Source organism: Eumetopias jubatus, unplaced genomic scaffold (assembly GCF_037043125.1).
Source record: "Eumetopias jubatus isolate StellerSeaLion01/CBP00866 unplaced genomic scaffold, mEumJub1_p1.0 scaffold_11, whole genome shotgun sequence".
Taxonomy (NCBI): Eukaryota; Metazoa; Chordata; class Mammalia; order Carnivora; family Otariidae; genus Eumetopias; species Eumetopias jubatus.
The window spans coordinates 107,410,276-107,554,454 of NW_028274817.1; the positions used below are offsets into that span (position 1 = coordinate 107,410,276).

The window sequence follows — 144,179 nt, forward strand, 5'->3', positions numbered from 1 at the left end:
TGATGATGCCATTAGCTCCGATGGGAAAGACAGGCCGAAGAGCAATTTGGGGAGGGAATAGCAGGAGCGCAGGTCCAAGCCCATTAGCTCTCAGAAGCTTGTGAGGTGTTCAAGGGTGAAGAGGTCAAAAATGTCGCCGGATACATCAATCTGGATGAAACTGAGAAGAAAGGTCAGAATTAGAGAGATACATTGGCCAGTCACCTGCCATTATAGATAGTACTTAGTTATTTTGACTTTATGTACCTTTTCCTTATGGAAATATTCAAAGATACACGAAAGTAGACAAAATAATATACTGAATCTTTACTCACCACAGTACCCATACCATTTTGCCATGGGAATGGTAAGTCTCCTGAAGAGAATGAGAAAGATCCCAATTCCCACTGCTTACTCCAGTCTGCTTCCTCATCTGAAAAATGAGAATACTCCAACCCACCTCAGGGAGTTCTGGTGACAAGAAAAGAGGTGAATCATGTCAACAGTATGTGGTAACCAATGTAAGCCATTCATATTTTTATTGTTCAGTGGGCGATATGGATCCAAACACAGCAAGGTTTGTGAGTGGAAACACGTTTCTAAACTCAGGAGAAAGTACTGAACTCATTGAGCTCTTATGGAGAGAACAAAACAGAAGCTGCTGGTACAACTATGGCAAGTTTGGGATTCTCTCAAAGGTGAAGGAAGCCGAGGACACAGCAGGAATCTGAGTGAAATTAAGGTTTCGGTAAAGTGTGAATTGTGCATGTAAGACTCCAGTGGCCGGCAGTGGAGTCCCCACTTTACGGTAATGACACTACGTTGAGGGCAAATTCACATGAAAATGAAGTCAGGGGAAGCCTGGGTGGCTCAGTCGGTTAAGCGACTGCCTTTAGCTCAGATCATGATCCCGGGGTCCTGGGATCGAGCCCCGAGTCAGGCTCCCTGCTCAGCGGGGAGCCGGCTTCTCCCTCTGCCCCTCCCCCGCTCATGCTCTCTCTCTCTCGCTCTCTCTCTCTCTGACAAATAAATAAACAGAATCTTGAAAAGAAAAGAAAACGAAGTCAGAAGTCGAGTCAGAGCATGCCATGATGCGGTCTGGGGAGGAGTCTGGGACGGTCTTCGCTGTAAAGAGTGACCCCGCGCGTAGCCAGAACCGCTGGATTCGGAATAAAAGGGTTACAGAGCCGTAACCTGGGCTCTGGAGCAGAGCTTCTGGAACTTAACGGGCACACAACGCCCCCCGCCCCCACCCACCCACTCCCGGGGCAGGGTCTGTGTGTGTGTGTGTGTGTGTGCCGTGAACCTGCTCTTCTGCTGCGGCGGGGGCCAGGACGGCCCGAGACTCTGCATTTCCAACCAGCTCCCGGGCCAGGTCTCTGCGCGGAGCAGCAGGGGTTCCCGGGCTCCGTGGGCAGCGCGGCGGCTCCGCCCGCTGACTTTGCTCCCAGCCGGTGGCCGAGAAGCCACGCCTCACACGCACGCAGCTGCGCTAGAAGGACGGTGGGGCCGGGAAGGGGCGGGAACCCATTGCCCGCGCCGCCGGGCTGGGGGCAGCCAGTGGTTCAGAGTCCTTCGCGGGGCCTCACGTGGCCCAGGAAGGTTGCGGGAAGAGCAGGGGGGCAACCGCTGTGGAGCTGAATATGGTCACCCGCGTCCACGCCCTCGGGGACTCAGCCTTCACAGGTGGAGGAGAGAGACGGCAGACACGGAGATCTGACGACCAACGCCGAGACGGACAGGTGCTCGCTGTTGCTAGCCAAGAGATGCAGTCGTGCAAGATCTTCTGGGAAAAGGTTTTCCTGAGCTCGAGGAACATCTCCATCTGCAGACTGAAAGAACTCACCCCACCTCGGGGAAAATTACCTCCCTACACACCGGCACAGCTGGGCAACAGTTTTTAACGCCAACTTTTCACCACAGAAACCCCTGCAGTCCTTAAGACAGGAGGAAACTCATCATTTATGGAGGGCTGCCCTTGTGTTCTGCACGCTCCTTGGTGCTTTCCATGAATTCTCTCATCTGAAGCTCACGGCATTCCAGTAAAGCCGTGGTGCCGGCCTTCAGGTTGTTGACTGGATTCAAGAACTCCATCGATTTGGTCAGGACGCCTTTGCTCTCCAGCTGCCTCAGCTCTCTTCCATCCCAGGCTGTAGCAGACAGGCTCCTTCCACGTGGGCACACGCAGCTCTGGGCTCAGGTCATCGCAGCCCAGTCCCTCTGGAAGAAGGAGAGAGTCTCTCTTCTGGTTTCACCACAGAAGGACTCAGTTGTCTCTGTGCCACGTGCTCGCCCTTGGGTCCATCGCAGCGGCTAAGAGGATGGAGTGAGGTAACTGGCCAGAGGCTGAGGGTACTATCATTGTAAGTCCCCGCAGAAGTGAAAGGTTGGAGTGAGGAAAAATAGACAAATGACAGAGAGGAAGGAGGGTTTGGCCAACAAATGCAAAGGGTCCAAGACAGGGAGGTCTATGAGTTGCCCCACTTTACAGATGATGACAGCAAGGACTGGAGAGGTCAAGTAAGTCGCCCAGGGTCACACATCTAGAGCTCTCAACCGCTATGCTGGAAGGCAACAAAGTCAGCTTGATTTCGGGCTTCTCTGCAGCATCAGCTTTCAGAAGAAAATGGAGCAACAGCTAGAGTTTTTAGAGAAAAGGCTCACTAACTGAAGATTCATCTGCTCTGCCAAATTGTCTTTTACAATAATAGCTAACAAATATTAAGCACACACTGTGTAACATTCTAAGAGCTTTATATATACTGACTCATTCACTCTACCATCACCCCTCATTTTACAGATGAGAGAACTGAGAGTTTAGGTAACTTCTCTAAGAGGCAGGGTGGGGCCCAGGCAATTGGATCTTCTGAGCCTTGCTGTGAACTGTTCTTCCAGACTTCTAGGGTTCAAACACACTGTCAACATGCACTCCCTGAAAAAAAATTAATGTACACCATAATAACGAGATAAAAAAAAGAGTTCAAAAATGAGAAAACTGTGTGAAAATGACAGTTTTTAAAAAGTCTAAATAATTACTCTGTATCTAAATCTAAGATTTTAGTAACAAAGAGAAGGAAGGTATTAAAAGTAAGTTCAACTCGGCCAAATCAGGAGGTACTAAAACATTAGCATTTCATTTAAAAAATTCTGATCATTTAAGAAATATAGCCACAGAATGCTTTTTCAAATTGATGTCCTGCTTCAATATTTTATTTAGCAGTTTTCCAAAAGCAGCTGGTGCCATAAACTCTTTTAAAGGAAAACAATAAGGTTTTTGCCTTTTTTAAAAGGGTAAATAGTAAGAGGTTTTTTTGTAATAGGAACTCAGATTCACACTTACTCGACATGTTTCAAGCCCCTGCAATTATGTTTATGTTCACATCAAATTATCCCAACTGTGGGTAGGGGGAGTTTTGACTTGGCCCCTGAGTCCTTTTGCCATCTCCTAATGTGTCTCATAGATTTATTGCTATCAAAACAAGACCCACAGAATGCTTAAAGGCCGTACATACCAGCCCTAAAAGGAGTAAAAGGAGTATATATGCCTTCCAAAGCAATGAAGAAGATAAAAGCAAATACTCATAAAAGAGAAACAAATCATAAAACAAAGCAAATGGCAAAGAAGCATTTAAAAATAGCATAGAAGAAGATGAAACATAATACATTAAATGTATTCATTATAATGAGAAATATAAATGGAACTTACCTCCTTATTTAAAAATAAAATTTCCCAGACTGGGTTTTTAAAAATCAATTCTATGTTAATTAAAAACAATCCCACAATCGCACAAAAAGATCAATGTAAGAGAATGGGAAGAAATACAAGCAGCAAACACAAATGAAGGAAAACCAAAAATCAAAATATTTAAGTTAGTAGAATTTGAGACAAAAACTAAACAAAATGGCCCTGAAATGTATACAATCAAAATATGAAGGACAGAGATTCACTTAATGATATGATTAAGGCCTTATTTAATAGCTTCCTGGAAAGAAACATGTATATGTATTCTAGACATTATGCCTTTTTTCCTAGTGCCCATGGAACACTTACAAATATTGACTATAGAGCTGCACTAACAGTGGCATGTAAGCAAGGTTCAACTGCTGAAGAAAACTCACGGGACCCAAAATGACAAAGCCTACCAACGTACAGTTTATTACAGGGAAGTGACACGCTATAGCAAGAGCACAAATGTCAGAATATACATCACAGCCCATGACTCACAGTAGGCATCTGTGGAAGCCGGGTGCAGGCTCCTGATGTCCCATTTCTGTAAGGGCCAGGCCAGATGTCTCCCGGATCCAGAACCACTGATGTGGGCACAGAACGCTTCGGAACCAGGGAGACTAAAATAAAGTATTTGCTGAGGGTGTTTATATTTTGCTGGTCACCTAGGCATATCCTGGCTGCAGAACCCACAGAACCCTGGGGGTGGGGGCTGGGGAGTATCACCCCAAGTGATACAGGTGCAAGTCTTCAATCTCATTGTTATTAATAAACAGCGCCAAGAAGCTGTGTCAAACTGCTCTAAAACTCTTTGGACTCATGGTTACAGAGACATTATACATCAGTGTTTCATGCTTTGACCAGGAGTCAGTGTCAAGCAGGAGCTTTAATTTAAGCAAACAGCTCAGGTTAATTATAGACTTGCTGTGATTAACCTTTACAGCACAGAAGCAAAACACTAAGTATATTTCAATAATTTCAAAAATGCTGAAACCACACAAACCCTATTTTTGGACCACAGTTCAAAAAATGAATCAATGTGATGAATACAAAGTAATCAAAATGCAAATTAAAACAAGATGCTTTTTAAAGAATATAAGTCTGATGAAAATTAATAAGAATGTTAATATCCAGTGTCAGCAAGGATCTAGGGGAAGTAGGCCTCTTCATTCACTGCTCCTGTAAACATACATTTATAGAACTATTCCTGGTATATCATGGTAATCTGTATCAAAATCCTTAAAAAGGTACATTCTCTTGGCCCAGAAATTACATATTTGGCATTTCATCCCGAGCAAAGAATTGAGGATTTGGGCAAACAAAGATGTTTATTGCAGCACAGAGGATAACAGCAAAATGTTGGCAACAATCAAAATTTCCAGCAAAACTATTTCAGTAAGTTTTATCCATATATTATTCAAAATAATTTTGTAGAGGTCTATTTGTGGCAGGCTGTGTGAGATGCATGTCTAAAATCCTTTCCCTCTTCTTCTATACTAACAGAATCCAGATACTGTTCAGGGCAGCAATGTTCACTGCTCCAGGCACAAAATCATGAAAATCCAGTTCCCACTTTCCCTGGAACCTAGAAGTGGCCATATGATCCAGTTCTGATCAATGAAATATCAGGAGAAGTCTACTGGAGGCTTTGAGAAAGGTTTGTTTTGTTTTGTTTTTGCTGTCCTCATAAAAGGGAAAGATGCTATTGATGCAAAAAATCATCTACTGCAGACCTTATATTAAGTGAGAATAATTAACCATCCGTTAAGCAAGAGTATATAATACAATAACAGAAAAAAAACCATTTTTTTGGATTTTCTGTTATTTGGGGCCCCAAGTGTCCCTCACTGTGGTGGATACTATGATGCACTTCCTGAGATCCCCCTTCAGGACTTGCAGATATTGGGAGTGCAACAGTCTGACAGTCTTCATCTGCCAGCTAGCTCCAGGAATCGCATTCACTTGAAGTTGGCTGCCTTGTCCAATGTTACATCCCCTTCCCAGAGGAAGCCCACATCAGACTCCACAGGAGTATACAGGCCCAGTCTTCTTTCTTCAGTTTGGGACAACTCAGCATGGCCCTCCCAGCTCCAGAGCCGAAGCCCTGAGACTAACAACTGCACAACTGCCTAACGTTCTCCTTCTGCCTAAACCTACTTAACTCCCTTCCCCTATGGTGTCGATCTTCAAAGCACTCCCTAATGAACTTCCTACACTTAAATCTTGGTCTTGGTGTCTGTTTCCTACACCCACAGCATCACGGACACATTTATTCATGTAAAAAGTTGTTCAAAATACGTTGCTAAATGACAACAGGTTAGAAAGCACTACGCATGTTTTCTTATTATACAGATTATACATCTGTGTAGGAAAAATTTCTGCAAAGGAAAATGCTAATATTTTAACAGCAGGACTTGTGTTTCCAAGAATATTCTGGCTAGATGTTTGGAGAAACTCCTTCTAGTTCAGAAAGCAGCAAAAGCCAAAAAAAGAAGTTTTAATATTTTAATATGTAGAGTAGTGGTGGGTAAGTAATGGGGTGAGGAGCAGAAATGATAGGAAAGCACAAATCCACAAGAGCTAGAGATCATATTTACTGTGGAGGTATCTGCTGGCTCCTGACAGCCTAGAGACAGTTTCTGATGAGCCATTGCTGCAGGGGACAGGAGACAAAGCCTAGAGCCCGAGCAGTGTGAGAGGTCAGCTTGGAGACCCTTTCATAAAGGGAGGAGAGCCCAAGAGCAACAGCCTCAAGAAGTTCAACTGGAAAAAGCCCACCCTGTAGCCAGAGCTGGAAGAAGTGAGCTCCATGGGAACAGCCATGTACAAGCAAACTCACGTGAGTGTCGGCCAGATCTAAACCTGAATCTCTGTGACCCAAAATAAACCCTGTGCCAAAAATAGAGTTCAAAGTGCACCTTGGTAGCACCCATAGAAAACTGCCCGAAGAAAACAAAAATTTTTCTTTGGAGCAATACATTTACAGACTTCAAAGAATTACCATAAAGTTACAAATTCAGAATTAAAAAAAAAAAATCACTAAATCCCCAAGAATCGGCATGCACATCAAACTTCAGGAGCAGGAACACACACACACCATAGATAGTGGTATGTTCAAACACAGAGTATAAAACAATGATGTTAATTGAATATAAAGAATTAAAGACAAACTACATCAAAAACGAACGATGTACTATATGTTGGCTAAATGAACATGATAATACAAAAAGAAATAAAGGTAGGGTTGTTAGAATAAGAGTGCAGACTGTGTGAGAACGGACAGGAGAGATTTGGAAGAAAAATCAAATAGGAGTTTATACAATAAAAAAGTAATAATTTAAATTAGAAACTCAAAGGATGCTATAAATAGCAGATAAAATTAAGGAAAAATTAAAGAATTAGAAGGTAGATCTAATAAATTACCAATATAGGACAAAAACAGAATGACAAAAAATATTAATTAGGGGTTAAGAGAAACAGAGCATAGAAAAGGTCCAATGTATGTTCCAGCAGGAGTGAAGAACAATAATAGAGGAAAAGACAGTATACAAAGAGATAAGGTTTCAGAAATTATGAAAGACACCAATCTTCAGATGCAGAAACCCAAAAATTCCAAGCAGCGTAATTAAAATAAATCCACACTTAAGGACATAGTAATAAAACTGCAGGATAACAAAGACAGGCAGAAGACTTTCCAATAGTCAGTGGAATATCATCTTTGAAGCAGCAAGAGAAATAATTGTCAACCCAGAATTTTATACCCAGCAAATAAAATTTTATGAATGAGGGTGAAATAAAAGTGTTTTCAGACATAAACAGACATCATTAAATAAACTTTTAAAGAACATATCTCAGAAGGATAAAAATGATCCTAGGAGGAACATCTGGGATATAAGAAGGAATAGTGAGCAATATTCATCATTGTACTGGAAGTCCTAGCCAGTGAAAAAGGCCAGAAAAAGAAAAGGCACACATATCAGAAAAGAAGAAATAAAACTTTCTATTGACAAACAACTTGCCTATGTAGAAAAACCCGAGGAGTCTACCAAAAAACGACTAGAACTAATAAGTGGCTTTACCAAGGTCATAGAAGATTAGGTCAATGTACAATATGTATACAATATACAATACAACTGTATTTCTGTATACCAGCAATAAACAATTTGAAATTTAAAAATTTAAATAATGCTATTTACAAAAGCACCAGAAATAGGAAATCCTTAGGCATGATTCTTACAAAATATGTGCAAGATCTGTATGCTGAAATTTACAAAACATCAGTGAAAAAAATCAAAGAACACCTAGATAAATAATGTCTTCATAAATTGGAAAACTCACTGTTTTTTTAAAAAGGATTTTATTTATTTATTTGACAGAGAGAGAGACAGCAAGAGAGGAAACAAACACAAGCAGGGGAAGTGGGAGAGGGAGAAGCAGGCCTCCCGCCGAGCAGGGAGCCCAAAGCAGGGCTCGATCCCAGGACCCTGGGACCATGACCTGAGCTGAAGGCAGATGCTTAACGACTGAGCCACCCAGGCACCCCTGGAAAACTCATTGTTAAGATGTCTGTGGCAGGCAGCCTTTAAGATGCCCCCTAATGGTCCCTAACTTTTGGTATTCACACCCTTGCATAACCCCTTCTCTTGAGTGTGGGCAACAAAACACCATGGGTAGTCATGCACCTCTAATTTTTAAAAAGTGGCAAAAATGACCTTGCCTCCCAGATGAGACTGTAAAGAGTCTGTGGCTCTGGTCTTGAGCACACTCTCACTCTCCTACTCTGAGGAAAGCTAGCTGCCATTTTGTGAGCTGCTCTATAGAGAGGCCCATTGGTCAAGGAACTGAGGTAGGAGTCCAGCCAGTAGCCTGCAAGGAACTGAATCTTGCCAATAACCATGTGAGTTCGGAAGCAGAACTTCCCCTAATTGAGCCTTCACCTCAGCCCTGGCTGACAACTTGATTGCAACCTTGTGAAAGCCTTCAGGCAGAGGTACCCAGCTAAGCTTCATCTGGATTCCTGACCCACAGAATCTGAGATGATAAATATTTGATGTTGTAGACTGCTTAATTTGGGGCTAATTTGTTATGCAGTAATAGATAACATAATGTCAATTCTTCCCAAATTGACAGGTAGATTCCATGCAATCCCAGCCCAAATCCCAGAAAGACTTTTTGTAGAAATTGTCAAGTGTACTCTAAAATTTATATGGTAAAGCAAAGGAACTAGAATAGTCAAAACAGTTTTGAAAAAGAACAAAGCTGGAAGACTCACAGTGACTGATTTTAAGATATAATATAAAGCTAGAGTAATCAAGACATTGTGGTATTGGCAAAAAGTAGACTCATAGGTATGTGGACTAGAACAGAGAGTCCAGAGATAAACCCACATATATATGGTGAACTGAATTTTGACAAAGGTGAAAAGGCAATTTTTAGAAAGATAGTATCTTCAACAGATGTTGCTGGAACCACTGAACATTCATTCAAAACAAACAAACAAAAGAACCTCATTGGATACCTCACATCATGTACATAAATGAACTAAGTATATATCATAGACCTAAATGTAAAACCTAAGACAATAAAACTTTTAGAAGAAAACACAGAAGAAAATCTTTGTGACCTGGGTTGGACAAGGATTTCTTATCTCTGACACTATAAGGACAATCCATAAAAAATCGATTAATTGGACTTCATCAAAATTCTGCTCTTGGAAAAATACTGTTAAGAAAAGGAAAAAGAAAACCATAAGAAAAGGTAAAAGACAAATCATAGCTTGAGGAAAACCTTTGCAAAACACATATCTGATAAAAAATATTGTAAGCAGAATACATGATGAGCTCTCAAAACTCAATAATAAGAACACAAACAATCCAACTACAAAAAATAGTCAAAAAATTTTAACAGACACTTCACTGAATAAGATGTATGGATGACAAAAAAAAAAAAGCCCAAGGAAAGTTGTTCGACATCATGAGTCATTAGGGAAATGCAAATTAAAACCATAATGAAATACCACTCTATTCCCTCTAAAATTAGGCTAAAATTAGAAAGACTGATAGTATTAAGGCAAAGCAAGGATGTGGGGCAACTAGAACTTTCATATATTGCTGGTGGGAATGCAAAATGTTACAGCCACTTTGGAAACCAGTTGGGCAGTTTCTTATAAAGTTAAATATAGATAGGCTAAATAATAGCCCCCCAAACATGCCCACATCACAATCCCTGGCATTTGTTCAAGTTCCTTTATATGGCAAAAAGAACAAGCTGCAGGTGTGATTCAATTAAGGAAACTGAAATGAAGGGATTATCTTGGATTATCTGGGTGGGACTGATGTAATCACAATGGTCCTTGTAAGATTCAGAGGAAGAGGAGAAGGCGATGTGATGATGGAAGTAGAGATTGGAGTGATACGCTTTGAAGATGGAAGAAGGGGGCTCCGTCCATCCTCCTGTATTCCACCTGAAGAAGGAATGCAAGTGGCCACTAGAAGCCGAAAAAGGCAAGGAAAAGGATTCTCCGCTCAGAACCTCCAGAAGGAATCAGCCCTAGTGGCATCTTGATTTTAGCCACTTAAGACTCATGCTGGACATCTGACCTCCAGAACTATAAGGGAATACATTTGTGTTGTTTTGATACACTAAGGTTGTGGAAATTTGTTTTAGCAGCAATAGGAAACTAATACAGCTTGCCATACCACTCAGCGATCTACCCAAAAGAAATGAAAACATACATTTAGACGACACTCTGCATGCTAATGTGTATGGGGGCTTTATTCAGAATTGTAAAAGACTGGATACAATCCAGATATCCTTCAACTAGTGAGTGGGTGAACAAACAGCGGTACATCAATAAGATGGAATAATCTTCATCATTAAAAAGGAATGAATTTCGGGTACCTGGGTGGCTCAGTTGGTTAAGTGTCCAACTCTTGATTTTGGCTCAAGTCGTGATCTCAGGGTCGTGAGATCGAGCCCTGCGATGGCGTGCAGGCTGCTTAAGATTCTCTCTCTCTCTCCCTCTCCCTCTGCCCCACCCCCCGGGTCAGGTGCACTGTCTCTTTAAAAAAAAAAAAATTCAAAGGAATGAGTTACTGATGCATGCAACAACGTAGAAGAATGTCAAATGCATTACGATAAGTGAAAGAAGCAGGGCTCAAAAACCTCACACTGTGATTCCATTTATGTGGCATTCTGGAAAAAGGCAAAACTATAAGGACAAAATAGAGATCAGTGGTTTCCACAGGTAGGGAGTAAACGTTGTACACGAATATTCATAGCGGCATTATTCTTAAGAGTCAAAAAGTAAAGACTATCCAAATGTCTATCAACTCATGGACGGATGAATAAAATGTGGTCTATCCAAACAATGGAATGCTACTCCCATGAACTATTGATACATGCAACAACATGATGAATCTCAAAATAATTACGCTGAGTGAAAGAAGCCAGACCAAAAGAGAGCACATGCTATTTGATTCCACTTATTACAGAACTCTAAGAAAATGCAAACTCATTTATACTGACAGAAAGCAGATCAGTGGTTGCTTGGAGATGGGGGCTGGGAAAGGCAGAAGGGAGGAACTAAAGCTGCATGAGGACACTTTTGGGGATGGTGGAGGATATGTTCACTATTTTGATTGTGGCGATGGTTTTATGGGCACATATCTATGTCAAAACTTATCAAATTGTCTTTTCAATAAGTGCAATTCACTGTTTCTCAATTATACCTCAACAAAGCAGTTGAAATTTTTTTAAATTAAAATTTGTGTATTGTGTATTGAGAATATTTTTCCCTGGCCCAATTTTCTATGTGAAGATTGTAATCACGGTCATGCTTGACTAGGCACCTACCATTTATTAGTTACCAAAAGCAGAAAAACAGGGATTAAAAGGCTGTTATGTTGCTCCTTTGAAAATTATTCATCTTTTTACTTACAGACTTAAACTTCTTCAATCAATGCGCTTCAACTTTTGGCTAAAATGTGAACCATTTTAGTAAGGTCAGGGAGGAAGTAAATAAAAGGTAAGAAAACATAAAACTTAAATTAAAAAAATTTGTTTATACTGCTTTGCCTGTTATCACTGTTGATCTCTCATTTCAATCTGACCAAAATACTATTAAGTATTATTAATTTCACCAGCATGGAGCTTCAAGTCTGGAACCAAACGAGAGAAAAAATGCAGTTCTGTCAGAAAAGGAATGTGACTCTATAATTCAGCCCCTGTTCCAGCTCTTCCTCCTGTGCAAGGGCAAATATTTTCGGACATTTAAGGAGTCATGTCCCTTTCAGAAAAGATAGCTGGAAACACTATTAACGGCATATGAAAAATTAACCATTGGTGACTAACATAACATAATATAGAAAAAAATTAACCAGAAGGAGACAAGCTCCAAAGATGAGAAACATTGGTGTGAGGTTAAAGGTAATCCTCCGTCTCCTTCTCCCTCTCCCCCTTTTTCTTCTTCTTCTTTTGTTTATGGATGTCCAATTATTTAAGTACCATTTGTTGAAAAGACTGTTCTTCCTCCATTGAATTGCTTATGCATGTTTGTTGAAAATCAATTTGGTGTATTTGTTTTGGTCCATTTCTGGGTTCTCGTCTGTTGATCTATGTGTCTCTTTCTCCACCAATATCACAGTGTCGTTTACGCTGTAGCTACAGACTGTATCAACATCTGATAGAGTGATTGTTCCCACTTTATTCCTCTTTTTCAAAATTGTTTAAACTATTTGAATTCCTTTGCCTTTCCATATAACTTTTAGCATAAACTTGTCTGTATCTATAAAAAAAAGTCTTGCTGGGATTTTGACAGGAAATCAATTTGGAGAGAACTGACATCTTTACTATATTGTCTGCCAATTCATGAACACGGTATGTTTCTCAATTTATTTAAATCTTTGGTTTTCTTCAGCAACATTAAACATTTTTCAGCATACAGATCCTTTACATGTTTTTTTATATTCCTACCTAGTTTTGGGTTTTCTTTTTGGAGGGGTAGTGATTTTAAATGGTATTGCTTTAAATTTTAGTTTCCATATGTTTATTGCTAGTTTATAGGAATAGACGGATTTTTGTGTATTTATCTTGTACTCTGCATCCTTGCTGAACTCATTAGTACTACAAGTTTTGTGGCTTTTTTCTGTAGATTCCTTGGGATGTTCTATGTAGACAGTAGTGCCATCTGCAAATAGGGATAGCTTTCAATCTTTCTTTCTGATCTTATTTCCCTTTTCTTTTTTCTTCTTTTCAATAAAACACTGGCTAGGACTCGCAGTACTATGCTGAATAAGAGTGGTGAAAGTAATCCAGTCATGATAAAAATCCTCAACAAAGTAGGTTTAGAGGGACCCTACCTCAACATAATAAAGACCATCTATAAAAAACCCACAGCTAACATCATCCTTATTGATGAAATCTATTGCATTTCTATACAACAATAATGAAGCAGCAGAAAGAGAAATTAAGAAAACAATCCCATTTACAAATGCATCAAAAACAATAGGATACCTAGGAATAAACCTAACCAAAGAGGTGAGAGACCTGACTCTGAAAACTATAAAACACTGATGAAGAAATTGAAGAGGATACAAAGAAATAGAAAGACATTCCATGCTCATGGATTGGAAGTACAAATATTGTTAAAATGTCTGTACTACCGAGAGCAATCTACATATGTAATGCAATCCCTATCAAAATACCAACAGCATTTTTCACAGAACTAGGACAAACAATCCTAAAATTTGTATGGAAACACAAAAGGCCCCAAATAGCCAAAGCAATCTTGAAAAAGCAAAGCTGGAGGCATCCCTCACAATTTTGAACTTCAAGTTATATGACAAAGCAGCAGTTATCAAAATAGTATGATACTGGCACAAAAATAGATACATAGATCAACAGTACAGAATAGAAAACCTAGAAATAAGCCCACAACTATATGGTCAATTAATCTTTGACAAAGGAAGAATATCCAATGGAAAAACAGCAGTCTCTTCAACAAATGGTGTTGGGAAAACTGGACAGCAACATGCAAAAGAAAGAAACTGGACCACTTTTTTACACCCTTCACAAAAATAAATTCAAAATGGATGAAAGACCTAAAGGTGAGACCTGAAACTATAAAAATATTAGAAGAGAACATAGGCAGCAACTTCTCTGACATTGGCCATAGCAACATATTTCTAATATGTCTCCTGAGGCAAGGGAAACAAAAACAAAAATAAACTACTGGGACTACATCAAAATAAAAAGGTTCTGCACAGCAACAGAAACAATCAACGAAACTAAAGGCAACCTACAGAATGGGAGAAGATATGTGCAAATAACATATTTGCAAATAACATATTTGATAAAAATATTTGCAAATAACATACTTGATAAAGCCAAGTACTGTTCATGATAAGCACACAATATATAAAGAACTTATACAACTCAACACCCCAAAAAAATAATCCAATAAAAAATGAGCAGAAAACATGAACAGACATTTCTCCAAAAAAGACATTCAGATGGCCAACAGACACAAGGAAAGATGCTCAACATCGCTTACCATCAGGGAAATGCAAATCAAACCCATAATCAGATATCACCTCACACCTGTCAGAATGGCTAAAATCAACAACACAAAAGAAACAACAGGTGCTGGAGAGAATGTGGAGACAAAGGAACACTTGGACACTGTTGGTGGGAATGCAAACGGGTGCAGCCACTGTGGAAAACAGTATGGAGTTCCTCAAGAAGTTCAAAATAGAACTACCCTATGATCCAGGAATCGTATTCCTGGGTATTTACTCAAAGAATACAAAAACACCAATTCAAAGGGATACATGTACTTCTATGTTTATAGCATTATTTACAACAGTCAAGATATGGAAGCAACCTAAGTGTCCATCGATTGATGAATGAATAAAGAAGATGTGGTATATATACATAATGGAATATTATTCAGTTGGAAAATAGAATGAAATCTATTGACATGGATGAAACTAGAGAGTATTACGCTAAGCGAAATAAGTCAGTCAGAGACAGATAAATATTATCTCACTCATATGTGGATTTAAGAAACAAAACAAAGGGAAAAATAAGAGAGAGAAACCAAGAAACAGACTCTTAACTATAGAGAACACACTGATGGTTACCAGAGGGGAGGTGGGTTGGCGGGTGGGTAAAACAGGTGATGGTGATTAAGGAGGGCGCTTGTGATGAGCACCGGGTGATGTATGGAATTGCTGAATCACTATATTGTACACCTGAAACTAATATAACACTGTATGTTAACTAACTGGAATTTAAATAAAAACTAAAAAAAAAAAAGAGTAGTGAAAGTGGACATTCTTACCTTCTTCCTGATCTTAGGAGGAAAGCATTCAGTCTTTTACCGTTATGTCTGAGGTTAGCTATAGAATTTTTTTGGAAGCTCTTTATCAAATTGAGGAAGTTCCCCTAATTCCCAATTTGCTGAGTGTTTATTATGAGTGTTTAATTTTGTTAAATCCTTTTTCTGCATCATTTATATCATCGTGTGATTATTCTACTTCAGCATGTTGATATGATGGATTACACTAATTGATTTTTGAATATTGAACCTTTACATCCTGGAATAAACTCCACTTGGTCATAGTGTATATTTCTTTTTATATATTCCTGGATTTGATTTGCTAAATTTTTTTGAGGATTTTTGTGTCTAAGCTCACGAGTGATACTGTTGTGTAATTTTCTGTTTTGTACTCCTTTTGTCTGGTTTGGGTACTATATTGTCTTCAAAATGAGTTGGGAAGTATTCCCTCCTTTTCAATTTTCTGGAATAGTTTCCATAGAATTGGTGCTAAAACTCATAGAATTTTAAATCTGAAAGACACTCATGAAATCACCAAATACTGGCTGGGACCTTGATTTGACTATAGAGACACCAGAGACTCCATTTTTTCCCCTCTCCCGGTAGCCAAATTCAATCGTAGAGATCTATACCTTGGAGCATTAGCAAAGGAATTAAAATGACTATCCTTGACACAGCATAAAAAGAAGACTGGATGGTCAGAAGGAGCGGAAGAGTCATTTCCTAGGTTGACATTTGCTCTCTTCACTGCACTATAAAATCAGGAAATGACAACTGAACTCAAATTTGGAGGAAAGAATGAGCCAAAGCAGTAAGGGCTGGTGAGTCTTAGGTTGGTTTTCCCAGAAGCTGACTCTAAGGATTCCAGTGCAAGTAGTTTATTTGGAAGGTCCAAAAACAAACAAATGAAAATCTCAGTAGGAGAAGGAGGAAGTTACTAAGGAAGTAAGACAAGGAAGACAAGACAGCCAATAGTGTGTGTTATTAAGTTTGCTACTACCGAGGGGGACTAGAATTTAATTGTGCTGGGAAGGTTTTGAGAACCAGGGTAACACACACACACACACACACACACACACACACACACACACACACACACACACACACGCGCGCGCGCGCGCGCCCCTCAGTTATTCCACCAGAGACAGAAGGAGCTGGGATATTTACACACCGGCTTCTTTCAGGCACTGAGTGAGCGCCTCTCCCAAGGGGTGTTAATTGGCACTCCTGGCCTGCAGCGTAAAAACCAGCTGCAGTGGGCTCCAGCAGCAATAATGCCCTGAACAAAGGTCAGTCTGCTTATCAAAAACAAAAACAAAAGCATCAGTTTTACCTGTTGTTACCAATATTTATTCCTTTTCCAGGTTTCGCATTTGTCTTTCAATCCCCCTGCTCTTCTTTTTGCAGCTGTTTATACTGACACTTTATAAAATCACAATTTCCCAGGGTTAAATTTATTTACTTATTTTTAAAGATTTTATTTATTTGAGAGAGAGAGAGAGCGAGCATGAACGGTGGTGGTGGGGGAGGAGCAGAGGGAGAGGGAGAAGCAGACTCCCTGCTGGGCAGGGGCCTATGCGGGCTCCATCCCTGGACCCTGGGATCATGACCTGAGCCAAGGGCAGATGCTCAACCAACTGGGCCACCCAGGCGCCACCCCCAGGTTTAAATTTAAAAAGTTGTTTACCATCAGCACATTGCCATGGTCTTCCTAATGATGCCATTAAACATGAATACAGAATTTTATGAATAAGAAAAAAAAAAGGTGGTCAGGGGCTGCTAAGTTGGCAGTTACGCTGTGTGCCCCAAAGTAGTAAAGGCAAAGGGCTAGGCGAGCACGTGTACAGCATCTGCCACAGCTGGGTAGGGAATCACGTTTTGGAGACAGAGAGAAAAATTACCTTCCAGAGAAAGATTTGCATTTTTTGAGAAGGAAAATATGAATATCATGATGTAATTTATTTCAAAATTGCTCAAACTGTAGAAATATATTCCTGGGAGTGACACTGTAAAATTCTTGTCAAAAATAATATTCCTTTGATGCTGTGCTTTCACAGAAATAATCTGGGAAGGCAAAAAGGAACTGGCAATGCATAGTCTTTGCATAGAGCATTTTTACTTTAAATTGATGTAAACCTGAATATCATGATCGGATCCTATTTTCTTTAGTATGTTGGAAGAATTACATTAACTTGCTTGTGCTAAATGAGAAAGTACTCTGAATGAGGAAAAAAAAGTAATGGATTGCATGCTGAGAATAACCTATGGATTAATATTTAAAGTTTCTGAAGAGATGATGTCATAATAAAACTCCCTGGGACAGATAGTATAATGGCATTAGTCATAGATTTCCGGAAATGCTGATCCAACATCTTTTAACACTGGAGGCTTTTTATTTATAGAAACCCGTAATAATTATTGATCCAAAATAAGCTCAGGTTGTGTTTGATTCTTTTTTTTTTGTTTTTTTAGGTTGTGTTTGATTCTTAATATTCCATGATGGAATGGTGTAATTTTTGGTATTTATTTTTTCAGTCTGCCCGATAACCATTATATCTTAATATTTTCACTTTTAGAAGTTCTCATATATCTGCAAATGTTGGAGAATTTTGGAGAATATAATTTGACAGGTTAATATGAATGCCAAGGATTGTCATAATTTAATATTATGAGGGAGAAATGAATATTCACTTTTCCAAAAATACAGAAGGAAATGACTTCCTCTTGGAGAACTTTAAAAAATGATATACATGAATATTTTAAACTTAATGTCATTTCTATGAATCATAGCTCAATATAATGTAAAATTATAGAGTAGGGTTGAAAATTTTGAGGCTTGGGGCAATCTTCACTCTTTCTCATCTTCTTGGTCCACAAATCTGAACATCTTACCTTACTTCCAAGCAAAGATTTAATAGTAGAGGTGAATTAAGTTCATGTTCCTAAAACTAAACTAATTTTATAAACATAACATACATATAACATAAAATGTTCACTAGCACACTATGAAAATAAGCCACAAAACTATTTTAAATTAAACCACAGTTAAAACAATTTAGCCAAGGGGCGCCTGGGTGGCTCAGTCGTTAAGCGTCTGCCTTTGGCTCAGGTCATGATCTTGGGGTCCTGGGATCGAGCCCCGCATTGGGTTCCCTGCTCAGAGGGAAGCCTGCTTCTCCCTCTCCCACTCCCCCTGCTTGTGTTCCCTCTCTCGCTGTCTCTCTCTCTGTCAAATAAATTAAAAAAAAATCTTAAAAAAAAACCAATTTAGCCAAGTACTGTTCATGAACAGGAAGCCTTCATGTTTGATTTTCAGCAAATCAACATTTCAAATTGTCAGTATTATTCTAAAAGTAATTAGCATTTGTTAGAGAGACTATTACTGCTTTATCATAGGAAAAAGCTGTAGAAAGCAGCAAGTTATAAAATCTTATTATTTTGTGTCTTTTTTACCTTAAGGTTCTGATTACTTAGAAATATGTAATGACATTTCCCCTCCTCTTCTTTTTAAAAATCCTTTATTGCTGAGTTCCTATGAACTGTTCCTATAAAATTTGCAATCATTGTCAGTAGTGCTTGGTAAATGTACCAGTGTTAAAACCAGCCTTGAAAACCAGACAGAGGCCTCTGTACAAGTGGAACAGTTACTGATTTCTTCAGGAAGGCATTGCTGCATCACTGCCGTACTATGACCAGTAGCCCCTCTGTCAGTTAGTATATGTTTCGCACACAAGGCCTAGCACTTTTGGAGATGCCTTCAGAGTTGGCAACCAAACTAATGTTACAGAGTGACCCAGAACAATTTGTCCCTCAAGAAGATCCTGTCAGTTGCCCGAATTAATGTAAGTCCTTAAAAAAAAGACTTCATCTTTTTATAGTGTCCCATTCAGGCATGTAGTAAAAATACATAGTTGCTGAATTAGTATTTTGGCTGTTGTCATTGTTAATAATAAAGAACGAGTGTCTAGATCCACCTACCAACTTCCAGGAAATACAGAGGGCAGAAGAACATGTTAAGTTATCCCACAGGAATTCAATCAGCAACATTCAGATCATGGGAGATGCTATAGATAAACAATCTGGTTGGTCAACAAATTGTAAGGGGGACAAAAAGCAGTGGGTGGGGAACCTCCAGATTAAAAAGAGGTAAAAGCCATATAAAGATAATAGGGGAAAGGAAACCATAGTGTTTGTGTTTGTGGATGCATACTTAGGTGATGAAACTATAAAGTAATGACATGGTTACCAGAAAAGTCAGAAGTACAGTTACTCGTAGGAAAGGGGGAGCAAGTGGAGAACTTCGGCGGTGGTCCGCCGTGGTTCTTTTTCTGACACGGATGGTAGTTACAAAGGTCTGTTGCCTTACAATAATTCATTAAGCTGTATATTTGTTTTATCTGGTTTTCTATAAATGTGTTATACTTAATTAAAAAGTTTAAGAAATAAACAACCAACATGATAGTCACAACACAGAGGTGAGCAGAGATGTCCAGCAGCACATTGTTATTTGGCATTTCTACCAGACAGATGCAATACATATAAGTAACATTGAGACCAGAGCATCATAGTAAAATGTAAAGTAATTAAGAAGTGATGAGTTTTGGGGCACCTGGGTGGCTCAGTCGTTAGGCGGCTGCCTTCAGCTCAGGTCATGATCCCAGGGTCCTGGGATCGAGTCCTGCGTCGGGCTACTTGATCAGTGGGGAGCCTGCTTCTCCCTCTCCCACTCCCCCCGCTTATGTTCCCTCTCTCGCTGTCTTGCTCTCTCTGTCAAATAAATAAATAAAATCTTTAAAAAAGGGGAGGGGGGCACCTGGGTGGCTCAGTCGTTAAGCGTCTGCCTTCAGCTCAGGTCATGATCCCAGGTTCCTGGGATCGAGCCCCGCATCGGGCTCCCTGCTCGGTGGGGAGTCTGCTTCTCTCCCTCCCACTCCCCCTGCTTGTGTTCCCTCTCTTGCTGTGTCTCTCTCTGTCAAATAAATAAAAAATTCTTTAAAAAAAAAGTGATGAGTTTTTTTTCAAAGATTTTATTTATTTGAGAGAGGGAGAGAGAGCATGAGCACGGGGAGGGGCAGAAAGAGAGGGAGAAGCAGACTCCCTGCTGAGCAGGGAGCCCACCCCCGATGCGGGGCTTGATCCCAGGACCCTGGGATCATGACCTGAGCCGAAGGCAGACGCTTAATGGACTGAGCCACCCAGGCACCCCAGAAGTGATGAGTTTTGAGTATCTAACTTGGTTTTAATATAATAGTTTACTTAATCATAAGTTTATACAATTTCATTTTTAATAATGGCTGTATTTAAGAAGTGGCTCATGAAATTTCCGGAAATTTCACAACCAGCTTGAGCAAGCTAAGAATGGTCTATTCTGGCACAGTCGTGTCTCTGTCCCAATAATTCTCCTGCTTTCTTGTGTTTAAAAAAAAATTTTTTTTTTAGTTTTTAAAATCAAATGCATACTTGCACAGAGTTTTAAAGGCCATATAGTTCTATAATGATTATTATAAAATCCACTAGGCTCTGCCTCTCTTTCCCCCATTTTCTGATCCTTGGAGGCAACCACTTCAATTCCTATTTTAACTGATTCTGTTGAAGACACCAGTCCAAACGGATTAGGGGCCCACCCTACTCTAGTATGACCTCATCTTAACTAATTACATCTGCCACAACTCTATTTCCAAATAAGGTCACATTCCGAGGTACTGCTGGTTAGGACTTCAAAACATCTTTTCTCAGGGAGAGGACTGGACACAATTCAACCCGTGCCCGGGGAAGGGATTTGGTGTTCTAATTACTTCTTACACAGATCTTCAGCCAAATCCCTTTCCTTCACCCTTCACTTCCAAAGGTAACTTGTTTGCTGTTGCCAATTCTTGAGTCTTGTGGGGGGCGCATGGTGTAAAGTGGTTTCTTAGTCCTCCTCAAGGCCAGTTTAAGTTAGTTTCTCAGAACTGCTATGTCAACTATCATTTGTAAGTTTTCCAACTGACAAAATTTTGTCTTTGTTCCCTCTGTTCTCTTTTTATCATTGAAGGTTTATGCCTTAAAAAAAAAATCTCTTTACTATAATTTTATTGGGGTTTGAGGGTGGAGCTGAAACTAAGATAGATATTGAAGCCAGCATTTTTAGCCAGAAGTTCTTCTATGTGTATCTTCGTTCTCTCCTTCTCAAGTGGTGCCTTCTTTTTTAATTCTCTCACATCTCAAACCACAACAAAACTTGTAAGGAAAATATTTCTCTATTCTCGATATATGTGAAGAGTGGAAGGAGAGAGAGAGATGGGGTAGGGAGAGGGAGAGCCAAGTTCGATTGATTCAAAGCCCATATTCTACTGATACCACTCTGCCTCCATGAAGTGGATGAATAAACAAATATAGTACCCACCACTCAAGAAGAGAATGGCTGGAAAGCAATCCAACAATGCATGTGAACAGCTATAAAAATGCTTAAAATCTCTGATAGAGTAAGTAGAACCACTCTCAAGATTTTATCCTGAGGATATAATTCAACAGAAAGAAATGACAATGTAGACTTTCATTTGTGATGAGAAAATGGTGGACTAAATATTCTGAAAAACCATTCCACCACAAAAACCAAAGAAACCCTAAATAAAATACAGAAAAACATCTTTTAAAAGGTATTGTTGAGGGGTGCCTAGGTAGTGCAGTCGGACTAAACAACTGACTCTTGGTTTAGGCTTGGGTCATGATTTCAGGGTCCTGAGATAGAGCCCTGTTTGGGCTCCGCGCTCAGCATGGAGTCTGCTTGTCCCTCCCACCTCCCCCTCCCCCCACTCTTACTCTCTCCAAAATAAACAAATCTTAAAAAAAAAAAAAGCTATCATTAGGCTTATAAGAGGGAAAATCCTTGGGAGTGAAAGATAAAGAGGGAGCTCCAAACTATGGTCTGTGACTGAGGACTCCAAGCACATTCGTCACTCTCAGGAACCTAAAGTCTTGGGTTTTTATGACCTCATGCGTGTGGGAGACAAGATCTTGGACTCAGGGAAGGTAGGGAATTGGAACTGAGATGTCTGCATAAAGCCAGACTCTCACAGGACAGTAAAGTGAGACAAAATGGAGACATAGAGGAGAGGGAATGTGGGAGAATTAATCTTCCGTATAACTGAAGAACACAAAATGCAAAGAGAAAATCTTAAAAGTTGTCAGAGAGAAAAGAGAGACCATCTAAAAGGAACTAGCCTGGCAGCAACAATGGACCAATAACTTTAGATTGCTGAGAGAAAACCACCGTCTAGGTAGAATTTGATACCTACTTAAATCATGTATTTAAGAACAGGGTGAAACGAGGGCATTTTCAGAAAACCAAAATCTGAAAGAGTTATCACCAAAAGATGCTCATTAAAGGAGCTTTTAAGAGCATACATTAGGATAAAGAAAAATGATCCCAGAAGGAAAGTCTGAGATTTATAAAACAACAAGAACATCTCATTTGGAGGTTAAAAATAAGATGGTGCTAAAATATTAGATAACAATAACTTTTAAGACAAGAGGATGGTGATTAGCCATCCTAAGGCCCTTGGATAGTTTGGGAGGAGTGGAGCTATTGATTTAGATTTTGAGTACACATGCTGAAATTTAAGAGTAATCACTAAGAAGAGAAATAGAGTATACAACTTCCAAACCAATAGAATGGAAAATGTGGAATCAAAAGAATAATCTGAAAGAAAATAGGAAGTGGAGAAGATACAGAAAAAGCAGGATAGACATCACAAAATAAAATGGTAAAGAGAATTCCACATACCAACAACGAATTAAAAGCACAATAAAGTGTAAATGTTCTAAACTCACCAGTCAAAAGAAAGATATCCTCAGATTGGACTAAAATGAAACAAAACAAAACAATCCAGATATTTGTTGTATCCTAGAGAAAACCTAAAATACAAAGATGTGGTATATCAGAATAATTCATGTTAGCTGCTGGTACAAACAACCCCTAAGCTGGTTGGGGCTTAACACAAGGTTTAATTTTTGCTCACATCATAGTTCATCAGGTAAGGTTCCTGCTTTGGCTGTCACTCCTTCAATCAGTGACATAGGAATCTGGTATCTGTCGATCCTAGTTCTACCGTCTTGGAGTTCTTTGCCTTGAGCCATGTGAGCAGGAGAGAGAGCACATTTAAGACCATGCACGGCATTTTAGGGGCCAAGCCTAGAAGTGGCATACATCGCTTCTGTCTATATTCCTCAGTGGTCCCAACATAACTGCAGAGGCTGGACTTCTTCCTTTGTTTCCAGGAAGAAGAAATGGAATTAGTGAGCATCTAGCCAGTCTCTGACACATAAAAAGATTGAAAATATGAAAAGATAGAAATGGATATGCTAGGCAGACACTAACCAGAAGAAAGCTAGAGTAGCTCTGTTCATATTGCACAAAATAGTTTTCAAGGCAAAATGGGTTATTAGGAATAAAGATAGTGGGGCACTTGGGTGGCGCAGTTGGTTAAGCGTCTGCCTTCAGCTCAGGTCATGATCTCAGGCCCTGCATCGGGCTCCCTGCTCAGCAAGCAAATAAATAAATATTTTTTTAAAAGGAATAAAGATAGTAACTACATAAAGATAACATTCAACTTGTCAGGAAGAGACACTAATTCTGAAATTATATATGTACCTGATAATATCTTCAAATAACATAAAGCAAAAATTGACAGAAGTAGGAGGAGAAACTGATATAACATATACCTTTCTCAGCAATTGTCACATAAACCAAAAATTAGTAGTATATAGAAAATATAAATAATCTGATTAATAAGCTTGATCAAAAGGGCATGAATAGAATCTTGTATCCAACTAGAGAAAAATGTACATTTTTTCTTCAGAGTGCAAGAAACATTTATGAAAACTGACCATATACTTAGCTATAAAGTCAACAAGTTTCCCAGAATCAGTATCATACAAACCACGTATTCTGACTACAGTGCAATTAGGTCAAAAATAAGTAACAGAAAGATAACTGAAAGAAAAAAGATTGTATGAAGATATTCACTCTAGGGTTAATTAGCAACAACAATGAAAAATTAGAATCATGGAATTATCCAATGATATGGGTATGCTTAAGTAAATTATGCTACATCAACCCAATGGGCTATCATGTGGCCATTAAAAATTATTTTTTTAAATGGACTATGGATTACTTAATAATATATTAAGTAAAAATTTTAAATCTATTGTATTTATGACTACAACCAAGTGAAAATATGTATTTAGAAAGATATAAGCAAATGAAAACAGTTGTTATATTACAGTGATGAGATTATGTGTAATTCTACCTTTAAAAAGATTTTCTGTGATGTGGTTATACTGTTTAATGTGAGTTAAAATAATCAATAGAAGACCTGATCTCTGTCTGGCAGCTGATGCTACTTATGCCTTAATATCCATTATCCTTTTCTTTTATAACAATAGAATTTTAGTTGGGTACAGAACTGCCCAAAACAAGTGTACATTTCCCAGCCTCCCTTGTAGCTAGGCCTTACAATGGGACAAAGTCAGAGCTAATGAAATATGAGAAGTGGGCGCCCTGAAACGTCAAGAGTTCGTCCTTCGTCTTTTTCTTTCATCTTGTTACCTGAAATCTTCCTTAGCACATACTATGGGTAGACTGAACCCCATATACGTTTGATTGAATGAGGGACTGCTTCCTAATTTAACGAATGAGTATGTGTGACTCATGAGGACAAATACGTGTTTTCTATTCAACCGGCGTCCAGTACAAGCTCTGAAAACAAGGGGATTATCCATCCTATTTTTGGGTATCAAATGATAATATATTAATATGGTAGAGTACATGTTTATGTTAACTATATTCTAGTGGGAATCATACACATTTACTCCAATATTCCTTATCATTTAAGAGAATGTTTTTACAGAGAACGAGATCCATTTATAGGCTGCTTGTCTGAGTTAAATCAGCAATCGACCTCCATATCTTACATGTTAACCAAAATCAAAAATTGTATTTTTACAGTTCAATAAAGAATGCACTTTGTTTAATTATCATAGTCCCTGGTAAGGTTTGATATAATCCAACAGCCTAGATCACAAAAAAGGATCAATAATTTGTACTGTATCAGGAATAAAATAATCAATTCAAAAGGAGATTGGTAAATATTATTCAAAACAATTTTTATACTTGAAAAATATCCAAATACATCATTGAAGCAGATGAGACATTCTGCCCCAGGTGCTTACAATCCTCCATAATGATTAGGTATGCTATGTCATGCCTACTGTAGTAACAAATTCATTATTATTTTTATTATAATTCAGAATAGGTCAATCAAAAGGTGCTCTGTAAAAACAACATGCCAGTTAAAAAAAAAAAGGCACTAGAAGCTGACTCAAGAATAGCCTTTTATTCTGTAAATTCTAATATTTATGCGAAGCATGGCCTGTTTAGATGTTTTTAAAAACAAAGGAAAATCAAAATTGAGTAAAAGTTCCAGGGACTAACTTACTCATCATTTCTTGAGTAAAACTGTATACAGCTAGTTCGAGGGCATCTAGTAGAAATCATTATTCAGACTAAAATTCTGTCAGTAAAAAAATATTAGTACTCATGGATACTAAAAGGGCTTAAAAATCGGTCACACATTTGGTTAAGAGAGCATCCTGAAGGCTTGTTTATGTATTTCCTTTTCCTTTAATATGCATCTTAGCAAGACAAGCAGATTGTTAAATAATTTGGCTTTCTATCAGTTAGCTACACATTAACATGACGGAAGACTATTAATATACAAGTCTTGATACCAGGCAAACAACTCCTTTTCTTGTTTTTCCAATTCCTCATCTGGCATGAGCTCATCAACTTTCACAATGTCAAAAGATGGGGTAGAGAAGATGATTGTTGCTGCTTTGTACCTCATGTGTCCGTTTGTGGTTCCTAGGTAGAAGTATAAACAAAAGAGGAAAGGATTTTACATTTGGTTTTTACTACTTTCTGTTTTTATATTGGCTGTTTATACTTAGCCTCATCTCCAAACATTTACAGCAGATTTTAAAAAAATGACAAAACAATATGTGAATACATGTTAGTTGCAAATATCCCACCACGTAGGAATGTACTGAGGCTGACTTTACAAATACAGTTTTTAAAAAGCTTGGATAGAAATGACTTTTATTTTGAGAAAAGCAACATTTGAGATGTGCTGAATCAACAGTGTCAACATACAGAGACTACTGTTCTTGGCCCCCTCATATTGATGAGCCAAAACAGCCAATATTTATCAGGTCAGCCATATTGTTGAAGAATTTTTAAAACGTATGTTACCAAGAGGAACACAGCTTTATACTATCCAAGTACATACCAAAGGTGTTTCAGCCTTGAACTTGTAGATTAGGAAATTCTACTTATACAAGTAGAATGACTTACAGTTTGAATAGTGTCCAAAACAATGAATTCAGTACAAGTTCAACTTACCGTCCCCATGGAAGCAGTTTTTTCTTTAGCCATCTTATAGGCTTTTTTCATTTTTTCAACTTTCATTTGAGCTTGTTTGGATCGACGACCCAGATGTTTAATTTGATTCTGCTGTTGGTAGGGCCGATATAAAGGTTTGATAGCTGAAAAGGATGAAGGGCATCTAGAAAAGATTTGAATTACAGACAGAAAAAAATGCACCAAATAACATTTAAATGTAAAGCAAGTTGCAAATTTTATTAAAACATCTTCCAGCAACTAGATCATAGGCCTCAGTATCTGGAGCAATATTGCATGCAAGGTTTTAGGCCAGAGTTACCATTTCTGCTTAAATTATATGGCGTAGTTCTTTATTTGTGCCATATGAAGGTGTAAAAATGATGATGTGGATCACGATGATGATGAAAATTATAAAACATGGTATCAATTTAAAATCGGTGTTCCTGGAAAATACCATGTAGTAGTCATTTGAATTATATATATATATATATATATATATACAGACACATACACTCCCACACACCATATACTAACACAAAAAGGTGTTAAATTTCATAATGGCTGAAAAAACAAGCTGTTCTTATCAGTGTTGAGATCAGATACAGGGGGTGCTGTGCCCATAGCCCCCCAGGCCTCACCACTGCAAAGCACATAGGCCCAACTTCCAACCGCCAGTATCAGCCTCGCTCAGCATAACAGCTTTCTTGTGAAAACAAGGGCCCATGTGCGGGGAAAGTGCCTGAGAATTAATACTTCCCCTCCTAAACAGTCCTTAGCCAGTGCCTGATGTACATCCGTGTATAAATATCCCAACTCCCTTGCCCCCGCAGGATAACTTGAGTCGCACCTTCTGCAATGGTTTGGACATTCCCAGAAGGGATTAAGCTCCACTTACCCGCAGAAGTAACTTGTTTGCTAACACACACTGTTTTGGCTGCCTGCCCCTCCTTGTTTCCCCTTCATCAGTGGTTCTGGGAATCACCTCCCAAATAGACTACTCATATCCAAATATTTGATCTCCTGGGAGATCCCAAACTAACACTGCATTCAAAGAAACCTGTAAGAAAGTACTTTTCCCTCTTTAATTGATTTAGGATTTGGCTACTTCATTTGGCTTTTCAGATGACTCATTCTTAGATAATCACTAGCAAGAGTCCAAATAGCAGGGAACCTGGGGTTATATATGGTAGCAGGGAAAATTACACCATTTATTTGACCTTGGTGGTAATAGGGTTAAGTTCTATAGTCAGTACTTATATAGATGAGTTAGAGAAAATCTATTTCATGATGACAGACGACACCCTACACCAGGCCATCTGTCTGGCAAATGTATAGCCTTGATCATAAAATATATGGGCTAAATTATATTATTGGGTCAGCACCACTCATCTCTAGCCCTGGAAAAAACCCAGTGTGTTTGCCTGACAGTGGATCACCAGTGTCTTCATGTACTAAAGGAGTATTTTTTCATTTCAAATATGACTCTGTGGAAATAGACTACCAATAGATCCTCTTCAATCTGATTATCTCTTTCTTTTTTTCTTAAGAAAGCTTCATTTGTAAATAAGATGGGCTAGGTGAGACTTGTAATGGAAAGAAAAAAGGAATGTAATTGGAGCATATTCTGTCCGTATTGTTTCAGATCATAATACAGTCTATTTTGCTACAACATGAGTTTCTATAATGTGAATTGGCTCACATGCTATTGCTAAAGAAGGGAATAATGTCACTGTAATTTATATGCAATTTGTCCTCAGCAAGGGGAGCCGGAATCACAAGAGTAGAATTATAACCTTCAGTAGAAAAGGAAAAGGTCCTCAGTTGTGTGCAGCACAGGCAATGGGAGCCCTTTTGGCTGTATTTATGAAAACAAGAATTAGCACCTGCATCTAGGGCTCTCTCTCCAGAGGCACCCCCCACCCCCCAGTCCACCCTGACTGCTGTTCCCCATGCTCCCTGCCTTGGGAGGGGGGGTTGGTTATTGGCAGGTTGCACTGCCTCTCGTGTCCACTTAAAAGGCAACCACACTAGCCCAGGGCTCCACTTCCATCTGCATTATCTCCGTACCCACTACCTGCTCTAATTAAAGAGTGGCCAGCATTTCTGCTCTCTCATCGTACATTTTTTATATTTGCTGTGGTGGCCTCCAGCCGTCCTGAGCTGCCTGTCTGGTGGTACAAGTTATCTCCCCAGGTTCCAGTTGTCCTTTTTGTTAGTGCTCTGTTTACAGAGATGCCTACATTTTGAGCAATCTGCCCCAACCCTATTTTTCCCATATGCCTTATTATTATCTTTCATGAGCTATTTGGCAGAATGTGAACATTTTCAGAAATGCCCCTAGTATCGTGACCCCATTAAAATATCACTTTTACCTAACTTCAGAAACAATCTGTAGCTGGTGTTGATGCATCTCTTCTGTTTGTGGTCTCTGTAATAGATACTTCATTTCTTTTTGTAGACGGTTTGAGATTATTCCAGACTCTGCATAATCAACTATGTCATATATTATCATTGTCCTGGGGATGTTTTTGAGGTTTAATTTTCGCCAGTAGTTATTTCTGCCACCAGAAGATGCCGGGGTCTCATCCAGGAGACTGGAATACTATATGGAAAAAACAAGTAAGAATGATCAGTTGTGGGTACTCCAGAATGTTTTTAGACACATTTCCCAAGGTTCAAATGTCCATTGTCACTTCATCCAAAATGCATTCCTTGATCCCATCTCTGAACTTTATCAGCAACTTTCTTCTATGGCTTATTCCTGACTACTTGACGTTTTAGCTGTTTGTGTACTTAGCTCCCCCACAAGAAGGCATGAGCCTTGTCACACAGTATCACGCTCATAGTACCACACTCACTAAATCTTTAATGGTAAACATTTTATTTTATTTAATGAATAAACATTTTAATGCCAAATACATGATCTGCATAGCTGGTAGTGCTTGTTCATAACATGCTTGGGTTGAGAGGACATTTGCACAAACCTTGTTATAAGAATAATGAGTTCACCTCTGGTACTAAGTGGCAAATTTCACAATTTTCATTTGGAGCTTTGTAGAAATCCCACTTGTATTTATTTATTTTTTTAATTTAAAATATCAAATTAGGAATGTTAAAATGCAAATATATATAATCGATGCAACCTTATAAAATGTTCATTTAAGAGACAGGAATAGGGCCGGAGGATCTACAATGCTTATCAGCTAGGCATTTAGGGTATATCTCACACACACATATGTGCGCACGCACGTACACACACATATACAAGCAGTCTTTTTTTTTTAAGATTTTATTTATTTATTTGACAGAGAGAGAGATAGCTAGAGCAGGAACACAAGCAGGGAGAGTGGGAGAGGGAGAAGCAGGCTTCCCGCAGAGCAGGGAGCCCGATGTGGGGCTCGATCCCAGGACCCTGGGATCATGACCTGAGCCGAAGGCAGACGACAAGCAGTCTTTCTTTTGTATCATTTAGGCATGCACAAATTTTAATTACTACCATTTGATTGAATAAGCCTAGTCCTCCAACAACTCGTCTCAAATTTCAGTTTCCCCAGTATAACTTAACTGCATAAAGTACAAACTTTGCTGATAGCTCTCCAGTCCATAGATCACTACAGAGATAACAGATGTGTGTGGTGATGAGTGACAAATCATGTCCCTTCCTCCAAAGTGTCAGCAGTTGGTCACTGAAGATCTGTTATTTAGTTGTATCACCTCTTTGTCTCCCAGTGATAAACCCCTGTGCCATTTTACCAAAAAAAAAAAAAAAAAAGATAATCAAAAGAATAGGCCAAAAGAGAAACCAAAATGAAATGAAATTCAAATCAAATGTAAATGGAGTTCTAGAAGAAATAGGTGACAAGGGGATATTGACATTGCCATCATTCAAGAGACTGCGGGTGGGCAGCTAGAGGAACGTGCTGAAGGTGAACTTGGCAACATAAATGAGGAAAGTGGTTGTGACGAAAAGGATGAAGCTGTCCCAGAGGAAGTGACATTGACAAAAAAAGACTCTTCACATTAAAGGAACTTTGAGAGATTTCACAACATTTAAAGCATAAAGGATAAAATGTTGGTAGGTAATCCGAACTTAGGAGTGTGACAATTCACCAAGGCATGGAAGAGATGCTCACTATGTACTATAAGCTACATGAGAAGAACAAGAAGGCAAGCACTGTTTAAACTACTCCTCATACAGTGCTTTTTTAAAGCTTTATTGAGATTCACATCCCATACAATTCACCCATATAAAGTATATAATTCAATGGTTTTTAGTATATTTACAGTTGATAAGTTTTTTACAAAGAAAACACTTTTCCTCCTCAATGTTTCCAATGTTTTAAATTATAGCGTAATAAATGTTTTGTTTTTCGTTTTCCTATATATTTATAACAGACAATAAGAGAGTTTTTAATGTTTTGACAAGATTTTTTTGAAAGGCATGGAACAATTGTGATTTTTCACATCGATTATTAAGTTTGCTTTGCATGGTTTCAGCTTGCACGGTCATTTTTTAAAAGATTTTATTTTTAAAAAATCTCCACACCCAATGTGGGGCTTGAACCCACAACCCTGAGATCAAGAGTTGCACGCTCCACTGACTGAGTCAGCCAGGCACCCCTGAACGGTCATTTTATGGCCCTGCACTACCGCACAAAGTGAGGACTGCCTGTATATTTTACTTGCTGAGAGTGGAGTAGTAAAATGAGTAAACATCTCAGAACTGTCAATGACCTGCTCTGTACTTAGATATGTGACTTTGGGCAAGTTTTTAAAAATCTTTTTTTCTTTTTTAAAGATTTTATTTTTTAAAATTTTTTATTGTTATGTTAATCACCATACATTACATCATTAGTTTTTATTTATTTGACAGAGACATAGACAGCACAGATAGGCAGAGCGGCAGGCAGAGGGAGAGGGAGAAGCAGGCTCTCTGCGGACCAGGGAGCCCAATGTGGGGCTCGATCCCAGGACCCTGGGATCATGACCTGAGCCGTAGGCAGACGCTTAACGACTGAGCCACCCAGGTGCCCCAAGTTTTTAAAAATCTTATTAAACTCCATTGTTCTCATCTGTTAAAGGGTCACATAATCTATACACTTGAAGATTAAAGGAGATAATACGCACAAAAAGAGCCAACAAGGGGTGCCTGGGTGGCTCAGTCGGTTAAGTGGTTAAGTGGTTAAGCTTCTGCCTTCGCTCAGGTCATGATCCCAGGGTCCTGGGGTGGAGCCCGGCGTCAGGCTCCCTCCTCAGTGGGGAGTCTGCTTCTCCCTCTGCCCCTCCACCTGCTTGTGCTCTGTTTCTCTGTCTCTCTCTTCCTCTCAAATAAAAAAAAATTTTTTTTTTTAAAAAGAGCCAACAACAGTGCTGTTTCCATAAGGGGCTCAATAAAAGTCAGCAATCATCTGGGGAGCCTGGGTGGCTCAGTTGTTAAGCGTCTGCCTTCAGCTCAGATAATGATCCCAGGGTCCTGGGATCGAGCCCCGCATCCGGCTCCCTGCTCCTCAGGAAGCCTGCTTCTCCCTCTCCCACTCCCCCTGCTTGTGTTCCCTCTCTTGCTGTGTCTCTCTGTCAAATAAATAAATAAATCTTTAAAAAAAAGTCAGCAATCATCAAGTTTCTCTCTCCCAATATGTCTATCTGGGACTTCTTCCTATGACACCAATCCTTGGCATAGTCACAGTCTGCAAGTATGTGACCCATGTCCTTAGCAAAGATAGTTGGCATCCCCAAGTGCTACTTATTTGCTGGTTCAATCCCCTCATTTTCCAGATTAAGACTCTAAAGGAAATAAAGCACAATTGGGAGTCTCTAAGGCACTGCATTAATTTCATGTGTCACAATGAAGCAACTGAGTGAATAGTTAAGGCCATATATTATTATTATTATTATGAGTCAGAATTTTGGGATCCCTTGCATCTTTAGAACTTGTAAAATGGTGGTAATAATAGTACCTACCTCTTAGGGTTGTTATGAGAAGAAAAGGAATTGGTACTACTGAGTATTTGCTATTATTATTAATCAGGTATCTAGTTTAAGTTTCCTAACTTAGTACTGCTGTCCAGCCTGTTATGCAAACCAGGAACCTAGGAGCCATGCTGGACACCTCTCCTTAGCTGGACCCCGTCTGTCACCAAGGCCCACTGCTTTTACTCTCTACTTATCTCTCGTGTCTTCAGCCTCACAGCCCTCCACCAAGACACCACCATTTCTCCTGAGATACAGCAGGAACATCCAAACTAGGAGAAGGCTCTTGCTATCCTCTAATCCATTTCCTACACTGCAGCCAGACAGATCTCTTCACTCATTAGATCACCTGATTTCTTAACCCATTAAGAAGCACCAGCTTCTACTTGCACACAGGATCAAGAGAAAGAAACACCTTGCTGTGGTCAAAAGGCCTGCCTGATGCTCGCTCTCTCTCTCTCTCTCTCTTTTTTTAAAGATTTTATTTATTTATTTGAGAGAGAGAATGAGAGAGAGAGAGAGCGCACATGAGAGGGGGGAGGGTCAGAGGGAGAAGCAGACTCCCTGCTGAGCAGGGAGCCTGATGCGGGACTCCATCCTGGGACTCCAGGATCACGACCTGAGCCGAAGGCAGTCGCTTAACCAACTGAGCCACCCAGCTGCCCATGCCTGATGCTCTCTTCCCAGCCCTCCAGGCTGCCTACATACCAAACCCTCTGCTCCCTCTTCTCTACCCCACAGACCTGCTTTCCGGCCCTGCAGTTCCTCCTACCACAGAGCCTCTTCCTGGGGCGCAACACCTGCTCAGCCCCAGACTGACGCTGTGACACATTGTTGATTGCCTGCCCATCAACCATTTCCCACTTCTCCCTTGCCTCCAGAGCCCGGATTTTTTTTTTCCCCAAGTATGGAACAGCAATATGTTCCAGGAAGGAGGGCCCCAGCACATGAACCATGATTGTTCTAAGTCAATCATGGAAAATGATCCCATTTCCCTTTATCAGTGATTAGGTTAGGGGGAGTATGTGATCCAGTTCTGACCAATGGGACCCGAGGGGAAGTCTGTTGGGGGCTTCTGGCAAAGATTTTTCTTTTTTCTTTTTCCTTTTTTAAGGTAGGCTCCACACCCAGCGTGGAGCCCAACACAGGGCTTGAACTCACAACCCTGAGATCAAGACGTGAGCTGAGATCAAGAGTTGGATGCTTAAGCAACTGAGCCACCCAAGTACCCCCAAAGATTTTTCTTCTTGCGATAAAAAGGAAAACGATGCTTCAGAGTCCCCTTGTTCCTGCCTTTGAAAGAAGTTAAGAATGTGATAGTCATCTTGTCACCATGTGAAGCACCGTAGAGAAGCTGACCCAGAACCCTGATGTCCTTGAGCTGCTGCATTAGCTAGCCCAGGACCCACCTATCTGTGGACTTCTGACATGGGACAATAAATGTCCTTTGTTGTTTAAGCCTCTTGTGGTTGGGAGTATTCTGTCACTTGTAGCACAAAGCATCCAAATAATATATGTGCTGCCGAAGTGAGCACTACAAAGCATCCAAATAATAATCCAAATATTAATAGAACCCTTCCTTACTAGGTCAAATCTCCATTATGCACCCTTTCAAAACCATGTACTTGATTTCACATAATATAAAATTCACCATTTTAACCATTTTAAAAGTAGCACTACCTATCTAATTCCAAAACATTTCTATTGCCCCCAAAAGAAAGGCCACATTCATTAGCTATCACTCCCCAGATGCAAAAAGCCAAATATTATATGATTCCATTAATACAAGCTATCCAGAATAGGTAAATTCAAGGAGACAGAAAGTGGATTAGTGGTTGACAGGGGCTGGAGTGATGGGGAGGAATGGGGAGTGACAGCTTAATAGATGTGAGGTTTCCTTTCGGGGCAACAAAAAGGTTCTGGAACTAGATAGTGGTGGTGTTTGCACAACATTGTGAATGTACTTAATGTCACTGAATTGTACCATTTAAAATGGTAAATTTTATATTGTGTGTATTTTTCTATAGTGAAAAAAATGAAACTTTCTTCTTGGAGGACAAGGTCAGGAGGCTTTTTTAAAGATTAATTTTTTTAAAGATTTTATTTATTTGAGAGAGAGAAAGAGAGCGAGTGAGCATGAGGGGGGGTGGGGCAGAGGGAGAGGGAGAAACGGGCTCCCTGCTAAGCAGGGAGCCGGACAAGGGGCTTGATCCCAGGACCTCGAGATCATGACCTGAACCAAAGGCAGATGCTTAACCGACGGAGCCACCCAGATGCCCCCAGAAGGTTTTTTAAAATTGTTGTTTCTAATATCTAAATCTCAATTCCTTACTTGCATGTAATCTTTCAGGGTGACAATATCTATTTCATCAGTTATTTTGAATTTCTGGAAAAGATGTTCATCTTCCATAACTTGATGGTAAAACTTCTTTTTCCCCATCATTTTGCAAGCATCAGCCACTCTCTATAAAGAGAATACAAAATAGACCTTTAAAACAGTAGTATAATAGCAACAATTATCAGTGCATATTTTACATATTTCTTCTGACAAATACATCAAATATTGTTCCTTTCTTCTAGCAGCTTGCTATTCAATAAAAAGACCATATTTACAAAGAAAAGATTGTATAGGAGTTTTTAAACCATTTAAAATTTGTTTCCATAACCATATATAGTTTTAAAATGTAGCTGGAGGAGTAGCTGAGTCTACAACCCTCAGAGAACCACAGTGTTTTAAAAATCTGTTTTTATCCCCCCTTAAAAAACATTCTTTGCCCTTAACAAAACAAATCTGTAGCGTCATTCGTGCTGTCAAGGCAGAGAAAACTTCCTTGGTTATTAAATAGGTTGCCCTAGGAACTGCAGCGAAAGGTGTTACTAAGGCCAGCTCTCTTTTATGTGTTAGTTAATACCTCACCCCCAAATGGAAACATGTACGTTTCAGATTGCCTCCCTCTCCTTCAGATGACATCCTCTGTGGCCAGAGTAGTAGAGCATTTTTTTTTTCCTCTCTGAAATGTTGGCATTTTGTACTCAAGGACAGCCCCTGATAGGGCAGAGGTAGAAGAATGCTAGAAAATACGGAGGCCCAAATCTCATCTGGCCCTCTTTGTACCATACCCTTTCACATAACGCCCATCCTTTGCTAAGAGCTATACATAGACTGTGAGTAGAGACTTAAGTACTCCCCACCCTCGTTCCCACCCCCCATAAGTATGTGCTGACTCTTCTAACACATATTTATATTACATATCTGTGCTTCTGGCCACAAAGTATATGCTTATGAGAAGGGAGACTGGCTTAGATGAAAATTCAAGTATCTTTGGATTCCAGATCAGTTTCTCTTTCCCTTTGTATCTCAGAATGTGTATTTGTGAAAGCATGGGAACTCCAGGTTATAATGCTGATATGAGGCCACTTGAGACGAGATCGAAATTTGGAATGTGTTCTTTTTACTTAACACACAATACAACAATGAGCCTGAATGTATTTTCCATTTCATTTTTCACTTTTGTTATTGAGAATATTTTTTATTTTTCTAATTCCAAAGCTTTGAACATGGACACACACGGAAAATGAAAGAATATTCAAATGGTTGTAGTTTTATTCCTAAGGCACTAAATTGAAGGGACAGCAACTGTTTATGTGATGGACGTTCCTTTAGGCAGATCATCTTTGTTTTCCATTTCATTAGTTTCTTTATACAGTATGCATCTTAAAGAGAAGGCAGTATTGGCACGTGTCACCATTATGCTTTCTTGCAATTAATTTCCTGTGGGCTCTCATTAACCATCCTCACAGTAACACTAAAGGTAAAAGCAAATAAACTGTACAGAGAACATGTCTGAAAACTGTACAATTTCTGCTTTGAGAATTTCTTTAGCTATAACTGTATTTTACTTTAGCTCAAGTTACTCCGTAAGGGTATTTCTTGTCAGTCCCTCCCCACTCTACTCCACTCAGCCACCACCCACAACCTCTCCAAGCCCCAGTTTCCTTATTTGTACAGTGCCTCAGCTGTGTGGCTCAGCTGTGTCAGGCCCATCCCAGTATCCAGCCAAAAAAACCCTATGCCTGGCAGCATGGGGCAGGCTCGCTGCCCACTTGCGACAGGGGCTTGAAAAAAGTTTGCCCTCCAATGGCCAGGATGTTCTTTCTCCGGCATCTGCTGGAGATGACCAGCGTCAGGAAAGTGCTTCTGGGTCGGAAGGGATGGTTAAGAAGGGCCCAGGCCCAGGTGAAAGGGAAGGGCGGAAACGAGGCAAGGAGCCCAGGATAGCTGCCAATCAGACTAGGATTCAAGAGGCAGGTTCCATTCTTAGTGGGTGACTCAAAAGGTCAAAGGGGGGCATCTCTAAATTTGACACCTCCCCTGATACCTGGCATCACTGTGGCCCAGAAGCCCCCACAGGCCTGCAGCTCCGTGCTGGCCTAGATCCCCATACCTGCGCTCGTGAAGTTACTCTACTATCTCAAGTCACTTCCCCGCCCGGCTGGAAATTCTCACTCACGAAGGTAGCAATAACTGGTATCCCTGCACAGGCACAGAGTTTCCTGGTCTGGAGCAGTTCAGTTATATATGGGCTCCAAATTCACGAAACCAGCACACCTGCTGGGGTTGTTTAAACCTTGAAGTGGGCACAGGGCGGCAGATAGACAGGGGAGTATTCAAGCCTCAGTTCTGCCCCTGACAAGCCTCTCCGAGTTCCAGCTTCCTCACAGGCAAAAATGGGAATAACATGTACCTCACTGGAGTTATCAGGGGGCCGTATAAGAGAACATATTGAGCAGGCTTCCTGACTCAAGAGTGGTTATGAGCACAGGCTCTGGAATCAGGATCACTGGGTTTTGATATCGGTTCCTTCCCTTTCTAGCTGTGAGACCTTAGGCAAGTGACTTAGTCTTTTAAAATGGAAGATAGCCACAGAATCTACATTCTAGAGTTTATGAGAATTAAATGATAATGCACACAAAATGTTTAACACAGTACTTGATAGTGCTCAATAAGGGCAGCTCTTATTAATAATAATGTTTTTCCTTTTTACATAAATGCCCAATCCTCAAAAAGAACAGGGATCTTCAATTTAAGCGAATGGTTGCTGGACATTAATGTTTCAGAACTGCCAATTTACCTGGAGGCATTCCAGGCCACGGTGTGTGTTGGGGGGGGGCACCTTTATGACAGTGCTTGTCAAACTATATTGTGCCTAGGATCGTCTGGGGGTCTTGTTAAAACACAGGTGCTAATTCAGTGGGTCTAGGGTGGGGGCTGATAGTCCACATTTCTAATAAGTTCCAGGGGATGCCAGTGCTGTGGGTCTGCAGACCACACTCTGAGTAGCAAGGCTTTAGAATATTCTAAATATAGCTGGAGGATGAACTATAGTGACAACCCTCTGTAAATAAGCATTGCTCTGAAAATAGATCATCGAAGTAGGTAACTGAAATGAGATCTCTTTTTTGTACACATGGCTATCCAATTGTTTTAGCACCATTTGAACTGATCTGGCACATTTGATGAAAATCAACTGATCATCTATGAGTGCACATATTTCCAAATTCCCTATTCTATCTCATTGATTTACATGTCTGTCTTTAAGTCATCACAATACTGTCAGGATCACTGCAGCTTTTTAAGCCTTGAAGTCAGGTAATGAAAACCTTTGTTCTTCTTCTCTAAAGCGGTTTAGGCTATTTTATGTCCTTTCACTTGTTTTTACTGTGTGTGTGTGTGTGTAAATACATGAGAAATACTGTTGGGAAATGATAAGGAAATGAAACTAGTATTGGAAGTAAGAACCAGGGAAAAGACAGAACAACAACAAAACTGTGTTTATCAGTGAACTTAAATTACACGTCTGAACTAAAACTGACTTATTTATTTCATACTAAGAAATAAGTGGGGGCTCCTGGCTGGCTCGGTCGGTAGAGTGTGAGACTCTTGATCTTGGGGTTGTGGGTTTGAGCCCCATGATGGGTGTAGAGATTACTCAAAAAAATAAAATCTTTAAAAAAAGAGAGAGAAAGAAGTAAACTTAGGAAATTTGGATCAGTTTGCTCAACACAGTTTCTACATTCAAAGGACTGGTACAAACTTATAGTGAGAAAAATTCTCCTTCTACAGGTTTTCTATCAACCGTGAATCCAAGTGTTACCAGTTTGTTACGAAGCTGAAAAAGGAATCCTAATCTGTTCTTTCATGTTCTCATCATTTAAATCCTCTCAGAATGTTTAGTGAAAAACTCAAACTAAACAGTGTTATCACATTTGTATAATAAGAACAAAAATTTTTAAAAAACATATTTGTGTGAGCATTTTTATGGGCAAAAAAGTGAAGGATACACAGTAAACTATTAGCAGTGCTCACCCCAGGCCAGTGAAAGGCCCAGCACAGAGGAGAAAGGCATGAGGCACAGTTTCCTTTTTTAAAAATCTCTGTGCTATTTCCTTTTTTCCCAACAGTCACTTGTAATTTAAATAAAAACTAAAGTTATTATAGAGCATTTTAATGAGTTTTAATATACACACAGTCCTTTCCAGTCACAGCCTTTAAGTTTCTCATTTGCTCCGGCCTGCAGACAGTAGGGGCCACCAGGAGCTGACCCAGGAGAATTTCTGTTCCTGGAAAAGTCTCATCATGCAATCTCAGAAAAGCAACACTTGATGATATTTTATAGGAATGATAAGCTTATTCTGTACATGAATGTGGCATGAAGTTATTCCCTGAGCGTAGGATAAATATCAACTTTTGCATGCGAAGTCATTCTATACAAATGAACAAATACTAATGTTTCCAGAACACCATATTCCATATGAAAACACAGAGTCCATTTGATATATTCTGAAACTGAATGAAATGTTCTCTGATGTTGCCTGAGAACACAGAGAAAAGCAGTCTCTTTTTCTTTTCTAATATTCTTCAGAGAATAAATGCTGTACATCCTGTATCTGATCAGAAACTCCCAGGCTGAGTGGTCTATCCTGAACATGGGACAGTACTGATGATTTGGGATGGGCCATACTTTTCATGTAAAATATCTCCAGAAGGCTACAGGAAAATAACCTTTGATGTATGATTTATAAAAGGCTAAGTATGAGAATGCGCACGTTTTTTTCCTCATAGTCATGTTTAAGGGCCAAAGGAGCAAAACCTACACTGTAGCAGCACTGCAGATCCTTGCTATTAAAAGTGGGGTCCATGGACCAGCAGTAGTGGCAGCACCCGGGAACCGGTTAGAAATGCAGAATCTCAGGTCCCTTCCCAGACCTAATGAACCAGAAACTACATTTTAACAAGATTCTCAGGTGATTCCTATGCTGTAGACACAATTATGGTAAATATATATGAAATTTAAAAGTATGAGAAATCATATAAAGAAGGATAAATATTTTAAAACTTCATTTTCAATCAATAGTCCAGCACACTTTTTTTCTAAATATGCTACCAGAATCAAAGAAACCATGGTAAAATGTCTTTAAAATAAAATGGCATCAAATGTTCTGCATAATTTAAAAGCCCTGACCAATGGGCCACTTTAGTCCATTATTAACAAACCAAAATTTTATTTTTTTCTTTTCTTTTAACTTAAATTCGGTTAGCCAACATATAGAACATCATTAGTTTCAGATGTAGAGTTCAGTGATTCATCAGTTGCGTATAACACCCATGCTCATCTCATCACGTGCCCTCCTTAATGCCTGTCACCCAGTTACCCCATCCCCCCACCTACCTCCCCTCCACCAACCCTCAGTTTCTTTCCCATAGTTAAAAGTCTCTCATGAACAAGCCAAAATTAAATACAAAGAAAAGTGATGAGTATTTTTAAGGGCCTCTAAAAGTAATCCATTCCAAATATTTTTTTAGCTAATAAACAGAGACACCCTGAAACATGATGATTAAAAAAATACTACCCGGCTGCTGGGCTGTTTAATGGTGAAAACACTTAGTCTGTCCACTTTGAATGCAATTCAGATACTACATAGATGTTAAGAAGCGAAAGTAACATAAAATGGGGGCACCTGAGTGGCTCAGTCGGTTAAGCATCTGCCTCCGGCTCAGGTCGTGATCCCGGGCTCCTGGGATGGAGCCCCGCATCGGGCTCCCTGCTCAGCGGGGAGCCTGCTTCTCCCTCTCCTTCCCGCTCATGCTCTCTGTTGCTATCTCTGTCTCTCTCTCTCAAATAAATAAAAATCTTTAAAAAATAAAGCAACATAAAATGTACATCATGAAACATCACCTCATTTGATGGCTTAAATAAATTTCTTCCACTGAAATACTTGTTACCATGGCCTTCAGTATGAAGAAAAATTTTAAATACGATGAAAGGTGGAAATGTTTCACCACTAAATCTGAAATAAAGACCAAAAATTAGTGATTTGGCATCAGGTTTGGGGCTTAGTTACTTCTCCTCCTATACTTAAGATAGTTCCCATAGTTTCCTGCAGGCAGGGTAAAGGCTCTGCCAGAGCACGGAAAGAATGGGCAATGATATGGATTCCAGAGATGGAAGAGCCACAGTGGAGTGTGTGCACTCACAATTATTCTCATTCACCTGTCACACTGGACACATCATGGGAGATAAGCCACTCTCAAGGCAGCTTTCGGCCCAAGAGTCATGCCTGTTTCCTCACATAATAAATGTAAATAAGAATAACACATTTACTCTGTAATTATACCCTGAAAACGTATGAGGACTTGAGAAAATAAATTTCTAAGGTTTCTTCATTTTAACAAGTGCTTCTTGAAATAAATTAGCATAGAAATATTACCTGAATCTAACTTTACACTTCATGCTAGGATCTTTCAGGAGCTCAGCCTCTAAGGGGCTCACTTTCTTCAGTATTTCATGTGTCACACAACATTCCTGAAATAGATGATGATGATGCTATAAATGGAAAATGGTACCCAACCCAGATGTAATTTACTGAGAACAAAGGTGGCATGGTAAAGTGAAAAGTACACCAGGCTTGGAGTTCTGAAGACCTGGGTTCTAGTCTTGGCTCTTCCATTCATCAACTGTGTAACCCTGAGTCAGTTACTTCCAAGTTGGAGTAGGTGTCCCTCCTTGACAACCCAGGCATTGTTCTTTCCCCATGACAACACTTTTCACCATGTATTGTAATTAACTATGAACTAATCTGTGTCTTCCACTAGACTGTAAGCTGCATGAAGGTACTGATCCTGTCTTTCTTCTTTACCATGTATGCCTAGCATCTAGTACAGTCCTTGGAACACAGCAGGTGCTGAGCAAGTATTTGATGTTGAATGAATCATCACTGTAAAATGAGGAAGATAATAGTAATGTTACTAGCTTTTAAGCACCTTTTATATACCACACACTCTGTTACATGCCTTATAGACATAACCTCATTTAATCCTTACAACTCAGCAATATTATTCAAATATTATCATTTCCATCCTTCCAATGAGCAGGCTGAGACTCTGGGAGTGTCTGTAACTTATTCAAAGGCATACAGGTAGTAAGCGGACAAGCCAGGATGCAAACATAGGTCTCTTTGACTCTAAAGCCCCACGACATGACCCTGCCAACCTTTATGCCTATGACAATCACATAAAAATGTACACCAAAGAGTTTTTAAAATGACAAATCATTATTAATGTCAGGTAGGAACCTGAAGTGTTAGGATACCAGATTTTTAAAAAAGAATTAATTTCCTTCTTTCTGTTATTATAAGCATCTAAAGTTATAACAAAACCAGTACTATGATAATTAAATGCAAGTTCTGTATGTGAAGACAATGGATTATGGACCTGAAGTGTCACCTGTTTACCTGAGTGGGTTTTCTCTGAGGTATTCTGCTTTTACTGGCATCAGAAATGGGTCTGGGGGTCAGATGGTAAAGAAGTGTACATACGGCTCAGACGTCATGATTTTTTTCAGAGCTGCTAAAATTACCTTAATGTGGCTATTACTAATTATAAACTATTATAATCATAGGTGATTTTCTTAGAATACTTGGTATTATATGAAGGAAAGCTTTCTATACTCTGCTAGCATTGCCAGAGTTGTTTTTTGGCAGAGGGGAGGGAGGGGATATGCACCTTAGGGTTTTTTTTTTTTTTTACTTAAATAGGACCATATTATTCATACTGTTCTATACTTGCCTTTTTCATTAATGAGATATCTTAGCTATCTTTGTACTGTAGAATCACATACAAGGCTGCAAGGTTTGACACCATGAAAGCACCAACACTTATTTAACCAGCATCCCATTGTTTGACATTATATGGTTTATTTCTTTGCTATTACAAACAATACTGCAATGAAATTGTACATAAATTGTATAATGGATTCCCAGAAGTGAAATTGTTGGGTGAAGGTAAGGGCACTTTTAATTCAGAGATTTTTCTTGTTGGACAGTGTCCCACATCTTCAAACAAGAAATTGAATTTTTTAAAAACATCATTTTGGTTTCAGAAAAAGAAATAATAGTCACCTACATTATTTACAAATAAATCCAGAAATATTCATTTAGGGTTAACCAAAGAAGCAATCCCAGAACCCCATGCACTATTATTAGATTCAAATAAAAGAGACAAAAAAGGTTATATATTTTATCTTTACTTAACAGACCTTTTAGCTTACAAGTAATTAGATCTGTCAGCGAAAACAAAAAGCAAAATACATACCGCTGCACAAACTGTGTGCTTTAGGAGTTGAAATATTGTTTTGTCCATATGAGATAACCAAGCTCTCTGGATCCTTTGAGCTGAAATATCTTTATTAGCTCTGAGAAGAAAAACAAGAGGTTAACATTAATGAAGTAGTTTTCATTTTCCTAAAATCTTGGGGAACTCTGAATTTATGCTTCTTCCCCCTGCACTCTCCCATCCCCTACCCTAAGACTGACCTAATGAGGAACATTTGGATGTGGTAATTGGAACTGGTCATTTGTAGAATCTAGTCAGAATGAGGATTTAAGATATTTGAGAATATTTCCCTTAGGATTAAAAAAAGTCCTGGCTAAAACTTTATCAGCAAAAGGCATATATAACTAAAAATGTAAGAAGAGACAAATTTGCTTTCTAAAAACATCCATGACCTAAAATGATTCCATTATAGTTAGTTCTTAAGAACACTGTCCAACTAGTCCAAGTGCTATGAAAATAGAATATAGAATACTCAAAGTTACAGTAGGTCCAATTCTTTTCTGGGAACAGACAACCAGGCCCTAAAAAAAGAAACTCCTTTCTCTAATCTTTGCTTGAAACAGGCTCATCCAAGTCAGGTCAGAGAATTATCTTACTTTGGATCACATCTCAGTACTAGCAGATTGTAGGGATCACCCTCTCCAAAACCCCCCAATCCCATCCTTACCCCTCACAGGGCTACATGTGAAGAGAGGTAGATACTCCTCTATAAGGTCACCATTGGCTGGCAAAATGCAGACTATAAGATGTAGAGTAGAAAAAGCCTGACATATGGAAACAAAGCTTTAAATCATTGCTGATGCCATTTATTAGTTGTTTAACCTTATGCAAATCACTTACCTTGTCCCAGTTGCTGCTTCCTCACTTATAAAATGTAATAATAAGACTGCTTCACAGAGTTGTCAGGATCAAAGAAATGTGTGTTAACATGCTTTGCAAATTATGAAATACTATAATTATAATAATTACTATTCAATTCAAAAGTAATTTTAAAACACACTAAAAAACCCCTAATTTACAAAACAAGAAGTGTTTGATGTTAGCTGGGTGAATACGGTATGGAAACCGACCAGTTGTGGAAAATGATAAAGGGCGAAAGATGGCTACTTACTGTTGTACTGCCTTTCTCTTTCCAATATTTGACAGATGCATTTTGTAGTCTTTTCCTGAGCGTGGATTATCCGATTTTGGAACACCAGTAACTGATGCCTTTGAAGAACGCTTCATTTTCCTTATGATGAAGTGCTCTGAAAGTATACAGATTCAGCATTTGAGGTCATAATCTATATTCTTGCATTATTTGGACAAGACTCAAGTGCCATATGAATGTTGGGCTAATTCCAGAACACGTTACAAAGGCAGGCATCATGGATCTGTTAATGTTGCTTACAGTTTACATGCTTTATGTACTACAAATATTCTGAGGGACATGGAAAAGACAAGTGGATCTATCCATAGCCTTCTAACTGGTCCACCAGTCTTCAGTCTCTGTGTCCTCTTGGTCCTCCTCCACACCACAGCTCGAGTTAATTCTGTAGAGCAATAATCCAGCTTTCTGACTCCCCAGCTTAAAATCTTTAAGGGACACTTCATTTCCTCCACACTGAAGTCCAGACTCCTTAGAGTTTTCTCAATCTACGGTCCACTCTTTCAAATATCAAAACACCAACTTTCACCAGCATTCCTCTCTAGACTCTGTGAGAACAAGAACTTCTCACCAAAATCAGCCAAAGTTTTTCAACTCTGTACCCTTGATCATGCCATTTCCTCTTCCTGGAGTGACTTCCCTAGGGCCAGCAAACATCTATTCATCTTTCAAGACCCCAGCTATTTGATGCCTCTTCTCTGAAGTTTTCCACCCTCTCTTTTTCAACAATTGTTCACCCTGTCTCCAAGGTCCCATAAAACCGTACATGTTTTTCTTTCACAGTACTTCTCATGTATGATTTTTCCTGGCTGTCACTCCACCAAGCTCATTGAGGGCCAGAGGCATCTTGCTAACTATGGAATCCTCCATGTCTAGCGAGAGTGGAGAATTTTACATGCTTGTTTAAGAGCTTTCTGTCCTGGTTTTATCATGGAATAGCAGTGAGACTTTGTGCAAGTTCCTTAACCTCTTGGTACCTCAGTTCTCTCCATGGTAAAGTGAGAGGGTGTGTACTAAATGTACTGATTCCACCTTTGGTTTTCTATCCTTTGATGCATTACTCCGATTTGGATGCAGTTCCCAAATTCTTAGTCACTGCTTAGTCTCTTCTACTAAACCAAGGGCTCTTCATTTTCTTCTGGTGCCATGGACCCCTATGGACAGATTCCTAAGAACTACATTTTATAAATGCATAACAAAAAACACATAGGATCACAAAGGACTCTATATTGAAATCACTGTCAAAATATTTTCAAAAACAAAATTATAGGAATCTGTCCTCTTCAGGCGTTAAATAAGACGGGCGCTCTAATAACTACTGTATTTGTGAGGTGGTAATGAGCAGAAATGGTATGTCAAGAAGTCTGCCATGACTGTAACACTGTATGAAAGTATCTGTGCTTTCTACTGGTGACTAAGTCCCAGGTACTGCTGATACTACTGTGCTTTGTTGCCTACACTATAAGTGACAGAAATGTTAAAGTTCAGTTAGAGATCAGTGAAAATAAAGTTGTAATTTTTTTCCCCATCTAAGTTCATATACCCCTTGAATTAAGAACTCCTGCCTTGGGGTGCCTGGGTGGCTCAGTCAGGTTGAGCATCCAACTCTTGCTTTCAGCTCAGGTCATGATCTCATGGGTCGTGGGATCAACGGGGAGTTGGCTTGAAAATTCTCTCATTCTGCCTCTCCCCCTGCTCTCTCTCTTTCAGATAAATACATCTGCCCTAATTTATCACTATACTTCACACTTTTATATACATGTGCCATTCCATTACAAATGCGGAGCCTTCAGAGTCTTCTCAATATTTGTCCTTGAGGATAGGGATAGGGATGGCTTGGAATATACAATTCTCTTGAGAAACAGAAAAGCAGCCCTTAACATGTGGAAGTTGGCCTGGCACTCACAGCTGGGATTTGGTACTATCCTCGCTTCCTAACAACACCCAACCCAGAGCAAAGCCTGGCTTCTTTGAATTCACCCCCAAATTACCTAACCAAAGCCCAAACCTTTTTTTTTTTTTTAAGTAGGCTGCATGCCCAGCGTGGAGACAAACGGGGTCTTGAACTCACGACCCTGAGATCAAGACCTGAGCTGAGATTAAGAGCCTGATGCTTAACTCACTGTGCCACCCCAGGCGCCCTAGCCCAAATCTTATAATAAATTTTTCTAGCACCCTCTCACTGAGATGCCCTGCTGTGCCAAGTTGTGTGTTTTCCTTGCAGCAGTGAGGCATAATAAACCCAACTTGTTCAACTACAGATGTGTTCCTAGTGGTCTTTGGAGGGCGCGACGCGGCCTCACACAAACCCCCAAAATCTTTTGGACGCCCGCCTGGATGAATTTACACTTTCTATGGGGGTGAGGACGTGTAATATAGATTGAAATATGACGCATACCCCCATTATGAGACAGTATAACAATTATTTAGGCGAGATCACAGGCTTTAAAGGCAGACTACCTCAGTTTGGATTCCGGGTTCCCACTTTTTCCATGAGGCCTCGTACAAATTACTTCTCCGTGCCTCGGTTTCCTCATCTACTAGATTGGGAAGAATAATCGTACTCACCTACCTGGGTTGTTGGAAAGATTAGATGAATATGTGTAAGGAGTTCAGATCAGAGCTGAGCACATAGTAAACACTGTGTTAGTGTTTTGTTAATTAGTGTACTCCTGCTAATTAGATCATTACTCTCATTATTACCTTTTCCAGTAGCATTAAGGGACATTTGATTCCCAGAGAGGGTCAGGGCCTTTCGAGACTAAAGGATATGGCAAATTAGATTAAATTTAAAAACCTCAGGAACTTCCAGCCCACGGAAAAAAAAAATCTGAAAACCTTTTGTGAGATAATTCCAGGCCCCAGGGGTCGGTAGCTTCCGGCTGTGAGACTTTCAAAGACGCCTGAGACCAGCCGAGCGCCCCCGCCCGGCGGCCTCGGCGCACAGGATTCCCAGCCCACGCCGCTGGGCGCCCAATCGCGATAGCGAAGGCCGATTCCCTGCGCGGCGAGGAACCCGGCGCCTCCCTCCTCTCGCCCCCGCGGGCCGCCCACACTGAGCTGGCGCTTTCCTGCCGCCTAGCAACGGTCGGCGCAGGAGCGGAGCCTCCGGGAGGCGGGGCTTGCGTTCGCTCCCTGACTGAGGAGCGACGCGTTACCGCTCAGCGACGCCGCTCCGAGACCAGGCTTCCGAACAAGTCCTTCGCGGGATCGAATTGGCTGGTCGGCAGTCATCTGCACCGCGGCCCGCTTGCGGTCAGAGGAATCAGGGCCCTACCCGGCCGCCGTAGCCACCTCTCTGTAGTGGGCGGGGCCAAAGCCGGGGTGACCCCCGCCGGAGCCACCTCTGCCAGCAGCATGTTCAAGGTGAGAGCGTGGAGCCGGGTCACAGCTGTCACCGCCCTCTCCCGGCCTCGCGGAGCCCTGCTCGCGGTCTCGTGGGCTTTCCCGGGGGCTAGGCCCGGTTCGCCCCGAGGCTTTTCCCGCCTCCGGGCCGGTGCGTCCGGACTCCGCGGTTCATTCACTGATGCGCTAGGAGGGAGGGGTTGCCGGGCGGAGGCGTGAGATCCCAGGGTGGGTGGGTGGGCCCTGTGGGTCTTGCTCTCGTGAATAAAACACTTTGAAAAGTTAAAGTACCCACCAAAGTATTCACCCCTCCCACCTCCCGATGGTTCCCTATTGGGTTCTTGGGTAAGGAGAGGCCAGCCTAGGGCACTGCAGGGTTCGGCTTTGGTTGCCTGGCAGGGTCAGGTTTCAGAACCTGGTGTGTGAACCGGGGAGGGTCACCTTTGGAGAAGCTGCTGTAGAATTTGGGGAAGCTGGTGTGGGAATGGCTGGAAGGGTGGGAAGCTGGAACTTAGTTCCCCTCCCAGGTGAACATTATTTAGTATAGACAAGTCGATCCCCTTCTTTACATTTGACGAACTTTTGTCCTTTGAAAGAAATCGCTTTTCAGAGTCAAGGCTTTGTTTCGAAAATCTGCATTTTAACCTGAAACCATTATTCTACTTTTTTTTTAAAGATTTTATTTATTTATTTGAGAGAGAGAGAGAAACAGCATGAGAGGGGAGAGGGTCAGAGGGAGAAGCAGGCTCCCCGCTGAGCCGGTAGCCTGATGTGGGACTCGATCCCAGGACTCCGGGATCATGACCTGAGCCGAAGGCAGTCGCTTAACCAACTGAGCCACCCAGGCGCCCATTATTCTACTTTTTTTAAAAAAGTAAATAATGTTTTCTATCATGAGAAATCACAAGCTACAAGAAATTAGTCTACAAAATTGAGTCTTCAAGAAGCATAGCACCCATAAAATAGTGCTAATGAAATCTCAAAATTGTACTACTTGTTTAAAAGTTTTATTGTGGTTCTGCAGTGTGCTTTGGGCATGTCAGGACAGGCTATAAAATCAGAACATGGATTCAGCCTTACAGTCCTGGCATTGCTGCTTTCTAGCTGGGTGACCTTGGGCACATCACTTAACATTTTGTGCCTGTTTTCCTATCGGTGAATTTGGGGGAATAGCATATACTTCATAGGGTTGTTATAAAGAATAAGTGAGTGTAAAGCACTTGGAAGAGCTCTTGGCATATAGAAGGGCCATCTAAGTATTTACTTTTATTTTGTTTTCAGGCTGGTTTACTTACCACCACAGATCATAAGCAACTTGCATTCATTCGATAAATTTGTGTTGAACACCTATTATGTGCTAGGAGCTCAGCTCAGTTTTAGGGTTGTACCACAAAGGATATGCTGTGATCAGTTTATATGGGTATCAACAATGCACTGTGGTAGTAGAAAGGAGAGCAGGATCTCCTCTGCCTCAGGGGTTCCCCTCTACACTGGGGGTTCTTGCCCTGTGGTCTTCAGCGCGTCAGTGGGTCTATAGATAGAATTCAGGGGAGTCCCTAAACCCTGATGGAAAAAAAAATCTTTATTTTCACCAATCTGCAACCGAAATGTTAACATTTCCTTCAGTTATGAGTGTAGGTAACTGTTCCAGTTAGTTATTGTTGGGTAACAAGCCAGTGAAAACTAGTGCCTTAAAACTACAATAATTTATTATTTCTCATCATCAGTGGGTTGCCTGGGCAGTTCTGGCATCCCCAAGTGGCTGAATTCAGCTGGTGCCTAGACTTTAAGGTGGTCTTACTGTCATGTATGGGGGCTTGGTGCCCCTCATTTTGCTTTCCTTGGGCTTCCTCACATGGTCACTGGGTTCCAAGAGGGCAAGTCTGATTGTGCAAACACTTAACCTGCTTGCATCACATTTGCTGATGTCAAAAACAAGTCACGTGGCCAAGCCAGAGTCAATATGGGTGCACTACACAAGAGCATGGATATGAGGAGGTTCATTGGGAGCAATTAATTTAATAAGCTAATACAGCAATAAATCACAATAGTATTAGCAGTACCTGTCATCAATAGAAGTCACAGGACCAATAGACGTCACAGATATTTTCATATCACAATTTTTGCAGATCGCAAAGTGTCATTTATGATCATCACTACTTCAAAATTACAGTAGTTAAAAGACTCACTGTTAGGTCCTTTTATTTAATGAGGTAATGAGTATATATTACTGTATCACATTTTGAGTTTTTTTTTTTAAGATTTTATTTATTTATTTGAGAGAGAGAGAATGAGAGCCAGAGAGCACGAGAGGGAAGAGGGTCAGAGGGAGAAGCAGACTCCCCGCCAAGCAGGGAGCCCGGTGTGGGACTTGATCCCAGGACTCCAGGATCATGACCTGAGCCGAAGGCAGTCGCTTAACCAACTGAGCCACCCAGGCGCCCTCACATTTTGAGTTTTAAAAATGTTTTTATAACTATTGAAGTATAGTTGGCATTTTATGCAGTTGGAAGCATTATTTTGAGAAGGGGTCCACAGGGTCTGTGGCACAAAAAAAAGGACAAAGAACCCCTGGGAACTTAAGGGGAGGCTTCACAGAGGAGACATTTACATTAATTTTGAAAGACAAGTAGGAATTCCTCAGGTGGATGAGCTGGGGAGCATCAGTAGTGGTACTCCTTTGTGGGGAGTGCTAGTATAGCTCAGCTTAAATTATTCAAACATATAGTTTGAGTAGAAAAGATCACAACAAACCGTGGCAGACACCAAAATGTAAGAAATAAGCAGAGGAAGAGGGGAGGCCAGAGATGTTCGAGAAGCAACTTCTGATAAGTAGGTGTACAAAAGGGTGATGTTTAGAAAATCAAGGGAAAAAAGTTTCAAGGAGGACAGGCTATGTTAGGATGCTTTCAGCTGGGCAAACCCAGTTACTTAAATATTTAAGGAGAATTCTCTCACAAAGTCTAGAGGAAGGGTGGACTCCAGTGGGTCAACAATGTTATCAAGGACCTGGGCTCATTTCTTGGCTTTCCATGGTAAGATTGGTTCCCCTTATGGTTGTAGCATGACTGGCAATAGTAACACATGCTTTCTCATTCACTAGAGCAGGGGAGAGGACAAAACTTCCACGCTTGGATTACACTTTTCCTTCAATCTGATTGGACCAACTTAGGTCACATGTCCGCCCCTGACCTGATAGCCAGTGCCAGGGGAATGCCATGCTCTGATTGGCTTGGACTAAACAGGATCAGCTAGGGATGGGGTCAGTTTACCTTAAACATGTGGGAAAGAAATGAATTTAACCCAGTGGGGAATGGAGTTTGGGTGTGCGACCAGCAATGTCCATTACAGAGAGATAAGTTAGATGAATTTAGAGAAGTGTTTGTTAATTTGGGCAATTTGGAAAGCTTTCATGACTTTTATACATGTGGGTTTACTGATGAAATGAAAGCTGTATTAATATGGGTTGGTGATTGAGACATGAGTAAGTGGACACAATAGTGGGGTTGATAAATTTGACTTTCTCCTTCAAGGGAAGGAGAGAGAATATGGTAACTAGAGGGACATGTTGGGTCAAGATTGTGGAGTTGTTTTTGTGGTTGTTCCAGTATTCAAGATTTGGCAGTGTTTATGGCCTTAGGGAAGAATGTAGGAGGGGGCTTTTAGAGGAGAGAATGCCTCAGCGTCAAAAAGGAGGAAAGATGTTGCCTTCCTTCTGTGAGCTGGAAAGAAAAGGTTGGCAGTGATGGTAGACCAGTGGTTCTCAGCCAGACAGTACCAGCCATTTGGGATACATTTTGGAAACTTGGATTGTTCTGCATGTCTTTAATTTAGTTGTTTTTAACATTTATATACTGAAATACAATTCTTATAAATCTTTCACTTTTGTTCTCTAACATGTTACCATCAAATCAGTATACTGGTCTCTCTTTTTTTTGGTCTTACATGTGTAGATGGGTGATCAATTTTATTTCAAGATAGCAAAACAGTTACTTAGAATATTTGTCATAGAATGGCGGTGTTAGGTTGAGAAAGTTAAGAACCGATGCTTCTCAAACTTTAATGTACATGCAGCTCTGCTCCAGTAGGTCTGGGGTGGGGCCTCTTGGTGTCCTTTTTTTTTTTTCAGTGAGCTTCTGGATGATACAGATGCTGCTGGTCCCCCATCATACTTTGAATAGCAAGAACTGAAGCAGATGGGTAGATGAATGGTTTCTTCTGTTTTTAAAGGTAGATTGATTTTATGAGTGTGGTGGGATTTGCAAGAGGCACTGAACAAAGGAAAAAAAGGTCAGTGAGGGGCGTTGAAGACTCTTCTGAGAACTGCTTCGGGAGGTTCATCATGGCTGCCTCCTGGAAGTGGGGACCAGCAACTGGTGGGATTCATCTGGGTTTAAGAGTTGGGTCAGCTTGGGTCAACCAGGACTGGAGCGGAAAGGAATTGATAGTATAGGTGTTGGTGGAAATAGTACTGTGTGTGTGACTAGTTATGTGCATATACAATTAAAATATTTAAACTGGAACCATTGTTTTGATTTATCCATCTTCAGGTCAGTAGGGGGCACTGGTGGATTAAAAAACACATTCGGAAAAGCTGCCCAGTCTGTATTTGCACACTATTCCAGGAAGCAAGTTTTTCTAGGTGCTGCTGCTGGAGTTGAAAATATATACCCAGTCTCCAGATTCATGTTACTAGATTTCATTCATTACACAAATGTTTATCATAGTCCAGCTATGACTGAGCACCGTGCTACACCCTCACTGGTACAAATAAAAAGTCTTAGTTCTTACCCAGGACAGAGTCCCCAGATTTGGCCGCATGCCAGAATTATTCGAGAGACATTTTCCAGGGCCCTGCCCATGGATCTGATTTCCTTTTTATGTGAGGTCCAGGAACCTCTGGTTTTGAACCACCCTGCCCCCCAGGTGACTAAAACTTCAGGTTAGTGGCGCAGAAATGGCCCATTCCAATGCAGTGTGGTAAGTGCTCTGATGTAAAAGTTGCAGGAAGTATAGACCATTGGGTCTCAACTTTGGCTACACCATAGAATCACCTAGGGAGCAAGTCCTGCTGCCCAGGCTGCGTGCAGGCCAATGCCGTCAGAATCTTTAGGATTGGGATGTAGTCATCTAGTTTGTAGAGTGTGTAGCCACCCTGGAGAACTACTGACTTAGAGGAGTGAGCTCCAGCAGGGGGCATCAGGAGCCTTTGTAGAGGAAAACATTGCTTGTGCTGACCTCTGAAGCTGGGCGGACACAATTGGAAGCCTTCTAAGCAGAGCAGAAAAGCAGATGCAAGGACACAGAAGAGTTCGGCGCTGTGTTGAGACCTTAGGCTTCACCGTGTTCCTGTGGGCAAGATACTCAAATTCTCTGTAGCTGTGTCCTCATCTGTGAAACGAGGATAAGACTAGCACCAACCTCAAATTTTTTGTGGCTTAAATTAACTCAGACCCAAAGCCTCACACAGTGCTTGGTATCAAGTAAGGGCTTGATAAACGTGAGCTGTTACTTTTAGTGGGCTTCGTGGAGGAGGCTGCTATGTAGTGTTATGGTGGTGCATGGTCTTGGGGCTTTCCAAAAGTATTTTTTAATTTCAAAGTTTGGTTGTTGACTGGCTGTGGCAGAGGAGAGAAAAGGGGAATTTAAGGATGCTGCCCAGGCTTTTAGCTTGGAAAATCGAGGAGCTGTTAGAAGTATTCAGTGAGATGGGAAAGTGGAAGAAGGCTGAGGTGGGTTTGGGGGAAGGGAGGTCATCATTTGATTTTGAACAGATTGGCCCCCTTGAAGTGTCTGTGGACATCATCGTGTGGTGATCGGTTAACATGTAACCCAAGAGTATGGCGTTTTCATGCAAGATGTGGGTTGGAGATGGGGAATCATCAGACATCTTGAGGGAGAGAACTTGGCCTCCTGAAAACTCTGGCAGTTCCTTCCTGAAAGACAGAGATAAAACCTGCACTCAGAGCTCCCCACTTACAGGAGCCTGAGGTGACCGTGTCCTTGGCTACAAGGCATTACTACCTTGCATACTCTTTGTGTGCAGGATTAATTGGATTTTTTTCCTTTCTTACCTTTCAAAGATGTTGGGTGGTAGATCACAAAGAAGAAAAACTGCCCAGCCCCACTGGATGATGTCAGAAAGCACAGGATCAGGTTCAGTTGATAGAGTTTTTGGTTTTTGGCTGAGCAACTTTAATGAGGTTTCTTAATTTCTCAGAGTCCCCATATCAAGGTACTGCGGGGCCAGTAATATGCCCCTCCATTTGGCACAGGGTCGTTGGGAGGTTCAAATACAATAACATGTGGAAAGAACTGTAAACTATTAAGCACTGTATGAATGTAAGCTGTTTTCTATCCCTTCTGCATCACATCTGTCTCATGAAGTGATCTAGAGTTTCAGGTAGCACCCTGGACTTATGACTGTCACAAATAGATGAAACTTGGATAAATTCACTTCTCATATAGGACTGAATTCTGCTCAGGACACTGTAACACTCTTCCATCTAAAATGCTAATGGCCTCTTATATGCAGCTAACACTGAAAGAGGAGAAGGAAGATGCAGATGAATTGTACCTTAAAAGAATGGGGAGCAGAGACTAATGGAAAACAGCAGATAATCGACTAGATATTTATGATCAATGAATTTATTACCCTGTGAGGCCTACGCGTATTTGTAGACTTTTATGATTAGAGGATCTATATGTATGTGCTCCACACTTCTGTCTTTTCTAGGCTAGACTGGAAGTTTCTGGAGGCTAAGAAATGAACTTTGATATTTGTTTGTATGGTACATTTAAAATTACTGCAAGTAATTAGATGCATAAGACATCTCTATAGCAAAGAAGCTATCTGTTTCCAAAACTCGACAGTTGACTTATTTATGACAGGAAAGTGCCAAAAGATTTTTGAAATGCAAGTTGAAAGAGTTGATTTTCCCCAGTAGTGATTAAGTGGAATTTTATCGTTAGTGCATACAACATGAAAGTTCATGTAGATAATTTCAAGGGAAAAAAATCTCAGTCTGAAGATAAATCTTAGAATTTGGAAGTTACTTGTTTTTCATTTTGAGTTTTTCCTAATTTCTGCATGGCCTCATGCCAGTTCTTTTAGAAGAGTTGAACAGTGCCAATTTCTTAATGTAGTGGGTTTTAAAACTGTTCATTATATACTAAACGTGGTAGAAGCAAGAATTTAGAGCAAGGGTTGGAGAGTTTTCAGTATGCTGAGAGCCTATAACTTTGAATATTAAGCTGTATTTTTATGATAATAGCATTATAGATAGTACAGTTGTATTTTGAATGAATATTGTTTTAAAAGCATTTTAAATACCGTCACCCTTTGTCTTCCTACTTCTTTTCTGACTCTTTGAAGCACCTCCGTGTGTCTTATTCAAAGCCCACACTGGCTCCAACTTAAGGATGTCTTTGGTTGGGCAAGGATGAGGAGCCCTTCGTGGTGGCTAGAGAGAGATTCAGAAGCGTGTGTTAGTAGCTCTGGTTGGGAGGGATATCCAGTGGTTTCTTTTTTCAGAAATATCTATTCATTCATTTGACCAATCTTTTTATTTTTTTAATTTAAAAATTTTTAATTTAAACTCAATTTAGTTAACATATACTGTATTATTAGTTTTAGGGGTAGAATTTAGGGATTCATCAGTTGCATATAACACCCAGTGCTCATTCCATCAAATGCCCTCCTTAATGCCCATCACCCAGTTACCCCATCCACCCACCCACCTTCCCTCCAGCAACCCTCAGTTTGTTCCCTAGAGTTAAGAGTCTCTTATGGTTTGCCTCCCTCTTTGTTTTCATCTTATTTTATTTTTTCTTCCCTTCCCCTTTGTTCCTCTGTTTTGTTTCTTAAATTCCACACATGAGTGAAATCATAGGGTATTTGTCTTTCTCTGACTGACTTATTTTGCTTAGGATAATACACTGTAGTTCCATCCACGTCATTGCAAATGGCAAAATTTCATTCTTTCTGATGGCTGAGTAATATTCCATTGTATATATATACACCATATCATCTTTATTCATCTGTCAATGGACATCTGGGCTCTTTCCATAGTTTGGCTATTGGGGACATTGCTGCTATAAACATTGGGGTGCATGTGCCCCTTTGAATCACTATGTTTGTATTCTTTGAATAAATACCTAGTAGTGCAATTGCTGGCTCATAGGGTAGTTCTATTTTTAACTTTTTGAGGAACATCCATACTGTTTTCCAGAGTGGCTGCACCAGCTTGCATTCCCACCAACAGTGTAAGAGGGTTCCCCTTTCTCCACATTTTTGCCAACATCTGTTGTGTCCTGAGTTGTTCACTTTAGCCATTCTAACAGGTGTGAGGTGGTATCTCATTGTGGTTTTGATTTGTATTTCCCTGATGCTGAGTGATGTCGAGCATTTTTTCACGTGTCTGTTGGCCATTTGTATGTCTTCTTTGGAGAAATGTCTGTTCATGTCTTCTGCCCGTTTCTGGACTGGATTTTTTGGGTGTTGAATTTGATAAGTTCTTTATAGATTTTAGATACTAGCTCTTTATCTGATAAGGCATTTACAAATATCTTCTCCCATTCTGTCAGTTGTTTTTTGGTTTTTCGACTGTTTCCTTTGCTGTGCAGAAGCTTTTTATCTTGATGAAGTCCCAGTAGTTCATTTTTGTTTTTGTTTCCCTTGCCTCCAGAGACGTGTCTACAAAGAAGTTGCTGCACCCTAGGTCGAAGAGGTTGCTGCCTGTGTTCCCCTCTAGGATTTTGGTGGATTCCTATCTCACATTTAGGTCTTTCATCCATTTTGAGTTTATTTTTGTGTATGGTGTAAGAAAGTGGTCCAGTTTCATTCTTCTGCATGTGACTGTCCAATTTTCCCAGCACCATTTGTTGAAGAGATTGTCTTTTTTCCATTGGATATTCTTTCCTGCTTTGTTGAAGATGAGTTGACCATAGAGTTGAGGGTCCATTTCTGGGTTCTCTGGTCTGTTCCATTGATCTATGTGTCTGTTTCTGTGCCAGTACCATACTGTCTTGATGATTATAGCTTTGTAATAGAGCTTGAGGTTTGACTGGTCTTTTTAAATAGGATATATGAAAATAGTAAAGGTTTCTTTTTCTTTTCTCCCCCATCCCACAGACGTCATTCCTTGTGAAATAGAATGTTTTTCTTTATGCTTGCTGAAATGAATCTCCTCTCCCATTAGAGGTGCTGATTCATGTGTTGTGTTATGACATGGGTTAAACTGGCAAGTGAGAAGTAAGCACCAAGTGATACGAGGACTCCCAACAAGTTTCCTGAATCCTCTGTTAATTGCTTACCTCACTTGGCAAATATTGACCCTGAGCCTGTTTGTGGAGTCAAATTATTTGGGAGCACTGTTAGAAGTTGCTGTTTATAGTCCAAATATTGACTTTTCTTGTTTTCTGTATTTTTGCAGAGATTTTCATTATGAATCCGGATTATTATCAACTGAATTGAGCCTTACACAGCCACTTTTTATTCTAAAAAATTGTTACCATTTTTTTTTCTTAAGAAAAAGCTGTGAATAAATGAGATGAGGTTGAAGGCAGTTGTCATCAGTGAGTTCAGTGTTCTTCGTAACACAGTGGTTTATTAGGAAATGAAACCTGGGTTTCGATAGACTTTGCTTTGACAAAATAGCTCTTCCTCTTAGAAAATGTAGATTTTTTAGTTACTTGAAAAAATGAAAACGTTTGAAAGACAATTCTTGAAGTAAATTGTTCCCCTCTGATTTTTTTCCTCCTTGTATTCCCTTAACTCAGAAAAGATTGAATGGATATTGGGGTGCCATTCTGAAAGAGAGAGAGAGAGAGAGAAATATATACATAAGGGTTTAGGTAAGCAGTGGTAAATTTCTGCCTGAATGAGGAAGTTCAAGATAAATTTGAAACAAGGTAGATTATGCGTCATGTGTGTTCTAAGTCTGTGACGTCAGTACAGCCCAGCCAGCTGACTCAAAACGTGCCTGAAGGAACAGTAATCTCACTTGTCAGCCTTGAGATTTCCTTCCCGTATATCAGACAAGTTTATTACTTTTTTGTGTGAATTTAACAAAAACCAATAACTATTTTTAAAGAGTAGAATATGAAACAGTTGCAGATGAAACGTAGTTGCTTTGCTGACCTGATTTTGTGGTGAATTCTGCCCTCCAAAGATAAAATAGAAGTTGGTTTTATGTAGGCCAGAGATAGTGTTAATCTTGAAGACAGCCTCATTTCCCCCCCTTATCTCTTTAGATCACAGTTTGTTTATGGTGGATGAGAAAGAACTGGGAGATATCAGTTACTCTACTGCAGAATTACAGAATTGAGTTTCTCACAAAGTAGTTCTGTACTGGGGCACCTGGGTGGCTCATTCGGTTAAGCTTCTGCCTTCCACTCAGGGCAGGATCCTGGGATCCTGGGATCCTGCCTTGCATCGGGCTCCCTGCTCAGCGGGTAGTCGCCTTCTTTCTTGCCCTCTTGCCCCTCCCTCTGTCCCTCCCCCTGCTTGTGCTCTCTCTCTCTCTCTCTCTCTCTCATAAATAAACTCTTAAAAAATAGTTCTGTATTTGTTGTAGTTGGAAGACCATTTTTCTATTTGTAGGTTAAGGTCTGAACTCTTAAAATACTGACTTTGTAATCCATTTACTATGAAACAGACTAAAATGATTGTGGTTTCCGTTGTTGTGAAAGTGTAAGTGTTCCCAAATTTATACATCCAAATGGTCGTTTTGAGAGGATAGATTTAATTATCTTGTCAATACATTTCTTCCAAGACATCGTGTCACTGATCAGATTTATTCAAAAAATATCTTCACAGATCAAAATATTTTTACCCCTCTTCATTTGGAGTGATCTTCATACTTTGGCAGATTCTTTAGAATATACTCAGGAGCCAGCCACTTTCATTCTTTGCATATTACAAAATGACTCAATGTATGTTGTAAAAACTTCAGGAAATACAGAAGATACTAAAGAATCACCCTTAATTCCTCCACCTTCATAGGCAACTACGGTTAATATTTTTTTAGACTTGTTTGTGGGCATACTTACACATACCCTCAGTTTCACATTTTCAGAAAACTTACAACAACGCCCTACCTTTTAAACAATGCCATTTTCTAATCTGCTTTTCTCACTTATATTTCAAATGTACTGAGACTGCTTTTCTTATAGGCTTAAAATTTGATCTGAAAGCATTTAGAAATGGAAGCTATATGATCACATATTAAAAGTAAATTCCCCTTATTAATTTGTTATATAAATAGTTGCAATAAATTCTGACTCCGTATTTGATCTATCAAGGTTACTGCTTTGAAGAGAAAAAACTTTTTTTGAGGAGGCGTACTGTTTATTTTCCTCTCTGGCTGCATTCATTTTTTTTTTTTTTTAACCATCTTAACCATTTTTTTAGTTTCATTTTTTGTATTGCGGTAAAAAAAAAAAAACAACCCCACATATAACAAAAAATTTACCATCTTAGCCATTTTTAAGTGTACAGTTCAGCAGTGCTAAATATATTCATATTGATGCAGGATAACCTCCAGAACTTTTTTATCTTGGGAAACTGACACTCTCTATCCATTAAACTTTTCCCCATTTCTTCCTCCTCCAGGCCCTGGTAACCACCATTTCACTCTCTCTTTTTATGAATTTGACTACTTTAGATGCCTCATGTAAATGAACTCATACAGTACTTGTCTTTTGTGACTGGTTTATTTTGTTTAGCATAATGTCCTTGAGAGTAGGGTTGCTTTCACCTATTGGCTATTGTGAATAATGCTGCTGTGAACCTGAGTGTATCCTCAAGACCCTGTTTTCAGTTTTTTGGGGATCTATACCCAGACATGGAATTGCTGGATCCAATGGTAATTCTATGTTTAATTTTTTGAGGAACTTCCACAGTGTTTTCCCTAGGTGTTGCACCATTTCACAATCCCACCAGCAGTGCACAAGGGATCCACTGTCTCTGTATCCTTGCTAACACTTGCTATTTTCTGGTTTTTTGATAGTGGCCATCCTAAGGCATATGAGGTAAGAATCTACCTATTTTTAAAAAATAGTATATAAGTGGGGGCGCCTGGGTGGCTCAGTTGGTTAAGCGACTGCCTTCAGTTCAGGTCATGATCCTGGAGTCCTGGGATCGAGTCCCACATCAGGCTGCCTGCTCAGCAGGGAATCTGCTTCTTCTTCTGACCGCACCCCCCATGCTTGCTCTCTCTCTCTCTCTCTCTCTCTCTCTCTCTCATTCTCTCTCTCTCTCTCAAATAAATAAATAAAATCTAAAATAAAATAACAATAGTATATAAGTAATACTGAATAACTGTTCTTTTAAAAAGTCAAAACAGTACAGTGAAGATAATTTTCAGGTTCCCATTGTATCCCTCTAACTCCCTTCTCAGAGAAAGAAAGCCTCGATTACCGGTTGTTGTGTGGCTCTCCAGATGAGAAAGGATTGCTGTATAAAATGTAGATATGGTACTGAATGCTCATTATGGCAGGAAGACATAATTATTTTTTGGATATTTCACGAATATGGACTCATTTAGCTTCTCTTTATTTTTAATTCAGTGTACAACACATTACTAAGGACAGCAGTGTAGCCTGGTTTGGGCAAAATTGTTCATTGTTTTCCCCTAAATTCTTTCACATATTTTATTTTTTCATTTTATGGGTTTTTTATTTTTTTGGAACAAGAATATCCTCAAAAGTATTGTCAGTTTTCATAGACCTTTTTAATTTTTTTTAAAGATTTTATTTGAGAGAGAGAACATGAGCAGGGTGGGAGGAGGGGCACAGGGAGGAAGAGAAACAGGTTCCTTGCTGAGCAAGGAGCCTGACGTGGGGCTCAATCCCAGGACCCTGGGATCATGACCTGAGCCAAAGGCAGACACTTAACCGAATGAGCCACCCAGGTGCTCCAGACCTTTTTTCTTTAAAAATTCCATTTCAGATTTTTATCTCTTAAACAACCAAAAAGAATCAGATTAAAAACATTTTGTTTTTAATGAAAAATGCTTTCAGATGGAAATTATTGCAGAAAAGGTTGACTGAAGATCAAAGAACCAGTGTAACATTTGGAGGAAAAATATGCAATTATGCCTCATTTCCTATAAATAGGAGAATATCTAATTTTAAATGACATTTACTGTAAAAATGTCCCCACATGCATTTATTTTCCATAGTGATAGATACAAAAATGGTCTTGTGTAATAACTTTGGAAACAGCTGCACATTTTAATGTACAGATTATATGACTGCTAAGTTATATAATAGCTAAAATGCAATAATTAAGGCATTACGTTTATTTATGCAGTTTTTGATACCAAATAATTTTGAGCATGTTATCATCAAAACCCATCTGACCTTGATATTAAAAGGGAGCTTCTTGATTGAGAAAGTTTCCATATTATTAAAGCAGCAGCCATGGTTTATGGCTCTGTATTTGCTATGTTCAGACACCGTACCCTACTCATGGGTATAGCTGAAAAGATTGTGGTGTTTCAGAAATCACCCTCATGTTCCAAACCTTTGGTTTCTTTTGTTACTGATCTTTACAGAGGCTGGGGGTCCTAGTGACACTAAGTCTTAACATCAGTCTGTTGGGTGGCTGCCAAAAGAAAGAAATGCATAAACTTTTGATTATTGATTCTGCCTTCTCCCTGCAGTTGTTTCCCAGAATTTCCAGTTGTGGTGTGTTATTCTTTTCTCTGTGTTACTCCGGTCCTTTGTCGGTTAGTGCACTCATCACGAGAGGTGTAATTATTTGTCCACTTGTTTAGATGGTGGAGGCAGCAGCCACATCTGACTGTCTTTGAAGTCTATTTTCATTAAAGAGTTGCTTTGATGTTGTCCTTTGTGTGGCTTGTAGGGCCATTAAGTGAGGTAGGGAGACAGAGAAAAACAGGGTTTTGGAGAAAGGAAACTCATTATGAGGTAGCAATTGAAATGCTTAGTGAAGAAGTCCATGGGGAGTTCCACGTGCAAGCCTGAGGCTTAGGGAGAGGCTGGGGTTGGGAATACTGATTTGGGCATCAGTAGCATAGGGTGGAAGTCAAAGAGTTAGATTTCAAATGAAATTGCTCCAGAGTGAGAAGGGAAGAGGGTTAAGGACTACTCCGACTCACCAACTTGCAAGAAATGGGCAGAGGAAGATAAGGCCCGAAAGGAGAGGGAAAGGGTGCCCTACAAAGCATGTACAATGGAGCTGGAGTAGAATCTTAGCAACTGAAGCAAGAGAGAGTATGAAGATGGTGGAGGGGTCACCAGTTTTGGGGGGCAGCCAGGATGCCAGATGACCATTTGAGTTTAGTAACTGGGATGCCATTGGTGGCTTTGGGAAGAATGATTTTAGGGGCGCCTGGGTGGCTCAGTCGTTAAGCGTCTGCCTTCGGCTCGGGTCATGATCCCAGGGTCCTGGGATCGAGCCCTGCATCGGGCTCCCTGCTCCGCGGGAAGCCTGCTTCTCCCTCTCCCACTCCCCCTGCTTGTGTTCCCTCTCTCGCTGTGTCTCTGTCAAATAAATAAATAAAATCTTTAAAAAAAAAATGATTTTAGGTAAGTTGAGTAGTGAAGGGAGGAGGGAATGAAGTAGAGAAAGCAAGTAAGAGTCTATTTTTTAATTAATTAATTTATTTATTAGAGAGCAAGAGAGCACAAGCAGTGGGAGCAGCAGAGAGGGAGAAACAGGCTCCCCGCTGAGCAAGTAGCTCCATGTGGGGCTCAATCCCAGGACCTTGGGATCATGACCTGAGCCGAAGGCAGATGCTTAGCCAACTGAGCTACCCAGGTGCCCCAAGAGTCTATTTTTCTAACTTTGTGTTGAAATCTCACATATAGAAAAGTACACAGATCACAAGTGAATATTTACTAACTGACCATACTAGCATATCTAGTACTCTGGAACCCCTCATGGTTCTGGTCACTCCCCAACTTGCGAAGGGTATCCACTATTCTTTTTTTTTTTGGCCTGAAATTGTTTTATTATTATTATTGAAGTATAGTTGACGTACAATGTTTTATTAGTTTCAGGTGTACAACATATTGATTCACCAATTCTATATATTACTTATTGCTCCCTATAATAAGTGTAGTCACCATCTGTCACCATACATTATACAGTATTATAGGCACTATTGGCTATGCTGTATTTTTCATTTCCATGACTTATTTTATAACTGCAAGTTTGTACTTCTTAATCCCCTTTATCATTTTTTTAGTAACATATAATGTATTATTTGTTTCAGGGGTACAGGTCTGTGATTCATCAGTCTTAGACAACACACAGCGTTCACCACAACACATACCCTCCCCAGTGTCCATCACCCAGCCACCCCATACCCCCACCTCCCTCCCCTCCAGCAACCCTCAGTTTGTTTCCTGAGATTAAGAGTCGCTTATGGTTTGTCTCCCTCTCTGGTTTTGTCTTATTTCATTTTTTCCTCTCTTCCCCTATGATCCTCTGCCTTGTTTCTCAAATTCCACATATCAGTGTGATCATATGATACTTGCCTTTCTCTGATTGACTCATTTCGCTTAGCATAATACCCTCTAGTTCTATCCATGTTGTTGCAAATGGCAAGATTTCCCTTTTTTGATGGCTGTGTAATATTCCATTGTATATATATACCACATCTTTATCCATTCATCTGTCTATGGAGATCTGGGCTATTTCCATAGTTTGGCTATTGTGGACATTGCTGCTCTAAACATTGCAGTGCACGTACCCCTTCAGATCACTACATTTGTATCTTTGGGGTAAGTACCCAAGAGTGCAATAGGTGGGTCGTAGGGTAGCTCTATTTTCAATTTTTTGAGGAGCCTCCATACTGTTTTCCAGGTGTCTGCACCAGCGTGCATTCCCACAAGCAGTGTAGGAGGGTTCCCCTTTCTCCACAACCTTGCCAAAATCTGTCGTTTCCTGACTTGTTAATTTTAGCCATTCTGACTAGTGTTAGGTGGTATCTCATTGTGGTTTTGATTTGTATTTCCCTGATGCCAAGTGATGTCGAACACTTTTTCATGTGTCTGTTGGCCATTTGGATGTCTTTGCAGAAATGTTTGTTCATGTCTTCTGCCCATTTCTTGATTAGATTGTTCTTTGGGTGTTGAGTTTGATAAGTTTGTTATAGATTTTGGATAAGCCCTTTTTCTGATATGTCATTTGCAGATATCTTCTATTCTTTCAGTTGTCTTTTGGTTTTGTTGACTGTTTCCTTTGCTGTGCAAAAGCTTTTTATCTTGATGAAGACCCAATAGTTCATTTTTGCCTTTGTTTCCCTTGCCTTTGGAAATGTGTCGAGCAAGAAGTTGCTGCAGCTAAGGTCGAAGAGGTGGCTGCCTGTGTTCTCCTCAAGGATTTTGATGGATTCCTGTCTCACAGTTAGGTCTTTCGTCCATTTTGAGTTTATTTTTGTGTATGGTGTAAGAAAGTGGTCCAGTTTCATTCTTCTGCACGTGGCTGTCCAATTTTCCCCCCACCATTTGTTGAAGAGACTGTCTCTTTTCATTGGACATTCTTTCGTGCTTTGTCCAAGATTAGTTGACCATAGAGTTGAGGGTCCATTTCTGAGTTCTCTATTCTGTTCCATTGATCTGTGTGTCTGTTTTTTTGTGACAGTACCATACTGTCTTGATGATTACAGCTTTGTAATAGAGCTTGAAGTCCGGAATTGTGATGCCGCCAGCTTTGGTTTTCTTTTTCAACATTCCTCTGGCTATTCGGGGTCTTTTCTGGTTCCATACAAATTTTAGGATTATTTGTTCCATTTCTTTGAAAAAAGTGGATGGTATTTTGATAGGGATTGCATTAAATGTGTAGATTGCTCTAGGTAGCATGGACATTTTCACAATATTTGTTCTTCCAGTCCATGGGCATGGAACATTTTTCCATTTCTTTGTGTCTTCCGCAGTTTCTTTCATGAGTATTCTATAGTTTTCTGAGTACAGATCCTTTGGCTCTTTGGTTAGATTTATTCCTAGGTATCTTGTGGTTTGGGGTGCAATTGTAAATGGGATCGACTCCTTAATTTCTCTTAATTCTGTCTCGTTGTTGGTGTATAGAAATGCCACTGATCTGTGCATTGATTTTATATCCTGCCACTTTACTGAATTCCTGTATGAGTTCTAGCAATTTTGGGGTATAGTCTTTTGGGTTTTCCACATAAAGTATCATATCATCTGCAAAGAGTAAGAGTTTGACTTCTTTTAAAAAAAAACACCTTTTTTAAAAAATTTATTTGTCAGATTGAGAGGGAGAGCACAAGCAGGGGCAGCAGTAGAGGGAGAGGGAGAAGCAGACTCCCCGCTGAGCAGGGATCTGATGTGGGGCTCGATCCCAGGACCCCCGGATCATGACCCGAGCTGAAGGCAGATGCTTAACCAATTGAGCCACCCAGGCATCCCTAAGAGTTTGACTTCTTTGCTGATTCTGATACCTTTTATTTCTTTTTGTCTGATTGCTGAGGCTAGGACTTCTAGTACTATGTTGAAGAGCAGTGGTGATAGTGGACATCCCTGCCATGTTCCTGACCTTAGGGGAAAAGCTCTTGGTTTTTCCCCATTGAGAATGATATTCGCTGTGGGTTTTTCATAGATGGCTTTTATGATATTGAGATATGTTCCCTCTGTCCTACACTGTGAAGAGTTTTAATCAAGAAACGATGCTGTACTTTGTCAAAAGCTTTTTCTGCAACTACTGAAAGAATCATATGGTTCTTGTCCTTTCTTTTATTAATGTAGTGTATCGCATTGATTGATTTGCAGATGTTGAACCAACTTGCAGCCCAGGGATAAATCCCACTTGGTCGTGGTGAATAATCCTTTTAATGTACTGTTGGATCCTATTGGCTAGTATTTTGGTGAGAATTTTTGTATCCATGTTCATCAGGGATATTGGTCTGTAATTGTCCTTTTTGGTGGGGTCTTTATCTGGTTCTGGGATCAAGGTAAGGCTGGCCTAATAAAAAGAGTTTGGAAGTTTTCCTTCAACTTCTATTTTTTGGAACAGCTTCAGAAGAATAGGTATTACTTCTTCTTTCAATGTTTGGTAGAATTCCCGTGGGGAGCCATCTGGCCCTGGGCTCTTGTTGGGGAGATTTTTGATTACTGTTTCAATTTCCTTGCTGGTTATGGGTCTGTTCAGGTTTTCTTTTTTTTTTATTAATTTTATTTTATTATGTAATGGTAGTCACCATACATTACATCATTAGTTTCTGATGTAGTGTTCCATGATTCACTGTTTGCGTATAACACCCAGTGCTCCATGTAGTACATATCCTCCTTAATACCCATCACTGGGCTAACCCATCCCCCTACCCCCCTCCCCTCTAAAACCCTCAGTTTGTTTCTCAGAGTCCATAGTCTCTCATGGTTCGTCTCCCCCTCCGATTTCCCCCCTTCATTTTTCCCTTCCTACTGTCTTCTTTTTTTTTTAACATATAATCTGTTCAGGTTTTCTCTTTCTTCCTCGTTCAGTTTTGGTAGTTTATACGTCTCTAGGAATGCATCCGTTTCTTCCAGATTGTCTAATTTTTTGGCATATAGTTGCTCATAGTATGTTCTTTTTTTTTTTTAAAGATTTTATTTATTTATTTGACAGAGAGAGGGACAGTGAGAGAGGGAACACAAGCAGGCAGAGTGGAAGAGGGAGAAGCAGGCCTCCCGCCAAGCAGGGAGCCCAATGCGGGGCTTGATCCCAGGAAGCTGGGATCATGACCTGAGCCGAAGGCAGAAGCTTAACAACTGAGCCACCCAGGCGCCCCTCATAGTATGTTCTTATAATTGTATTTCGTTGGTGTTGGTTGTGATCTCTCCTCTTTCATTCATGATTTTATTTATTTGGGTCCTTTCTCTTTTCTTTTTGATAAGTCTGGTCAGGGGTTTATCAATTTTATTAATTCTTTTGAAGAACCAGCTCCTAGTTTCTTTCATTGATCTGTTCTGCTGTTCTTTTGATTTCTATTTATCATTGATTTCTGCTCTAATCTTCATTATTTCTCTTCTCCTGCTGGGTTTAGGCTTTATTTGCTGTTCTTTCGCCAGCTCCTTTAGGTGTAGGGTTAGGCTGTGCATTTGAGACCTTTCTTATTTCTTGAGAAAGGCTTGTAGTACTTTATACTTCCCTCTTAGAACCGCCTTTGCTGCATCCCAAAGATTTTGAACAGTTGTGTTTTCATTTTCATTTGTTTCCATGAATTTTTTTTAATTCTTCTTTAATTTCCTGGTTGACCCATTCATTCTTTAGTAGGATGCTCTTTAGCCTCCATGTAATTGAGTTCTTTCCAACTTTCCTCTTGTGATTGAGTTCAAGTTTCAAAGCATTGTGGTTCTCAAATAGGCAGGGAATAATCCCAATCTTTTGGTACCAGTTGAGACCTGATTTGTGACCCAAGATGTGATCTGTTCTGGAGAATGTTCCATGTGCACTAGAGAAGAATATATATTCTTTTGCTTTGGGATGGAATGTTCTAAATGTATCTGCGAAGTCCATCTGGTCTAGTATGTCATTCAAAGGCCATATTTCCTTGTTGATCTTTTGCTTAGATGATCTGTCCATTGCAGTGAGGGGGTTGTTAAAGTCCCCTACTATAATTATATTATTGTCAATGTGTTTCTTTGATTTTGTTATTAATTGGCTTATATAATTGGCTGCTCCCATGTTAGGGGCATAAATATTTACAGTTGTTAGATCTTCTTGTTGTATAGACCCTTTAATTATGATATAGTGTCCTTCCTCATCTCTTATTACAGTCTTTGGTTTAAAATCTAATTTGTGTGATAAAGGATTGCCACCCCAGCTTTCTTTTGATGTCCATTAGCATGGTAAATGGTTTTCCACCCCCTCACTTTCAATCTGGAGGTGTCATTGGGTCTAAAATGAGTCTCTTGCAGACAGCATATCGATGGGTCTTGTTTTTTATCCAATCTGTTACCCTTTGTCTTTTGATTGGGACATTAGCCCATTTACATTCAGGATAACTATTGAAATATATGAATTTAGTGCCATTGTATTGCCTGTAAGGTGACTGTTATTGTATATTGTCTCTGTTCCTTTCTGGTCCAAGTTACTTTTAGGCTCTCTCTTTGCTTAGAGGACCACTTTCAATATTTCTTATAGGGCTGGTTTGGTGATCACAAATTCTTTTAGTATCTGTTTGTCCTGGAAGCTTTTTATCACTCCTTCTATTTTCAGTAACAGCCTAGCTAGATAAAGTAGTCTTGGCTGCATATTTTTCTCATTTAGTTCCCTGAATATATCATGCCAGTCCTTTCTGGCCTTCCAGGTCTCTGTGGATAGGTGTGCTGTCAGTCTAATGTTTCTACCCTTGTAGGTTACAGACCTCTTGTCCTGAGCTGTTTTCAGGATTTTCTCTTTGTCTCTGAGATTTGTAAGTCTGACTATTAGATGTTGGGGTATTGACCTATTTTTATTGATTTTTGAGGGGGGTTCTCTTTGCCTCTTGGATTTTGATGCCTGTTTCCTTCCCCAAATGAGGGAAGTTCTCTGCTCTAATTTGCTCCAGTATACCTTCTGCCCCTCTCTCTCTTGTGGGATCCCAATTATTCTAACATTGTTTTGCTTTATGGTATTACTTACGTCTCGAATTCTCCCCTCGTAATCCAGTAGTTGTTTATATCTCTTTTTCTCAGCTTCTTTACTCTCCATCATTTGGTCTTCTATATCACTAATTCTCTCTTCTGCCTCATTTATCCTAGCAGTTAGAGCCTCCATTTTTTTTTTTAAGATTTTATTTATTTATTTGCCAAAGAGAGAGAGCACAAGGAGTGGGGAGCGGCAGGCAGAGGGAGAAGCAGTCTCCCTGCTGAGCAAGGAGCCCGATGCAGGACTTGATCCCAGGACCCTGGGATCATGGCCTGAGCCAAAGGCAGATGCTTAACCACCTGAACCACCCAGGCATCCCAAGAGCCTCCATTTTTTTATTGCATTTCATTAATAGCCTTTTTGATTTCGACTTGGTTGTTTTTTTTACTTTTATTTCTTCAGAAAGGGATTCTCTAGTGTCTTCTATGCTTTGTTCAAGCCCAGCTAGTATCTTTATGACCATTATTCTGAACTCTAGTTCCGACATCTTACTAATGTCCATATTGATTAGGTCCCTGGCAGTCAGTACTGCCTCTTGTTCTCTTTTTTGAGGTGAGTTTTTCTGTCTTGTCATTCTGTCCATAGAAGAATAGATGAATGAGAAAACAGAATACTAAAAGGGCAACAACGACCCCAGAGAAATATACACTAAACAAATCAGAAGAGACCCGAAACCTGGGGGAAAACAAAGAGAATATGATCCGGCAGCTGAATAGAACAGAGCCATAGATGAGATTTTGGGGGTATTTTGGTCTGTTAAAAGAAACTGCTTCCCAAAATTTCAAAGAAAGGAAAACATATATATATATATACAAAAATAAGGTAAAATACAAGGAAGGGAAAGAATATGACTGTAAAAATGAAAATAAAAAAAGATTTTAAAAAAGGAATTGGTAAGAAGTTGGTTGAAAAAGGAAAGAAGAAAAATTTTTTAAAAAGTAAATAAAATTTTTAAAAAGTTGAAAGACTAAAGAATCATGGGAAAAAAGCCATGAATTCTATGTGCTCTATTCCCTTAGCACTGGAGATCTGCTGTTCTCATTGATCAGTAAACTTGGTCTTGGCTGGCTGTTCTTGCTGATCTTCTGGGGGAGGGGCCTGTTGCCGTGGTTCCCAGATGTCTTTGCTGGAGGTGGAATTGCCCCACCCTTGCCGGTCCCAGCTAAGTAATCTGCTCAGGTTTGGTCTTGGGAGCTTTTGTTCCTTGCCAGGGTTCCCTACAGCTTTGGAGGACGAGAGTGAAAATGGCGGCCTCCCGATCTCTGCCCCAGAGGAACCGAGAACTTGGGGCCCCACTCCTCAATGCGCCCCTAGAGAAGAGCAATCACTCCTGTCTTCCCGGTCTCAGGCCGGACTCCGTGCTCACCTGGCCTGTGACCACGCGATTCTATCTCTGGCATCCGACCCCGTGTGGAGTCTCCAAACCCAGCAGATTCCTGCAGTGAGCTCTCCCGCGCCACTCCTCCCAGGGGAGGAAGGGGAGTCTCCCTGGATCTGCTGCTTGTTGGGTCCCTGCTGGAAGAGCAGTGGCCCAACTGTGCCTTGGATCACGGTTTATGGCAACCCTGGGCTGTGAGCCCACTCCTCGGCTCCGTCTCTGCAGCTGGCTTCCCCTCTCCGATACCTGGGAGCTCTGCCGCACTCAGGCACCCCCGGTCTTTCTGTGACCCCGAGGGTCCTGAGACCCCACTGTCCCGCGAGGGTTCCACCCCCTGCTTAGCCACTGGAGCGACGTCCCTCAGCGGAGCCGAGTTCTAAAAGTTCCAATTTTGTGCTCCGCTGCTCTATCACTTGCCAGAAGTGGCCAGCGGAGTCCCCCTCCCCCGCCCTCTATCCTCCCGAATATCGCCTCCGATTCACTTCTCCGCATATCCTACCTTCCAGAAAGTGGTCGCTTTTCTGTTCAGAGAGTTGCTGCTAATCTTTTCTTTGATCTTGGGTTAAGTTTGCAAGTGTTCCGAATGGTTTTATAGCTATCTATCTGAATTCCTGGGACCAGATGAAATTAAGGTCTCCTACTCCTCTGCCATCTTGGACTCTCCTCCTCTTTTTTTAATATTTATTTATTTATGTAATCTTTACACCCAGTGTAGGCTCGAATTCACAACCCCAAGATCAAGAGTCACATGGCCTTCCAACTGAGCCAGCCAGGTGCCCCAAGGATATCCACTATTCTCCCTCCTAACCATAGTCTATTTTTAAAATAAATATGTCAGTGAAGGGAGATAGAATGATGGGTGGTAGAATGAGAATTATGGGTGGAGGGTATTGGTTGTGTTGTGTTTATGATGGGAAAGATTTTCTTGAATGTAAATAAATCCCATTAACTTCTCCAATGGGTGGGCCATTCACTGTTTATTTTTTTGTTTAGGGCAATTTTCATTTTATGCTTTCAGATGTTTTTAAAAGTATGTACATTTGAGTGTTCATACAAACCTAAGTTGAATAACTGTTAACCCAAGTATCTGCTTGTTGAATACTGGTTTTCTAAATTTGGCTGATTGTGGGAATAGATTCTTGGCCCCCACCCCCCAGGTTTATGGAATCAGACACTGTCAGGGAATGCATTGAAATCTCTGCTCCTAAGAGAAAACCTCCCCAGGTGATTCTGAAACCTCTTCTGTACGCAGGCTTGCAAAGTGAGGCTTACATTTACCCGAAGGAAACTGGTATATATTTTAAATGAAAGGTCTAATAAGATAATAGATCTTTAATTTGGGGAAAATAAAGGGTCACCCTTCTTAAGGATGGGAGAGACTATATACTGGATTCTCCATAAAGTTTAAAAAGAAAGCAAGTTGTCAGGTTTTGAGCCCTACTATTCATGAGCATCCTTGAGTAGTCCTGAAAATGGCTTATTTGCTTGAGATTTTTATTTGTCTTTAAGGCAGTTTTACTGGGACACAATCAGAAAGTGATCCCGGAGCTACAGAGTCTGGCCAGTGTTTATTTGCAAAACAAGGACAGTTTAGCCTTCTGGGTGCCCATTATGAGCTGAGTGTTTATGACCTCACCAGATTCATATCTTGGCTAACTGTGTCCAAGAATCTCCTTTGCCGCTGGAGCTGAAGGCTAAACTGAATCTCAGGCCCAAGTTTTTGTGTTTTGTTTTTTTTTAATTTGTTTTTTAAATTGTGACCTGAGTCGTTTTGAGTAAACTCATTAGCTTCCTGGAAACTCTGTAAGGGCAAGGACCATGTCTCCCTAAATGTTGTGGCATATTTAGCACTGTGCATAACATGGAGTAGGTATATAATAAATTTGTTTTTGGAATAAAATCGTAGTTGACCTCTTCTAATTGTTATATCATGTATAACTCTGCTTTCCTAGCCAAAATTGTTTTTGCTCTCATCAGTCCTTGATGACCTTCATTGGAGAGAGTAAGAAGGAGAAATCCTTTAAGACACTGGTGGCCATTTGTGACACTTCTTAGGGCCCCATCCAACCACCTGCCAGTCCTAGTGCTCAGTTTACATTGATGATGAAACCCTCTGTGGGCTATGTAAAAACAAATGTTGAAAAAGAATCCAAATGTTTAAGTTGGAAAATGTACCTAAATAAGGGAGAGTTTAAGATACCTCGCTGAGGATTAGAATCAGACAGAAAGAAAGAAGGGTTAGCCACATGAGCCAGGGAACTCACTGGCCCTCCCCCTGAGGTTTGCAAGGCTAAGTGTCACCAACTCACCTTTGTCTCAGTCAGGTTTTAGTTTTCTCTATGACTGAGGGTCTCTTACAGCTGCATTTAGAACCTCAGACAAGTCACCACATTGGGTTCCTTACTTTTGAGACCCCCAACTGTCTGAGTTCCAGGAGAGGGATCTAGTAGCTGAAGGATACATTCCAGAGGATAGGCTGGATCTAAAGCAATGAAGCTGTTGAATCTAGTTATTCTGTAGCTGTAGCTTAGCACCAGTTGAAGATGCAGTTCTTAACAGAGTGGGCTCAACTTTGGTTTATCAAGCCAAACTTACCGAATCTGAACTAGAGCATGTCTAATCAGCTCTTGGAAGGTGCATATGTACCCATTTTCTGAGCCAAGCCATCTCTCCTGGGTAGAGAGTGAACCTCGCAAACAAAGATTCTCAAGGACCGTTACTTGGGACAGTGAGTGCTTAGGCCAGGGGTATGCACAGCCTAGAGGTTCCAGCTCTCATTAGAAAAGGTCCAGGGGAGATCTCATTTCCCAGGAGGTATTTTCAGTCTGTTTGTACCATAATGGGTCAAGACCCCTCATGGAGAGGGAATGCCTCTGTGTTCCAGTCTCACACAAGGCAACCCAACAGAAGTGTCCATTGGAGAAAAGGTGATAAATCCAGAACTTTAGTAATTTAGTGATCCAGACCCTGGAGTTGGTTAAATCTTTCTTCAAGACATCTAACTTCCAGATTAGTGGTTTTTTTTCTTCCTTGAGACAGAAGATTGAAGAAGGTTCTTCTTTGACTCCTCTTTTGCTCTCACACTTTCGTGGGGTGATCTGTGCCCATTTTAAATAGCCTTTCTCTTCTTAAATTCTGACATCAAATGGGTTGGCCTGAATACTCAATATGAGCTCTCACAAGTAACAGTTAACGCCTGGCAGGGGCCCAGCTTCCAGAATCCCCATTTGTGATAATATCTGGTCTGGCTGAGGCAGGATAGGGTAGTCTCTCACCAAGAGGAGCCCCATTTGATGCCAAAAAGAAAAGTGAGCCATCCAAGATGTTGGGCAGTGCATCAGCATCAGGCTTGTCTGCCTGTGGACCTGTTACTGAGGCTCCTTCTGTGGGTTTCCGTCGCAAAGCTCAATAGCACCTGGTTCCTTACCATGGTCAGATTCCTTAGGGATCACCCTTGGCCTCCAGTTCCCACTCATATTTTAGCATGAACTTGGTGCAGTTTAGGTGTACATGGATTTTTTGAGATATAGTTTACGTACAGTGAGATGCACAGATGTTAAGTTGTACAGATCTTACAATTAGAGTTTTAACAAATGTATGTACACCTTCTGTAACCCATACCCCAGTCGAGGTATGGATCATTTCTGTCATCCCAGAAAGTTCCTTCATGCTTCTTCTCAGTAAGTCCATCCCCTCCCCACACTTCACCCGCCCCTAGGCAAGACTATTCTAATTTCTCTCACTGTATATTAGATCTGAGGCCCTGGATTTTAAAACATCCCGATTTTCTTGAAGTCTGGATGATGAGAGATGTCAGAAAATAATATTTAGGCAAATCAGTGCTTCTCAATGCAGGGTGAGGCGGGGGAGATGCCTCCCAGGAGTCTTCGGCAGTGTCTAGAGACACGGTGTTGAGTCATGACTGGGAGGGGTGCTACTGGCATCTGGTGGGTAGAGGCCAAGGATGTCAGGAAGCGTCTAAGTGCACAGGACAGCCCTCACATAAAGAATGATCCAGGCCAAAGTGTTAATATTGCTGAGATTGAGAAACCCTGAAGTAAATTATGTGCTCTCTGCGGAGAGAACTGTGGCCCTAGGGAGTGTTAATCTGTAGTTCTCCCAAGTCTTCTGGGGTGAGGTTTATTTTTTCTTTATTTGTTGAGAGCCTTGGGGAAGCTGAAAGGGCAGCTTGCAGGAGGGAGCTTTCTTGGGTGCTCCCGCCCTTGTGGCCATAGTTCTTGCTGTGGGATGGGAGTGGGGGTGGCTTTTGAGGGGGCGGAAGACTGACAGGAGAAGAGGAAGAAAACAACTTGAGCAATAAAGGACCAGGCTTTACTTAATATTAAAATAAGAAAAGTGGATGAAAGGGAAAAACAAAGTAAAAGTAATCAAGAGTCCAATAAAATGTTACATTTAAACAGTGACTAAGTTGAGATTGAAAAGATGAAAAGGGAGTGAAAATAATCACTAGGAACAGGAAAAGTGGAAATCTGAGTTAAAACAACAGAAGGCTACGAAATGAAAAACGAAGTATGTGAGTAGATAGGATTAAGGATCGAAAGCAGGAACTGAGAATTAAAAAGGTCAGCATAAGGCATTATATCAAAGAAGGATGAAGGTAGGGGCGCCTGGGTGGCTCAGTTAAGCGTCTGCCTTCAGCTCAGGTCATGATCCCGGGGTCCTGGGATGGAGCCCTGCATCAGGCTCCCTGCTCAGCAGTGAATCTGTTTCGCCCTCTCCCTCTGCCCCTCTGCCTGCTTGTGCTCTCTCTCTGTCCCTCTCTCACCCTCCCTCTCTCTCTCTCAAATAAAAATTTTAAAAGAAGAATGATGAAGGTAGAGGACAGTATGAACCCCAAATGCTTGGGGGCTGCCGTGCTGGATGGGGAGTGGGAAAGGGTGAGGCACCAGCTCTTGCCGATAAGGAAGGGGATCAAAGTCCAGAGTAGGGCTAGCTGGCTCAGTGTAAAGTCCCCAGTTCAAAGCAGCGTTGTCAGTAGGTTGTGGACAGACCCAGGGGCAGAGAGTACTGAGTTGGCACCTCCAGATACCAGCAGCCTTATAGGCCCCTCTCCTGGGGTGCCAGGAGGGACCACACTGACTGTCGGCAATAGCTGGTTAACCTTTACCCTGGAAACAAAAGAAATTTGTAGCAATATTGCCTTGAAATTAAGTCCTTTCAAGATGAACACTTACTACTTCAGGTTATGTTAATTATTTTTAAACCAGTTTAAAGTCATAGCCACTCCTTTAAATAGCTTCTAGCTCTTTATTTGCTTCTGAAGTAGGAATTTCCCTTTTTGTGTGTAACTCCAGGCATACATTTCAACAGACATTTTGTTATGTTTTATTTAACATTATATGTTTTGTGAATATTATAAAATAGCCTAGTCTTTTCACAGTGTAGGCATTGCAAATCTCAGTAGTATGATTTCCATGATGCTAAGGCATGCCTACAGAGTTAGAACAAGTCAGCCACTCATTTATTTTCCACCTCTCTTCCATCCATTCATGTAGGCAGTAAACAGTTCGTGAATATTTCTTTTGTGCTAGGCACAGGCAGGGGCAGTAGGGAGACCGAGTAAGACATGGCAGCATCGTGAAAGGTCTTCCAGTCTGGTAGGGAGAACTTGATAGACATAAATTAATGGATAAATAAGAAAAGAAAAGAAAAATGCAATATATCTCCCTGCTCTTAGGCAGTTATACAGAAAGACAAAGCAAGGATAGGACACTTCAGGCAGAGCAAGCAGCATGTGTAAACGCAGGAAGCTGGGCAACAGCATGGGAGAAATCTAGGGAATTTGTGTGTTGTGGGAGAAGGCAGAGTGGCAGAGATGAGGTGAAAGAAGGTGGTTGGGGTCGCATCATAATGGGCCTTGTTTGGCCCGCATAAAAGTCCTAGATAATAAATAACAAAGGATCTCAAAGAAGGGTAGAAGATAATCAATTTGCAGTTTAGAAAGATCATTCTTTTGCAGTGTGGTGGTTCGAGTCATCAGAGGGCCGGGTGAGCTGCTGGAAACAATCCATGAAATGAGGGCCCGGGGGAAGATTGTACAGGAGGAGATAAAGTGGGGAGAGTGAATTGAGATTATTGAACAGTTAGAATTAACAGGACTTACTGACCGATAGGATGGGGTGGTGGTGAATATGACCTCAGAGTTTCTGACCGGGTTGTCTGGTTGGGTGGTGGCACCATGCCTGAGAGGAAGTAGAGGAAGAAGGGGCAGGTCTGGGGGAAAGATGCTCAATGGTCAAGTGCTGTGTAAAGGTAGGGGATTATTATTGAAAATAAAGCCTTCTGACTTGATTCCATAACACATACCCACCCATCAGGCCAAGTGTGGACTTGGAGGCACAGTCAAAATACTGATGAGTTGATTTTGGACATGGCTTGTAGAAAAGTAGAAATGTCCAGGAGTAATTGGATAGTGAGTTGGGAGCTCAGGGGGAGCTCTGGGCTGGGGCTGCATATCTGGGAGGTACTGCCTTCGCGTTGCAGCCCTGGGTGTGAGTGACCCAGTGAGGGAGGGCAAGGCAGGAAAAGATACTGAGTTGGGGAACTTAGATTGGGGGAGACCAGCTCTGAGTGGGAATGGAAAGAGAACACTTGTGAAAGTTTGGTTATTAGAATCACAGAGATAATCTTCACTCTGTTCGGCAAATCACTAGTTGAAATCATTAGAAACCTCTTCCACTGTTGGTGGTGGGGGGTGTGTGTATGTGTGTGAGAGAGATCGAGATTCTTATAATTTTAAAGTCATTCCATAGCATTTCTCTGTTATTTTTAAAAGTGTGCACACGTGTCTTTGTATGTATATTTTATTTTACTTGACAGGCTAAGTAGAAAAACTTAAGAACTGCTGTCTTGGAAATTAAGGTGAAGGTGACCTGAAATTTTAAGTCTGTGAGTACACGTTTTTTAGTTTCTGACTTCCATAAAACTTCAGGAATACATCTGTTTCTCATAAAGCGCAATAAATGTGCTCACGTTATGCACATTCAGTTTATTGCATTGACAGAAGGCTTAAGATTGTTTCTGTGTTTCAGGTAATTCAGAGGTCTGTGGGGCCAGCCAGCCTGAGTCTGCTCACCTTCAGAGTCTATGCATCACCTAAAAAGGACTCACCTCACAAAACTTCTGTGAAGGTTAATGAGGTAACATGTCATTCATGTTGTGCTATTTTTTGAACATCTGCTTTAGTTATATACGAAGTATACACGTTGTATGTCAGGAGACAGGACATTTTAGAAGACACTTAAAGGGAGGAAATATATTTCTTTGTAGTTTTTCTTTGTGGGAAGCTACTAAAATGTAACTTTTCAACAAATAAACTTTAATTAATGATAGTTAACTAAAGGCATAATTGAGTATTTCCTAGGTTTTTTTGTGGGGAATCTGCTCGTCACCGCTAAGCGATCCGCCTCATCCAAGACTGCTTTCCTTTTTTTTTTTTTAAGATTTTATTTATTTAACAGAGACAGAGAGCACAAGCAGGGAGAGTGGCAGGCAGACGCAGAGGGAGAAGCAATCTCCCCCACAGAGCAGGGAGCCCTCTGCGAGGCTTGATCCCAGGACCCTGGGATCATGACCTGAGCCAAAGGCAGTCATTTAACCAACTGAGCCACCCAGGTGCCCCTGCAAGACTGCTTTCAAGCCAAGAAAATATTTGCATTTTTCCCTCTCTAAGAAATTAAAGACCTGGCTTCATTCTTCTTGGCCAGATTTGAGGTTTTTAAGTAGATGCTTAATAAATACTAAATAAATGAAACAAGAAATCTTCTCTCCATTGTTTACATTCTTTTTTTGTCTATACTTCCCGGTGATTATTTTGGATATTTGCTTTTTGTTGACTTAGAGTAAAATGATATAAAGATCTGCCTTCAGTCATGAACCAGGTTACTTGAATGGTGTTTTCAAAAAGCTAATTAGTTTATCTTTTGCCTTTTTTTACTCTTCTCAGACCTAGGGACTGTGGCGTTTTTTGAGGGTGAAGAAGGCAGCCAGTAGCGACTATGAACAAGTCGCTCCTCTGGGTGGGAAACAAACCTGCTTGGATTAGCACCAGACTGATCATTTAAACTCAGTTTTTGTTTTGCATCCCCTCCCCACTTTAGAGTCATAGAATCCTTTTTCCAAACTGTATCTAAGGTGAAATACTAAATGCCAGGATATAAAATGGATCAAGGGGGGGCTGCTTTGTCTGCTACCACTGGAGTGGGAGAAGGGTAGGACACTTCATAGTTCTGTCTTCTTGGCCTTCTTCTTATTGATAAATCAGGTGCAAAGATCCTCTGAAGTAAGGTTCAGGGTGCATGAAACCCTTAGAATCACAGCAGTTCATGAATTATTAGAAATAGTGATGCTTGCTGATTTGATGATTGATTGCATTCTAATGACTGCATGTGCTTTTTTATTTCTTTTTGTTCTGCTTTTTAACGTATGCAGCTTTCACTCTACTCCGTCCCTGAGGGTCAATCTAAATATGTGGAGGAGCCAAGGACCCCACTTGAAGAAAGCATTTCACATCTCCGACGTTACTGCGAGCCATATACAAGTTGGTGTCAGGTACAGCTGTTCTAAAAGTGGAGTGACACATTTCGGTCTAGAGTCAAGAGTGAAAAGTCTATATTGGCTGCATGTTTTCAGAAAAAGGCATGATAGAGGACTCCCAACCTTCAAGGGCCTGACTTGCGGTGCTCATCAGTGCCATCTCTGAGGGGAGCAGAGAGCCCTAGCATCCTGGTGCAGCTCTTGCCATCGCTGCAGGGAGGATGGCCCTCCTTCCAGGCAGCGTGCGGCACCTTGACTGGGGAGTGGACTGGTAACTCTCTTGTTGGTCGCAGCTAGGAAGCCATGATTGTCTCCTAGGGGAAGGTATGGGGCTGGAACTCTAGTAGAAGGAAAAGCATATAATGTAAGCATTTATGTCAAAATTGGAATGTTTTTCTCCCCCCAGAAAGTGTACACATCAGAACCATTTTAACAGGAATGGTTACAGAACATTTTGAATGCTGTAACAGAAGGATGGATATAGCTAAAAAAGTGTGGGATTACATATTTGAGTACTGAACTATTTGCCCCAGTGACCAGAGAGCTACATAGGCAGATGGGCTTCTGTCACTGCTCAGGTTTTAGATCAGGCCCCTGTTACTATGTTCGTGGAAACATTTCTGCAATTCTTAACATCTGAAATGGAAGTTTACAATATACAGAATGCTTTTGTGGGCTTTGACACATAAAGTATTTGCCATACTTGATCTGGATCTCGAAAATTGATGGCAGATTAGTACAAAGTGTGTAGTTGTGTGTGACATGGTCTAGCTATACTTTGCTTGAGATTTACAGACTGAATTTTCATCCAGAACTTGTCTTAAGATTTTCATTTCCATTCTCTGTGCCACGGCTGAACTTCTTTTCACCAATTTAGAAGAAAATAGTAAGCATAGACTCTGTCAACAGTATAAATTAGGCCAGTATACTTAAGTATCATAACCATATTATTGAGTTATAAATATCTAAAGACTTTTACGTAATGTGTTGTAAAAAGCTTAGACTTTATTCTCTTGTTCTAGAAGATTTTTAAACCATCTGCTGGTTAAGATAAGGTCGGCAAATTTGTGTGAATATTTTTCTATCATGTAGGCATTGACTGCGGTTATTTTGTGCTCTTTTTTGGGGGGCGGGTTATAAAAGTACTTTGTCTCTTAACCTTTCAACCTAAGATTGCCTTCTGTTTTTTACTTTTTCATCTGTGCATGATGCTCAGTGCAGCAAAATACCTCTCTAAAGGACAGAATAATTATCAACATGTTTATTTGTACTATTTCTAAATAAAAAAGCCATTCTGTGATTACAATGGCTTTATTTTTCTACAGAATGATGTCTTCTTCAATAGAAATATTTCTAATTCCTGGCTCCTTGGGCCAATAATTTCTAGCCCCTTTCTTTAAAAACTAATTTAATTTTTCTTTATAGTGAGAAGATTATGCTAGCAAAAGAAATAGGTCATCACTCTAGATGTTTATCTGTAGTTTTTCTTTCTTTTTATGGGCATTAAAATACCAGTAATGAATTTTAATGAAGCAGTATTCAATTTTTTAATGTTTTTTATGTCCTCCCCTAAATTCAGTGTTTATTGTTTAAGGGCATTTAACAGTATTAGTATAACTTGTTCTGACTTGGACCAAAATTAAACAAAACAAATCCTTTTCCAAGTGGCAACTGGTTCTAATACCTTCTGATGTCCATGTGTCTCTTTTCCTATCTTTATGGTAGACTTCTTTTTTTTTAGGATTTTATTTATTTGGGAGAGAGAGAGAGAGAGAGAGAGAGAGCACGAGCATGGGGGGGGCAGAGGGAGAGGGAGAAGCAGGCTTCCCGCTGAGCAGGGAGCCCCACACCCCGGGATCATGACCTGAGCCAAAGGCAGATGCTTAACTGACTGAGCCACCCAGGCGCCCCTATTGTAGACTTCGTGAAGAGTGGGGCACCTTCCAGCTAGTCCGTTGTTTTCTTTAGAATATATGATGTTCTTGTACAAAGCCATGTTATTGTTGTTAAGAGAATGTTAATACTTCATTTGCTCAGGATTAGGGTAAGTATCTCTCAAAACTTGGATATAGACTCCTTTGTCCCATTCAAGGTGGTCATTCCTGCTTCAGAAGGGCAGTTTTCAGATACAGACTCTAAAATCATGACATATATGAAAGACAGATTTAATCTCACAGGGAGAGGATTGCCACTTTAATTATTAAGGGGGTTGATTTTTGTCTATTCTCTTTGAATCTAATTGAAGAATAAAAAGGCTAGGTTGTTGAAATCACTCTGCTTGTAATGTTTGCTTCCTGTGGTAATAATAAACTGTTCTGCTGAGCAGCTTGCAGTGAAGGGGAAATTACACAAGAGAAAAAGAACACAAAAAACCCCAGATAGACAGTGTATCCCTTTGTTCACAAAGTGTTAATAATATGATAATTTATGCAGTAAAGACAAATATATTTATTGTTACTTTCTAATCAGCATATCCTTCTCTTTCATTTTCTTTTCACCTTTTTAGGAAATGTACTCACAAACTAAGCCCAGGATGCAGAGCTTGGTTCAATGGGGGTTAGGTGAGTTGATTTTTTAAAAATTATTATTAGGTAAGTTGATTAGGCATAATTAGTTTCTTCATTAATATTGGATTCTTTAACTGGGATTCCCTGGATGGGCCCCAGGAGGTCTGGAAATTCCTTGAAGTTGTATGCAGAATATTAGAGCTGTGTGGGTTTTTCTGGAAAGAAGATCGGTTATTTTCCTCAGATTTCAGAGGACTAGTGTCCCTAAACATTTGGGAAGTCCGTTCAAGATCATTAGGATTGTTGGGCTAACAAGTTCAGAGACACTGGATGTTTTTTTTCCCTGAAATCTGTTTCCAGGTGCGTTTTCCATGACTCGTACTAACCCCCACTAACTCATCAGTGGGTTTTCGGAATCAGGATAACTTATTTGTATGTCTGTTAATACATGTGACAGAAGTTTAGAGGCTAGAAGGAACTGGGCTGGTGTGCCTAGGAAAGACCTTACTGCATGAGTAGTGTTCTTACATTTTTTTCCATTGGGTTTTTATTGTCCTTGATTGTTTTTCACATCCACTTATCCCAAACACTCATAAACTTGGTTCACAGTCTGCGTTCTGACTCATCTCCATCAGAAACTGGTGAATTAATGGACATTGAGTGTGTTTCATTCCCTTTACTGGGCATCTCAGCAAACAAAAACTCATGTTTTTACAAGTGTTTGCTTCCATGACAGAATAAAACAAGCACGAATACAGTTTATTTCCTTCCGAAGATCATGGAGTGTTGATGGGCTGATACAGGATATTAACATCCATGAATAATATGTATGTTAATAAGTAACATCTCAGTTTTATTAATTTCATCACTTACTTAGTTTTTATTACATGCCAGGAACTACCCTGAGTGCTTTAAAATATTGATTTATGTATAATCCTCATAACCCTGACAGATAGGTGCTTTTATTACCTTCATGTTTTAATCTGAGGAAACTAAAGAACTTCTGATCTCTTGTCATTACATATGTGACTGAGGAGGGCTCTTCATTGTTACCTATCACTTCCCATTGATTCATAGCAATAGGCATTATTTGCAACCTAAGTCTTGGTTTTCGTCTCTTGGCCTGGTTACTGCAAAAGCTCTGAAGAAGAAACATTACATTATGAGTTGTGTTGTTATCTGCCAAGGCGGTCCGTCCATTTCCCAGCGGTCACAGCCACGACCCGTTACCAGAAGCCGGGCTGGGGCTTCATCGCAGCCTTTTAGCATATCTTCTTTCCCATTTCTCTGTGATTCACCCACTTCAGCTCAGCTCACCAAGGCCATCCGGGTGACCTCCTATCAACTGCTCCGTGTGCACGTCTCGAATTAAAAACACTGTGCCGGTAGGCAAAAATAAAGGGAAGTAGAAAATTGCTTCAGATGATCCAGACAACGAAATGGAAAGTGAAAACTAAGTTAAAGGCAAAATAAGTAAAAGACCAGACAGGAATTCGTGCAAACAGCACAAGCCCTATAGTATTATTTAAAATGATCACCACGTTTCCCAAACACCCAGGAAATGGAAAACTGGCATGTGTCTGCTCTTTTCTGGGGGAGAAAATTACCAAGCATTCCAGTTAGTTCGGTTCCACATATGTGCCTTCCATGGCAGGCATGGAAGAGCGCAGCTGATTAAGACAGTGGTCACAACCACCGAGGTGCATATAATACATTTTCAACAGTAGCACAAATACAGAGAAAGTCACAGACCACTGTTGAAGGTGCAGAGGAAGGAGATGAGTTTAATGGAGTTTGGAGGGAGGGGAAGAGTCAGGGAAGGGTTTCTAAGTTGAATCTTAGAATAGAGTCAACCACACCAAGACATGGGGGTGGAACTTAGCAGCATTCCACACGGAGGACACAGCTCAATCAGGGCTTGGAGGAGTGACTCATTGTTTCCTGAGCCGGAAACTGGAAGCAGATAGCAAGTGCTGAAGATGGGGTTGAGAGAGAGACGTGAAGTGTTTTTAAGTTACAGCCTCTCTGAAACCCGTTTGTTAATTCATTCAGTATCCGTCAACACCTAGCAGTGCTTTTAGTAAATATCTGTTGGACGAACATCCACTGTTACCACTGAGGGAAAATAACATAGAAGTCCAAGCAGTGTACCATTCAGGAGCATATGTTCTCCTTAAGGAGACATAAAATACACCCCTGACTAATTAAACATAAGGTGCTATATAAGATTACATACCAAATGAGGGTCCAGAGAATAAATATGATGAGACTTTAGAGGAGAGAGAGAGAGCGGTGTGGGCTGAGGAGTCTAGGAAAGGCTTTTCTGAGGAGGTTAGGAATGCAGATGGCTCTTACTTCGTGGGATTGGCTCAGTGGACAGGAGAGGAGTCATCATTCGCATGAGGTCATAAGGCATGCTCAGGCATGGCACCTAGGCTCATATGCTGCATTTCTTTGTGTTTATCTATCACCAGTGACTATTTCCCGCATATACTTGCACTAACAGTTTCCTGCATTGTCCAGAATTATTCTGTTCTCAATTTCAAAGAATGAATTCAGATGGCAAAGGAAACGTTTTTCCCCTGAGCCTCATGTATTTGGTTCCTGAGTTTCGGAGAACAAGCAGCAGAGCTTCAAGATAGCGGCAGATCTAGCCAAATCTATTCTGTTTCTGTGTTTGGAAGGCAAGGAATCCCTGTATTAGTATTTCTCCCCCTGTGTATAGTTGATTCAGATCTGTTGCATTCAGGAATATGAAGGTAGTCTACCATTACTTTCTTGTCAGTAGGTCATCAGACCTGAAGTGTTTGAAAATTGGCTACTTGCTATGTGAATAATAAATCATGTTCATATATCACATAAAAAGAATGTGTTGGAAAAAAGCATATTAGCATAAAACAAAGAACACATTATTTGAGAAGCATTTGATACTATATATACTAGTTATGTGTAAGATTTTTTTGGTTTGTTTCTTAATGGGCAATTTACAGAACTATTTCCTGGTCTGATTCTATTGTAGGCAGCTATGAATATCTCCAAAATGCACCTCCTGGATTTTTTCCAAGACTTGGTGTTATTGGTTTTGCTGGCATTGTTGGACTTCTTTTGGCTAGAGGTAGGTGCAATTTTGTGGGGTTTTTTTAAACAGCTCATAAGGGAGAGATAAGATAGATAACTTGGTTATTTCTTTTTATCTGCCAGTTGTCAGAATAATGAGTTGGTTCCTGAAATATGGCCTCTTAATATATAATTGATATGGTTATTTTATCCAGTATATTTGATTTTAAGCATATATAGAAATTATAAAAATATGAAATGGAAGAAATTGTATACTGTTGGTTAAAAAAATAATATAGTTATATCCTTTATGGGCACATTTACTTGATTAAGTTACTATCTCCCTTTGGTACAGAAAGAGTGAATTTTTGTTAACCGAAGTCTGTCACACCTGAGAAACGGTTTCTGTTGGTTTCACTGTTGAGATCAGGCTATTAATCACAGTAAATAGAACAGTGATTTCATAGAGATTTTATTAATTTCTTGATGTGTCATAGCTTTGGTCATCAGTGATGATATTAAAATTTTTAAAACACTTAAAAACTAACAGATGTCAACTTGAAATATATTACTACACTATACTGCTGGATTGCAAACATTTAGAGGAAGTAAAGGATGACAAGGTACTTCACTATAATGGGATAAATTTGTTATAAACTACTGAGGTTTCACTGATTATAAAATTCAGACTTGACAAAAATTCCTAAAATAGAGGGTTTATGAGCCCTGCAATCAAACCCTCATAAAAGATTAACTATAGTGACTGCTTTGGTACCCATTCCTCCAAATTTATAAAGCTTTTCTGCACATGCCGTATCTGTTATTTTAGTCTGGAAACAGGCAGCATGGTGCCACTCCCTCAACCTGTGGAATGAACTCCTGTCATAGTTTCTGTGCCCTCTTCCCAGCCTGTGCAGAGTATATAAGAATTAGAGTTCATTTTTACTAATTGACTTGCGAAGGAGTTGAACCAACTCCCCCACCAAACATTTTCCCCCTCCTTTCTGTAAAGCTGTCCAAAAAAGCATTCCTGTCTCACTTAGATAGATAGCATTTTAAATTTATGAAGCTCCCAAGGCCAGGGTGTTGGAATCTTGGCTACTGTTAGGGAGCCAGGAATGTGGAATCAAGTGATATTAGCTCCCCCCCCGCCCCCCGCCATGGTGAGAGCATGGCCCTAAAGCCAGCGTCCTCTGCTGTGCGTGTGTGCATGCGTTGCCATGCTGTCTGGTGTTCATCCCCGGGCACGTCCACTGGGGTGACTATCCTGAGGAGAATCGGGGACTGTGCTCTCCCGGGCAGAACAGTGACATAAGGACACCCACTACTGCGGGTTCTATTCCTTCGTTTTTGCTTGCTGGTTTATTTTTTCCTCTCTCCTTTTCCTTTTCCAGGGAGGGCTCAGTAACATTAACATAATGTAAAACCCTAATTCTTTTTCAAGAAAGTACACATAGGAGTACCTGGTTGGCTCAGTCAGTTAAGCATCCGACTCTTGGTTTCGCCTCAGGTGCTGATCTGAGGCGTCGGGCTCCATGCTCAGTGGGAGTCTGTTTGGATATTCTCTCCCTCTGCCCCTTCTCCTCCTTGCTCTCACTCTCTCTTTCTCTCTCTGAAATAAATATATGAATCTTAAAAAAAAAAGTACACATGTGCACACACACATTCATGCACAAATATTCAACAACAAGTCTTTTCCTTGGGGCTGGGGTAGAAAGGCCTGAGGTGAACAACGTCAGGTGGTCACTGAATAAGATGGGCGGGATGGTGAGTATGTTTATTGGGTATCTGGAGTCGTTTGCAGCCCCCTCCAGGTAGATGGTCCCCCTATGCTGGCAGCAGCAGGGTGGGCTCAGAAGATCCCTCCTGGCACAGTTTCTTTTCTTTCTTTTTTTTTGGTCTAACTTTAAAAATTTTTTTTTATTTTTTATTTTGATTTTTTTAAAGATTTTATTTATTTATATGAGAGAGAGAGGGAGCACACGAGAGCAAGGGAGGGTCAGAGGGAGAAGCTGACTCCCTGCCGAGCAGGGAGCCCGATGTGGGACTCAGTCCCAGGACTCCAGGATCATGACCTGAGCCAAAGGTAGTCGCTTAACCAACTGAGCCACCCAGGCGCCCCCCAAAATTTTATTTTTTAATAAAAATTGTATGTATTTAAGGTATATGGCATGTTTTGATATACATATATGCATACATATACATAGTGAAATGATTACCCCAGTCAAGCTATTTAACATACCTTCTATCATAGTTACCTTTTAAAAAATTTTTTTATTATTATTATTTTTTAAGATTTTATTTATTTGATAGAGAGAGACACAGCGAGAGAGGGAACACAAGCAGGGGGAGTGGGAGAGGGAGAGGGAGAAGCAGGCTTCCCACTGAGCAGGGAGCCCGATGTGGGGCTCGATCCCAGGACCCCGGGATCATGACCTGAGCTGAAGGCAGACGCTTAACGACTGAACCACCCAAGTGCCCCATAGTTACCTTTTTTTTTTTTTAGGTGAAAGCACCAGTAATCTCTCTTAGTAAATCTCCAAGATTCAGTATTATTAACTATAGTCATCATGCCATACATTACTCTCTAGGCTTACTCCTACATAACTGCAACTTTGTACCCTGTGACCAGCATCTCTCCATCTCCCCTCCCCCACTCCTTCTGGTAGCCACAGGTCTACTGTCTGCTTCTATGCATCTGACTCTTTTAGATTCCAGATATCAGTGAGATCGTGTAGTTTTTGTTCTTTCTCATTAAGGCTTATTTCACATAGTATAATGTCCTCTGCGTTCATCCATGTTGTTGCAAATGGCAGGGTCTCCTTTTTTAAAACTGAATAATATTATAATATTCCATTCATGTAGGTATCACAATTTCTTTACCTACTCATCCCTTGACACTTCGGTTGTTTCCATGTCTTGGCTCTTGTGACTAATGCTGCAGTGAACATGGGAGTGCAGATACCTGTTTGAGAGACTGATTTCATTTCCTTTGGGTGTATACCCAGAAGCGGGATTGCTGCATCATATGATAGGGTTTCTTGAGCATAAATGCTAAGGTAGTCCTGCTCATTTGATGAGAATGGCCATGACTGGTGGTGACAAGGCACCTCTCTAGGAGGTGAGTGGGATGATCATTCCGAGGAAGTGGACTCAGCCAGGTCACTCAAGGGTGGCAGGTGGTTGTTCCCCATTATTGTCACCTTCCTGTGGCTCCTTCCCCTCCCCACTTCCTGAAGTTTTGGAGACCCCAGCTCATTGTGTGAACCATTAGAAGCTGGAGGCCCAAGAGCTGCTGCTTACCAGTTTTTTTGTAAATGACCCAGAAATGGCTGGTTGTCGGCTGTGCTGCCCTTCACCTGGTCCTCACTTATGTGAGCTGCTCAGGAACTATACCGGTGGGACCCAGGGACAAAACAGTGTTTTCTAGAGTAATTCTATCCTTTCAATCAAGGCAGTAGGACAAGGAAAGAAACATTAATTTATTAAGAGTCTAGATTGATAACATTTGTTTTGTCTTCTGTGACCCTAGTTCCCTCTTTGGAGATATGTCTGTTTAAAGTTTAAAACCAATAAACAGAGGCGCCTGGGTGGTTCAGTCATTAAGCGTCTTGCCTTCGGCTCGGGTCGTGATCCCGGGGTCCTGGGATCGAGCCCCGCATCGGGCTCCCTGCTCCGCGGGAAGCCTGCTTCTCCCTCTCCCACTCCCCCTGCTTGTGTTCCTGCTCTCGCCATCTCTCTCTCTGTCAAATAAATAAATAAAATCTTTAAAAAAATAAATAAAACCAATAAACAGCACTTAGGTTATTCTAACTGTGTGTAAGTAACATACATTGCACTAACATCTATCCGTGTCCCATGTCAAAAGTCCTGTGCCTCTCAGCAGAGACTGTCTAGGTCCAAGTTCATTTCTAGAGGCTTCTCCTGTTTCACCCAGTACCAGTTTTCTGAACCTCATTCTCAGGCTTCTCCAATTCTCTGTGCTGCTACCTATCCTGCCATTCTCTTTTGCCCAGGGCTCTACATGTAGCTGGGGCGCAAGGGTGTAAGAGCAACTGTCTTCGGGAGTCTTAAACAGACCAGGTTCAGTCAGTCATCGCTGACAAAATCCAAAGGCAGAGAGATAAGTGGCGTTGAAACAAGAAAGGAATTTATTTCCGTGAGGCCAACACCCAGAAGACAGTGGACTAGCATCTCAAAGACTGTCTCCAAAGTGCCGAAAATCCTTCTAGGTTTATGTAAGGAAAATGTGGGGCAAAGGTAAGTGCAGGTAGTCAGTGAAGGTCCAGTCCATCATTGTCTTGGAGTCAGTCACGTGGGGTCCTGCTGGCTCAGTGCAGTCCTTATTACTTGAGGGGGTAGGTTTGGTTCCCATCAGGGGACATTTTGCACGTAGGGTCTTTTGCCTGAGTTAAGAGATAAGCTAGAAAGGGAAATTTAATCATTTAGAAAGTGCAGACTGAGGGGCGCCTGACTAGCTCAGTCATTAGAGCAGGTGACTCGATCTCGGAGTTGTAGTTCAAGCCCCATGTTGGGTGTAGAGATCACTTAAAAATAAAATCTTAAAAAATTTTTAAAAAGTGCAGACTGAGGCCAAAATGGAGGTAGTTGAAGTCCTCTTTGACATATCCTCTTGAAGTCTGGACTGAGACTCAGCACTGCGGTGGTCTTGGGACATGGCTCTATGCTCTCTTGGGTTTGACCCCCTATTTTTGGGTTCCATGTCATCTTTTCCTTGGTTTGCTCTGCCATGTTGTTGAACTACATGCTCAAGTCACTTTCTAAATCCTTGCAGGTCTAAAAATTACCTTCTACCCTCATATTCGGTGATAATTAGGTTGGTTATAGAATTTGTTTTCCATCAAAACTTTGAAGGCCGTGTCTTCTAGCATCTGGCCTTGCAGATGTGTCTGTCAGTAGCCAGCCTGGATGCTTGTTACTTCTGAAGTGATTCATTTTTTTCCTCCTGGAACCTTTGAGGATCTTCTGTCTTTTTTTTTTTTTTTTAAGATTTTATTTATTTATTTGAGAGAGAGAGAGAATGAGAGATAGCAAGCACGCGAGGGAAGAGGGCCAGAGGGAGAAGCAGACTCCCTGCTGAGCAGGAAGCCCGATGTGTGGGACTCGATCCCGGGACTCCAGGATCATGACCTGAGCCGAAGGCAGTCGCTTAACCAACTGAGCCACCCAGGCGCCCGAGGATCTTCTCTTAATCTTCAGTGTTCTGAACTTCAGGGTGCTGTGACTACGTATAGATGTCTCATTCCTGGTTGGGCATTTTGGTGGCTTGCAACCCTCAGCTGTAGGAATGTAATCTGGTTTGTATTTATTTGAAAATTTACTCTCAGCAATGAAGCTGTTCAAGGGACCCTATATGTCTCTTTTATTTTTTTGATCATTTTATTTTATTCCTTTTGATTTGATTTTTTTTTTAGTTTTGCCATTTCCAAGTCACTCTTTCTTGTTCTTTGATTGTTCCTTTTTCATAGAACCCTTTTTTTATTTCAATGTAGTAGCTTCTTAAATTTATTCGATTATACTTAATAACAGGTATAGTTTTGTTTTTAAGTTATTTTGTTTCCTGTGGGGTCATTTTTTTTTTTCCTTTCTGGCTTGTCTTGATCTTCTCTTTTATGCTGCAGGCTTTCCTCAAATGACTAGTGATCCTTGGTTATATAGTCATGTTTAAGAGCACGGCAATTGAAATGCTAATAAGAATTTTTTTTGTGCATAGATGGGGCTTACTGGCCAGCAGGTTCTACCTCAGGGTGAGCTGAAAGGGAACTGACTTTATACGCAGGGTGCCCACACCTGGGGCCTGTGCGAGGAAAACTCTGCTCTTGGGTACTAATGCTCACATGTACACACACCAGCTATCTTGGTTCTCAGCAGAAAATTTATGGCATTTCTTTAGAGATTACCCCCCCCTTTTTTTTTTTAAAGTAGGCTCTATACCCAGCATGGAGCCCAATGCAGGGCGTGAACTCACCCTGAGATCAAGACGTGAGCTGAGATCAAGAGTCCGATGCTTAACTGACTGAGCCACCCAGGAGCCCCTCTTTAAAGATACTTCTCCACCTTTGTAAAAGTTTGGCTGGATAGACTGCCTGGCCATGGGCAGTTTTACACCACGATGGCATGGAGGAAGGAGAGAACCACCTAGACTCTGCACAGGACTTATATTTGCGTCCGTCCATAGTCCCCGGGTCTCCCCGCCTCCCCCCATCTTGGTCCTTGGCTGCCCTCTCCATCGTCCACAGTCGCTGCCATCTCTGGGCTGCCGGGGACCCTGCTGCTCCCTTCTCCTCCAGACTTCATAGCTGTGTGTCCTCTTGCTTCTGTCCACTCGCCATTTTCTGTAAATTGGATGACACATCTTATCTCCCGATGGCCCCTCCCCACATTTCCTCTTCATTGTGGGTTTATTACCTGTATTATATTCCTTTACTGTTAATTTTCATGGAGTATTAGAAAGGAGAGGAGAGCAGTGCTTGTGCTGAGTCCTTAAATAGAAAGCTAGTTTACTACAAAAGAACAGAAACCTTAGAAACCAAAGTGCCGTGGGCTTCTTTTCAGAACATTCTTTATTTACTCCCTTAGAAGTGGTGGTTCTCTTGAAAACATTGTGCTGATGAAAGAAGCCGGTCACAAAGGGCCACATATTATATAACTGCATTTATGTGAAATGTTCAGAGTAGGCAACTCTGTAGAGACAGAAAGTACATTAGTGGTCCCTTAGGGATGGGGGGTAATGGGGGAATAGGGATGGATATGGCATTTCTTTTTGGGGTGATGAAAATATTCTAGAACTGATTGTAGTGATGGTTGTATACCTCTGTGAATACATCATGATGAATGTATACTTTAAATGGGTGAGTTGTGTGAATTACATCTCACCAAAGCTGTGAAGATGTGGTGGTTCTTTTTGGTGCATATGACATTATTAGGCACATTCTCTGTTAATCTAGGATCAAAGAAAAGTAGTCTTATTCAGTGTTAGGTGTCCAGGGCAAACTGAGATGGTAAGGGTCATGAATCATCTGTTGGCATCTACAACCTTTTATTTAATAGGTTCAAAAATAAAGAAGCTGGTGTATCCACCTGGATTCATGGGACTTGCTGCCTCTCTTTATTATCCACAACAAGCCATCGTATTTGTCCAGGTAAGTTAGACCCAGTAAGCTGGGGTGTCCCTTATTCTCGCTTATGTGTGTCTGGGTTTACTGCTTAATATTTTTTATTTTGCAGCTTTTATTGCGCCAGACTAAAATTTGTTTCCACACCTAGATGAACTACCACACATTTAAATGTTTTTCTCCACCATGTGCCTCAGTTCTGGCCCTCCTTCCAATCATGTCAGTATTCAGAGAATGCACACTAATTTGAATGTTAGTCAAAAAAATTAAGATACCTTTTTTGGGGGCATATTTACATGGAAGTCTAGAGACTTCAACTCCAAAGCTGCTAGTTATGGGTCATTCTCCATTTGGGTGTATCTGGTCACATCCTGTCCTCCTTGGAGTTGCAGGCATAGGCCTGTGCTCTGCCCCTCTGCACCTTCTCCCTGGGCCTGGTGTCAGCCTCACTGTGCTTGCTGGGGGCTTCAAGGAGTGCAGTCCCCTCTGCTGGGAATCCCCGTCTTAGGGCTCTCAGTTGGCCGCTCCTTTCTTTCCCTTCATACCTCAGCTTGAGGGCATCCGGTCAAGTCAGAGAACAGAGTTGGCAGGCAAGATGGGTAGAGCTATGTTTTAGCCTGCTCAGGGTTCCGTAACAAAATACCACAGACTGAGTGGCTTGAACAACAAAGATTTATTTTCGCGTTGTTCTGGAGGCTGGAAGTCCAAGATCACGGTGTTGGTAGGGTTGGTTTCTCCTAGGGCCTCTCTCTTTGGCTGGCAGATGGCCACCGTTTCACTGTGTGTGGACATTCCTGGTGTCTCGTCGTCGACTTAAAATGACACCAGTCATATTGGATTAGAGCCCTATTCTTATTACCTCATTTAACCTCAATTACTACTACTACTGTAAAGGCCCTATCTCCAAATACAGTCACGCTGTGGGTTAGGACTTCAACATGTGATTTTCGAGGGACACAATTCAGTCCCTAACAGCTAGACCAGCTGTTTGCAAAGTGTGGTCCCGAGACCAGCAACATCAGGATCCCCTGGCTTGTTAGAAATGCACATTCTCAGGCCCCAACCCAGACTGACTGCCTCAGACATTCTGAGGATGAGGGCCAGCAATCTGTGTTTTAGCAAGCCCTCCAGGGGATTTGAATGTCCCTGATGTTTGAGAACCACTGACAGAGACTAGACTTCCTCAGGGCACTGGTGTCTAGACTTAGTGGAACTCTAGACATAGAGTGCCTTGGAAAACTGGCAAGAACAAGACAAGCTCGAGGTTTTGAAGTCCTGGACAGCATCTGGAGACAGGGACCCGCCCGGTTCCTGGAGGTACTCTGTCACGCTGAGACTTGGTCCCAGAAGAGCAGCAGTTGGGCCCTCAGGGCCCTGAGCCAGACGGATCTGACACTGAGCTCCCTGGAGGGCTCGCATGACAGGATTGAGTCTGGATTCCTGGACTGCACTGCACTTGTAGGTGGGTGGGAGGCCAGTGGCTCCAGCTGTGAGAAATTGGTGGCTTTGGTAGCAGATGCCAGTAGGATCTTTAGAGCATGGGCTTGACATTGTTTATAGCAGTCCCGGAGGCAGAGAGTTAATGTTCCTCTGCCTTCTTCAGCCCCAGCTCAGGAACAGTGAATCACGTCTGCCTGCCCCGGATCATAAACATAGTCATACATCATCTCAGTGTGTTGTGGTTTCAACAGTAAATGGATAGGGTGTAGAGAGTGGGCTTGGCTGCTGGTTGAGAAGCATATGTGGCTGCCCCCTGAGTAGAGGTCTTTTTTATTTATACGCCACAGCATATGTTGCAAAAGATCTTTTGTTTTCACAGCCAAGATCGTAGGACACAAATATGAGTTGTATTCTAATTTATTTTTCAAGTCAGTGGGAAGGAGTTTTGTCTTTTATTTTGTATTTAGAATAAGCCAGAACAAAACAATTAACTTATTTTCACTAGATATAAAACATTAGCGATCTGTTTGGGATGATGAGAAAGTTCTGGACATGGATAATGGTGATGGTTTCATAACACTGTGAATGTACTTAATGCCACTGAATAGTACACCTAAAAATGGATGAAATGGTAAATTGTATGTATATTTTGCTATAATAAATCAAAAGAGACATCAGTGATTGAAAGGGATTTTCTGTTACTGTTTTAGTGTCATTTAGTTCCTATTTCAGCAGTTTCAATTTTTTTTATGAATACCCTGACCTTGGACCAGCCACTTAATTGCTCACATTGTTTTTTGTTCAGTAGTGTTTGGAGAGAAGTACTGTAAGAAAATGCTTAAAGTGATGGCAAGTGTTATTTTCCCCTCAGAAATGTAAAGCACCAAGAATAATGTCATATATGTGGTAAATGCTCAATATGTCTACCAGTGGGTTTGAGAATCATATATTTTAAGAACAGTTAGAGCAACTGGAAGAAAATAACTTGTAAGAAACCAGCATGTTACAGTGACCACCGGATTTACTAGCACTGTGACCTTAGTTGGATTAGTCACTTGGCCCCTGAATATTTCCGTATAATCTTTGCCTACTTACTGTACAGGGTTGTTATTTAGAATAGAAATAATTCGTGTGAAAGTGTTTTGTAAACTAAAATGCTATAGATACAGAAATTATAAAAATTAGACAACAATAACTGCTTTCAGAAACTTGCAGTGGAAATTCCATGTAGAAGAGTAATCAACATAGTTTGTCACATGGAGGACCAATGAATGCAAATTACTGGAAGCATTTTTTTTTTTTTTTAAGAAAAATCAATACTCAGTACCTAAAATGTAAAAAAATTCCAACAGTTAAAGTCAAATAGAGAAAGGTGGACCAGGGCATTTAAAAAAAATTTTTTTTTATTTGAGTATAGTTGCCACACAGTATTACATTAGTTTCAGGTGTACAACATAGTGATTTGACAAGTTTATACATTATGCTGTGCTCACCAGAGGTGTAGCTACCATCTGTCACCGTGTAATGCTATTACAGTATCATACGAAGGAGTGAGTGGCTTGGCCCCAAAGTATTCTCTGACCCTGGGCCCTACCTCTCAGGGTGTTGTAGAAAGGATCTTGGATCAAGAGGCAAAATCCCTATAGAAATGTGAAGACTTTATGTTTTGGGGGACCTGGGAAAACTAAGACCATCTTCATTAGGTTCACCTAATTTTTTACCCAGGCCCCTAAAGTGAGTGAGTGATTTTCAGCTGGGCATGTGCTTTCGTTGGCTATGACGTGTTAGATGTGATAGGCAGAAGCCTTCTTTCTCTGTCTCGTTTTCAGGAATTTCAGTATCAGCAGTTGACCTCCTTCATTTTTTCCTTGTTAACCTGTAATTTATGGCAAATTATTTTAAACAGTAACTGCACGACCAAACTGTTTTCTGCTTATGCTATGATTCTCGCTATCTTTTTATTTGCTTATGTTGCACAGCCTTAATGTGTATGCCCCAAGGCTTCTGGAGCTGTCGTATGCTTAAATACAGTTCTTTTGGAAACAGGAAAAAGGAAAGTGGAATATTCTCATTCTTACCAGTCATGTATGGAATAGCAATGGATCTTTTATATTTTGTTTCAAGGTCAGTGGGGAGAAATTATATGACTGGGGTTTACGAGGATACATAGTCGTAGAAGATTTATGGAAGAACTTTCAAAAGGTGAGAAAGATCTTTTTCATTATCTTTCTTTTGGTTTAAATATATGGTTTCTCTAGGGTTTTATAAGACTCCTGATAACACTGTTGCCTGATCCTGTTTTTTCTCTTTGTTTTCATTATGCCTCTAGCTCAGATTCTCTCTTGGTGGCCTTTATTGGAGGAGCAATAGAACCTCTGTGCATTTGGTTTTTATCGGCAGGGCTGAATAAGTGGTGACCATAAAATGCATTCCACTGCAGTCTTAGATCATCATTTCCTCTCTGTTGTATTTATAATGTGCTCAAAGTGTAGTGTATTTTCTGAAAGTTTTATCAAAACTGGATTCATAGAGAACATACTGTGTTCCCAGGCAAAAAAAAAACAAAAACAAAAACAAAAAACAACTAACCAAGGCTCCTCCTCTTGCTATTTCACTTACTATGGGCTCCCTCCTTTTAGCAAGACCGTATCTCTTCATCCCCTAGCCTTCTTGGCCCACTTAAGGGCATGAGCGGTGGTGTGTTGGGGATCAGCCACCAGCTACAGACCATACTTTCTCTGCTGACTGGTGGATGAGCAGCAGAGGGAGGAGGTTGTGTAATTTTAAGAAGGTGTCATCTTTCATCTCTTCTTGCAGCCCCATAGCTGATTGAATGTTGCCCCTGTTTGCTGGAACATTCTTTCCTCTGATAAGGAAGAATGACTATAGAACAAGGCATCGTGTCTCCTCCAAGCCCTTGGAGGCACTGCTCGATAAGGAAGAATCAGGGTTCTTATATTAACATACCTTCTACGTTATAGATTGAAGGAAGTTCATTTTGACTTCTGTCATCTCAAATCAAAATACTCTTTAAAAATATAAAGAACTGTGTCAAAATTGAAATCCAGAATTTGGATGTAATATTGTAGAATCAATTATGAGCGCTCCTCATTATTTACATAAATAGTCTTCCAGTGAAATCTCAAGACTCATTTTTGTATTAGTGATAGCTAAAGGAATTAGTCTCTCTGGAGCCTGGTTAAGCTAGCTTTGAGTAGGAAGTTCTGTGTTAATATCAAGTGCCCTTTGGCAATCCCCTTTAAAAAATAAACACCCGTAGTTTTGTTTCCATTCCTCTGACATTTTCTTTGGAAGCTTGCTTTCCTGTTTAAAGAATTCCTTAAGTCCACACCGAGTTTTATATGGGAAAGGAAATAGAATGTCAGGAAAGCTCTACAGAGCCCTAGAAAGAAACGTGGAAAAGGAAACTCATGCTCAGTTCCGAGTGCTTACTGTGGTGGTGGCAGAGACACACGTACCCCAAAGCCAGTTGGGCGGGTGTCTCCTGGGAGCCTCTGAGTGCTCACCGTGGTTTCCGTGGGCACCTCAGACCCACTGCGCATGAAAGCCAAGGAGGGGATTCCCCCTACCCCCTCCTGCCCAGAGCCTCTAGCTTGGAAATAGCTTTCTCTGCTCTGAGAATTCAGCCCAGGGCAGAAGCAGCGGGACTGTGGTTGGAAGGCAGGTTAAACAGGCCAGCATTTTATGGTAATTTGAAAACGTTAGATATTAAAGCTACTCACATTTATATGCGAGTCTTTGGGGAGTGAGAGAGTAAAGATGTCTAATTAGCTCATGGTTGGCCTGTATTTTTTTCTCTAGTCTTCTGTGCCTTTCATTGAGAATGTAATGTTCTTTCATTTGTTTACCTTGAAAGCATAATCTCTTCCTGAAGGTTGTGTGTTCTCACTAGAAGGTAATAAAGTTGATGTTGACTACTTAAACATTTAGCACAAGTTTTAAATGAAGAACAACAGATGGCTCTAATCAAATTTTGATATACTCTTAGATTTCAGGAATTAACTGATGGTGAAATGCCATTGTTTTTTATTGCTCTTCCCCCTTCTTGTTGGATTTTGTGGGTTTCAGTGGTTTTTATTTTGTTTTATGAATGAGAGCAAAGATATAGGTTACCCTGGAACAGGAATCCTTTGGGGCCCAGGAACTGTGTCTTTGAAGGGACCTGGGGGACACTTGATTGAGATTTTGTTTCTTAGCTTATTTGGAAATCGGTTTTCAAGTCAGACTTGAAATTAGCGGTTTCAATTAGATGCAATCTAATTCATGGTTGTCCATAGTTATCACTGTAGTGATCTAACAAAGGTACATGCTTGTGGTTCTAAACAGTCAAAAGGAATTTGTGGACATCGTGTTTAAAACGGGGCCCTGAGTATTTACTGCAAAGACACAGATGTAGTGAAAAGAAGGGCCATATGCACCCCAATGTTCATAGCAGCAATGTCCGCAATAGCCAACCTGTGGAAAGAGCCGAGATGCCCTTCAACAGATGAATGGATAAAGAAGATGTGGTCCATATATACAATGGAATATTACTCAGCCATCAGAAAGGACGAATACCCAACTTTTACATCCACATGGATGGAACTGGAGGAGATTATGCTAAGTGAAATAAGTCAAGCAGAGAAAGTCAATTATCATATGGTTTCACTTATTTGTGGAACATAAGGAATAACACGGAGGACATTAGGAGAAGGAAGGGGAAAATGAAGCGGGGGGAATCGGAGGGGGAGACGAACCATGAGAGACTATGGACTCTGGGAAACAATCTGAGGGTTTTAGAGGGGGGGTGGGGGGATGGGTTGGCCTGGTGATGGTTATTAAGGAGGGCACGTACTGCGTGGAGCACTGGGTGTTATATGGAAAACAATGAATCATGGAACACCACATCAAAAACTAATGATGTAATGTATGGTGACTAACATAACATAATAAAATAAAATTTAAGAAAATAATAAATAAAAATAAAACAGGGCCCTGAAATTTCCAGTGGTATGAATGATGGCTCAGTTCTCAATTATATTATTTGCCACGGAGTTGTATTACTCTCAAAGACCCTAAATAAGTCTGTGGCATTTTTCTGCTCTGCAGAAAAATTTCCTTGTTTATGTAAACATTACCTCATATGCAGTCCATATTCAGGTTTCCCCAACTGCCCCAATAATGTGCATTCCTTCAACAACTTTTTAATTTATTGTTTTAGCTTAGTGAATTAGTATAAGGCAAACTCCCCTGTGACCATCTTCTAAGGACCAAAACCAGAACTTTGCCAGCCTTTCCCAGAACCCCCTCCATGTAGCTCACTCCAATTATAGCTCTCTCCCTCCATCCAAAATTACCTACTACCCTGACTTTTATAGTAATAACTTTCTTAACTTCTCTTTACGGTTTTATCGCTGTCACTTTAGTTTTGCCTCTTATTATTTCTGACTTTATATGCCTTTTAAGTCTCCCCCCCCCTTTTTTAAGTCACTTTTAATCTACAGGTTCCCCTTCCATCTTTTTATTTTCCTTACAACGTATCTGTTAAAAGAAACTGGCATATTGGTCCTCGAGAGTTTCCAGTGGTTTGGGCTTTGCTGATGGCACACTTAAGATGCAGTTGACCATGTTCCTCTCTTCTCTGCATTTACTGCAGATTGGCAGCTGGATTCAGATGACTGATTGATGAGGTTTGTGTTTGATCCTTTTGGCAAGGCTGTAGGTCTGCATAGGCACCTAAGTCTGGTTTTTACTTTGCTCTTTTGGTGTTAGCAGGTATTGATGCCCAGTGCCTAGACCCATTGATTCATTGGGGGTTAGAAAATGGTTTTATTCTACCTCTGTCATGTCATTTTTCACATATTAGCTGGAATACTTTAATAAGGAACCACTTCCCCTCATCTACTGTTTAGTTACCCAGTTAGAGGAAAGACAGGATAAATGCTTTATTTTTTCTCTTATGTATCCAGTTTTCAAAATAATGGATCGGTTCCCTCTCATCCTCAGAAGGTCACCAGTTAGTTATGAATTTGTAGATTTATACATATTTGGATTTGAACATTTTATGATCGTCTTACTTTGGCTAGTAGAAGTTGGCTTTGAGTCCTTTTCACGTGACCCAAGTAGTCTGATGGTTTCCTCACTATCTGGCATGTCACAGTGGTCTCAGAATTTCTCATTGTAGTTTTAATGTACATTTCCTTGATCACTAATGAGGTTGAGCATTTTCACATGTTTATTGGTTTCTTTTTGAACCGCCTACTCATGTCTTTTGGCCATTTCTTTGTATGAGTAATGTGTTCCTTTCTTAATGATTTATAAAGGTTCTTTATTTTTTTTCTTAGATGCTAATATTGTTGGTCACGTGTTGGCAGATGTCTTCTCCCAGTCCGAGGCTTGTCTTTTCAGTTTGGGTGTCTTTTGACGATCAGAAGTTCTTATTGTAGTTGGTTTTATTGATTTTTTTTTTCCATTATGGTTTTCACTCTGAATCTAGGAGCTTAATAAAAGCCTGAAACTATTTCCTGATTGTCCATTGCTGATCTGAAACCCTTTTGCAAGTATCAGCCCAACGTCTGAGTATCCGAGATGGATGCCAGTTGTGGGCGTGGAGCCCCAGGGTCACAGATGGCTCTTTTGGAGTTGTCCTATAATTAGCCAAACACAGCAGTGTGTCTCCGTAAATGGCACGTTTAGTTTTCAGTAGGTTTAAAAAAAATGTAACAAGTTACTATGAAAGAATTGTAGAATGACTGCTAAAGGCCAACAATAACTAAAAAGTAAAGCCTTAATAATTCTTTAAAGGGCAGGAAAATCCATGAAGAAATATAAACCTGTTACTAACGTGAAAACTGAGCAGAACTTCTAAAGCTGGGCTTTTAATAGTTGTGTTCAGGCCTTGCTGGCTCAGCAGGAAAATGAAAGGGAAGCGGCAGGCACCACCCTGAGTAAATATGCTGTGCTTTCTCTTCCTCCATTCCAAATTCCTCAGCTTGCTAAACACTCTCAAGTTTAGCTCTCAGTAAGTTACGTGGTTTCACAAGGGTCCTTTCTGATATTTCTGTCACAGACGGAGAAATACTTCATGATTCAACTTACATGAAGTATCCGAAATAGTCAAACTCAGGGCAGCAGAGAGTAGAATGGTGGTTGCCAGGGGCTGGGGGTGGGGAAGGGGAAGGGGATTGGGGGTTACTGTTCAAGGGGTGTAAAGTCTCAGTCACGCAAGATGAATATGTTCTAGAGATCTCCTGTACAGCATTGTGCCTATAAGTCAACAGTACTGTATTGTACATTTAAAAATTTGGAGAGTCAGTCTCATGTTAAGTGTTCTTAACACAATAAAATAAAAATAAAAATAAGGACGGTGTGGTGGGTTTTCCATAAAGCTAAATTTGTTCTGAATTGGTGCCTTTTCTAGTGTCGGCTGTTTAAAACCTAAAGGTGCTAGGCAATGATTTTTCTTTCTTTTTTTTTTTTTTTTAACATCATCACTTAACAAAATAAAAAGTTAAAAATTCTGGGCAGGGGGAGCATCTCCTTTTTTGAAAGGCATAAAGCTTTTGTATCAGAAAAGGTGGACCAAGCAGAATGCAGCATAGCCTGGTGGCCAGGAGAGTGGACTCTGGGGTAGGTGCTCCAGGCTCTGCCTCACTCCACCCCACCCCGCCTCCACCTCCACCTCTTATAAGCCTTGAAACCTGGGGAAATTGTTCCTGCACTCTGGGAAATGAGAGTAGGACCTCATGGGGCTGCTTTGAGGACGAAATGAGTCTATCCATGTAAGAAACATAAAATGGCCAGACTCTTTAGCACATGACAGCCATGACAGATGTCATGTGACACTGCATACTTTTGCTTCTGCTTGAGAAGATAACCTCTCCTGATGGGAAATGGAACTGTAGGGCTTATATCCATTAGTCAAGAGTCCTCCCGCCAGTGTTTTAGTTTCCTATCCTGCCATAACAAATGACCACAAATTTACTGGCTGAAAGTAATACAAATTTATATTATTTTAGACCCTGTAGGTCAGAAGTCTGGTGCTAAATCAAGGTGTCAGCAGGGCTGCACTCCTTTTTGGCGGCTCCAGGGGAGAATCCATTTCCCCCCTCATTCGGGGGGGCGGGTTTGACAGAATTCATTTCAGTTCCTTGTGGTTGTAGGGTCAAGGTCTGTTTTGCTGGCTGCCAGCTGAGGGCTGTTCCTAGCTTCTAGAGGCTGCAGCTTTCCTTGGCTCATGGCCCTCTTCCTCCATCTTCAAAGCCAGCCACTGCAAGTTGAGTCCTTTTCATGTCCCATTTCTCTGACCCTGTCTTTAGCCTCCCTCTTTGACTATCGGAACCCATGTAATAATGCAAAATAATCTCCCTGTTGGAAAGTCAGCTGATAAGCAGCCTGAACCTCCCTCCATGCTGCGGAAATTCACCTTTGCCATGTAAAGTAACATAGTCACAGTTTCCACCATTAGGATGCAGACATTTTTGGGGGAGGCCTGATTCTGCTTACCATATCCAGTGAACTGGGATGTCATTGGGGTCTTTAACAGGTCATTTATCCTTACCTTTTATTTCTCCATCAAAAAGGTACATGATCTTCTACCTAGGATAAATAATGTTTATTGAGTGCTTGCTGTGAGCTTGGTCTTGGGTGCTAAACTCTTTGTTCACGGAGTCTGCGGCAGGTTCTATTATTCCCATTTTACAAACGAGGAAACTGCATTTGGGGAAGTTAAGTAATTGATCAAAATAATCAACTGGTGAGGGGCTCAGACATTTCACTGGGCTAGTATACCTCAGAGGTTTGTCTGGAAATGCCTCTTCACATGGTAATGCGTACTAATTGGAAGTAAATGTTTGGACTAAAACAGTGTTTTGATTTTGCTAATAGAAATTATCATTCATGTTCATGGCTGTGGTAAGAAAATAAATTTTCTTCTATAGCCTAGCCAAGTTGACACATAAAACTAACCATCACAGTGCTATTTAGCTTATTCCTCTAACCCTGTATAGTCCAATATGGCAGCCAGCTATTGGGTACTTGAAATATAGCTAGTCTGAATTGAGGTGTGTGCTGTAAGTGTAAATTCACGCAAACTTAGAAGGCACGGTACAAATAAAAAGAAGGTAAACTGTCATTATTGTTATACTGATCGTATGTTGAAATAATAGTATTTTAGATATGTTGGGTTAAATAAAATGTATTAATTACTTTAAAAAACAATGAAACCAGGGCACCTGGGTGATTCAGTTGGTTGAGCTCCTGACTCTTGATTTCGGCTCAGGTCATGGTCTCAGGGTCCTGGGATCGAGCCCTGTGTCAGGCTCCATGCTCAGCAGGGAGTCTGCTTGAGATTCTCTTCCTCTCTCTCTGCCCCTCCCCCTGCTCACACACACTGTCTCTCTAAAATAAATAAATAAATCTGAGAGCGGGCACCCCACCCAGACACCCCTAAATAAATAAATCTTAAAAAAAAGCAATGAAACCTGATAGGTATCAAAATTAAATTATAAGGAGAATCAGTTATAAAATATTTCAAATACAACTGTCTGAAAAATGCAAAAAAAAGTTAATTTCTGGCTTGTACTAAATCACAATATTTTGAAGTCAGAGAATGTTTTTTTTTCTGAGATCATGGCAGTTTCTGCCAAGAGAAATCTGATTTGTAATAGGGTGGATGGGTTCAATATTTCCTTAGTGAGGTATTTGACTGTCATGTTTTGTTATACTATAACTGATACGTAACCAAACAAGAAAAATTTCCTAGCAACAGAGTTGTTTTCCTCAACCAGAAGAATATTTTATGTGCTCATTTTCTGAATGTCCAAAAGATAAAAAAGCTTATGAATTTAGCATCTTATATTTTTGAGATTGAAATGCTGGTGAGTATAGATAGTAAAATATATAAGAATATCAGTAGAAGTACTTGGCAAACATTACATTAAGGTAATTCACACCTAAAATATATTTAACTAGGTAGAGAACTATATGGTTTTTATGATAGACCCAATTGTCAGACATGGTTATCTCACTTATCTTCATAAATGAAATCTCTTTTTTTTAAATCTCTTTTGTTCTTCATTAATTACATACCCAAACTTTTTTTTTTTTTACCCTCATCAGATCTCTAGGTTCTGAATAAACATTTCATTGTTTCTTCAACAAATGTTTAAATACCATGTGCTAGGAGGTCCCTAGGGATATTGTGCCCTCACGAAGCTTATGTATTAGTAAATGATTTGGCTTACATATTAGTAAATGAATGGAAGAATTATACAAATCGGGAAGGACATGGGTGCTGTGAATGTGAACAGAAGGTTCTCATCTAAATCAAAGGACACGTGACGGGAAAGCCTTGATCTAGAGGATGAATAGCATTTAGTCGGGCAGAAAGTGGGATTGACCAGTCTTAGGTCAAGGGATACATTTTGCAAGTTCTAATCCTAGGAAAGAGCTTGGCAGGTTGGAAAAGCAACAGCAACAGCAAGAAGGCCTCTGGGGGTGTGTGTGTGTGTGTGTGATTGTGGCTCTCAAGGAATACAGTAAGGCACACGGTACTGAGTCCCATAGAGCTCTGTTCAGAGCAACAAGTAGACATGGGTGTTATATGATGATCCACCAAGCGTGTGTGTATGTGTGTGTGTGTGTGTGTGTGTGTGTGTGTGTGTGTGTGTGATTGTGGCTCTCAAGGAGTACAGTAAGGCACACGGTACTGAGTCCCGTAGAGCTCTGTTCAGAGCAACAAGTAGACATGGGTGTTATATGATGATCCACCAAGCAATACATAGGGCCTTGTTCCCCAGAACTTCATCATCAAGTGGATGTGGTCTGGAGATAGGGTAACCATATAATTTATCATCCAAGTCAGGATATGCTTGAGAGTGAAAGGAGGTGCTGTTAATTATGCTGGGACAGTGGGTATAAACCAGTATAACTTGGGCACGCCAGGATGTATGATCACCATGCTTACAGACCAGTTTTCAGCCACTCCAGTAAGCCTGGAGTTGCCTAGAAACCATGCTCTGAAATTACAGGGTTAGTATGTGTTCCTGCTTTCTCACTTTCCCCCCTCCTTCACCCATGGATAACTCTTGGAGAAGGCCGCCAGGGGAACCTGCACCAAGTCTAGACCACGGAATCCCAGCCCATTGCCCGCTCACCTACAGCCTACTGTTTTCGGGTTGCCATCTCATGAGAGTTCACCCCCTTGATGGACATCAATTCTTATTAACATGTTTTCAGAATTACAGTATTGAAAACATACAGGAAGGAAAGTAAAGCCTTAAACATTTAGCTCATGAACTTTTCCTACTAGAAACTTTCCTACATCACTTCTGGTAGATGAAATGACCTAATTATACGTTCCCAGATGGTGGCCAGGCAGAATGGGTGTGGTCCAATTATAACCTCTTTCACAGTAAACATGTTTTGTGATTTGGCCCCTATGGTGGATGATACACAGAGAAGAACAGCTTTATTCTTTATTTTTATTTTTTTTTAATTCTTTAGCAATGGCAGCAGCATAAAGTAGTAAAGAAATCTTTTCACTCTTGGATTTTTTTATAGAATCAGCTGTTTGGCTGAATCTCTGTGGTAAGGATTAATGGAGCTTTAGTTCCTGCTCTTCTCTGTGCCAAAGTCACTGTCTACAGCAGGGCCCTCAGGGGGCCCTCGTAATTCCTTCAGTTAACTGAGAAATGGGTCAGGTTGCATTATAAGAATATTTAATGTTGTATTCAGCCAAATACTGAAGATGGGCACGCTGAGACATTCCAGTCTTTCTTTAGAAGTTTCACTATTTCTTTTTAAACTGTATTAATATTCTTTATTTTTGTTTTATAAGCCAGGAAATGTGAAGAATTCACCTGGAAATAAATAGAATGCTCCATGCTCTGCCCATTTTAATCAGGTAAAGAACAAGAGAATTCTGTAATCATTTTTAGCCTTGTTAGCACCAGCTGAAATGACTTGTCCTTAATTAACTTAATTAATTATAGCAGTTTCAGCTTCATGTAGATACATAAGGGCCGGTATGATGTTTCATTCCATCTTTAATTTGTGGACTTGAGTGCCTTCACTTGTTTAATTGTGTTCATTCCTGAGAAGTACCTGGGTTTTTTAGGCAAGCTAGAACTTGGCAGTTGGGATTTGTCTACAAAACTATTTCAAACAGTTGAAAAGTGCCATTATTTCTTAGGTTTGTGTTTTTTTTCAAATAAGACTTTACTATAGTAGGCACCCTTGTATTCATCTGATAGTCATTAAATAAACATTTGTTGAATGAGTGATGGTTGTAGAGAAGCTCAAGATTATATAGAAATATTATTATAAGTACCATAGGGAATTCATAGGTGTAATTATTCTTTCTTTAAAGATGAGTAACCTGAGGCTAGAGAAATTTAGGATACCAGATGAAGTCAGAAAATCAGTGTGATTTCTTCTGCTCTTATACTCAATTCACTGTCTTCATTCATTTGTTCAATATTTACTCATGAATACCAGCTAAGTATAAAACAGTAGTTATATTAATGTTCGTTTGTATATATATGAAAAATTATATAATAGCACTTGTGATTTCCTGATAAGATTATAACGAGTTTGGAAACAATTAAATATTTAGCTACAAAAAGTGGCTTAATTCTGGTATATCCGTGAAGAGGAATGTTATTATGTTTCAGTAATATTTAATTGCATGGAAACTTGTTAAATGAAAAATAAAGGTAGTATGGTACATTTTTAGAGATGATAAAGACCAGGAAATACAACAAAAAATTTAAGTATGTATCTTAATTATGGATGTTTTTATAGTTTTTCTTCTATATAACTTTCTATATTTTAAAATATTCTGCAGTGAATATGAATTTTCTTTTATAGTCTTTTTTTTAAATCACTGCTACACTTATTGTAAATCATAGCTGCTATTTACAATCCATGAAAGCCCTCAGTGTGAGGTTTTTCTTTCTCAAGCTGTCTCCATATTTTTAGAGATGCAGAGAGTCATATAGTCTTAGAATTTGAGAGGGGTCCTCTGGCCCCCCAGCCAGCCTCAAGCATAAATACCCTGTAGCTCTGTGTGTTCTCACTTTTCCTCCTCACTGATAGGCACCTTACCCCATAGGGCAGCCATCTTTGGATGGTTCTGATTTTTAGGAAGCTGTTTCTTATACTAAGCAAAAATATGTCTTTTTGTAACTCCTATGCAATGGTTCTGATCTTGCCTTAGCGGTCACAGAAAACAAACCCAGATCCTCTTTCACATCTCAGCCCTTCATATGGTAACCCCCAGTGGTACTTCTCAAATTTTATTATACAAACAAATTACCACAGGAGCTTGTTAAAAGACAGAGGCCTAAGCCCCACCCCAGAATCAGCATCTCTGGAGAGCCGGGCCAGATGTGTACTGGATGGATCTGCTATTGGAAGAGAGACTAGAACGTGAGCAGCCAGGAAGCCACATATGTCCTCCAGAAACTTGACATTGAATATATTATGTTTCTCTGCAGGGACAATGAGACTTGGAATACAGGGAAACAACGTAAATATCTATTTCATCTTTCCAAAATACTCTGGGCCAGAGTTCAGCTTACTGTATATACAACCTTGATTTCATTCTTTACTTTTTTACTTCTCTATTGGAGATGGAGTTTTCAATTATAAAAGTGATACATATTTGTTGTAAAGAAATTTTTTTATGGGTGCCTGGGTAGCTCAGTTGGTTAATCAGCTGACTTTGGCTCAGGTTGTGATGATCTCAGGGTCCTGGGATCCAATCAGGCCCCGCATCGGGCTCCCTGCTCAGCGAGGAGTCTGCTTCTCCCTCTCCCTCTGCCCCTCCCACCACTCGTGCTCTCTCTCAAATAAATAATAAATAAAATCTTTTTAAAAAGAAATTTTTTTAGATAAGTATTTTTAGTTTATCTGGTTCTCTATTCCTTTTCCATGGTTAATTTCTGTTAATAGTTTGACATTACCATTCCAGACATTTTTCTCTGTGTGTAAATGTGTGCATACCTTCTTTTGGTGTTTTGACAGAATGAGCTCATATTCCTTGAATTGTTTTGCAAGTACACTGAAACCTCCATGAGGGAACATATCAATTTTATTATTACACCTAAAGAAATTAACACTAATTGCTTAATATCATTTCATATTTAGGTAGTATGCAGATTTCCCTGATTGTCTTTTTGCATTGGTTTATTTGAATCAGGAACCAAACAGGATCTGCCCATTACATTTGACTGATAGGTCCCTGAAGTCCCTTTTAAACTGTAATAGTCCCTTCTTCATTTTTCCCTTGCCATTCATTTTTTGAAAAACAGGCCTATTTATCCTTTAGAAGATCCCACATTCTGGCTGTGGCTGAGTGCATCCATTTAGTGTCATTCTGTTGATCTCTTGGTTCCTCTCTTTTCTCCATTTCCCATAAAATGATAGATAGATCTGAAGGCTCCATCATATTGAGGTTCAGTTTCGGTAAGAATACTTCATAGACAGTGCTGTGTTTAGCTGTGTTGAACGAATGAAATAACTTGCCTTTTTTCACTTAATATATTATGTGCATCTTTTTCTCTTAGTACTTAGAGATCTGTCTCATTCCTCCTCTTAGCTGCTTAATAATTTCCTAGTATGGACTACCATGGCCTATTGAATCCTTATCAAAATAGGTCATTTCCAGTTTGCAGTTTTAACAATGCAGTAAATGTATTGAATTCTTAGAGAAGTCCAAGACAGATTAATAAACTGAAATGGGAAAAGTAAGCTAGAGGTTTACATCTTTAACTTAAGAAGTTTGGTTTTATATTAAAAGATATATTTGTATCTAAAAATATATCTCTCAAATACTTATAACCCTCTAATTGCTAAGTAGATTCATTACATATTGGGAAGAAAGCAATCTGGAGAAGAATCCATTTGTCTTTGGTGTGTCTTTGGATGATGTGTGTTCCATTCCAGAAAAGAATAGTGGGGTGATATGAGGAAAGGTATATGTTAGACCCGACGGTGATATAATCACACTCTCCTTCAGCAGGTGGATGGAAATGTAGTTGTTTGGTTTTTCAGATGGGGAGAGATGTGGTGTTTGCTGTGCTGTTTAAGCATTTATTTTTTATTTATTCATCCATCCATCCGTTTAATTATGCTCAGGTACACAGCCAGGTGAGAATCTGAATGTAGTTTGGACGAAACACAAAACCTTTCTGCTTTGTAGTTTAAGTGTCTGTAAAACAGAAATAATTACAGTTTTTTTCTGGTGCATGATGATCCTTATGGTCATAATAGTAATGTAAATATTTGATAGGGTTTCTCAGTTTAACCTTAATGAATTTTCAAAAAGCAAAGTTTTAGAGTTTCTCTTTTTCTCCATGGCAGTTTACTTATGGTTTTCTTTTTCTTTTAGTTATAGGTAAACATTGGAAACTCCATGCAGTAAACCAGTATTTCTACAGAAAAATGGCAGAGAAGCCAGTACTGAATATAGTAAATTGGCTTTCTTCAGGACAAACTATACTAGGCTTCTTTGTTATCTTGGGTGATGCCATACTGCAAGTGGACTAATCGGAAATCCTTTCACCTAGAGATAATGTCTAGCCTTAGAACTCCTCATTCTTAAGTTGCTATTTATGTACATAATTAAAATTCCAAATTAAAAGAAACGTTGTTCTGCTTTTTTTTTAATATTGCTGAGTGACAGTTTAAGCGTATCTGGTGCCCATGTGTGCGGTGTGCATGGTTGTATGGGTTGTATGTGTGGTATGTCTCTCTGAGTGTACGTGTGTGTGTGTGTTGAAACCGGTAACCCCCCTCAGGGCAGTACCAGCTGGAAGTCTGCACAGTGCAAGCCCCACGAGAGTCGAGTCAAGCAGAGTGGCTCTAGAGCTGAGAGATGAGGCTTCACCGGCCAGCCCAAGAACGTACCTTGTAAGTAGTAGCTGGCCTGACAGTGATTAGAAGACATATAGAAGAGAACAGTTAACCGTGACCCCTTGTTGTGTTCCGTTGCCTCCCAGCTTCCACAGATCTTCCCCTTCTTGAAGGCCAGTGAAAGATGCATAATGAAGCAGTCTATCCTCGGCTGGTGGAGGAATGGTATGTGGTCATGTGTGTTGGTTCTGTGTGTGTCAGCCTTGTATTCACTTTTGTGGCCCCTGAATGCACAGCTTATTGAACTTTGTATTTGCAGTGCTGATGGGAACAGCAGGAGCCCCTTTTGACATCAGCCAGCGAGGGAGGATGGCAGGGGAACAGCGTGTGAAAGGGAATTGAGAATTTCCAAATTGCAGTCAGATTGGAAATTAAAAGTCGTCTTTGTATTCTTGTAGTGTCAATTTAATTCCGGATTGTTGACCTTCCACATCTGATGGCATTTGAGAAGATAGCACGGCACAAATGGAACGTGCTCATGTTAACGTTTCAGTACATTTGATAAAGCCAAAATGGCCGAGAATGTTGCCAGCATTATCACCGGTCTAATGAGCTGAAGCAAATTTGTCCCTAGAATAATCCCCGTAGTGACCCAGAAGTCTATTTCCTTTTTTGCCAAAATACTTTCGTGTTATTGTACTAGTCATCCAATTACATTAAAGCTGTGCCCTAAATTTAATATCTCATAAATATACTATTATTATTTCAGGCTTTTCCCATTGGCTTTGCTTCCTTTATCACCCCCAGAAAGTAGAAACTCCACAAGTTTCCTCGTTCCTGAGATTGCTTGATCTAGAGAAGATGAAGAAATGGCTCTTGAGGTCATTAATCAAAAGGTATTTGAGTGCCTCCTAACTGTAACTGATATTACTTCCCATTTTTAACCGTTTAGTTGGTATTGAAACATTGCCTTAAAACCTCTTAAATTCTCCAAGGGGATTGGTGGGGTGGGGGTCACAGAGCCGGCTTGGAGTAGTATGTGGCCTGTATCTAGGACAGCAAGGTCATCACTTTCCAACCAGGCTAACTCAGTTGCTCTTTATACTATGATTCTTTTCTTTGGTGATTTGTATCCAGTGCTGCCTGCCTTTTACATTTATCACTTTTTGCTTGCCTTCCATGAACCCTGAACTGTAGGGAATAAAAAATTTGCGTATTATAAGGTCTTGCATTTCTCCAGCTCTTTATACTTTTCACAGTGCTAGTTTATATCTTTCCTTTCTTGGCTTATTCCTGGCCTCAGTATGTTTGTACTCTGTTTTTCTGTGTCCTGAGGTAGTACTTTCTACTTATGTTTACACTTTTTATTCTGTGTTTTTATGACCAGTTCCCCTTATGATAAAACTGAGACTCTCAGTTCAGATTATCTGTAACTTAATCAGCACAATTCTATTTGAATAACTCTAGAGACTTTGGAGGGAATGTTCTCTTCCGTACAGAGTGATTTAAGGTGCTCTGAAGAGACAAATGTGGTGTGGTCTGTTCTGTGATAATGTGGTAGTTGGAGTCCTAAGAAAGATTGCTTTATCACAAATGAAGATTGTAAAGCAGTTGTTTCAGTGGGGAAAAAGGGACCAGAGATGCTAAAGAATGCCTTCATCAATCTTATCACCTGTGTTGCCGCTTGGGACAAAATCAAAACAATAATAGTAGATAGAAGAACCAAGATGAGCTGAGGGACCGCCCATCTTGGCGGTACAGTCGCAGGTACCTGGGCTACTGGGTTAGCAGCTTTTATGGTAAATGTACTGCTGGATCCCAGCCGACAGGTGGCCCCTGTATTGCAAAGTATTTCCCCAAAGGATCAATGACATTGGATTCAAGTGGCCTAAAGGAGATTCAAAATAAGGTAAAATGCTTCTGTTCTCGTATACAGATGAAATAATGTGACTTGTTTGGTTAAATAGCCAGCCAATGACAGTTAAAATTAGGCCATGTAGGGGCGCCTGGGTGGCTCAGTTGTAAAGCGTCTGCCTTCTGCTTAGGTCATGATCGCAGGGTCCTGGGATCGAGCCCTGCATTGGGCTCCCTGCTCGGCGGGAAGCCTGCTTCTCCCTCTCCCACTCCCCCTGCTTGTGTTCCCTCTATCACTGTGTCTCTGTCAAATAAATAAATAAAATCTTTAAAAAAAAATTAGGTCCTGTAGTGAGTATTACTGATTTTTATTCATTTAAAGATCAGAATCCTTGAATTCAGTGAAAAAGAGACAGAGATTATGTTCTCCTCATTGTTCTATATTAATGAACGCACTTTGCACTCATTTTCTGGGAAAGGTTTGATATGTAGAGAAACACTTTTCATTGTGACCAGCAGTATTCATGTTTATTATATAAGCTGAATGGTGTACCATGAGTGTCAATGTTTTCACTTTTTAATTTAATGCACCCACCCAATCTAATGCAAAAACTTCTGTCAGAGGGACCAGCAATATATTTGTGGGACTAAATTTCTCATCCAAGGCTTAATTTTAATTAAAGGTAAATATTTGAAATAAAAGGAATCTAAACTGGTAAGGAAGAAGTAAAACTCTCTTTGCAGATGACATGATGCTATATATAGAAAACCTTTAAGACTCCACCAAAAAACTACTAGATAAATGAATCAGTTAAGTCTCAGGATACAGAATCAATGTACAGAAACCTGTGGCCTTCCTCTACCCTAAAAATGAAGAAGCAGAAGGTAAAATTAAGAAAATCCCATTTATAGTTGTACCAAAACCAATAAAATATCTAGGAATAAACTGATCAAACAGGTGAAAACTATAAAACACTGATGAAAGAAATCCAAGATGACATAAAGAAATGGAAAGACATTCCATGCTCATGGGTTGGAAGAATTGAGTTGTCTGTACTACCCAAAGCAGTCCACACATTTAATGCAATCCCTATCAAAATACCAACAGCCATTTTTCACAGAACTAGAACAAACAATCCTAAAATTTGTATGGAACCACAAAAGACCTCAAATAGCCAAAGCAATCTTGGAAAAAAACTGTGGAGGTATTATAATTCCAGGTTTCAAGTTATGTTACAAAGGGGTAGTCATTAAAACAGTATGGTACTGGCATAAAAATAGGTACATAGATAAATGGAATAGAACAGAAAACCCAGAAATAAACCCACAATTATATGACCAATTAATCTTCAACAAAGGAGGAATGAATATACAGTGGGAAAAAGTCTCTTCAACAAATGGTGCTGGGAAAACTGGACAGCTACATGCAAAAGAAGGAAACTGGACCACGTTCTTTCACCACACACAAAAATAAACTCAAAATGGATTGAAGACCTAAATGTGAGACCTGAACCCATAAAAATCCTTCAGGAGAGCACAGGCAGTAGTTTCTCATACACGGGCTAGAGCAACATTTTTCTAGATATGTTTCTTAAGGCAAGGGAAATAAAAGCAGAAATAAACTACTGGCACTCCATCAAAATAAAAAGCGTCTGCACAGCGAAGGAAACAGTCAACAAAACTAAAAGGCAACCTACAGAATGGGAGAAGATATTTGCAAATGACATATTTGGTAAAGGGTTAGTGTCCAAAATATATAAAGAACTGATACAGCTCAACACCCAAAAAACAAATAATTCAATTAAAAAATGGATGGAAGACACAAACAGACATTTTTCCAAAGAAGGCGTCCGGATGGCCAATAGACACATAAAGAGAAGTTCATCGTCACTCATTATCAGGGGAATGCAAATCAAAACCACAATGAGATTTCAGTTCACACCTGTCAGAATGGCTAAAATCAAAAACACAAGAAACAACAAGTGTTGGCAAGGATGTGGAGAAAAAAGAAACCTCATGCACCAATGCAAACTGGTGCAGCCCCTGTGGAAAACAGTATGGAGGTTCCTCAAAAAAATTAAAATAGAACTACCCATGATCCAGTAATTGCACTCCTGGGTATTTACCTCAAAAATGCAAAAACACTAATTCAGAGGGATACATACACCCCTATGTTTAGAGCAGCATTATTTACAATAGCCCAACTATGGAAGCAGCAGAAGTGTCCCATCAATTGATAAATGGATAAAGAAGTGATATATATGTATATGTATATATATATACACACACACGTGTGTGTGTGTGTGTATTTTATGTGTATATACACATAAAATGGAATATTACTCAGCCATAAAAATGAAATCTTGCCATTTGCAACAACATGGATGGAGCTAGAGAGTCTTACGCTAAGCAAAATAAGCCAGTGAAAGACAAATACTATATGATTTCACTCATATGTGGAATTTAAGAAACAAACAAAGAAAAAAGACAAACCAGGGAACAGTCTTGACTATAGAGAACAAACTGATGGTTACCAGAGGGGAGGGTGGGGGAATGGGTGAAACAGGAGATGGAAATTAGAGTATACCTACCATGACAGGAAAAAAATGATAAAAGATATAATGGTTTCATTTACCACCAGCTGAAAGGAAGTTGCTTGTGGTTTTGGTTTTCACCCTGTACACCTCCCTGTCTAATGTTTTGTTTCCCTTTTGATAGGTTCACATTTCAGGTCCACAGTTAGCTAGCACATAGTTCTAAAGGTACAATTAGGTCAGACTCTAGACATGACCAAAGTTCAGGCTTATTTATATTTAGGAAATGATAGCCAAAGAAATTTCTGGACGGAGCAAAAGTTTGTTTTCATAAGCCAGTGTTTCACTGTTTCACATTTTGTTCACTTAGCAGTGCTGAGTAAGTGACCTGTATTTCACATTTAAGGGCCTTTGTCTTCTTAATCAATTCTAAAGCTTTGTTGTTGCACTTCAGCTGTGAGTCTGGGAGGCAGAAGAATAGCGTAGGAAGTGGCTCTTCTCCCTGCCCTCCCCCAACCTGTGAAATAGTCTTCAGACTCAGTAGCTGCAAGAGTCAGTCCATAAAGTCTCTCTTCTCAGGTACACCTTGGGACACTCGGCTCAGCGTTGGCCCATCTGGTGGACACAAAAGTAAAGGCAAAGATGGAGAAAACTACAGGATTCAGACACTGCTCCCCACACTCAAAAGTGAAGTCATAACAAGTCCTTCCAGTGCTTAGATGATGCAATACTCAGATTTTGTTAGTGACTCCAAATTTGAGTGTGGTTGGAGGCATGATTTTAAATGCTTTGTTCACTATAGGAAAAATACTAGCTTTTAAACATCAGCTGTCTGATTTATCTTTTTTTTTTTTTTTTTAGGATTTTATTTATTTGAGAGAGAGCACAAGCCGGGGGAGAGGCAGAGGGAGAGGGTGAAGCAAGCTCCCCACTGAGCAGGAAGCCCAACGCAGGGCTCAATCCCAAGACTCCGAGATCATGACCCTCGGGTCAGAGCCAAAGGCAGCTGCTTAACTGACTGAGCCACTCAGGCATCCGTGGTTTATCTTCCATATCTCTTCTAAACTGGGAGAAAATGGCCCTCAGCTAAAGAGTGTCTGAATGCACATATGACTTTGTCCTGAGACCTCAGGAAGACCATAAGAGAGGGAATTTTGTTTTTCCTTAAGAAGAGAGGGATTTTTAAGTTGTCATTAGCACGCAAGGAAAGGATGGGGAGAGGGAGACAATGGGCCCCTGGTTTTTGCAACACACTTAGTGGAACTGTTTGACTCTTGAAACCCTGCACCCATATAACATTGACACAAATAAAAGTAACAAAAACATTTAAAAGAATTCTAAGAAAAGCAAGGAAGTTAACATTAAAAGTCTCATATTTACTTTGTAAACTTTGCTTCCATGTGTTCAATGGGGCCCTTCCTGTCCTGAGTGCAGTATGATACATTTCTGTCCGTTTTTCCAAGTTTTAGAAAGTTGTGGTGTGACTTTTATCTGTGGCATTTTCTCAGTCATATCTCTCTGATTTCGTTTCTGACTCCTTCTCCAAGAATGCATTACTCAGGAGGGAAGCTGTGATTCGTATGGGGGCATGGTCCCCGGGATCCAAAGTCACGTTGTTTCCATGAAGAAAAGCAGACTGCTTCGTGTCGTGTTAGACTTACCGAGGCTCTTTAGATGTGGTCGTGGCCACAGTGCTCCCATGGTCTTCCCTGCTTCGTGTTCCCCACTTGCCTCCTGCTGGTGAGGCTGGTGAGGAGGATATGTCCTCCTTTCTGCATCTCCTCTCTGTCCTGTCAGGCAAACATGACATTGTTTTCTGCTCCTCACTTTGTGTTCCTGGCTCTTTATGGGCCCCACTGATCTAAAGACGCTTAACCTACTACTAATAGATTTCTTTGTGCGATTGTTGTTTCCCCTTGGGTTGCCTTCTGTTCTTGTTCCTCATTTCTAGGCAGGATGTGAGATTTAGGAAAAGCTTGCCCCTTTACGAAACCTTTTTAACTTGTTTGTACTCCTGTTGAATTCACCATCACTCTTACATTTCTAAAGAACTACATTTCCAGACGTGAAAACCTTCTCTCTCTGGAACTCCCGGATCCCTTTGTAGATTTTCTGTGTCCTCATGCGTGCTCTACCCTCGTGAGTTCGCTCCTGATCTCTAGTAGACTACTCTCCCTGAGACCAGGCCAAGTGTCTTTTTCCTTAGTGGTCTCACAATGCTGACCTCATGCGCTGACATATATGTGGCAAAATGTGTGCTGAGTGTGTTCTTTAAAGTTCAAAATTGCATTATGATTTGGTTTTATTTGAGCCCTTGGGGCTACCCATAAGCATTGGATTTGTTTGATGGCCACCCTTCCGAGAGTGTGTGTCCCTCTGTTTCTGACTTCTGAATCTAAACACAGAGGAGGTTGTGCTCAGTGTGTTCAATGGGGCCTTCAATCTCTGTGACTTTTCCCCCTCAGATTGATGAAGCACCCCTTGAGTGCATGGTCTAGATATTCTCTTATGTTGTACAGGGAGGAGAAATAAGGTTACAGTTCAGATGCGAAGACAAAGCAAGTACACAAAACAGTAATCACAGGCAGCAGCATCATAACGTGCAGATCAACTAGCTGATAGTAATTCTGTGTATTGGTCTTATGCAGAAAAGCACCCAAGGATATTTGTCTAAAACGTGAACATAATGTACCTAGGGAGTGGTTTTACATTTTTTGTGTACCCTAGCTTTTTTAGAGGAGGAAGAAGAGTAATCAGAGGAAACAAGTCTTGTACAACAGGACATTGGTTTTGGATGGATGTTTTTACTTTTAGTCTGTTGGGACCTAACCTTTGCTCTCTTTATGTGATTATTGGAACACCTTCTGTCCCCAGCAAGTCTGGCAAAAGTTACCTTAGGGTTGGGCTTTTGGGGCATCCTTGATAGATTCCTCTAGCTCATTCTTAATGTTATTACGGATAGACAAGATTTAATATTTTATTCCTTTCAAGTACAAAAGGGAATTTAAATATCTACCTAAGAGTAGTACCAGATGAGGGGCGTCTGGGTGTCTCAGTCAGTTGAGCGACTGCCTCTGGCTCAGGTCATGATCCCGGGGTCCTGGGATCGAGCCCCATATCAGGCTCCTTGCTTGGCGGAGAGTCTGCTTCTCCCTCTCCCTCTGCCTGCCACTTCCCCTGCTTGCACTCTCTTTCTGTCAGATAAATAAATTAGGTCTTAAAAAAAAAAGAGTAGTACCAGATGAAATCCTGCAGGTCCTGCTTTAATGAATAAATACAATTTATTTAAAATTAATATCCATTTGCATAATAAGGTATGCCACAGACCTTTAAAAATCTCTTAGTAGCTTAAACATGCCACTATACAGTATTTACTATAGTAATATACTGACTTTTTAAAAATTCATGGATGGGATAAACTTCAGCTCACTCTAATGATGATAAATTTGAAATATTCCTAGACACCAAATTTGAATGTTTCCCTAAGTAAACTGTAAATTAGAGCTTGAATGAGTGCTAAGGCCTCTGTGCAGAAGAGAGTTAACATAGCAGGTGCAAGACCGCCGTCTTTTAGAAAGGTCTGCTTGCATGGTTGGCCCTTAGGAAACTCAGCTTCTCAAAAGTTCCCCAAGCCAATAAAAGCTGGGGCACCAGACCCTACACGTATATTGTTTGTGTAAATGATGTGATTTATGGCAAATACCTGATTTCCTTCTGGGAATTGGGGATTTGGGGTGTTGCTAGGCCAGGGCTGCTTATGTGACCAGCCCCCAGTAAAAATCTTGGGTGCTGAGTCTCTAATGACGTCCCCAGGTAGCAGCATTATACAGGTGTGGCTGCATTTTTTCTGCCGGGGAAAGGAACACGTTTAGTGTATCCCCTCACAGGCAGGGAAGGAGGGAGCCTATGAAGGAAGCCTGTGCATGGATTTCCTCAGACTCTGCCTGTGTCTTTTTCCCCTGGTGGTCTTGTTGTGTACCCTTTGCTGTAATAAATCTAAGCTTAAGGACAAATGTATGCCGAGTCCTGTGAATCATCTTAGTGAATTGCCACATGTGTGGGTAATCTTGGGAACCCCCCTGAAACAGCATGTTGAGATGGTATTTGTTTCATTTATGTTATGCTCTCTTCCCCTCAGCTTTAGAGGAAAAATATAAAAGGACTGTTATATTTACATTAAATATTTCCAGGTCACAAGACATTAAAAAACAGTTTTTATTCATCTTTCTCAAGCAAAGAGAAAGTAGTTTTTGAAAGCCATAGAAAGTTCTAAGCTCCCTTGTTTAGACCAAATTAGTGATTAGATTTTTTCTGATTCTCACAATAGAGTCTTTCTTCCTTCCCTCACGCTATGGAGGCAAGCTGTTTGGGCTGGTTCATAAGTAAATAGGTCATAAACTGCACTCCATTCAAAAGTGACGTACTTATGAAAGCATTTATTTGTCCTACAGAGAGAGTACTGGCTCATTTCAAATATTGTTCTCAGCCTAGATTAGAATGCTAAAGAGCGCACATTGCACATTTTGTTTTAAACACAACAGTTTAATTGTTTTTTGATGGTGCCATAAATATTTTCGGGGAAAGCACTACCAAATAGGTAAGACTTTTAGGAAACTGTGTGGGATCATAGACCTAAATGTAAGAGCTAAAACTAGAACTCTTAGAAGACGACATAGGAATAAATTTTGGTAAAAGAGTCAACCGTGACCTTGCATTTGGCAATGGTTTCTTAGTTACAACACCAAAAGCACAAAGGAGCAGAACAGATAATTTGGACTACTTCAAAATTTAAAAACTTTTGTGCTATATATAAACAGTAGGATCAAGAAAATTAAGAGATAACCCATTGAGTGCAGGAAATACTTGCAAGTCATATATCTGATAAGAGACTGTATCCAGATATATAAAGATCTTTTACAACTCAACAATAAAAAGACAACCCAATTAAAACTGGGCAAAGGAACAGACATTTTCCCAAAGAAGATACACAGGTGGCCAATAAACAAATGAGAAGATTTTCACCATCATTAGTGTTACAGCAGTACAAATGAGAACCACGATAAGATAGCACTTCACAATGTAAGCATTGAGTTCTCATGTGAATCAGATCTCACTCTTTGGTAGATACCCAAGAGAAATGAAAACATGGTGCACGTAAAAACTTGTCCACAAATGTTTACAGCATCATTATTTATATCAGCCAAACAGTAGAAACAACTAAATGTCTTATCAACAGATGAATGGATAAACAAAACGCATTTTCATACAGTGGAATATTACTCAGCCGTAAAAAGGAATGCAGTACTGGTGTATGCCACATTGATGACATTTGAAAACATTATGCTAAGAAGCCAGTCACATACTATATGGTCAGACCACATATTGGATGATTCCATACATTTGAAATGTCTAGAATAGGTAAATCCATAGAGAAAGTAGATTAGTGGTCGCTTAGCACTCTGGAGGGTGGGAGTGGAGTGTATCAATCAGGATTCAATTAGAGAAACAGAACAAGGAGGAGATATATGTTGAGAAGTTTATTGCAAGGAACTGGCTTAGGTGATTGCTGGAGTTAGCTAGGCAAGTCCGAAGTCCATAGGGCAAGTCATCAGGAAGGGCACGCTAGAATTCTCGGGGTGAGCTGGAGCCACAGTCTGCAAGTGGAATTTCTTCTTAGGAGAAAGCTCACTTCTGCTGTTAGTCCTTTGAACTGATTGGATCAAGCCCATTTACATTAAAGTCAGCTGATTATGGACTTTTTTTTTTTTTTTGGCAGAGAGAGACACAGGGAGAGAGGGAACACAAGCAGGGGGAGTGGGAGAGGGAGAAGCAGGCTTCCCACTGAGCAGGGAGCCCCATGCGGGGCTCGATCCCAGGACTTTAATCACATCTACAAAATATCTTCACAGCAGTACTGAGTGTAAAACTGACCGTCTTTGGGGCACCCAGGTGGCTCATTTATTTAAGCTTCCGCCTTTGATATCAGCTCGCGTCTTGATATCAGGGTCCTGAGTTCAAGCCTCGCATTCCACTGGTGGAACCTACTTAAAAAAACAACAACAACAACAAAACAACTGAGCATCGTGAGGTGAGGCATGGAGGGGGAGTGACTGCTAATGGGTTTCATTTTGGGCTGATGAAAATATTCTAAACTTGTGGTCATGGTTGCAGAGCTCTGTGAATATATGGAAAACTATTGAATTATATGCTTTAAATGGGTGAATGGTATGGTTTGTGAATTATATCGCCATAAAGATGTTAGTATAACTAATAAGGTATAAATACACACTGTATGTGTACTTGAACATCCGTGTTCATAGCAGCACTATTCACAATAGCCAGGAGGTAGAAGCAACCCAAATGTCCACTGATAGACAAATGGATAAACAAAATGTGAGATATCCATACAGAATATTACCCCTAGAAAGGAAGGAAATCCAAAACAGACCATTTTTTTATTTTATTTTTTACATTTTTTATTTTATTATGTTAATCACTATACATTACATCGTAAGTTTTTGATGTAGTGTTCCATGATTCATTGTTTGTGTATAACAAACCATTTTTTTAATAGATTTTATTTATTTATTTGACAGAGAGGCAGCGAGAGAGGGAACACAAGCAGGGGGAGTGGGAGAGGGAGAAGCAGGCTTCCTGCTGAGCAGGGAGCCCGATGCGGGGCTCCATCCCAGGACCCTGGGACCATGACCAGAGCCAAAGGCAGATGCTTAACAACTGAGCCACCCAGGTGCCCCACAAACCTTTTTTTTTTTTAAAGTTAGAAAACCCTGTCACATGCTGCATCATGGATGAACCTTGAGGACATATTAGGCTCAGTGAAGTAAGCCAGTCACAAAAGGACAAATGCTGTGTGCTTCCACTGATAGGACCTTGTCTAAAGTAGTCAAATTAATAGAAATAGAATGACGGTTGCCAGGAGCTGAGGGGAGGGGCAAAGGCGGAGTTCCTGGTCAATGGCTACAGTTTCAGATTTGCAAAATGAAAAAATTCTAGAGATCGCCTACAGAACAGTGTAAACATTTAGCATCACCGAACTGCACAGTTGGAAATGGTTAAGATGGTTAAGACCTGGTCTTGAATGGGAATGTGGCTGCCTGGCTCTTCTCTGAGTTTGGGGGGCAGCAGGGGGGAGCCGCTCACCTTCCGGGAAGTGCCGCAGAGCCACAGAGCGCTGGTGCCCACCCGGCTGCATTCTGAGACTGGCCTGTTGCAGGCCGTAAGTGGGGAAGCCGAACAGGCAACAGCTGCAGTGTTGAACCAGAAAGTATTCTCACTTCCCGGTTTACCCCTTTGCTCTCTAAGATCTGCCAGTCGTAGCAGTTGACAGATTCCCCCAGGGGAGGGGCGGCTGGAACTGGTGAAGTCAGGCAGCCTGGGGGCCTTGCTCCTTGGGCCAGGAATGCCCATGCCTTAGCCCTGGGGTTTTCAATCAGGCGGTTCTGCCCCCAGGCGACCCGTGGCAATGTCTGGAGGCATGTTTGGTTGTCTCAACTTGGGAGGGTGGGTGCTAGTGGCCTCGTCTCGGGGGAGGCCAGAGATGCTGCTAAACTTCCTCCAAAGAACAGAAGAGCCCCCCCAGCAGAAAATGATCCAGTAGTGCTGGAGGTGAGCAACCCCGCCCTGGTGCCCTGGACCTTTGCAGAGCTAGCTCCTTCTCACCCAGGTCTTGACCTCAGTTGATCTTTGCTTGGATGGGTTCTGATCAGCCAGAGTTTTGTTCTTTGTTGTTGTTACACTATCACTATATTATATTTTGCTTGTCTGTCTTTTGCCTGCAGTCTTACCCTCCTCTCCATGTACAATATATTAATGACTAATATAAAATCCCGAAGTCTGCAAAGATGAGAGACCTCTTTCCTCACTGCCACATCCCCAGCTTCTCATAGAATGTTTGGGTCCTCGTGAGATGAACTCAGTGTTTGTTTCATCAAAGAATGAAAAGGGTTTAATTTGCTCTAGTAGCCTGACCTCCTCCCTGTCCCCTAGGGCATATGCCTGAAGCCTCTGACCCCTTCCTGCCTCCCCAACTCCTCCTCCTACTCTGGCGGGAACAGGGAAGGAGTGAAACTCCTGGGGGGCGGCCCCTGGGAAAAGCAGACCTGCAGGACTCAGGGAAAGTCCCTGGAACCTTCACTATTAGAGGAGTGGTTGGAGAGAAAGGACTCCTGGAAACTAAAAAGCTGAATGGAGAAAGGCAGGGGGAGGGGAGTGTACCCGTCCATTCACCATTTTTAGTGGGAAAGAAAGGACCTCCCATTTATTGAGTGCCTTCTAGGTGCAGGGCAAAATAATCTTACTTAATCTTTTTAATAAGTCTGAGGTGAGAACACTCAAGTCTGGCACACTGAAATGACACGGCTACACAACTAGGAGGCGGCAGAGTTGAGATTTAAATCAAAGGTGTGATTCCAAAGGCCAAGCTTGTTGAATCTTTTGGGGAGACCCGATAAGAAGAGTCCTCTCCTCGAAAGAGCTTCCAGTCTGGTGGAGGGGCAGACGGGCCCACAGATTAGCATATGAAAGTTATAGGAGGTATGGCCTCTTCCCCAGCTTGGAGGGACAGGTGTCACGTCCCCGTAATTAAGTTAACTGCTCACACACTTACATATCCAAATTAGTAGGCAATCCAGTACTGTGTGCTCGTTCTCCCTCTCTCCCTCTCCTCACTAGATTGTTTTCAAGAACCCCAGGTGTTTGAACCCCAGGGTTTTACTAGGCCTGAGTTAATCAGTTCTAAATGAAAGATAGATGTGTGGTTCTTATCACCTGGTCACTACATAACATAACTGAAATGCCTACTGAAATTAGGCATTACAGGGGCTGGAGTGGTGGCCCAAGGTCACCACTCTTTACACTCCTATAGCAGCTGATTTATACTCATGGACTCAGCCATTGTCCCAAAGGGAGTCCCCACGCCAGGGTGGTTCCAGCCTCAGGCATGTACCGCCAAACCTGTGATGATCAAATAGGGCCACAGCAATATTTCTGGTTCCACATGTTCTTGTAGAACCTAGCCATCCCTCCCAGCAAAAGGTGGAGTGTAATTCTCCTCCCTTGGAGTTTGGGCTGACCTTCGTGATTTCTTCCTATCAAATTGGACGCAGTAGAAGTGAGGCTGCATGACTTCTGAGGTTAGGTCATAAAAGGTGATGTGGCTTCCTTCCACCTGGTTGCCTCACTCTGCTCACCCTCAGAAGGCAGTCACCATGCTGTGAGGAAGCACAGGTCTCACGGAGAGGCCCCGGGTAGGGGTTCCACTGACAGTTCTGGCTGCAATCTGGGCAGGCAGCCAGCATCCACCGTCAAACGTGACAGAGCCAGCCTTCAGGTCTTCCAACTGACACGACAACCTGTCCCTGCTGAGCCATGATGGAATCGACAACTCACTGAATCTGAACGTAATAAATGGGTTTTTTTATGGGTTTTGGGTTATTTATCATGCAGCTGTTGCAGCTGGAACACCCACCCCAGACCTGTGAGAGAGCCCTGCCCTTGAGGTCACAAGCCCAGATCCCCCTGTCTTCATTGCTTTTAAAGACTTTGTCAAAGGTCAACCTTAGTGTAATCGTGCTGACTCCTAGGGCGAATTCATCTGTGTCACCTGGTTTGACACAACATTCATCATATTACGTTAAAGCTGCTTGTGTCTGCATCCCAGGTCAATTCTGAGCTGTCTTGGAGGACAGGTCCACATATTCTCTCTCTTCAGTGGTGTCTGATGTGTGGCAAGGCTAACAGCTCCTTATGTACTCACTGAATGAACCATAGACTCAAAATCCAGACCCCTTGTATAATATCAGACATAGTCAGTAGCTGTGTTTGTGTGTTTGTGTATGTGTGTGTATGTGTGTGTGTGTGTGTGTGTGTGTATGTATTTTTTCTTCAAAAGCAATTCCTCTGTATATCCATACAAGGGAACATTATTCAGACTTAAAAAGGGATCAAGTTCTGATACCTGCTACAACATGGATGAACCCTGAAGACATTATGCTAGGTAAAAAATGAACCCGACACAAAGGGACAAAGACTGTGTGACTCCACTCATATGAGACACTCAGAGTAGCCCAATTCATAGAGACAGAAAGTAGAGGGGTGGTTGCCAGGGCCAGTGGGGAGGGGAATGGGAAGTTAGTGTTTAATGGGGATAGAGTTTCAGGTTGGGAAGATGAAAAGAGCTGAGGATAGATGGTGGAGACAGTTGTACAACAACGTGAATGTATTTAATGACCCTTAACTATGCTTAAAGATAGTTACAATGGTAAATTCTATGTTATGTAAATTTTATGACATTGGAAAAAAAGATTTCTGTATAACCTGTTACTTTTTTTTAAAAAAAAGATTTTATTTGAGAGCGAGAGACAGAAATAACGAGAGAGAGAGAGAGAGAGAGCACGAGTGGGAAGGAGAGAGAGAAGCAGGCTCCCCACTGAGCAGGGAGCCCGATGTGGAGCTCAATCCCAGGACCCTGGGATCAGGACCTGAGCCGAAGGCAGACACTTAACCGACTGAGCCACCCAGGCGCCCCTAACCTGTTACTTTTGAATATCCCCAACAAGATATGGGACCCATTACAGAAACTCAGCCCTAGAAGAAGCAATAGAGATGCTTTCTGGACAATTTCATCTCTTCCTCAGAAGACTTCTGTGGAAGAGCCACACAGGAAAAGAAGTCAAGTACACACAGCGTGAGCCACTTCCCTTTCTTGTCATGTGCTACTGAGAGCCTTTGGGTTGAAAGTTCAACCCATGATCTTCCCCACATGCTTCCCACTCCTGCGGCTTCCTGTGGCTTCAGCTCTGTCAACAGATTCCAACTTGGCAGAGCTCATAAGGTGCACATCTCACCCACATGCTCCTTGTAGTGACCCTGGACTTGGTAACACCAGTTCTGAAGTGTCTGGCCCCTTGGCTCGAAGGAAAGAACGCTGAACTGGAAGCTAGAAGGCCCGGATTCATGTCCCAGGTCTGTGCCTCGCTGCCCATGTGGCCTGAACAAGTTGGTTTACAACTATGCTTCACTCTCACTCTCCCCCCACCTGTCACAAGTGCATTCTGAATTATACACATGTAGAATGTGTGCTCACCTACTCTTCTTCTCAAATTAAGACCACTCGTCATTTATTCTCCTACTGTGAATCAGTTTTATCAGATTGCAAGAGGCACTAGATAATTTTGTTGTATGAAGAAGACGGGCTTAGAAAACTGGTCAGGAGTTGGAGCACCTGGGTGGCTCAGTCGATTAAGCATCCGGCTCTTGGTTTTGGCCTAGGTCATAATCTCAGGGTCCTAGGATTGAGCCCTGCGTCGGACTTCACAGTCATCAGGGAGTCTATGTGAAGATTTCCCTCCCTCTCCCTCTGCCCCTCCCTCCACTTGCTCGCTTACACACTCTCTCTCTCCCTAAAATAAATAAATAAATCTTTAAAAAAAAGGGGGTCAGGAGTGAGGGGGACAGAAAGGCCAAAGGGAGTCTTTGGTAAGTAGCATGGCACTGCACTGGCTTCTAGGAGCAGGGGAGAGAAGTCAGGAGCTGGGAGATTGCCAGTCAAGTTAAACCACCTTTGCTGTTTTATAGGAATATATCATAAAAACAGTCTAAGCTGGAATGCCTTTATGAGGTAGAGGACTGGTACCCTCCCTAGACAGTTTGATGTCTTGAGGAGAGGAAGGGGAGAAGGAATGTATACTCCTGAGACCTTTCCCCTAATTCTGTGTTTTCTGACAGCTGTGTCAGTTAGGATTGGGTTCAGCTGTGAGTAATAGAGACCCTAAATCTAAGGGCTAAAAAGACAGAAATTTCTCAAATAAAAGTTTAGAAGGTACCAATCGAGGGCTCTTAATGACAGCTCCGTGGTCATAGGGGACCCAGGCTACCTTGAAGATTTCCACCTTGCCCTCCCTAGGATATGATCATCATCCTTATAGTCTAACATGGCTGCTGGAACTCCAGCCATCACATCATGGTTCCAAGCTGCAGAATGGAAGATAAGAGGAAGGAGCACATGCCACCCTCCTTTCAAGACTTCGCAGAACTTGTACCCATTACTTCAGCTTACTTGTTGACTATAACTTAACCTTGCTGCAGTGGAGCCTGACAAATGTAGTTTCTTAGTTGGGAAATAATATGCCAACTGAGAAACTGGGATTTTTTTAAATTTGAGAGCGAATTGGAGAATAGATATTTGGTAGGCAGTTAGGCCTATCATGGTCATTAGGAACTCCAGTTTATCGAACCACACGTCCCTTTAGCACTTATTAAGGGATTGTAATGCTAGAACCACTTTAACTAAACTTTTAGCTCCTTTTGATGTGTTATGTATAAAGATACCAAAGTTGTCCTATTCATTCAATAACATTTGCTGAATGCCGGTAAATGGCAAGGCTAGCCCGGGAGATGGTGAGTAAGACACAGCTTTTGAGCCTTCCCTCCTTTTATCACTACTGCTCCTGCTGCATAGATTTGGGCCCCTTAGCCTGGCTCTGCACACGCATGTTCTGAAAACAGCCGTGACTCCCTGCCGATGGGGAAATCTTGGCCATAACTTGTGGGGGAAGCGAGCTGGTCATGACATTTTCGGCAACGCTGAGAACCCAGAAAATATGGACTGCAGTGTGAATATCTATTGTTTCAAACTGAAGAGAGCTGTTTCCCTGAAAGGGAAACAGTTAGATTTAGTACTAAGAATAGAGCAAGAGAAACATGGGCCCAGTGCCTTCAGCTGAGAAATGAATTTCATTAGAGTCACAGTTATTGTCTATTGTCTCCATTGGTTGTTCTGGTTGGGCTGAGATCTGACTTCCACTTCAGTTCTCACAGTCAGCATTATTACTTCCCTTTGTGTAACTTTTGGGAAAAATTCAATATGAATCAGATCGTGTTTTTAGTTCCCACCAAAGAGAGACTTTTTTTTTTTTTTTCCAATACACGGAGAATAGACTCAGACTTAGATCAAAATGCTGACATCACAATGGAGTATCTTTGAGCGGGACTGTTGAGTCCCCAGCCTTCCATTGTTTCCGAGGCTGTCCCTGAATGAGTGTTCCCATTCTAATTTGGAACGGAGCACACCTGCTGCCCAAACCCTTTGACTTCCTTTAGCTCAGTCTTCTCTTGTAGTTTTTAGTGTTTTTGTTTTTAGGGTTTTTTCATGATATTTACAAACCTGAGATTTATTATTGAATGCTTTCCGGTCAGGGGAACACAGAAAACTCTCCAACTTAAAGGGAACACTGAATTTCTGGATTCCTACTCTTGTTCTTACAGGCTAATCGTGGATCTTCGGGCTTCCCAGAGATTCCAAGAGTGATTAAATAGTCTTCCCAAATTTTCTTCCTTTAAGTTGACCAAATTCTGTTTTTGATGCTTGAAACCAAGGTGTTTTTTTTTTAATTTGTGGTAAAAAACACATGACATAAATTTACCATCTTAATCATTTTTGTAGCATTAAATATGTTCATACTCTTGTGAAAAGGAGCTCCAGAAGTTTTTCATCTTGTGAAACCGAAACTGAAACCCAATAAATGATAACTCCCTATTCCCTCCTCCCCTCAGCCCCTGTTTCTATGAACCTGACTACTTTAGATACCTCACATAAATAAAATCATACAGTATTTGTCTTTTGTGACTGGCTTATTTTACTTAGCATAATGTCCTTGAGGTTCATCCATGTTGTAGTATGTGACAGGATGTCCTTTTTATTTTTTTAAGTAGGCTCCACGCCCTATGGGGGGCTTGAACTCACAATCCTGAGATCAAGAGTCACATGCTCTACCAACTGAGCCAGCCAGGTGTCCCAGGCTGGCCTTCATTTTTAAGGCTGAATAATATTCCATTCTGTGTATCTGCTGCAGTTCGTTGTCCATTCATCCATCACTGGACACTTGGGTTGCTTCCCTGTCTTGGTTACTGTGAATCATGCTGCAATGAACATGGGGGTGCAGATATCTCCTCAAGATCCTGCTTTGAGTTCTTTTGGATAAATACCCAGAAGTGGGATCGCTGGATCATGTGGTAGTTCTATTTTTAATTTTTTGAGAAACCTCCATACTGTTTTCCTCTCTCAGTGTTTAACCCAGAGATATGGATATCTTCATCCCTTTGCAGATTCTGAGGTGTACATCAGGGAAACACCAATGTTTTTGGCAGACACTTGAGAAAAAAAGAGGGGAGCCAAATTTAAATCAAATCGAAATTATCAAAATGAAATTACAGCAAAGTCACAGCAATGAACCTTTCATTTTGAAAGCAGACTCTTGAAAATTTGTCTTTGTTTTCAATCCGATTTTCACTTCTTTATACTATTTTTGGTCCTTTCTCATTAAACCTCATTCTCCTTTACTCGGATGAATTGTCAGACATAAGAGTTAGAGATCACTTTTTTCTCTCCTAGTTCTCTTTGATTGTTAGGTGAAATAAAACCAGACAGAAAGCAAAACCCCTGCATATGCACCATTACATAAATATTTTTATGGCTAAGGTTATATGCACTTTTAGTCAGAGGTGCTAGCCGTAAATTTGTCAAGCACTGCTGTGCTACGCCTTTGTACCAAGTTACTCTGTTGTTAACACACACACACACACACACACACACACACACACACACACACACACAGGTGAGGGGGATTAAGAGTTAAAAACTTGTAGTTATAAAATAAGTCGGGGTTCTTGGCTGGCTCAGTTGGTTAAGCATCTGCCTTCGGCTCAAGGTCATGATCTTGGGGGCCTGGGGTCGAGTCCCACATCTGGCTCCCTGCTCAGCAGGCAACCTTCTCCCTCTGTGTGCTCATTGTCTCTGGCTCTCTCTCAAATAAATAAATAAAATCTTTTTAAAAAAAATAAGTCACGGGGATGAAAAGTACAGCATGGAAATATAGTCGATAATATTGTAATAACTTTGTATGGTGACAGATGGTGATTACATTTATGGTGAGCATTTCGTCATCTGTAGAGTTGTGCAATCACTGTGTTGTGCACCTGAAACTAGTATTGCATGTCAGCTGTACTTCAGCTAAAACACACACATATACGCTCTGAGAGGGTCCCATCTCTTAAACAGTCTCATTGTGAACATTTTTGCTTTGTCCAAACTCGGCCTAAGTGGTGGAGTCGAGCAGACCCAGCACAACTGCTGTGGCCGTGGAAGTTTTCCTCTATCCCTTTTGCTCCTGGACATCTGAAATAATAGGAAGGTTACGAGGTGCTATTTGAAGTCCAGATTGCTTGTAGTAGAAACACTCGGAGGACATGTCCTGGAGTGGAGGGTGCTAAGCTAAAGGCTATGGAATCAAGACTGTGGATTCCGCCTACTTCCAGAAATATCCTTCCTTCTCTGGGCAGCTGCTTTGCTTCCTAAGAAGCCCTGAAGACAGTGGTTCTTCTTGCCCTTATCCACACACTTGAACCACCTGGGGCAATCTAAAAAATTCCGATACTCAAACCAGTGACATCAGAGTCTCGGGGAGGGGCGCGGGGAGGGGGGCAACCCAGGCATCGGTATTTTTGTAAGGCTCCCCAAGGCTGAGAACTGCTGTGACAAAGAGCAGATTGCTACTGCTTTCTCCCCAGCAGCAGGACTTGTAAGCTTGCCATTTTTATTAAAGAACAGCATACAAACTTTTATTTCAAAGTTGAAGTGCCACATAATCTGTGACATTTATTGTCTGAAATTCAAACGAAAGTTCCCGCAAGGATTATTCTCTCTACAAGTAATAACGAATGGATGAAATGTATGCACTCCAAATCAGTATGTCCCCAAATTAATTGCCATTAAAAATCATTTTTCCAGCTGATGAGTATTTGCCCAAACTATGGCTTATGTATTATTTCTCACATTTGTGTGGAACTTTACATTTTTCAAAGAGCACCAGGTCTGTTCTTATTTGAGGTGTCCACTTGTAGGTTCCCACACATTTTGCTTCTTGTGGTTCTCAGGAGTATTGAAAGGGTGTGACTCACTGGATTTTTTTACCCTTTTAATTCTTTTTCACAGTTGGCCTCCTGGTCTCCTACCTTTGATGTTAACTGGCTAAACTGTGGTTCGTTTCCTGTTATTTGCAACTTTGGGATTAAACACACAAATGAAGTCAAAGCAAATGAAAGGCTCAGGTCAGCTAACTTGTTAAGGGTCACAGCTGTAGTTCCGGAAGGTCCCAGTCCAACAACTGGCTTGTCCTCCCTCCCTCCATTCCCCAAATGGACGCCTGTCCTGCAGGGGCAGGGTTATTAAGTTTAGCCAAAAGCTTTCTCATAAAATGTGTTATCTGAGTGAATGGTTAGTTTTTTTCTATGCTGAATCACATATTTTGTTGCTTGGGAAATGTGTTTGACAGAACTCAAAATGGATGATTTGTCCCAGTTTATTCAGCTTGTAAGGCCTTGTCCTTGGAATGTCCTTTACCCCGGAGATGCCGGGGATAGTAATGTGGAGCAAGTTTGCTTGTTGGTTGGTGGGAGGGGGTGGCAACGAGCCATTACGGGCAGTACATTTTCTTAGACAGAATTTGGAGTCAGAGGTACTTGTGTTCGTTGCAGTTTATAACACAGAACTTCAAAATTCCAAGGTCATAAACTTGAACATCTACCCCACAGGTTGGTTGTGCAGATTAAATGAGATAATACAAGTTATGCACAGTAAATGTTTCTTAAGCAGCCACTTAATGTGATCACGTATTAGAAAAACATTCTGGGGCACCTGGGTGGCTCAGTCGGTTAAGCGACTGCCTTCGGCTCGGGTCATGATCCTGGAGTCCCGGCATCGAGTCCCACATCGGGCTCCCTGCTCGGCGGGGAGTCTGCTTCTCCCTCTGACCCTCCTCCCTCTCGTGCTCTCTATCTCTCATTCTCTCTCTCTCAAATAAATAAATAAAATCTTAAAAAAAAAAAAAGAAAAACATTCTGGTTTTAGTATATTTTCTGTCGCAAGAAAAGAACTGAATTGAACAAGTCTTACCTGTCACTCTACTACATGCCAGGCTTGTGCTGTACACAACAGGAGGCAGAAAAAAACAGTAACATGGCCCCTACCAAGCCTTTTTGTTTGTTTGTTTGTTTTTAAAGATTTATTTATTTATTTGACAGAGAGAGACACAGCGAGAGAGAGAACACAAGCAGGGGGAGTGGGAGAGGGAGAAGCAGGCTTCCTGCGGAGCAGGGAGTCCGATGTGGGGCTCGATCCCAGGACCCTGGGATCACGACCTGAGCCGAAGGCAGACATTTAACCGACTGAGCCACCCAGGCGCCCCCCTACCAAGACTTTTAGGACCTACCTAGGTGGGGAGAAGAGCCACCCCCCGTGTGATATAGTCAATAATATGAGGCAGTCTGTAAGCAGGGGCTGTGGTTCTTTCCCATGGGCTGGGGTGGAGCTTGAGCTGGGAGTTCAAGGACAAAGAATGAGGAGGGATTCTAAGAAGGAGGAACAGCTCAAAAAGCTAGGCCAGTACCTCAGTAAGTGGCTCCGATTCCCACAGCCCTCGGTTGCATTTGCAGCAGGTGCTCCCTCAAGGCAAGGAAGATGGCAGCCAACAGCCCTCGGCTACAGCCTCCACCTGGAGAACTATCTGGAAATAGTGGGAGCTGTGAAGCCTGGGTTTACCCAGCCCTGAGCCAATTCCTGGCAAGAGGCTAGGGAGGGGCAGGGTACCATGACTGATAACCTTACTGGGACACCTGGGCCAAGGAGATGGGATGGGGAGTTCTGCAAAGGAGCCAAAGAAGGAAAATGGAGAGTGGGCTGGGCAAAGACTAGCCACCACAGGCCACGATATGTGGAATTCGGATTTTTTTGCTTTCAGACAGAAAACGAAAAAATCTGGACTGTTTCATAAACACCAGAAACCAAACAACCCTGTATGTAGTCCCCTTCCACTGTCTATTGGATGCCACATTAAAGTCATTGTCATACTGAGCCCTATACAGACATTTGAGAAAACATTCGCTACATTGCTCACCTCTCTTCCCTGGTATTCAGCACATTTTCTCTATGATTTCTCCCAAGTCCCCCTTTTCCTTGCTCTTTCCCAGCTTGTAAACCATGTGATTCTATTTTTAAATGTTTTCTCTTCCTCCTTGTCTTACTTAGCCTTTAGATTTTCACCATGTCCTCTTTTGGACTCTTTCTAAAACAAAACACTAATAATGAAAGAACTTCCAAAGAGCTTTTAGGATGTTGTATGCAACATATACTGGGGAGGATTGGGGCCCCGGACCCACCCCAGACTTCACTCTAAGAGTCTAGGTGGATGTGTGTAGATTGTGATGATGATGTGATTTTAACTATTTTACAAAAAGAAAGAAGTTAGGAACAAATCCAGCAGCATCGGGCAGAATAGCTTCAAAAATAGATCTTCCATATGTAAATACTCATATTAAAAGTTGATTTTTTTCAATTACAATAATCCCTTTCTAAACCTTTAAATGATTCTAAAAACAGACTTGCTGTACTATTCCCAAATATACATAGATGTGTCTAAATTTTTTCTTTGTTTATTTTCAGTACTCAAATTGGAAAGGCAAAGATTTATCTGAGTTCTGAAGATACTGTTTCCTTAGCAGGAAATGAAACTGCCAGTGTTTCACAAAGCAGACAAAGTACCTAATTGGATGAAGAAATCATGCTGACGCACCAGAAGAAAATGGTCTTCAGCATAATCAACTGAACATTTGTGTGTGTTTCTAAAATTAAGTTGCCTTTAAAAAAATCACATTGCTTTATAGACCAAGTCATCTATTGGTGTGATCCACAATTTAAAATGTATTTTAAGAATTTCTGACTTTCATGCTGTTTGGATAACAAGTCACAACCATTAATATTTGGGGATAAGGTGGATGGAGTTGGAAGTTGAAGGAGAAGTCACTGGAAAAGTTTAAGAACAGAGCAGTGTCAGGCCATACGGCCTGCTCTTTATTTTTTGAGAATTTGCGTTTTTTGGTGACCTGTTTATATTTTTGCTTTAAACCCAATTAGAAAGTTGCACAGCTTTACCCGGTGGCAAAAGTTTGTTTTGTGTAAGTAACTATTTTGTTAGCTGATTATTTAGTTTGCCTTGCAGTCCTCCAAAGCATTTTAAAAATTATAGCTTGTAATTCTTGCAATATATGCTTTATCACTTGGCTTATCTTACAGCCATGACTTTCTCTGCAAGAGTAACTGGAAAGCAAAATATTAGAATTTCCAGCCTCCCTTGCAGCTAAAGGTTACCATGTGACCATATCCCGGTAAATGAAGTGTAGGTGGATGTGCATGAAGAAGCTTTTCTTCAGAATTAAAAAAAGAGTGGGGAGGGGGCGAGCTATATGAGGACAGGCTGGGTATTTTACCCTCTGCCTTCTCGCTTTCCCTGTGTGGAAAATGGACACATTGCTTGGAGGTGCTGGAAGTGACGTTTAAGCTAACTGCTGAGAAGAGTAGGAGTTAATTAGGCAAAGGGAAACTGAGATCTTCAAAGAAGGATGGTGCCCTGCCTAGAAATTATATTTAATAAAGAATGATTGAAGGATTGGATATCTGATGCATTTGTCTTGGAATCATCAAAAGCCTGCTCAGTGGATGAGGTGCTATTCTAGGTCCAGTGGGCAGAATTAAGGCCACCATTGGGTGAATGCAAATAACAAAGAGGCAGCTTTCAACTCCAGGCTAGCTGAAGTTTTTCACAAATGGAGCTTTCCAGCAATCCTTTGAGCTACCATGTAGGTAATCTCCCTATCAGCAAATGTGTTCAAGTAGATGCTGACTGACACCCACCGAGGAACAGTAGAGATGGGAGTCCTGCGTTAATGCAGTGATTGTACTCTTTCAGTTTTGTTCAAGCATTTCTGTTCGCATATGCCCTAAAGGAATTTTGGACAACTATGTACCCCTCACGTATTTTGTCTTTTAAAATTTTAATTTTTAAATTTTCTCACGCATATTTCAAATTAACATCTTTGTAAAAACATAGGTTGAGTAATTGCAAAGAATGTGATTTCTGATATACTATATATTATGCACCTCCCTTAAATCTGTTTTTATTGTTTCAGAATCTTGGCACAGCTCATTTAGCTCATCCAATTGATGGAAGGAGATTCTCTGCTAACCTAATGGCCAAGCCAATCCTCACTGTCAAACTAGACAAATCAAACTAACTTGTGAAGAATTGTGCAAAATGTTAGCCCTCTTCCTGCTCACCAAACAATGGTGGACCTGTAACTGACATGATTCTTGCCTTTGTGGAGCTTGTGCTCTACTAGAGGAGACAGAGCTTAAAGAATTCCACCAACAGCAAATCACAACTGGGCAGAGTGCAAGTCAGGAGGTGTTAGAGGAATGTGTAATAGGAGGTGGGTGGGTGGGTGTTCTGGGAGGGCTTCCCTGAGGAAGTGACAGTTTAAGCTGAGAGCTGAGGAGGAATAGGAACTAATTAGGTGGTGGGGAATGAGAAATCTTCCAAGAAAATCTCACTTCATTTTTCAATTCAAATAAACATGAAATATTATCTCATTCTAATGCTTAGATAAAGCAGTTTGTCACCTGGATAAAATAAGTTGCAATTCCTATCAATTTTTTTTAGGTCTTGAGAAAGAAAGTTGTCCTAAATCTAGTCTGGGATAGAACTTTTATGTCTGATGTAATTTGCAGTCTCTTCTGGGAGGTAATTAACAATCCTGACAAATCCTTGAGCAATCTCGTGATGGAATGTTATGGTTACCCACTAGCTGACTGCTGATGCTCTTTAACTAGTAGTTTCTGTATTGTACCACTGACATCTCTACCAAGAGAGAACCTTTGAATTAGCTCGCTTAGGGGCCTCTTTGTGGAGTTTGAAATAAAACCTTCTTCTATACTCCTAAGCAATCTGAGAAGCTGGTGAAAGGGAGCAGAATATGTCACCTAGAAATATGTCTCTTTGGCATAAAGATTATCTTGAGCTGGTTATTTTTTGAGAGACAGCAGACACAGGAGAAGCTCCGAAAACCGACTAGAAATTACCCTTTCGTTAAGAGACATTTACATTTATAAGGGAAATATCCGTTTGTAGGAGCATCTCTCTCTCTCTCTCTCTCACTCACTGAAAAGGATGACTATAAATCTCTAGAAACTCTAATCAGTGGAGAAGGCAAGGGCAAACCTGCATAACAACCATGCCTTTGTTTCCTGTGCTTGGCCTGATAGCCTCCCATAACTGCCCTCCCCCAGCATCTTTTGTCTTTAGCTGGAGATGATATTTAAGGTGGTGGTTTGGACCATTTTGGAGAGTTACTCATTTATCTTGGGTTCTCCCATGTATACAGGAGGTATACATGTTATTAAACTTTTGTTTATTTTTCTCCTGTTTATCTGTCTTTTATTCCAGGGAGTCTCAGCCAAGAACCTAGAAGGGTAGAGGGAAGATTGTTTTTCCTCCCCCACACTGGCCTTACTCTCAAGGAACTCTTTTCTTTGGAGCTGTACATTGTTGAATTATTCTTTGGTTTAGTGCCCAGAGGTTTTTATAGTTCAAGATAGCACACCATGCTGGGATTTGGGGTGAGTGAGGGATACACCTTTGTGGGAGGGGCGCAATTATGAAACTGGAGATGGGCAAGGGGTACCAAGACTGACCTCTTCACCTCAGGGTCATTATCAGGCAGATTATTTCCAGGAATTTGAGGTTTGGAAACCAAGTTCCTGAAACTCAATCGCCTGAAAAGTTCTCATATACCTCAAGTGGCAAATGTTTCTCAATTTGAAGACCTTGAGTTATATGACTCCTCTGTGCTTGAGGCAGGGGCTTATAAAAATGACTATAAAGAGTGACTTACAGAAATCATGTCAAGAAATTATTCTAAGGGCTCTGGGACGGAGGCCTCTTGGGCAGCATCCTACATCTTTTGATGATTTCTGAGTTTCCTCAAAGCCTACTTTTCTCAGCGGCTCTTTGAGGACAGAGTGATTATTATTCAGTGGTTATTGTTGCAGAAAGATCATGTGGTACTTTAGTCTCTGAAATGTAGGACTTGATGAAGTAGACCAGAAAGAAACAGAAACTATTCTGAATTTGTCTCCTCGGGGTTGTGATGCCTAACAGCCAAGGCCCTGAGAGGGAAGGATTCAGGATGATTGCCAAGAGGGTTCTTGGCTTTGCCCGAGAAAGAATTCAAGAGCAAATCATTCAGAGAAAGGGACAAAGATTTATAAAGTATAGAATTATAAAGCATAGAAGTAAGAAAGGAGCTGCTTCAAAGGCAAAGAAATGGTCTCGCCTCCCAGATGGGAAAAGGACCCCCCCCTTTGCCTCTACCGAAGGGTTTTATAAGTTTGTGGGTTTTTTTTTAAGTTAGCTAACCATACAGGGAGGGGCTTACTCTTTAATTTTGGGTTTATCACTTACATTGGGTGGTTAGTTCTTCCATTGTCTTAGGGTTGTGGGATTACCCATAGGGAGCAATTCTAAGAATGTCTAGCCTAGGGGCACCTGGTTGGCTCATTCAGTTGAGCATGTGACTCTTGATCTCCAGGTCATGAGTTCAAGCCCCATGTTGGGCATGGAGCCTCCTTTAAAAAAAAAAAATGTCAGCCTATGTGGCTTTTACTGCCAGAGGGAGTAGGGTCTTGTGGTCTTCCATGGATCTTGTGACTCTTTTCATGACCTACTGACTTTCAAGTTAAGCATCAGCCTAAAACCAAAATGGCTTTACTTTGGTCAACTTGTCTCCTGAGCCACCCTTCCCTCCTGCCTCATTTGGAGCATATGAAACCTAAGAGTTTGTTTTAAAAGCTAGGTCTCAAATAAATTATCATTTGAACCAAAAGACTGAATATTTCATTTGAAGAAAGGCATATTCTTAAAAAGTTTTGGTTTTATCTCCTCACTCGTAAATGTCACCTTTAAAATTTTCACTTCCTTTTTTGGTCCAAATCTCATGAAGATATCCTTCTTTCCTACAAGTCATTACCAGGAAATACCTAGGTTTTAAAACGTATACTTAGCTTTTTCCCATTGAGTTGTAGTTAGAATAATAAACTTCATGAAATTCAAACCTAGGACAATACACCCGGAAAAATACTAACACAATAACCTGGGTTGCAAAACTTGTTTAGCAAGTTTCAGCTGAAGGTTAATTAAAACCTGCTTGGAAACCTCTTAAAACACAGACAAGAATGTAAGCCACACACACCACCACCTAGATTCTTCCCTCAGGATCTTTCTCTTCACCACTTCCCTGGATTTCAGTGGGAACATTTCCCCAGAGTTCCATCCGGTCTGGCATGAGACCATAGTGTTCATGACAATGAGTGTCCATGGCCCTGGCATAACCCTTCTCCCATCCCAGGGAAGGAGCAATAAGACAGTAGGTAGGTAGCTCTTCTTTGGCAGTTCTAAGGAACAGCATGCGTACGCCACTCCTTACAGAAAAGCATTTAGCTTCTTTGGGAGGTGGGGTAGTGTCGGGTTCTGAGGCTGAGGGGTTGTAAGAATTTCCCCCAGTGTTTCGTGTTTTAAGTTGACATGTTTTAAGATGACATGTTTTAAGATGCTGAGGAGTTAAGTGACGTTGTTCTGGACAAGACAGGAGAGCACAAAGAGAGGTCAAAGGTAGAATAGGAGAAGGTAGAAATGCTGCCTGACATTTGACTTGCCTGTAAGAGAATATTGAACTGGCCGAACATTCTGGAACATTAGCTGCATATTCTTTCAGAAGTTCCTCGGGGTTACCGCTATTATTTCTTTTGTCCAGGCTTGTTTAGAGTGGTTGTCAGCTAACACCCCGTTGGTGGATAAGCATCTGCGAGATGTGCAGGAAACAAGGCCGGGGTATAATTATAACATAATGCTTTAACAACATTGCACAAGACTGCCTCAGTACTATATGCCAGAGTGCATAGCGACTGTCTTGCTGACAGGCATTTGGATGGTGATTAGTGTTGGATCACATCCTAGAATCAGGCTTGAAGCCAGAGAAACTGGAAAATGATTTTTGTTTTTCAACTCCTTGGAGGCCTGTGTGGAAAATTTAGGAGAGCACATTTTTGTTTCTAGTAACAGAACTCACATATAATTTGAGGAAGAAAAAGTGAAATGGGATGGTTCCCGAACCACTTGCCTTGTCTTGAAGTGGGTCTTCTGTGGAAAAGTTGAATTTTCTTGCAGGGCTGGCTGAGAAGTTTTGAGGCAAAGAGCAGTTGATAGGAAGCCCACATTCCCCCAGGTCCTTCACACCTAATCTAGGCACAGGCAAGACCCTTTCCACGTGGCAAAGAAACAGTCTTAGCCCCAAAGCACCACCAGTATCCATGACCAAAGGCCACCATGTATGGTTACACTAGACGGTTGAGTTATGGTTTGTGAGATGTATCTGGAGCCTGGTGACCAGTTCAAATCTCAACCCCATTGCCTTTTGGTTGTATAACATTGAATAAATTCCTTCACCCCCTACACCCTGCCTTCTTCATGCACAGAAGGATGGCTTTGTTTTGAGGATTAAAAGTGCTCTATAATTATAAGCTTTTTTTTTTTCCAATTGTGACTCTCAAAATGGGGGCCTATTACAAGTAAAGAATAACATGAGAGCTGATTCTATTTCTCAGTTTCCCCTCTAAAACTGGGGCTGGTTTCTTTCATTTATTTAATGAAATAAATTCTTTTATCAAGTGCCCACTGTGTGCCATGCATGGAATGAGGCCCTGAGGATATAAAGATTGTGGGAAGGCGCCTGGGTGGCTCAGTGGGTTAAGCGTCTGCCTTCAGCTCAGGTCATGATGCCAGGGTCCTGGGATCGAGCCCCACATGGGGCTCCCTGCTCAGCGGGAAGCCTGCTTCTCCCTCTCCTCCCCGCTTGTGCTCTCTCTCACTATCTCTGTCTCTCTCTCAAATAAATAAAATCTAAAAAAAAAAAAAAAAGATTATGGGATATGGCCTCTGCTCTCAGGCTGTTAACAGTCAAGGAAGTAAACATTTGGGTCACACTGTCATGCCTAAGCATAAATCTGAGGCCAAAGTGTATGAACCAGAGGCTTGGAGAAGGGGCAAGTGTGTGGTAGAGAAAGCACATGTGTGCGGAGCTGTGGAGGTACAAAGCCGGCTGACAGCCCGGACGTGCACGGGCTGAATGAATCCACGTTGCTCAATCTCCCTCAGCCAATGTTTCCTCATCTTTAAAGTGGGCCTGATTCAGGGGTGTGCTGAAGCAGGCTCCTACCGGCTTGGGAGAGCCTCTTGTTAAACATTCAGGAATTTTGCAAGCCAGTGGTTAAAACCATGGGTAGCTTCAAATCAGCCCCGGTGGAAGTATTTACACCATGTTAATCAGCAATTTCTACGAATCAAGGCCCCCAACCCCACTTCCAGCTGCTTTACCAGCACACCTCTGGAATATGTGAGGGAGGCAAAAGTTCATTCTCCGGGGTCTTCGGCCGGGCTTGAGAATCTAATTAACATCAAACAGATTAACAGGAGAAAAGCATACACATTTATTTCATATAAATTTTACGTGACATGGGAGCCCTCATAAGGAACTGAAGATCCAAAGAAGTGGCAAAACCTACATGCTTTTAAACTAGGTTAAACAGGAGCGCCTGGGTGGCTCAGTCATTAAGCGTCTGCCTTCCGCTCAGGTCATGATCCCAGGGTCCTGGGATTGAGTCCCGCATTGGGCTCCCTGCTCGGCGGGAAGCCTGCTTCTCCCTCTCCCTCTCCCGCTCCCCCTGCTTGTGTGTGTGCGTGCTCTCTCTCTCTCTCTGTCAAGTAAATAAATAAAATCTTAAAAAAAAAACTAGGTCGAACAAAGAGAGGCAATTGTGGAAAAGTAGCTAAAATATGTGGGGAGGTTAAAGGAAGAGGATTATTTTAACAAACTGTACACAATTCTGGCATTGACTCATGGTGCAAGTATGTTTCTTTGCTCCTGGGACAGGGAGGGCAACTTCACACATGGGAGTCTTATCTCCCATTTTCAGAAAGGAAAAGGGGAGATAAGAACGCTCTTCTTGCATCTGCTGTTTTTCAAGTGCCTTTAGCTCAAAATAATCCTTCTGCCAAAGTGGCATATTTGGGGTGGCATATCCTGCCACCCTTCAAATACCCTATGCTGTTGTCCTAAAGATTAATGAAGTAACAAAATCACAACATCTGGCACATAGGAAATGCTCAACATAGCTTACAATAAGCAGATCACATAGAATCTATTAATAATGTACCTCGTGCATGTCCATATCCATGATCTCATTTATGAATGGCAACTGTAATGAAGAAGAACCAGCATCTAATTCAGCTTCCTTTGACTCCAAGTGGAGTGTTCTTTCCACCAGACCCAAACTGCCTCTGAAATCACTTTTGTTGTTGTTGTTGAGGGACTGGATGAAAGAAAGCAGTATAAGGAACCAGGTGGAAGAAGAGAGCTGAGGAAAGTCTCTCTGAGCTAAGCCAGAAGTGAAATGCCACCACCCTCAGCCCCCATTTAAAAGGCTCTCCCCGCTGTGCCCCTGTTGTTATCAAAACAGTGGAGAACACAGTTGCTCCCAGTAAATGTTGCTTCTCTAGGAACCTCTGAATCTCAGAAGGACCTAGCCATTGATGTCACATCTGGGGTAGGGAATGTACAAGATGCACCTGAGACATCTTAAAAGTGAGGAAGCTACCAAGAGCTTCTGGGGTCGTGTTCAAAGGACTCTGAAGCCCACTTGAAGAACCTCCTACTGAACAACTAGGGCCATCTGAGCTTCAATAAGGAAAATAAGGACAATGAATTAAGACAGGAAATGTTTAAAGTCCATGAGTTAATAATGATACTTGGTGGCAGGTGGGGTGGGGGGGTGCTAATTGGAAGATGCTGGGGAAGCCAGTTCACTCTTTTTGAGAGCTAGTAAATAAAAGGGAAGAATCAAGTATTTATCCTGCCTTTGCTGGGTGAACTGTACTTCATGGTAATGAAATACAAGATGGGAGAGTGTTCTTTTTATAGAAATATTTTAGCTAATAAATGAAGAAACAATGATAGAAATAGAATATCACCATTTTGCAACTCCCGGTCAATCAGTGGACCTAGTAAGTGTTGATATTAATAGCCGCCAGCATCACAAAGAGACGACTAGACTTTTTATACACACCTTGGTGGGGGAAAAAAAATCATCTGTGAAATGCTCTTTGTGTGTGTGTGTGTGAGTGAAATTTTCTTGCCAAAAAATCAGATCTGAATCTGATCAAGTTGGGGCCCAACTGGTAAAGTTTTACTTCTGACACCACTCTCTTTTTTTTTTTTTTTTTTTTGACCATGTAGAAGCAGACAGTTTTGCATTATGGTTATGGCAGTGTGTCTCGAACTTAACATAGACCTCTTTTCAAGGAAAGAATTCTTGGCTAAAGTTAACAACACAAGAAACAACAGGTGTTGGCAAGGATGTGGAAAAGGGGAACCCTCTTGCACTGTTGGTGGGAATGCAAACTGGTGCAGCCACTCTGCAGAACAGTATGGGGGTTCCTCAAAAAGTTAAAATAGAACTACCCCATGATCTAGCAATTATACTACTAGGTATTTACCCAAAGGATACAAAAATACAGATTTGAAGGGGTACATGCACCCCAATGTTTATAGCACCATTATCAACAATAGCCAAACTATGGAAAGAACCCAAATGTCCATTGACTGATGAATGGATAAAGAAGATGTGGTATCTATACAATGGAATATTACTCAGTCATCAAAAAGAATAAAATCTTGCCATTTGCAGCGACATGGAGGAGCTAGAATGTATTATGCTAAGCAAAATAAGTCAGTCAGAGAAAGACAAATACCGTATGATTTCAGTGGTATGTGGAATTTAAGAAACAAAACAGGTGAACATATGGGAAGAGGGAAGAAAGAAGAAAGAGAGAGGGAAACAAACCATAAGAGACAAAGACAGAGAACAGGGGCGCCTGGGTGACTCAGTTAGTTAGGCGTCTGACTCTTGATCTAGCTCAGGTCTTGATTTCAGGGTCGTGAGTTCAAAGTCCACTTTGGGCTCCACACTGAGCATGGAGCCTACTTAAAAGAAAAAAGAACAAACTGAGGGTTGACGGAGGGAGGTGGGTGGGAGATGGGCTAGATGGGGGATGGGTATTCAGGAGGGCACTTGATGTGATGAGCACTGGGTGTTGCATGTAAGTGATAAATCACTGAATTCTACTCCTGAAACCAATATTGCACTGTATGTTAAGTAACTAAATTTTTTTAAAAGATTTTATTTATTTATTTGACAGAGAGAGACAGTGAGAGCAGGAACACAAGCAGGAGGAGTGGGAGAGGGAGAAGCAGGCTTCCCGCCGAGCAGGGAGCCCGATGTGGGACTCAATCCTAGGACCCCGGGATCATGACCTGAGCCGAAGGCAGACGCCCAACGACTGAGCCACCCAGGCGCCCAAGTAACTAAATTTTTTAAAAAATTAGAAAAAAAGAAATCTGTTAAAAAATACAGAATTCTCACAGATACCCAGAGAAGTTACTTTTATTATATTACTTACTATAGACATATAACTATGTGGATATGTTATGTTCATAGCTCCTACACAATTGTAAAACCAATATACATTTGCAAACCAAATCTTTAAAAAATGACCAAACTAATAAAATTCAAATGAAAAACACTGATTTAATATGAGGGGAGATTTTTTGCTCAAGTGAAGTTGTTGCTTGCAGAGGAACATGGTGCTGATGGCTGGGGTGGATGTTATTGGTTTCAGCACTGTATGCACTTGGATGACACAATTCTGTGGTGATTTTTCTCTAAAAACTCTCTAGAAGGTTCTCCTTCATGCTGTTGTGGTGGGACTTGGTCTTTGTTAATGACACAGTGCTAAGGTGAGCAGCATAAAACAAACTGAAATGGTTGTGCTCACAACTACAACTAGGATTCTGTTTTAAGCTCATTATCTAGATCAGTTGGCTCTCCATCCTGGCTTCACTTTGACATGCAGATGCAAATACAATTAAATTAGGAGTTTCTCAGGGTGTGGCTTTAGTATTTCTTAAAAGCTTTCTAGGCGATTCTAACCTGCTGCCAATACTGAGAACTACTGATTTTGATGATCTAGAAAAATGCTCATACCGATTAATCTTTAGAGTATAATCCAGAAGAAACACCAAATTCAATCATTCTTATAGAGAATATGAGGTGCTTTGAGAGTATGGCAGTGAACCTCCAGGGATTTGAGAAATTTGGCTTGGGAGTTTGATTCCCGGGCCTAGTTGTGTGGCCTTAGGCAACTTAACCTCTCAGAGGTTTAGTTTCTCATTATAAAAAGAAACTAGTAAGAGTACTTCCCTCTGTAGTGTTTTGGCGAGGATTGGATAACAATGTACACAGAGTGCTAAGTGTAATACCTGGTTCCTGGGGAGTGCCTACTAAAGGTTAGCTCTTATTATTAACTATTATGTTGATAACCATCCAGAAACTACTAAAACATTTGTTGGGCAGAGGTGAGCCACAAGAAAGAAAGAGATGATGGGGGAATGGGGTGCTGGGAGAACGTTCTGAGGAAGGGCATTTGGTGGCCTTAGGTGGGGCAAGGAAGGCGTTGATGCTGGAGGGGATGTTCAGTAAGGGTGTGGAACTCTCAGTCTGAGCTGGGGGTAACCCCTGACTGGCTTGAAGCCTCGACTGGCAGCACAAAGAAAAGGGATGAGAATCATGCACAGGGTCACATAGAGGTGACAGTCCACAGGAAGAGTTGATGAAACAAGAAAACAAAGATGTAGCCAGTCAAGCGAACAGAATTCTAGGAGCGGGCAAGGCCGCCTGCAGACTCCGAGTGGGAGGCCAGGTCTGCCACAGTCGAGGAGGAAGCTGCTTCCCCTAGCAGGAGATGGTGGCCGGGTTCTCGGAGTAGGGCCAGCTCCATCAGTGGCTGCTGAGCAGCCTCTTGCCTCAAGGAACAGTGGTTAAGTGCCATCCATCCTAGGCCCTGCTGGGGACCCAATGCAAAGGAGACTCATGGGATGGGGTAGAGTGGGTATAAGGCATTAGTAAGTCATTGGGCTTCCTCTGATTTGTTGCTTCTGCCTTTCTGTGTGAAGGGCCCCTTTCTTTCCCTCAAAAGGCTACCCTGTGGAATGGAAGCAGCCGATGATCTTGGGCTCTGGTCTGGGCAGTGACAGACCAGGGCTCTACTATCAACCCTGTGGTTGCATCAGTAGCAGGATGTCATAAACCTGGACATGGACAAACCCAGCTACTTCCCGTTTTGATAGTTTCAGAAATTTTGATTTTATAAGTTTTTGGAGGAACAGAATACACTTAGCAAATAGCAGTTGTTTTAAACACACACACACACACACACACACACACACACACACAGAAAACCCCTGAGATATCCTATGTAATATGATGATTCGCAAGTCCTTAGGTCCGAAATCCTATTCTTCCCAAATGATTATGTCAGGCATAATATTTTAGTAAAATGGTAATTTTAAAGTTATCTTTACAGGAAGCTATCTTTCTCCCCACTTTCTGGTTTTATCATTGTTTATTATTTCCTTTCATAAAATTTCCCAGGACATGTTTTCTTACTTGCCTAGGGATTTCAAGCTTTACGGATTTTACAGTTTAGTTTTTCAAGAGGTGTCTTTGCAGTCGAGTTAAGCATTCAGTGGGCTGATGCTGTGGTGTTGCAGCTTCTAAATTTTAAACGTAAGGGACTTCTTTAGAGTGGACACAACCTTCATAAAAGCTTTTGTGTGACAACCCTGGATTTTTAGGCCTAAGCTCTAAGAATGAGAAAACAAAGAGTTATATTGTAACTCGCTTGGTTAATCTAATTTATTCACATATTTAACCACAGTCAGCATGTAGTTGTTTTCCTCAAAGAGACCCACTTTCCAAAACATGGTTTTCAAAATGTCTGCTTTCCCCGCAAGGCTCTGTGTGTTTAGTTAACCCTTTTGATGTTTGTCGGCTTCTCTCTCCTAGTTACTTATCATCCCAGCAGGACCCTGGACTCTGGAAACCTGTTTTCATAGCATGCTCTCTGAGCCACCAAAAATCCCAAAGCTCTCCTGTATTCAGTACAGTACGGGATCCCACTTGTTTATATGGCTACCTTCTAACTTAGGAAGCCAGAACAGACACTGGAGCAAGGGATGCCAGGCAAAACCCCCCTTTAACTGAGGAGCTTAGTATTTCTTTCCTGGAGAACATAGAAAGAAGATAGGGAGCATTGTTTTTCAGGTATCTGATAACTTGGAAAACATTAATCTCAGAAATCAGCACAGTGGTGGTTCTTATTAACTACCATTTTCTTTACTATGCGAATTGCTGGGTTTAGGAATTTAGCTCAGTGTAATGAGTAATAAAAGGAGGTAACAGGGTTGCCTGGCTGGCTCAGTTTGAGGAGCATATGACCCTTGATCTCGGGGTTGTGAGTTTGAGCCCCATGTTGGGTGTATTGTTACGGAAAAATAAAACTTTAAAAGAAAGGTTAACATTTACCTAAGACTGTCTCTTCCTCATGCCTCTTGGTAGTTTCATTTTCAGTTCTGGAGAAAGCTTTTGTTTACCACCCTGTTTTAAGCACTATTGTTTTTCTACATAGAAACCCATTGGGGTACGACAGTACCATAGACTGGCCCTCCAAATAAACTGATTTCCCTGATTGGGACCCTCACCCACCTCCAGCGTTTTTGTTTGCAC

The 144,179-nt window shown here is 40.9% G+C and overlaps 2 protein-coding genes across 2 annotated transcripts; one reads left to right on the top strand and one right to left on the bottom strand.

Annotated features, from left to right (window-relative positions):
* Nucleotides 1-25,533: 25,533 nt before the first annotated feature.
* Nucleotides 25,534-44,367, bottom strand: CUNHXorf58 (chromosome unknown CXorf58 homolog). Its single transcript, XM_088028505.1, is given in 9 exon segments — nucleotides 25,534-25,914; nucleotides 25,917-25,947; nucleotides 26,485-26,647; nucleotides 28,857-29,086; nucleotides 34,787-34,918; nucleotides 40,692-40,803; nucleotides 41,224-41,339; nucleotides 43,106-43,205; nucleotides 44,238-44,367. Coding segments are annotated over 9 exon segments (1,140 nt in total). The 5' UTR covers nucleotides 44,354-44,367; the 3' UTR covers nucleotides 25,534-25,774.
* A 3,033-nt stretch (nucleotides 44,368-47,400) lies between these two features.
* Nucleotides 47,401-107,944, top strand: APOO (apolipoprotein O). The gene is made up of 9 exons (XM_028122542.2): nucleotides 47,401-47,639; nucleotides 76,651-76,758; nucleotides 78,050-78,169; nucleotides 80,661-80,715; nucleotides 83,681-83,776; nucleotides 90,790-90,881; nucleotides 94,419-94,496; nucleotides 104,134-104,199; nucleotides 107,689-107,944. The coding sequence occupies exons 1-8, from the start codon at nucleotides 47,631-47,633 to the stop codon at nucleotides 104,167-104,169; spliced, it is 594 nt and encodes a 197-aa protein (XP_027978343.1). The 5' UTR covers nucleotides 47,401-47,630; the 3' UTR covers nucleotides 104,170-104,199; nucleotides 107,689-107,944.
* The last annotated feature ends 36,235 nt before the right edge of the window (nucleotides 107,945-144,179 follow it).

Bases quoted from the DNA above. Each gene is read 5' to 3' on its own strand.
- APOO (XM_028122542.2), top strand. The intron at 80,716-83,680 runs GTGAGTTGATTT...ATTCTATTGTAG, and splicing joins CTTGGTTCAATGGGGGTTAG to GCAGCTATGAATATCTCCAA. The intron at 83,777-90,789 runs GTAGGTGCAATT...TTTATTTAATAG, and splicing joins TGGACTTCTTTTGGCTAGAG to GTTCAAAAATAAAGAAGCTG.